Genomic DNA, 144179 nt, shown 5'->3' with positions numbered 1-144179 from the left:
TCAGCAGCGCTATTTTACACGTACACTCATGTATGTCAGCAGCGCTATTTTACACGTACACTCATGTATGTCAGCAGCGCTATTTTACACGTACACTCATGTATGTCAGCAGCGCTATTTTACACGTACACATATGTATGTCAGCAGCGCTATTTTACATGTACAGTCATGTATGTCAGCAGCGCTATTTTACACGTACACTCATGTATGTCAGCAGCGCTATTTTACACGTACACTCATATATGTCAGCAGCGCTATTTTACACGTACACATATGTATGTTAGCAGCGCTATTTTACACGTACACATATGCATGTCAGCAGCGCTATTTTACACGTACACATATGTATGTCAGCAGCGCTATTTTACACGTACACATATGTATGTCAGCAGCGCTATTTTACACGTACACATATGTATGTCAGCAGCGCTATTTTACACTTACTTTTGTATGTTAGCAGCGCTATTTTACACGTACACATATGTATGTCAGCAGCGCTATTTTACACGTACACATATGTATGTCAGCAGCGCTATTTTACACGTACACTCATGTATGTCAGCAGCGCTATTTTACACGTACACATATGTATGTCAGCAGCGCTATTTTACACTTACTTTTGTATGTTAGCAGCGCTATTTTACACGTACACATATGTATGTCAGCAGCGCTATTTTACATGTACACATATGTATGTCAGCAGCGCTATTTTACACGTACACTCATGTATGTCAGCAGCGCTATTTTACACGTACACTCATGTATGTCAGCAGCGCTATTTTACACGTACACTCATGTATGTCAGCAGCGCTATTTTACACGTACACTCATGTATGTCAGCAGCGCTATTTTACACGTACACTCATGTATGTCAGCAGCGCTATTTTACACGTACACATATGTATGTTAGCAGCGCTATTTTACACGTACACATATGTAAGTCAGCAGCGCTATTTTACACGTACACATATGTATGTCAGCAGCGCTATTTTACACTTACTTTTGTATGTTAGCAGCGCTATTTTACACGTACACATATGTATGTCAGCATCGCTATTTTACACGTACACATATGTATGTCAGCAGCGCTATTTTACACGTACAATCATGTATGTCAACAGCGCTATTTTACACGTACACTCATGTATGTCAGCAGCGCTATTTTACACGTACACATATGTATGTCAGTAGCGCTATTTTACACGTACACATATGTATGTCAGCAGCGCTATTTTACACTTACTTTTGTATGTTAGCAGCGCTATTTTACACGTACACATTTGTATGTCAGCAGCGCTATTTTACACGTACACATATGTATGTCAGCAGCGCTATTTTACACGTACACTCATGTATGTCAGCAGCGCTATTTTACACGTACACTCATGTATGTCAGCAGCGCTATTTTACACGTACACTCATGTATGTCAGCAGCGCTATTTTACACGTACACTCATGTATGTCAGCAGCGCTATTTTACACGTACACATATGTATGTTAGCAGCGCTATTTTACACGTACACATATGTATGTCAGCAGCGCTATTTTACACGTACACATATGTATGTCAGCAGCGCTATTTTACACGTACACATATGTATGTCAGCAGCGTTATTTTACACGTACACATATGTATGTCAGCAGCGCTATTTTACACTTACTTTTGTATGTTAGCAGCGCTATTTTACACGTACACATATGTATGTCAGCAGCGCTATTTTACACGTACACATATGTATGTCAGCAGCGCTATTTTACACGTACACATATGTATGTCAGCAGCGCTATTTTACACTTACTTTTGTATGTTAGCAGCGCTATTTTACACGTACACATATGTATGTCAGCAGCGCTATTTTACACGTACACATATGTATGTCAGCAGCGCTATTTTACACGTACACTCATGTATGTCAGCAGCGCTATTTTACACGTACACTCATGTATGTCAGCAGCGCTATTTTACACGTACACTCATGTATGTCAGCAGCGCTATTTTACACGTACACTCATGTATGTCAGCAGCGCTATTTTACACGTACACTCATGTATGTCAGCAGTGCTATTTTACACGTACACATATGTATGTCAGCAGCGCTATTTTACACGTACACTCATGTATGTCAGCAGCGCTATTTTACACGTACACTCATGTATGTCAGCAGCGCTATTTTACACGTACACTCATGTATGTCAGCAGCGCTATTTTACACGTACACTCATGTATGTCAGCAGCGCTATTTTACACGTACACTCATGTATGTCAGCAGCGCTATTTTACACGTACACTCATGTATGTCAGCAGCGCTATTTTACACGTACACATATGTATGTCAGCAGCACTTTTTTACACGTACACATATGTATGTCAGCAGCGCTATTTTACACGTACACATATGTATGTCAGCAGCGTTATTTTACACGTACACATATGTATGTGAGCAGCGCTATTTTACACGTACACATATGTATGTCAGCAGCGCTATTTTACACTTACTTTTGTATGTTAGCAGCGCTATTTTACACGTATACATATGTATGTCAGCAGCGCTATTTTACACGTACACATATGTAAGTCAGCAGCGCTATTTTACACTTACTTTTGTATGTTAGCAGCGCTATTTTACACGTACACATATGTATGTCAGCAGCGCTATTTTACACATACACATATGTATGTCAGCAGCGCTATTTTACACGTACACTCATGTATGTCAGCAGCGCTATTTTACACGTACACTCATGTATGTCAGCAGCGCTATTTTACATGTACACTCATGTATGTCAGCAGCGCTATTTTACACGTACACTCATGTATGTCAGCAGCGCTATTTTACACGTACACATATGTATGTTAGCAGCGCTATTTTACACGTACACATATGTATGTCAGCAGCGCTATTTTACACGTACACATATGTATGTCAGCAGTGCTATTTTACACTTACTTTTGTATGTTAGCAGCGCTATTTTACACGTACACATATGTATGTCAGCAGCGCTATTTTACACGTATACATATGTATGTCAGCAGCGCTATTTTACACGTACACATATGTATGTCAGCAGCGCTATTTTACACGTACACTCATGTATGTCAGCAGCGCTATTTTACACGTACACTCATGTATGTCAGCAGCGCTATTTTACACGTACACTCATGTATGTCAGCAGCGCTATTTTACACGTACACTCATGTATGTCAGCAGCGCTATTTTACACGTACACATATGTATGTTAGCAGCGCTATTTTACACGTACACATATGTATGTCAGCAGCGCTATTTTACACGTACACATATGTATGTCAGCAGCGCTATTTTACACTTACTTTTGTATGTTAGCAGCGCTATTTTACACGTACACATATGTATGTCAGCAGCGCTATTTTACACGTACACATATGTATGTCAGCAGCGCTATTTTACACATACACATATGTATGTCAGCAGCGCTATTTTACACGTACACTCATGTATGTCAGCAGCGCTATTTTACACGTACACACATGTATGTCAGCAGCGCTATTTTACACGTACACTCATGTATGTCAGCAGCGCTATTTTACACGTACACATATGTATGTTAGCAGCGCTATTTTACACGTACACATATGTATGTCAGCAGCGCTATTTTACACGTACACATATGTATGTCAGCAGCGCTATTTTACATGTACACATATGTATGTCAGCAGCGCTATTTTACACGTACACATATGTATGTCAGCAGCGCTATTTTACACTTACTTTTGTATGTTAGCAGCGCTATTTTACACGTACACATATGTATGTCAGCAGCGCTATTTTACACGTACACATATGTATGTCAGCAGCGCTATTTTACACGTACACTCATGTATGTCAGCAGCGCTATTTTACACGTACACTCATGTATGTCAGCAGCGCTATTTTACACGTACACATATGTATGTCAGCAGCGCTATTTTACACGTACACATATGTATGTCAGCAGCGCTATTTTACACGTACACATATGTATGTCAGCAGCGCTATTTTACACGTACACATATGTATGTCAGCAGCGCTATTTTACACTTACTTTTGTATGTTAGCAGCGCTATTTTACACGTACACATATGTATGTCAGCAGCGCTATTTTACACGTACACATATGTATGTCAGTAGCGCTATTTTACAGGTACACTCATGTATGTCAGCAGCGCTATTTTACACGTACACTCATGTATGTCAGCAGCGCTATTTTACACGTACACATATGTATGTCAGCAGCGCTATTTTACACGTACACATATGTATGTCAGCAGCGCTATTTTGCACTTACTTTTGTATGTTAGCAGCGCTATTTTACACGTACACATATGTATGTCAGCAGCGCTATTTTACACGTACACATATGTATGTCAGCAGCGCTATTTTACACGTACACTCATGTATGTCAGCAGCGCTATTTTACACGTACACTCATGTATGTCAGCAGCGCTATTTTACACGTACACTCATGTATGTCAGCAGCGCTATTTTACACGTACACTCATGTATGTCAGCAGCGCTATTTTACACGTACACTCATGTATGTCAGCAGCGCTATTTTACACGTACACATATGTATGTCAGCAGCGCTATTTTACATGTACAGTCATGTATGTCAGCAGCGCTATTTTACACGTACACTCATGTATGTCAGCAGCGCTATTTTACACGTACACTCATATATGTCAGCAGCGCTATTTTACACGTACACATATGTATGTTAGCAGCGCTATTTTACACGTACACATATGCATGTCAGCAGCGCTATTTTACACGTACACATATGTATGTCAGCAGCGCTATTTTACACGTACACATATGTATGTCAGCAGCGCTATTTTACACGTACACATATGTATGTCAGCAGCGCTATTTTACACTTACTTTTGTATGTTAGCAGCGCTATTTTACACGTACACATATGTATGTCAGCAGCGCTATTTTACACGTACACATATGTATGTCAGCAGCGCTATTTTACACGTACACTCATGTATGTCAGCAGCGCTATTTTACACGTACACTCATGTATGTCAGCAGCGCTATTTTACACGTACACTCATGTATGTCAGCAGCGCTATTTTACCCGTACACATATGTATGTCAGCAGCGCTATTTTACACTTACTTTTGTATGTTAGCAGCGCTATTTTACACGTACACATATGTATGTCAGCAGCGCTATTTTACATGTACACATATGTATGTCAGCAGCGCTATTTTACACGTACACTCATGTATGTCAGCAGCGCTATTTTACACGTACACTCATGTATGTCAGCAGCGCTATTTTACACGTACACTCATGTATGTCAGCAGCGCTATTTTACACGTACACTCATGTATGTCAGCAGCGCTATTTTACACGTACACTCATGTATGTCAGCAGCGCTATTTTACACGTACACATATGTATGTTAGCAGCGCTATTTTACACGTACACATATGTAAGTCAGCAGCGCTATTTTACACATACACATATGTATGTCAGCAGCGCTATTTTACACTTACTTTTGTATGTTAGCAGCGCTATTTTACACGTACACATATGTATGTCAGCATCGCTATTTTACACGTACACATATGTATGTCAGCAGCGCTATTTTACACGTACAATCATGTATGTCAACAGCGCTATTTTACACGTACACTCATGTATGTCAGCAGCGCTATTTTACACGTACACATATGTATGTCAGTAGCGCTATTTTACACGTACACATATGTATGTCAGCAGCGCTATTTTACACTTACTTTTGTATGTTAGCAGCGCTATTTTACACGTACACATTTGTATGTCAGCAGCGCTATTTTACACGTACACATATGTATGTCAGCAGCGCTATTTTACACGTACACTCATGTATGTCAGCAGCGCTATTTTACACGTACACTCATGTATGTCAGCAGCGCTATTTTACACGTACACTCATGTATGTCAGCAGCGCTATTTTACACGTACACTCATGTATGTCAGCAGCGCTATTTTACACGTACACATATGTATGTTAGCAGCGCTATTTTACACGTACACATATGTATGTCAGCAGCGCTATTTTACACGTACACATATGTATGTCAGCAGCGCTATTTTACACGTACACATATGTATGTCAGCAGCGTTATTTTACACGTACACATATGTATGTCAGCAGCGCTATTTTACACTTACTTTTGTATGTTAGCAGTGCTATTTTACACGTAAACATATGTATGTCAGCAGCGCTATTTTACACGTACACATATGTATGTCAGCAGCGCTATTTTACACGTACACATATGTATGTCAGCAGCGCTATTTTACACTTACTTTTGTATGTGAGCAGCGCTATTTTACACGTACACATATGTATGTCAGCAGCGCTATTTTACACGTACACATATGTATGTCAGCAGCGCTATTTTACACGTACACTCATGTATGTCAGCAGCGCTATTTTACACGTACACTCATGTATGTCAGCAGCGCTATTTTACACGTACACTCATGTATGTCAGCAGCGCTATTTTACACGTACACTCATGTATGTCAGCAGCGCTATTTTACACGTACACTCATGTATGTCAGCAGTGCTATTTTACACGTACACATATGTATGTCAGCAGCGCTATTTTACACGTACACTCATGTATGTCAGCAGCGCTATTTTACACGTACACTCATGTATGTCAGCAGCGCTATTTTACACGTACACTCATGTATGTCAGCAGCGCTATTTTACACGTACACATATGTATGTCAGCAGCGCTATTTTACACGTACACATATGTATGTCAGCAGCGCTATTTTACACGTACACATATGTATGTCAGCAGCGCTATTTTACATGTACACATATGTATGTCAGCAGCGCTATTTTACACGTACACATATGTATGTCAGCAGCGCTATTTTACACTTACTTTTGTATGTCAGCAGCGCTATTTTACACGTACACATATGTATGTCAGCAGCGCTATTTTACACGTACACATATGTATGTCAGCAGCGCTATTTTACACGTACACTCATGTATGTCAGCAGCGCTATTTTACACGTACACTCATGTATGTCAGCAGCGCTATTTTACACGTACACATATGTATGTCAGCAGCGTTATTTTACACGTACACATATGTATGTCAGCAGCGCTATTTTACACGTACACATATGTATGTCAGCAGCGCTATTTTACACGTACACATATGTATGTCAGCAGCGCTATTTTACACTTACTTTTGTATGTTAGCAGTGCTATTTTACACGTACACATATGTATGTCAGCAGCGCTATTTTACACGTACACATATGTATGTCAGTAGCGCTATTTTACACGTACACATATGTATGTCAGCAGCGCTATTTTACACTTACTTTTGTATGTTAGCAGCGCTATTTTACACGTACACATATGTATGTCAGCAGCGCTATTTTACACGTACACATATGTATGTCAGCAGCGCTATTTTACACGTACACTCATGTATGTCAGCAGCGCTATTTTACACGTACGCCCATGTATGTCAGCAGCGCTATTTTACACGTACACTCATATATGTCAGCAGCGCTATTTTACACGTACACATATGTATGTTAGCAGTGCTATTTTACACGTACACATATGCATGTCAGCAGCGCTATTTTACACGTACACATATGTATGTCAGCAGCGCTATTTTACACGTACACATATGTATGTCAGCAGCGCTATTTTACACGTACACATATGTATGTCAGCAGCGCTATTTTACACTTACTTTTGTATGTTAGCAGCGCTATATTACACGTACACATATGTATGTCAGCAGCGCTATTTTACACGTACACATATGTATGTCAGCAGCGCTATTTTACACGTACACTCATGTATGTCAGCAGCGCTATTTTACACGTACACTCATGTATGTCAGCAGCGCTATTTTACACGTACACTCATGTATGTCAGCAGCGCTATTTTACACTTACACATATGTATGTCAGCAGTGCTATTTTACACTTACTTTTGTATGTCAGCAGCGCTATTTTACACGTACACATATGTATGTCAGCAGCGCTATTTTACACGTACACATATGTATGTCAGCAGCGCTATTTTACACGTACACTCATGTATGTCAGCAGCGCTATTTTACACGTACACTCATGTATGTAAGCAGCGCTATTTTACACGTACACTCATGTATGTCAGCAGCGCTATTTTACACGTACACTCATGTATGTCAGCAGCGCTATTTTACACGTACACTCATGTATGTCAGCAGCGCTATTTTACACGTACACATATGTATGTCAGCAGCGCTATTTTACACGTACACATATGTATGTCAGCAGCGCTATTTTACACGTACACATATGTATGTCAGCAGCGCTATTTTACACGTACACATATGTATGTCAGCAGCGCTATTTTACACTTACTTTTGTATGTTAGCAGCGCTATTTTACACGTACACATATGTATGTCAGCAGCGCTATTTTACACGTACACATATGTATGTCAGCAGCGCTATTTTACACGTACAATCATGTATGTCAGCAGCGCTATTTTACACGTACACTCATGTATGTCAGCAGCGCTATTTTACACGTACACTCATGTATGTCAGCAGCGCTATTTTACACGTACACTCATGTATGTCAGCAGCGCTATTTTACACGTACACATATGTATGTTAGCAGCGCTATTTTACACGTACACATATGTATGTCAGCAGCGCTATTTTACACGTACACATATGTATGTCAGCAGCGCTATTTTACACGTACACATATGTATGTCAGCAGCGCTATTTTACACTTACTTTTGTATGTTAGCAGCGCTATTTTACACGTACACATATGTATGTCAGCAGCGCTATTTTACACGTACACATATGTATGTCAGCAGCGCTATTTTACACGTACAATCATGTATGTCAGCAGCGCTATTTTACACGTACACTCATGTATGTCAGCAGCGCTATTTTACATGTACACATATGTATGTCAGCAGCGTTATTTTACACGTACACATATGTATGTCAGCAGCGCTATTTTACACTTACTTTTGTATGTTAGCAGCGCTATTTTACACGTACACATATGTATGTCAGCAGCGCTATTATACACGTACACATATGTATGTCAGCAGCGCTATTTTACACGTACACTCATGTATGTCAGCAGCGCTATTTTACACGTACACTCATGTATGTCAGCAGTGCTATTTTACACGTACACTCATGTATGTCAGCAGCGCTATTTTACACGAACACTCATGTATGTCAGCAGCGCTATTTTACACGTACACTCATGTATGTCAGCAGCGCTATTTTACACGTACACATATGTATGTTAGCAGCGCTATTTTACACGTACACATATGTATGTCAGCAGCGCTATTTTACACGTACACATATGTATGTCAGCAGCGCTATTTTACACTTACTTTTGTATGTTAGCAGCGCTATTTTACACGTACACATATGTATGTCAGCAGTGCTATTTTACACGTACACATATGTATGTCAGCAGCGCTATTTTACACGTACACTCATGTATGTCAGCAGCGCTATTTTACACGTACACTCATGTATGTCAGCAGCGCTATTTTACACGTACACTCATGTATGTCAGCAGCGCTATTTTACACGTACACTCATGTATGTCAGCAGCACTATTTTGCACGTACACATATGTATGTTAGCAGCGCTATTTTACACGTACACATATGTATGTCAGCAGCGCTATTTTACACGTACACATATGTATGTCAACAGCGCTATTTTACACGTACACATATGTATGTCAGCAGCGCTATTTTACACGTACACATATGTATGTCAGCAGCGCTATTTTACACTTACTTTTGTATGTTAGCAGCGCTAATTTACACGTACACATATGTATGTCAGCAGTGCTATTTTACACGTACACATATGTATGTCAGCAGCGCTATTTTACACGTACACTCATGTATGTCAGCAGCGCTATTTTACACGTACACTCATGTATGTCAGCAGTGCTATTTTACACGTACACATATGTATGTCAGCAGCGCTATTTTACACGTACACATATGTATGTCAGCAGCGCTATTTTACACTTACTTTTGTATGTTAGCAGCGCTATTTTACACGTACACATATGTATGTCAGCAGCGCTATTTTACACGTACACTCATGTATGTCAGCAGCGCTATTTTACACGTACACTCATGTATGTCAGCAGCGCTATTTTACACGTACACATATGTATGTCAGCAGCGCTATTTTACACGTACACATATGTATGTCAGCAGCGCTATTTTACACGTACACATATGTATGTCAGCAGCGCTATTTTACACTTACTTTTGTATGTTAGCAGTGCTATTTTACACGTACACATATGTATGTCAGCAGCGCTATTTTACACGTACACATATGTATGTCAGTAGCGCTATTTTACACGTACACATATGTATGTCAGCAGCGCTATTTTACACTTACTTTTGTATGTTAGCAGCGCTATTTTACACGTACACATATGTATGTCAGCAGCGCTATTTTACACGTACACATATGTATGTCAGCAGCGCTATTTTACACGTACACTCATGTATGTCAGCAGCGCTATTTTACACGTACACTCATGTATGTCAGCAGCGCTATTTTACACGTACACTCATATATGTCAGCAGTGCTATTTTACACGTACACATATGTATGTTAGCAGTGCTATTTTACACGTACACATATGCATGTCAGCAGCGCTATTTTACACGTACACATATGTATGTCAGCAGCGCTATTTTACACGTACACATATGTATGTCAGCAGCGCTATTTTACACGTACACATATGTATGTCAGCAGCGCTATTTTACACTTACTTTTGTATGTTAGCAGCGCTATTTTACACGTACACATATGTATGTCAGCAGCGCTATTTTACACGTACACATATGTATGTCAGCAGCGCTATTTTACACGTACACTCATGTATGTCAGCAGCGCTATTTTACACGTACACTCATGTATGTCAGCAGCGCTATTTTACACGTACACTCATGTATGTCAGCAGCGCTATTTTACACGTACACATATGTATGTCAGCAGCGCTATTTTACACTTACTTTTGTATGTTAGCAGCGCTATTTTACACGTACACATATGTATGTCAGCAGCGCTATTTTACACGTACACATATGTATGTCAGCAGCGCTATTTTACACGTACACTCATGTATGTCAGCAGCGCAATTTTACACGTACACTCATGTATGTAAGCAGCGCTATTTTACACGTAGACTCATGTATGTCAGCAGCGCTATTTTACACGTACACTCATGTATGTCAGCAGCGCTATTTTACACGTACACTCATGTATTTTAGCAGCGCTATTTTACACGTACACATATGTATGTCAGCAGCGCTATTTTACACGTACACATATGTATGTCAGCAGCGCTATTTTACACGTACACATATGTATGTCAGCAGCGCTATTTTACACGTACACATATGTATGTCAGCAGCGCTATTTTACACTTACTTTTGTATGTTAGCAGCGCTATTTTACACGTACACATATGTATGTCAGCAGCGCTATTTTACACGTACACATATGTATGTCAGCAGCGCTATTTTACACGTACAATCATGTATGTCAGCAGCGCTATTTTACACGTACACTCATGTATGTCAGCAGCGCTATTTTACACGTACACTCATGTATGTCAGCAGCGCTATTTTACATGTACACTCATGTATGTCAGCAGCGCTATTTTACACGTACACATATGTATGTTAGCAGCGCTATTTTACACGTACACATATGTATGTCAGCAGCGCTATTTTACACGTACACATATGTATGTCAGCAGCGCTATTTTACACGTACACATATGTATGTCAGCAGCGCTATTTTACACTTACTTTTGTATGTTAGCAGCGCTATTTTACACGTACACATATGTATGTCAGCAGCGCTATTTTACACGTACACATATGTATGTCAGCAGCGCTAATTTACACGTACAATCATGTATGTCAGCAGCGCTATTTTACACGTACACTCATGTATGTCAGCAGCGCTATTTTACACGTACACATATGTATGTCAGCAGCGTTATTTTACACGTACACATATGTATGTCAGCAGCGCTATTTTACACTTACTTTTGTATGTTAGCAGCGCTATTTTACACGTACACATATGTATGTCAGCAGCGCTATTATACACGTACACATATGTATGTCAGCAGCGCTATTTTACACGTACACTCATGTATGTCAGCAGCGCTATTTTACACTTACACTCATGTATGTCAGCAGCGCTATTTTACACGAACACTCATGTATGTCAGCAGCGATATTTTACACGTACACTCATGTATGTCAGCAGCGCTATTTTCCACGTACACATATGTATGTTAGCAGCGCTATTTTACACGTACACATATGTATGTCAGCAGCGCTATTTTACACGTACACATATGTATGTCAGCAGCGCTATTTTACACTTACTTTTGTATGTTAGCAGCGCTATTTTACACGTACACATATGTATGTCAGCAGCGCTATTTTACATGTACACATATGTATGTCAGCAGTGCTATTTTACACGTACACATATGTATGTCAGCAGCGCTATTTTACACGTACACTCATGTATGTCAGCAGCGCTATTTTACACGTACACTCATGTATGTCAGCAGCGCTATTTTACACGAACACTCATGTATGTCAGCAGCGCTATTTTACACGTACACTCATGTATGTCAGCAGCGCTATTTTACACGTACACATATGTATGTTAGCAGCGCTATTTTACACGTACACATATGTATGTCAGCAGCGCTATTTTACACGTACACATATGTATGTCAGCAGCGCTATTTTACACTTACTTTTGTATGTTAGCAGCGCTATTTTACACGTACACATATGTATGTCAGCAGCGCTATTTTACACGTACACTCATGTATGTCAGCAGCGCTATTTTACACGTACACTCATGTATGTCAGCAGCGCTATTTTACACGTACACATATGTATGTCAGCAGCGCTATTTTACACGTACACATATGTATGTCAGCAGCGCTATTTTACACTTACTTTTGTATGTTAGCAGCGCTATTTTACACGTACACATATGTATGTCAGCAGCGCTATTTTACACGTACACTCATGTATGTCAGCAGCGCTATTTTACACGTACACTCATGTATGTCAGCAGCGCTATTTTACACGTACACATATGTATGTCAGCAGCGCTATTTTACACGTACACATATGTATGTCAGCAGCGCTATTTTACACTTACTTTTGTATGTTAGCAGCGCTATTTTACACGTACACATATGTATGTCAGCAGTGCTATTTTACACGTACACATATGTATGTCAGCAGCGCTATTTTACACGTACACTCATGTATGTCAGCAGCGCTATTTTACACGTACACTCATGTATGTCAGCAGCGCTATTTTACACGTACACTCATGTATGTCAGCAGCGCTATTTTACACGTACACTCATGTATGTCAGCAGCACTATTTTGCACGTACACATATGTATGTTAGCAGCGCTATTTTACACGTACACATATGTATGTCAGCAGCGCTATTTTACACGTACACATATGTATGTCAACAGCGCTATTTTACACGTACACATATGTATGTCAGCAGCGCTATTTTACACGTACACATATGTATGTCAGCAGCGCTATTTTACACTTACTTTTGTATGTTAGCAGCGCTAATTTACACGTACACATATGTATGTCAGCAGTGCTATTTTACACGTACACATATGTATGTCAGCAGCGCTATTTTACACGTACACTCATGTATGTCAGCAGCGCTATTTTACACGTACACTCATGTATGTCAGCAGTGCTATTTTACACGTACACATATGTATGTCAGCAGCGCTATTTTACACGTACACATATGTATGTCAGCAGCGCTATTTTACACTTACTTTTGTATGTTAGCAGCGCTATTTTACACGTACACATATGTATGTCAGCAGCGCTATTTTACACGTACACTCATGTATGTCAGCAGCGCTATTTTACACGTACACTCATGTATGTCAGCAGCGCTATTTTACACGTACACATATGTATGTCAGCAGCGCTATTTTACACGTACACATATGTATGTCAGCAGCGCTATTTTACACGTACACATATGTATGTCAGCAGCGCTATTTTACACTTACTTTTGTATGTTAGCAGTGCTATTTTACACGTACACATATGTATGTCAGCAGCGCTATTTTACACGTACACATATGTATGTCAGTAGCGCTATTTTACACGTACACATATGTATGTCAGCAGCGCTATTTTACACTTACTTTTGTATGTTAGCAGCGCTATTTTACACGTACACATATGTATGTCAGCAGCGCTATTTTACACGTACACATATGTATGTCAGCAGCGCTATTTTACACGTACACTCATGTATGTCAGCAGCGCTATTTTACACGTACACTCATGTATGTCAGCAGCGCTATTTTACACGTACACTCATATATGTCAGCAGTGCTATTTTACACGTACACATATGTATGTTAGCAGTGCTATTTTACACGTACACATATGCATGTCAGCAGCGCTATTTTACACGTACACATATGTATGTCAGCAGCGCTATTTTACACGTACACATATGTATGTCAGCAGCGCTATTTTACACGTACACATATGTATGTCAGCAGCGCTATTTTACACTTACTTTTGTATGTTAGCAGCGCTATTTTACACGTACACATATGTATGTCAGCAGCGCTATTTTACACGTACACATATGTATGTCAGCAGCGCTATTTTACACGTACACTCATGTATGTCAGCAGCGCTATTTTACACGTACACTCATGTATGTCAGCAGCGCTATTTTACACGTACACTCATGTATGTCAGCAGCGCTATTTTACACGTACACATATGTATGTCAGCAGCGCTATTTTACACTTACTTTTGTATGTTAGCAGCGCTATTTTACACGTACACATATGTATGTCAGCAGCGCTATTTTACACGTACACATATGTATGTCAGCAGCGCTATTTTACACGTACACTCATGTATGTCAGCAGCGCAATTTTACACGTACACTCATGTATGTAAGCAGCGCTATTTTACACGTAGACTCATGTATGTCAGCAGCGCTATTTTACACGTACACTCATGTATGTCAGCAGCGCTATTTTACACGTACACTCATGTATTTTAGCAGCGCTATTTTACACGTACACATATGTATGTCAGCAGCGCTATTTTACACGTACACATATGTATGTCAGCAGCGCTATTTTACACGTACACATATGTATGTCAGCAGCGCTATTTTACACGTACACATATGTATGTCAGCAGCGCTATTTTACACTTACTTTTGTATGTTAGCAGCGCTATTTTACACGTACACATATGTATGTCAGCAGCGCTATTTTACACGTACACATATGTATGTCAGCAGCGCTATTTTACACGTACAATCATGTATGTCAGCAGCGCTATTTTACACGTACACTCATGTATGTCAGCAGCGCTATTTTACACGTACACTCATGTATGTCAGCAGCGCTATTTTACATGTACACTCATGTATGTCAGCAGCGCTATTTTACACGTACACATATGTATGTTAGCAGCGCTATTTTACACGTACACATATGTATGTCAGCAGCGCTATTTTACACGTACACATATGTATGTCAGCAGCGCTATTTTACACGTACACATATGTATGTCAGCAGCGCTATTTTACACTTACTTTTGTATGTTAGCAGCGCTATTTTACACGTACACATATGTATGTCAGCAGCGCTATTTTACACGTACACATATGTATGTCAGCAGCGCTAATTTACACGTACAATCATGTATGTCAGCAGCGCTATTTTACACGTACACTCATGTATGTCAGCAGCGCTATTTTACACGTACACATATGTATGTCAGCAGCGTTATTTTACACGTACACATATGTATGTCAGCAGCGCTATTTTACACTTACTTTTGTATGTTAGCAGCGCTATTTTACACGTACACATATGTATGTCAGCAGCGCTATTATACACGTACACATATGTATGTCAGCAGCGCTATTTTACACGTACACTCATGTATGTCAGCAGCGCTATTTTACACTTACACTCATGTATGTCAGCAGCGCTATTTTACACGAACACTCATGTATGTCAGCAGCGATATTTTACACGTACACTCATGTATGTCAGCAGCGCTATTTTCCACGTACACATATGTATGTTAGCAGCGCTATTTTACACGTACACATATGTATGTCAGCAGCGCTATTTTACACGTACACATATGTATGTCAGCAGCGCTATTTTACACTTACTTTTGTATGTTAGCAGCGCTATTTTACACGTACACATATGTATGTCAGCAGCGCTATTTTACATGTACACATATGTATGTCAGCAGTGCTATTTTACACGTACACATATGTATGTCAGCAGCGCTATTTTACACGTACACTCATGTATGTCAGCAGCGCTATTTTACACGTACACTCATGTATGTCAGCAGCGCTATTTTACACGAACACTCATGTATGTCAGCAGCGCTATTTTACACGTACACTCATGTATGTCAGCAGCGCTATTTTACACGTACACATATGTATGTTAGCAGCGCTATTTTACACGTACACATATGTATGTCAGCAGCGCTATTTTACACGTACACATATGTATGTCAGCAGCGCTATTTTACACTTACTTTTGTATGTTAGCAGCGCTATTTTACACGTACACATATGTATGTCAGCAGCGCTATTTTACACGTACACTCATGTATGTCAGCAGCGCTATTTTACACGTACACTCATGTATGTCAGCAGCGCTATTTTACACGTACACATATGTATGTCAGCAGCGCTATTTTACACGTACACATATGTATGTCAGCAGCGCTATTTTACACTTACTTTTGTATGTTAGCAGCGCTATTTTACACGTACACATATGTATGTCAGCAGCGCTATTTTACACGTACACTCATGTATGTCAGCAGCGCTATTTTACACGTACACTCATGTATGTCAGCAGCGCTATTTTACACGTACACATATGTATGTCAGCAGCGCTATTTTACACGTACACATATGTATGTCAGCAGCGCTATTTTACACGTACACATATGTATGTCAGCAGCGCTATTTTACACGTACACATATGTATGTCAGCAGCGCTATTTTACACTTACTTTTGTATGTTAGCAGCGCTATTTTACACGTACAGATATGTATGTCAGCAGCGCTATTTTACACGTACACATATGTATGTCAGCAGCGCTATTTTACACGTACACTCATGTATGTCAGCAGCGCTATTTTACACGTACACTCATGTATGTCAGCAGCGCTATTTTACACGTACACATATGTATGTCAGCAGCGCTATTTTACACGTACACATATGTATGTCAGCAGCGCTATTTTACACTTACTTTTGTATGTTAGCAGCGCTATTTTACACGTACACATATGTATGTCAGCAGCGCTATTTTACACGTACACTCATGTATGTCAGCAGCGCTATTTTACACATACACTCATGTATGTCAGCAGCGCTATTTTACACGTACACTCATGTATGTCAGCAGCGCTATTTTACACGTACACATATGTATGTTAGCAGCGCTATTTTACTCGTACACATATGTATGTCAGCAGCGATATTTTATACGTACACATATGTATGTCAGCAGCGCTATTTCACACGTACACATATGTATGTCAGCAGCGTTATTTTACACGTACACAAATGTATGTCAGCAGCGCTATTTTACACTTACTTTTGTATGTTAGCAGCGCTATTTTACACGTACACATATGTATGTCAGCAGCGCTATTTTACACGTACACATATGTATGTCAGCAGCGCTATTTTACACGTACACTCATGTATGTCAGCAGCGCTATTTTACACGTACACTCATGTATGTCAGCAGCGCTATTTTACACGTACACATATGTATGTCAGCAGCGCTATTTTACACGTACACATATGTATGTCAGCAGCGCTATTTTACACTTACTTTTGTATGTTAGCAGCGCTATTTTACACATACACATATGTATGTCAGCAGCGCTATTTTACACGTACACATATGTATGTCAGCAGCGCTATTTTACACATACACTCATGTATGTCAGCAGCGCTATTTTACACGTACACTCATGTATGTCAGCAGCGCTATTTTACACGTACACTCATGTATGTCAGCAGCGCTATTTTACACGTACACTCATGTATGTCAGCAGCGCTATTTTACACGTACACTCATGTATGTCAGCAGCGCTATTTTACACGTACACATATGTATGTTAGCAGCGCTATTTTACACGTACACATATGTATGTCAGCAGCGCTATTTTACATGTACACATATGTATGTCAGCAGCGCTATTTTACACGTACACATATGTATGTCAGCAGCGCTATTTTACACTTACTTTTGTATGTTAGTAGCGCTATTTTACACGTACACATATGTATGTCAGCAGCGCTATTTTACACGTACACATATGTATGTCATCAGCGCTATTTTACACGTACACTCATGTATGTCAGCAGTGCTATTTTACACGTACACTCATGTATGTCAGCAGCGCTATTTTACACGTACACATATGTATGTCAGCAGCGCTATTTTACACGTACACATATGTATGTCAGCAGCGCTATTTTACACTTACTTTTGTATGTTAGCAGCGCTATTTTACACGTACACATATGTATGTCAGCAGCGCTATTTTACACGTACACTCATGTATGTCAGCAGCGCTATTTTACACGTACACTCATGTATGTCAGCAGCGCTATTTTACACGTACACATATGTATGTGAGCAGCGCTATTTTACAAGTACACATATGTATGTCAGCAGCGCTATTTTACACTTACTTTTGTATGTTAGCAGCGCTATTTTACACGTACACATATGTATGTCAGCAGCGCTATTTTACACGTACACATATGTATGTCAGCAGCGCTATTTTACACTTACTTTTGTATGTTAGCAGCGCTATTTTACACGTACACATATGTATGTCAGCAGCGCTATTTTTCACGTACACATATGTATGTCAGCAGCGCTATTTTACACGTACACTCATGTATGTCAGCAGCGCTATTTTACACGTACACTCATGTATGTCAGCAGCGCTATTTTACACGTACACTCATGTATGTCAGCAGCGCTATTTTACACGTACACTCATGTATGTCAGCAGCGCTATTTTACACGTACACATATGTATGTTAGCAGCGCTATTTTACACGTACACATATGTATGTCAGCAGCGCTATTTTACACGTACACATATGTATGTCAGCAGCGCTATTTTACACTTATTTTGTATGTTAGCAGCGCTATTTTACACGTACACATATGTATGTCAGCAGCGCTATTTTACACGTACACATATGTATGTCAGCAGCGCTATTTTACACGTACACATATGTATGTCAGCAGCGCTATTTTACACGTACACTCATGTATGTCAGCAGCGCTATTTTACACGTACACTCATGTATGTCAGCAGCGCTATTTTACACGTACACTCATGTATGTCAGCAGCGCTATTTTACACGTACACTCATGTATGTCAGCAGCGCTATTTTACACGTACACATATGTATGTTAGCAGCGCTTTTTTACACGTACACATATGTATGTCAGCAGCGCTATTTTACACGTACACATATGTATGTCAGCAGCGCTATTTTACACTTACTTTTGTATGTTAGCAGCGCTATTTTACATGTACACATATGTATGTCAGCAGCGCTATTTTACACGTACACATATGTATGTCAGCAGCGCTATTTTACACGTACACATATGTATGTCAGCAGCGCTATTTTACACGTACACTCATGTATGTCAGCAGCGCTATTTTACACGTACACTCATGTATGTCAGCAGCGCTATTTTACACGTACACTCATGTATGTCAGCAGCGCTATTTTACACGTACACTCATGTATGTCAGCAGCGCTATTTTACACGTACACTCATGTATGTCAGCAGCGCTATTTTACACGTACACTCATGTATGTCAGCAGCGCTATTTTACACGTACACATATGTATGTCAGCAGCGCTATTTTACACGTACACATATGTATGTCAGCAGCGCTATTTTACACGTACACATATGTATGTCAGCAGTGCTATTTTACACGTACACATATGTATGTCAGCAGCGCTATTTTACACTTACTTTTGTATGTTAGCAGCGCTATTTTACACGTACACATATGTATGTCAGCAGCGCTATTTTACACGTACACATATGTATGTCAGCAGCGCTATTTTACACGTACACTCATGTATGTCAGCAGCGCTATTTTACACGTACACTCATGTATGTCAGCAGCGCTATTTTACACGTACACATATGTATGTCAGCAGCGCTATTTTACACGTACACATATGTATGTCAGCAGCGCTATTTTACACTTACTTTTGTATGTTAGCAGCGCTATTTTACACGTACACATATGTATGTCAGCAGCGCTATTTTACACGTACACATATGTATGTCAGCAGCGCTATTTTACACGTACACTCATGTATGTCAGCAGCGCTATTTTACACGTACACTCATGTATGTCAGCAGCGCTATTTTACACGTACACATATGTATGTAGCGCTATTTTACACGTACACATATGTATGTCAGCAGCGCTATTTTACACGTACACATATGTATGTCAGCAGCGCTATTTTACACGTACACATATGTATGTCAGCAGCGCTATTTTACACTTACTTTTGTATGTTAGCAGCGCTATTTTACACGTACACATATGTATGTCAGCAGCGCTATTTTACACGTACACATATGTATGTCAGCAGCGCTATTTTACACGTACACTCATGTATGTCAGCAGCGCTATTTTACACGTACACTCATGTATGTCAGCAGCGCTATTTTACACGTACACATATGTATGTCAGCAGCGCTATTTTACACGTACACATATGTATGTCAGCAGCGCTATTTTACACTTACTTTTGTATGTTAGCAGCGCTATTTTACACGTACACATATGTATGTCAGCAGCGCTATTTTACACGTACACATATGTATGTCAGCAGCGCTATTTTAAACGTACACTCATGTATGTCAGCAGCGCTATTTTACACGTACACTCATGTATGTCAGCAGCGCTATTTTACACGTACACTCATGTATGTCAGCAGCGCTATTTTACACGTACACTCATGTATGTCAGCAGCGCTATTTTACACATACACATATGTATGTTAGCAGCGCTATTTTACACGTACACATATGTATGTCAGCAGCGCTATTTTACACGTACACATATGTATGTCAGCAGCGCTATTTTACACGTACACATATGTATGTCAGCAGCGCTATTTTACACTTACTTTTGTATGTTAGCAGCGCTATTTTACACGTACACATATGTATGTCAGCAGCGCTATTTTACACGTACACATATGTATGTCAGCAGCGCTATTTTACACGTACACTCATGTATGTCAGCAGCGCTATTTTACACGTACACTCATGTATGTCAGCAGCGCTATTTTACACGTACACATATGTATGTCAGCAGCGCTATTTTACACGTACACATATGTATGTCAGCAGCGCTATTTTACACTTACTTTTGTATGTTAGCAGCGCTATTTTACACGTACACATATGTATGTCAGCAGCGCTATTTTACACGTACACATATGTATGTCAGCAGCGCTATTTTAAACGTACACTCATGTATGTCAGCAGCGCTATTTTACACGTACACTCATGTATGTCAGCAGCGCTATTTTACACGTACACTCATGTATGTCAGCAGCGCTATTTTACACGTACACTCATGTATGTCAGCAGCGCTATTTTACACATACACATATGTATGTTAGCAGCGCTATTTTACACGTACACATATGTATGTCAGCAGCGCTATTTTACACGTACACATATGTATGTCAGCAGCGCTATTTTACACGTACACATATGTATGTCAGCAGCGCTATTTTACACGTACACATATGTATGTCAGCAGCGCTATTTTACACTTACTTTTGTATGTCAGCAGCGCTATTTTACACGTACACATATGTATGTCAGCAGCGCTATTTTACACGTACACATATGTATGTCAGCAGCGCTATTTTACACGTACACTCATGTATGTCAGCAGCGCTATTTTACACGTACACTCATGTATGTCAGCTGCGCTATTTTACACGTACACTCATGTATGTCAGCAGCGCTATTTTACACGTACACTCATGTATGTCAGCAGCGCTATTTTACACGTACACTCATGTATGTCAGCAGCGCTATTTTACACGTACACATATGTATGTTAGCAGCGCTATTTTACACGTACACATATGTATGTCAGCAGCGCTATTTTACACGTACACATATGTATGTCAGCAGCGCTATTTTACACTTACTTTTGTATGTTAGCAGCGCTATTTTACACGTACACATATGTATGTCAGCAGCGCTATTTTACACGTACACATATGTATGTCAGCAGCGCTATTTTACACGTACACATATGTATGTCAGCAGCGCTATTTTACACGTACACTCATGTATGTCAGCAGCGCTATTTTACACGTACACTCATGTATGTCAGCAGCGCTATTTTACACGTACACTCATGTATGTCAGCAGCGCTATTTTACACGTACACTCATGTATGTCAGCAGCGCTATTTTACACGTACACATATGTATGTTAGCAGCGCTATTTTACACGTACACATATGTATGTCAGCAGCGCTATTTTACACGTACACATATGTATGTCAGCAGCGCTATTTTACACTTACTTTTGTATGTTAGCAGCGCTATTTTACACGTACACATATGTATGTCAGCAGCGCTATTTTACACGTACACATATGTATGTCAGCAGCGCTATTTTACACTTACTTTTGTATGTTAGCAGCGCTATTTTACACGTACATATATGTATGTCAGCAGCGCTATTTTACACGTACACATATGTATGTCAGCAGCGCTATTTTACACGTACACATATGTATGTCAGCAGCGCTATTTTACACGTACACTCATGTATGTCAGCAGCGCTATTTTACACATACACTCATGTATGTCAGCAGCGCTATTTTACACGTACACTCATGTATGTCAGCAGCGCTATTTTACACGTACACTCATGTATGTCAGCAGCGCTATTTTACACGTACACATATGTATGTTAGCAGCGCTATTTTACACGTACACTCATGTATGTCAGCAGCGCTATTTTACACGTACACATATGTATGTTAGCAGCGCTATTTTACACGTACACATATGTATGTCAGCAGCGCTATTTTACACGTACACATATGTATGTCAGCAGCGCTATTTTACACTTACTTTTGTATGTTAGCAGCGCTATTTTACACATACACATATGTATGTCAGCATCGCTATTTTACACAAACACATATGTATGTCAGCAGAGCTATTTTACACGTACACATATGTATGTCAGCAGCGCTATTTTACACGTACACTCATGTATGTCAGCAGCGCTATTTTACACGTACACTCATGTATGTCGGCAGCGCTATTTTACACGTACACTGATGTATGTCAGCAGCGCTATTTTACACGTACACTCATGTATGTCAGCAGCGCTATTTTACACGTACACTCATGTATGTCAGCAGCGCTATTTTACACGTACACATATGTATGTCAGCAGCGCTATTTTACACGTACACATATGTATGTCAGCAGCGCTATTTTACACTTACTTTTGTATGTTAGCAGCGCTATTTTACACGTACACATATGTATGTCAGCAGCGCTATTTTACACGTACACATATGTATGTCAGCAGCGCCATTTTACACGTACACATATGTACGTCAGCAGCGCTATTTTACACGTACACTCATGTATGTCAGCAGCGCTATTTTACACGTACACTCATGTATGTCAGCAGCGCTATTTTACACGTACACTCATGTATGTCAGCAGCGCTATTTTACACGTACACTCATGTATGTCAGCAGCGCTATTTTACACGTACACATATGTATGTCAGCAGCGCTATTTTACACGTACACATATGTATGTCAGCAGCGCTATTTTACACTTACTTTTGTACGTTAGCAGCGCTATTTTACACGTACACATATGTATGTCAGCAGCGCTATTTTACACGTACACTCATGTATGTCAGCAGCGCTATTTTACACGTACACTCATGTATGTTAGCAGCGCTATTTTACACGTACACATATGTATGTTAGCAGCGCTATTTTACACGTACACATATGTATGTCAGCAGCGCTATTTTACACGTACACATATGTATGTCAGCAGCGCTATTTTACATTTTCTTTTGTATGTTAGCAGCGCTATTTTACACGTACACATATGTATGTCAGCAGCGCTATTTTACACAAACACATATGTATGTCAGCAGCGCTATTTTACACGTACACATATGTATGTCAGCAGCGCTATTTTACACGTACACTCATGTATGTCAGCAGCGCTATTTTACACGTACACTCATGTATGTCAGCAGCGCTATTTTACACGTACACTGATGTATGTCAGCAGCGCTATTTTACACGTACACTCATGTATGTCAGCAGCGCTATTTTACACGTACACTCATGTATGTCAGCAGCGCTATTTTACACGTACACATATGTATGTTAGCAGCGCTATTTTACACGTACACTCATGTATGTCAGCAGCGCTATTTTACACGTACACTCATGTATGTCAGCAGCGCTATTTTACACGTACACTCATGTATGTCAGCAGCGCTATTTTACACGTACACTCATGTATGTCAGCAGCGCTATTTTACACGTACACTCATGTATGTCAGCAGCGCTATTTTACACGTACACTCATGTATGTCAGCAGCGCTATTTTACACGTACACATATGTATGTTAGCAGCGCTATTTTACACGTACACATATGTATGTCAGCAGCGCTATTTTACACGTACACTCATGTATGTCAGCAGCGCTATTTTACACGTACACTCATGTATGTCAGCAGCGCTATTTTACACTTACTTTTGTATGTTAGCAGCGCTATTTTACACGTACAGATATGTATGTCAGCAGCGCTATTTTACACGTACACATATGTATGTCAGCAGCGCTATTTTACACGTACACTCATGTATGTCAGCAGCGCTATTTTACACGTACACTCATGTATGTCAGCAGCGCTATTTTACACGTACACATATGTATGTCAGCAGCGCTATTTTACACGTACACATATGTATGTCAGCAGCGCTATTTTACACTTACTTTTGTATGTTAGCAGCGCTATTTTACACGTACACATATGTATGTCAGCAGCGCTATTTTACACGTACACTCATGTATGTCAGCAGCGCTATTTTACACATACACTCATGTATGTCAGCAGCGCTATTTTACACGTACACTCATGTATGTCAGCAGCGCTATTTTACACGTACACATATGTATGTTAGCAGCGCTATTTTACTCGTACACATATGTATGTCAGCAGCGCTATTTTATACGTACACATATGTATGTCAGCAGCGCTATTTTACACGTACACATATGTATGTCAGCAGCGTTATTTTACACGTACACAAATGTATGTCAGCAGCGCTATTTTACACTTACTTTTGTATGTTAGCAGCGCTATTTTACACGTACACATATGTATGTCAGCAGCGCTATTTTACACGTACACATATGTATGTCAGCAGCGCTATTTTACACGTACACTCATGTATGTCAGCAGCGCTATTTTACACGTACACTCATGTATGTCAGCAGCGCTATTTTACACGTACACATATGTATGTTAGCAGCGCTATTTTACACGTACACATATGTATGTCAGCAGCGCTATTTTACATGTACACATATGTATGTCAGCAGCGCTATTTTACACGTACACATATGTATGTCAGCAGCGCTATTTTACACTTACTTTTGTATGTTAGTAGCGCTATTTTACACGTACACATATGTATGTCAGCAGCGCTATTTTACACGTACACATATGTATGTCATCAGCGCTATTTTACACGTACACTCATGTATGTCAGCAGTGCTATTTTACACGTACACTCATGTATGTCAGCAGCGCTATTTTACACGTACACATATGTATGTCAGCAGCGCTATTTTACACGTACACATATGTATGTCAGCAGCGCTATTTTACACTTACTTTTGTATGTTAGCAGCGCTATTTTACACGTACACATATGTATGTCAGCAGCGCTATTTTACACGTACACTCATGTATGTCAGCAGCGCTATTTTACACGTACACTCATGTATGTCAGCAGCGCTATTTTACACGTACACTCATGTATGTCAGCAGCGCTATTTTACACGTACACTCATGTATGTCAGCAGCGCTATTTTACACGTACACTCATGTATGTCAGCAGCGCTATTTTACACGTACACATATGTATGTCAGCAGCGCTTTTTTACACGTACACATATGTATGTCAGCAGCGCTATTTTACACGTACACATATGTATGTCAGCAGCGTTATTTTACACGTACACATATGTATGTGAGCAGCGCTATTTTACAAGTACACATATGTATGTCAGCAGCGCTATTTTACACTTACTTTTGTATGTTAGCTGCGCTATTTTACACGTACACATATGTATGTCAGCAGCGCTATTTTACACGTACACATATGTATGTCAGCAGCGCTATTTTACACTTACTTTTGTATGTTAGCAGCGCTATTTTACACGTACACATATGTATGTCAGCAGCGCTATTTTTCACGTACACATATGTATGTCAGCAGCGCTATTTTACACGTACACTCATGTATGTCAGCAGCGCTATTTTACACGTACACTCATGTATGTCAGCAGCGCTATTTTACACGTACACTCATGTATGTCAGCAGCGCTATTTTACACGTACACTCATGTATGTCAGCAGCGCTATTTTACACGTACACATATGTATGTTAGCAGCGCTATTTTACACGTACACATATGTATGTCAGCAGCGCTATTTTACACGTACACATATGTATGTCAGCAGCGCTATTTTACACTTACTTTTGTATGTTAGCAGCGCTATTTTACACGTACACATATGTATGTCAGCAGCGCTATTTTACACGTACACATATGTATGTCAGCAGCGCTATTTTACACGTACACATATGTATGTCAGCAGCGCTATTTTACACGTACACTCATGTATGTCAGCAGCGCTATTTTACACGTACACTCATGTATGTCAGCAGCGCTATTTTACACGTACACTCATGTATGTCAGCAGCGCTATTTTACACGTACACTCATGTATGTCAGCAGCGCTATTTTACACGTACACATATGTATGTTAGCAGCGCTTTTTTACACGTACACATATGTATGTCAGCAGCGCTATTTTACACGTACACATATGTATGTCAGCAGCGCTATTTTACACTTACTTTTGTATGTTAGCAGCGCTATTTTACACGTACACATATGTATGTCAGCAGCGCTATTTTACACGTACACATATGTATGTCAGCAGCGCTATTTTACACGTACACATATGTATGTCAGCAGCGCTATTTTACACGTACACTCATGTATGTCAGCAGCGCTATTTTACACGTACACTCATGTATGTCAGCAGCGCTATTTTACACGTACACTCATGTATGTCAGCAGCGCTATTTTACACGTACACTCATGTATGTCAGCAGCGCTATTTTACACGTACACTCATGTATGTCAGCAGCGCTATTTTACACGTACACTCATGTATGTCAGCAGCGCTATTTTACACGTACACATATGTATGTCAGCAGCGCTATTTTACACGTACACATATGTATGTCAGCAGCGCTATTTTACACGTACACATATGTATGTCAGCAGTGCTATTTTACACGTACACATATGTATATCAGCAGCGCTGTTTTACACTTACTTTTGTATGTTAGCAGCGCTATTTTACACGTACACATATGTATGTCAGCAGCGCTATTTTACACGTACACATATGTATGTCAGCAGCGCTATTTTACACGTACACTCATGTATGTCAGCAGCGCTATTTTACACGTACACTCATGTATGTCAGCAGCGCTATTTTACACGTACACATATGTATGTCAGCAGCGCTATTTTACACGTACACATATGTATGTCAGCAGCGCTATTTTACACTTACTTTTGTATGTTAGCAGCGCTATTTTACACGTACACATATGTATGTCAGCAGCGCTATTTTACACGTACACATATGTATGTCAGCAGCGCTATTTTACACGTACACTCATGTATGTCAGCAGCGCTATTTTACACGTACACTCATGTATGTCAGCAGCGCTATTTTACACGTACACTCATGTATGTCAGCAGCGCTATTTTACACGTACACTCATGTATGTCAGCAGCGCTATTTTACACGTACACATATGTATGTAGCGCTATTTTACACGTACACATATGTATGTCAGCAGCGCTATTTTACACGTACACATATGTATGTCAGCAGCGCTATTTTACACGTACACATATGTATGTCAGCAGCGCTATTTTACACTTACTTTTGTATGTTAGCAGCGCTATTTTACACGTACACATATGTATGTCAGCAGCGCTATTTTACACGTACACATATGTATGTCAGCAGCGCTATTTTACACGTACACTCATGTATGTCAGAAGCGCTATTTTACACGTACACTCATGTATGTCAGCAGCGCTATTTTACACGTACACATATGTATGTCAGCAGCGCTATTTTACACGTACACATATGTATGTCAGCAGCGCTATTTTACACTTACTTTTGTATGTTAGCAGCGCTATTTTACACGTACACATATGTATGTCAGCAGCGCTATTTTACACGTACACATATGTATGTTAGCAGCGCTATTTTACACGTACACTCATGTATGTCAGCAGCGCTATTTTACACGTACACTCATGTATGTCAGCAGCGCTATTTTACACGTACACTCATGTATGTCAGCAGCGCTATTTTACACGTACACTCATGTATGTCAGCAGCGCTATTTTACACGTACACTCATGTATGTCAGCAGCGCTATTTTACACGTACACTCATGTATGTCAGCAGCGCTATTTTACACGTACACATATGTATGTTAGCAGCGCTATTTTACACATACACATATGTATGTCAGCAGCGCTATTTTACACGTACACTCATGTATGTCAGCAGCGCTATTTTACACGTACACTCATGTATGTCAGCAGCGCTATTTTACACTTACTTTTGTATGTTAGCAGCGCTATTTTACACGTACAGATATGTATGTCAGCAGCGCTATTTTACACGTACACATATGTATGTCAGCAGCGCTATTTTACACGTACACTCATGTATGTCAGCAGCGCTATTTTACACGTACACTCATGTATGTCAGCAGCGCTATTTTACACGTACACATATGTATGTCAGCAGCGCTATTTTACACGTACACATATGTATGTCAGCAGCGCTATTTTACACTTACTTTTGTATGTTAGCAGCGCTATTTTACACGTACACATATGTATGTCAGCAGCGCTATTTTACACGTACACTCATGTATGTCAGCAGCGCTATTTTACACATACACTCATGTATGTCAGCAGCGCTATTTTACACGTACACTCATGTATGTCAGCAGCGCTATTTTACACGTACACATATGTATGTTAGCAGCGCTATTTTACTCGTACACATATGTATGTCAGCAGCACTATTTTATACGTACACATATGTATGTCAGCAGCGCTATTTTACACGTACACATATGTATGTCAGCAGCGTTATTTTACACGTACACAAATGTATGTCAGCAGCGCTATTTTACACTTACTTTTGTATGTTAGCAGCGCTATTTTACACGTACACATATGTATGTCAGCAGCGCTATTTTACACGTACACATATGTATGTCAGCAGCGCTATTTTACACGTACACTCATGTATGTCAGCAGCGCTATTTTACACGTACACTCATGTATGTCAGCAGCGCTATTTTACACGTACACATATGTATGTCAGCAGCGCTATTTTACACGTACACATATGTATGTCAGCAGCGCTATTTTACACTTACTTTTGTATGTTAGCAGCGCTATTTTACACATACACATATGTATGTCAGCAGCGCTATTTTACACGTACACATATGTATGTCAGCAGCGCTATTTTACACATACACTCATGTATGTCAGCAGCGCTATTTTACACGTACACTCATGTATGTCAGCAGCGCTATTTTACACGTACACTCATGTATGTCAGCAGCGCTATTTTACACGTACACTCATGTATGTCAGCAGCGCTATTTTACACGTACACTCATGTATGTCAGCAGCGCTATTTTACACGTACACATATGTATGTTAGCAGCGCTATTTTACACGTACACATATGTATGTCAGCAGCGCTATTTTACATGTACACATATGTATGTCAGCAGCGCTATTTTACACGTACACATATGTATGTCAGCAGCGCTATTTTACACTTACTTTTGTATGTTAGTAGCGCTATTTTACACGTACACATGTGTATGTCAGCAGCGCTATTTTACACGTACACATATGTATGTCATCAGCGCTATTTTACACGTACACTCATGTATGTCAGCAGTGCTATTTTACACGTACACTCATGTATGTCAGCAGCGCTATTTTACACGTACACATATGTATGTCAGCAGCGCTATTTTACACGTACACATATGTATGTCAGCAGCGCTATTTTACACTTACTTTTGTATGTTAGCAGCGCTATTTTACACGTACACATATGTATGTCAGCAGCGCTATTTTACACGTACACTCATGTATGTCAGCAGCGCTATTTTACACGTACACTCATGTATGTCAGCAGCGCTATTTTACACGTACACTCATGTATGTCAGCAGCGCTATTTTACACGTACACTCATGTATGTCAGCAGCGCTATTTTACACGTACACTCATGTATGTCAGCAGCGCTATTTTACACGTACACATATGTATGTCAGCAGCGCTTTTTTACACGTACACATATGTATGTCAGCAGCGCTATTTTACACGTACACATATGTATGTCAGCAGCGTTATTTTACACGTACACATATGTATGTGAGCAGCGCTATTTTACAAGTACACATATGTATGTCAGCAGCGCTATTTTACACTTACTTTTGTATGTTAGCTGCGCTATTTTACACGTACACATATGTATGTCAGCAGCGCTATTTTACACGTACACATATGTATGTCAGCAGCGCTATTTTACACTTACTTTTGTATGTTAGCAGCGCTATTTTACACGTACACATATGTATGTCAGCAGCGCTATTTTTCACGTACACATATGTATGTCAGCAGCGCTATTTTACACGTACACTCATGTATGTCAGCAGCGCTATTTTACACGTACACTCATGTATGTCAGCAGCGCTATTTTACACGTACACTCATGTATGTCAGCAGCGCTATTTTACACGTACACTCATGTATGTCAGCAGCGCTATTTTACACGTACACATATGTATGTTAGCAGCGCTATTTTACACGTACACATATGTATGTCAGCAGCGCTATTTTACACGTACACATATGTATGTCAGCAGCGCTATTTTACACTTACTTTTGTATGTTAGCAGCGCTATTTTACACGTACACATATGTATGTCAGCAGCGCTATTTTACACGTACACATATGTATGTCAGCAGCGCTATTTTACACGTACACATATGTATGTCAGCAGCGCTATTTTACACGTACACTCATGTATGTCAGCAGCGCTATTTTACACGTACACTCATGTATGTCAGCAGCGCTATTTTACACGTACACTCATGTATGTCAGCAGCGCTATTTTACACGTACACTCATGTATGTCAGCAGCGCTATTTTACACGTACACATATGTATGTTAGCAGCGCTTTTTTACACGTACACATATGTATGTCAGCAGCGCTATTTTACACGTACACATATGTATGTCAGCAGCGCTATTTTACACTTACTTTTGTATGTTAGCAGCGCTATTTTACACGTACACATATGTATGTCAGCAGCGCTATTTTACACGTACACATATGTATGTCAGCAGCGCTATTTTACACGTACACATATGTATGTCAGCAGCGCTATTTTACACGTACACTCGTGTATGTCAGCAGCGCTATTTTACACGTACACTCATGTATGTCAGCAGCGCTATTTTACACGTACACTCATGTATGTCAGCAGCGCTATTTTACACGTACACTCATGTATGTCAGCAGCGCTATTTTACACGTACACTCATGTATGTCAGCAGCGCTATTTTACACGTACACTCATGTATGTCAGCAGCGCTATTTTACACGTACACATATGTATGTCAGCAGCGCTATTTTACACGTACACATATGTATGTCAGCAGCGCTATTTTACACGTACACATATGTATGTCAGCAGTGCTATTTTACACGTACACATATGTATATCAGCAGCGCTGTTTTACACTTACTTTTGTATGTTAGCAGCGCTATTTTACACGTACACATATGTATGTCAGCAGCGCTATTTTACACGTACACATATGTATGTCAGCAGCGCTATTTTACACGTACACTCATGTATGTCAGCAGCGCTATTTTACACGTACACTCATGTATGTCAGCAGCGCTATTTTACACGTACACATATGTATGTCAGCAGCGCTATTTTACACGTACACATATGTATGTCAGCAGCGCTATTTTACACTTACTTTTGTATGTTAGCAGCGCTATTTTACACGTACACATATGTATGTCAGCAGCGCTATTTTACACGTACACATATGTATGTCAGCAGCGCTATTTTACACGTACACTCATGTATGTCAGCAGCGCTATTTTACACGTACACTCATGTATGTCAGCAGCGCTATTTTACACGTACACTCATGTATGTCAGCAGCGCTATTTTACACGTACACTCATGTATGTCAGCAGCGCTATTTTACACGTACACATATGTATGTAGCGCTATTTTACACGTACACATATGTATGTCAGCAGCGCTATTTTACACGTACACATATGTATGTCAGCAGCGCTATTTTACACGTACACATATGTATGTCAGCAGCGCTATTTTACACTTACTTTTGTATGTTAGCAGCGCTATTTTACACGTACACATATGTATGTCAGCAGCGCTATTTTACACGTACACATATGTATGTCAGCAGCGCTATTTTACACGTACACTCATGTATGTCAGAAGCGCTATTTTACACGTACACTCATGTATGTCAGCAGCGCTATTTTACACGTACACATATGTATGTCAGCAGCGCTATTTTACACGTACACATATGTATGTCAGCAGCGCTATTTTACACTTACTTTTGTATGTTAGCAGCGCTATTTTACACGTACACATATGTATGTCAGCAGCGCTATTTTACACGTACACATATGTATGTCAGCAGCGCTATTTTAAACGTACACTCATGTATGTCAGCAGCGCTATTTTACACGTACACTCATGTATGTCAGCAGCGCTATTTTACACGTACACTCATGTATGTCAGCAGCGCTATTTTACACGTACACTCATGTATGTCAGCAGCGCTATTTTACACATACACATATGTATGTTAGCAGCGCTATTTTACACGTACACATATGTATGTCAGCAGCGCTATTTTACACGTACACATATGTATGTCAGCAGCGCTATTTTACACGTACACATATGTATGTCAGCAGCGCTATTTTACACGTACACATATGTATGTCAGCAGCGCTATTTTACACTTACTTTTGTATGTCAGCAGCGCTATTTTACACGTACACATATGTATGTCAGCAGCGCTATTTTACACGTACACATATGTATGTCAGCAGCGCTATTTTACATGTACACTCATGTATGTCAGCAGCGCTATTTTACACGTACACTCATGTATGTCAGCAGCGCTATTTTACACGTACACTCATGTATGTCAGCAGCGCTATTTTACACGTACACTCATGTATGTCAGCAGCGCTATTTTACACGTACACTCATGTATGTCAGCAGCGCTATTTTACACGTACACATATGTATGTTAGCAGCGCTATTTTACACGTACACATATGTATGTCAGCAGCGCTATTTTACACGTACACATATGTATGTCAGCAGCGCTATTTTACACTTACTTTTGTATGTTAGCAGCGCTATTTTGCACGTACACATATGTATGTCAGCAGCGCTATTTTACACGTACACATATGTATGTCAGCAGCGCTATTTTACACGTACACATATGTATGTCAGCAGCGCTATTTTACACGTACACTCATGTATGTCAGCAGCGCTATTTTACACGTACACTCATGTATGTCAGCAGCGCTATTTTACACGTACACTCATGTATGTCAGCAGCGCTATTTTACACGTACACTCATGTATGTCAGCAGCGCTATTTTACACGTACACATATGTATGTTAGCAGCGCTATTTTACACGTACACATATGTATGTCAGCAGCGCTATTTTACACTTACTTTTGTATGTTAGCAGCGCTATTTTACACGTACACATATGTATGTCAGCAGCGCTATTTTACACGTACACATATGTATGTCAGCAGCGCTATTTTACACTTACTTTTGTATGTTAGCAGCGCTATTTTACACGTACATATATGTATGTCAGCAGCGCTATTTTACACGTACACATATGTATGTCAGCAGCGCTATTTTACACGTACACATATGTATGTCAGCAGCGCTATTTTACACGTACACTCATGTATGTCAGCAGCGCTATTTTACACATACACTAATGTATGTCAGCAGCGCTATTTTACACGTACACTCATGTATGTCAGCAGCGCTATTTTACACGTACACTCATGTATGTCAGCAGCGCTATTTTACACGTACACATATGTATGTTAGCAGCGCTATTTTACACGTACACTCATGTATGTCAGCAGCGCTATTTTACACGTACACATATGTATGTTAGCAGCGCTATTTTACACGTACACATATGTATGTCAGCAGCGCTATTTTACACGTACACATATGTATGTCAGCAGCGCTATTTTACACTTACTTTTGTATGTTAGCAGCGCTATTTTACACATACACATATGTATGTCAGCATCGCTATTTTACACAAACACATATGTATGTCAGCAGAGCTATTTTACACGTACACATATGTATGTCAGCAGCGCTATTTTACACGTACACTCATGTATGTCAGCAGCGCTATTTTACACGTACACTCATGTATGTCGGCAGCGCTATTTTACACGTACACTGATGTATGTCAGCAGCGCTATTTTACACGTACACTCATGTATGTCAGCAGCGCTATTTTACACGTACACTCATGTATGTCAGCAGCGCTATTTTACCCGTACACATATGTATGTCAGCAGCGCTATTTTACACGTACACATATGTATGTCAGCAGCGCTATTTTACACTTACTTTTGTATGTTAGCAGCGCTATTTTACACGTACACATATGTATGTCAGCAGCGCTATTTTACACGTACACATATGTATGTCAGCAGCGCCATTTTACACGTACACATATGTACGTCAGCAGCGCTATTTTACACGTACACTCATGTATGTCAGCAGCGCTATTTTACACGTACACTCATGTATGTCAGCAGCGCTATTTTACACGTACACTCATGTATGTCAGCAGCGCTATTTTACACGTACACTCATGTATGTCAGCAGCGCTATTTTACACGTACACATATGTATGTCAGCAGCGCTATTTTACACGTACACATATGTATGTCAGCAGCGCTATTTTACACTTACTTTTGTATGTTAGCAGCGCTATTTTACACGTACACATATGTATGTCAGCAGCGCTATTTTACACGTACACATATGTATGTCAGCAGCGCCATTTTACACGTACACATATGTACGTCAGCAGCGCTATTTTACACGTACACTCATGTATGTCAGCAGCGCTATTTTACACGTACACTCATGTATGTCAGCAGCGCTATTTTACACGTACACTCATGTATGTCAGCAGCGCTATTTTACACGTACACTCATGTATGTCAGCAGCGCTATTTTACACGTACACATATGTATGTTAGCAGCGCTATTTTACACGTACACATATGTATGTCAGCAGCGCTATTTTACACGTACACATATGTATGTCAGCAGCGCTATTTTACATTTTCTTTTGTATGTTAGCAGCGCTATTTTACACGTACACATATGTATGTCAGCAGCGCTATTTTACACAAACACATATGTATGTCAGCAGCGCTATTTTACACGTACACATATGTATGTCAGCAGCGCTATTTTACACGTACACTCATGTATGTCAGCAGCGCTATTTTACACGTACACTCATGTATGTCAGCAGCGCTATTTTACACGTACACTGATGTATGTCAGCAGCGCTATTTTACACGTACACTCATGTATGTCAGCAGCGCTATTTTACACGTACACTCATGTATGTCAGCAGCGCTATTTTACACGTACACATATGTATGTGAGCAGCGCTATTTTACACGTACACTCATGTATGTCAGCAGCGCTATTTTACACGTACACTCATGTATGTCAGCAGCGCTATTTTACACGTACACTCATGTATGTCAGCAGCGCTATTTTACACGTACACTCATGTATGTCAGCAGCGCTATTTTACACGTACACTCATGTATGTCAGCAGCGCTATTTTACACGTACACTCATGTATGTCAGCAGCGCTATTTTACACGTACACATATGTATGTTAGCAGCGCTATTTTACACGTACACATATGTATGTCAGCAGCGCTATTTTACACGTACACTCATGTATGTCAGCAGCGCTATTTTACACGTACACTCATGTATGTCAGCAGCGCTATTTTACACGTACACTCATGTATGTCAGCAGCGCTATTTTACACGTACACATATGTATGTTAGCAGCGCTCTTTTACACATACACATATGTATGTTAGCAGCGCTATTTTACACGTACACATATGTATGTTAGCAGCGCTATTTTTCACATACACATATGTATGTTAGCAGCGCTATTTTACACGTACACATATGTATGTTAGCAGCGCTATTTTACACGTACACATATGTATGTTAGCAGCGCTATTTTACACGTACACATATGTATGTTAGCAGCGCTATTTTACACGTACACATATGTATGTCAGCAGCGCTATTTTACACGTACACATATGTATGTTAGCAGCGCTATTTTACACGAACACTTATGTATGTCAGCAGCGCTATTTTACACGTACACTCATGTATGTCAGTAGCGCTATTTTACACGTACACATATGTATGTCAGCAGCGCTATTTTACACGTACACATATGTATGTTAGCAGCACTATTTTACACATACACTCATGTATGTCAGCAGCGCTATTTTACACGTACACTCATGTATGTCAGCAGCGCTATTTTACACGTACACTCATGTATGTCAGCAGCGCTATTTTACACGTACACTCATGTATGTCAGCAGCGCTATTTTACACGTACACTCATGTATGTCAGCAGCGCTATTTTACACGTACACATATGTATGTCAGCAGCGCTATTTTACACGTACACTCATGTATGTCAGCAGCGCTATTTTACACGTACACTCATGTATGTCAGCAGCGCTATTTTACACGTACACATATGTATGTCAGCAGCGCTATTTTACACGTACACATATGTATGTCAGCAGCGCTATTTTACATTTTCTTTTGTATGTTAGCAGCGCTATTTTACACGTACACATATGTATGTCAGCAGCGCTATTTTACACAAACACATATGTATGTCAGCAGCGCTATTTTACACGTACACATATGTATGTCAGCAGCGCTATTTTACACGTACACTCATGTATGTCAGCAGCGCTATTTTACACGTACACTCATGTATGTCAGCAGCGCTATTTTACACGTACACTCATGTATGTCAGCAGCGCTATTTTACACGTACACTCATGTATGTCAGCAGCGCTATTTTACACGTACACATATGTATGTTAGCAGCGCTATTTTACACGTACACTCATGTATGTCAGCAGCGCTATTTTACACGTACACTCATGTATGTCAGCAGCGCTATTTTACACGTACACTCATGTATGTCAGCAGCGCTATTTTACACGTACACTCATGTATGTCAGCAGCGCTATTTTACACGTACACTCATGTATGTCAGCAGCGCTATTTTACACGTACACTCATGTATGTCAGCAGCGCTATTTTACACGTACACATATGTATGTTAGCAGCGCTATTTTACACGTACACATATGTATGTCAGCAGCGCTATTTTACACGTACACTCATGTATGTCAGCAGCGCTATTTTACACGTACACTCATGTATGTCAGCAGCGCTATTTTACACGTACACTCATGTATGTCAGCAGCGCTATTTTACACGTACACATATGTATGTTAGCAGCGCTCTTTTACACATACACATATGTATGTTAGCAGCGCTATTTTACACGTACACATATGTATGTTAGCAGCGCTATTTTTCACATACACATATGTATGTTAGCAGCGCTATTTTACACGTACACATATGTATGTTAGCAGCGCTATTTTACACGTACACATATGTATGTTAGCAGCGCTATTTTACACGTACACATATGTATGTTAGCAGCGCTATTTTACACGTACACATATGTATGTCAGCAGCGCTATTTTACACGTACACATATGTATGTTAGCAGCGCTATTTTACACGAACACTTATGTATGTCAGCAGCGCTATTTTACACGTACACTCATGTATGTCAGTAGCGCTATTTTACACGTACACATATGTATGTCAGCAGCGCTATTTTACACGTACACATATGTATGTTAGCAGCACTATTTTACACATACACCTCCATTTAAGGATGTGCCGTTACTTATAGGCCAGTGCCTTGGACTTGACCCCCAGGCTAAAAGTTGCCAGCCAGCCCCTGACGGGCGCTCCGTCGCTCCGGGTCTCGCACCAAAGGGGGCGAGCTGTCGATGATGAGTGACAGCTCGCCCCGTTTGGTGGGTGGGCCGGGGGCGTGGCCGGCCAAACGGAGGCGTTCCCAAAGGAACGCCTGCCATTTGGGGACGACTCCACTGACATCACCAGTAATGTCAGTGGGAGAGCTTCCGGCTCTATTAGAGCCTGAAGCTCTCTGGGGCTTGCGGCCATGAGACCCTACCACAAGGGTCTCGTCGCAAGCCCGATGGTCGCGATGGTCTTGACCATCGCAACCATCATTCTGGCCGCTCGCACTAGCTGTGGGTGCAGCCAGGAGGCCGCACAAAAGAAAAAAAACACCCTAATGCAGAGCAAGCGCACTTTCAGAGCGTCCGGTTCTGAATCAGGCCCTCTGTAAGGAGCAGTAGTTCAATACAGATTCTAAAAACTGTTTCGAGGTTCTATTAAGGATCTTGGACTAAGTTTGGATACATTGTTTGTGCTGAATGCTACATTGTGATTGTCATCATATAGTTATTCATTGAGATGAATACATCTAATTATTGTTATTTTAATTGAAATAAATATATTAGTATATTTCTACAAAATAGTTGTGTCTCTTGGGTCTGGTATAGGCTATTGGGTGCCATCAATTACTATGACATTTACCTTTTAGGATTTGGGAGATGGTGGACCCCTAGGAAATCAACCAGTCATGATTCAGGTGCAAATAGGTGGGTGCCCTATTACTTCCATATTCTCTTTTGCCAAAAATGCATCTAAGTCACAATACGATGTCACTAGGAAGCACCAGCAGACTGTGCTGATTGATTTGATACGTGACATTTGTGTGCAACTAAGTCTGTGTAGGGAACGTGATGTGGAAAAAAGCTGCGGCCGCTGCATCAGAGCACTTTGCACGCTGATTCACAGACTCAGTCATACACAGATATACAGGTGTCACACATCAAATGAATCAGCGCAGTCTCCTGGTGCATACAAGTCACAAAAACAGGAAAAAAACACACACCTAGTGCTAGCAGAGTCTCACAGGACCAGGTGCGCTGAGAGGGTCTGTTTGGGGTGACTATAGCAAAGTTGAGTGAGGACACATCTGTAGTTAATGTTTAGAGAAAGTACAGAAGGAGACACTGCACCAGCAATAGGGCATCGTAAGTGTCATTGGTGATCGCAATGGTGTACCAGTGTTTGAGTCCACTGGTGGATTTCCCACTGTCCACGGACACTGAAAGTGAGCATTGCGGGGCTTGTAGTGTCCAGTGCTCACAGAAGGGGAGGCTGAGACTAGTATTTGCATAATATCACAGCTTCAAATCTGAAAGAATTAACAGCCAGTCATACATTAGCGTCCTCCTCCTAATCAGTCCATCAATGCAGCAATGTGGTGCTGCATGACTGGGTGCAGGGGGAGGGCCAGGACCTGGAGCTTGGCCACGCACCCTGCACCTACAATACTTACCCCAATGCTCAGAACTCACCAGTCATGTATGTTATACCCCTTTTACACCAGAGCAAAAACCTGGGTTTTTGCTGGGTTTACCCGGGTCGCAGCTCAGTGTAAAAGGGTCCCTGAAAAATAACCTGTGTCAAGTGACCCTGCAATCCAACCCAAGTAGCTACCAGGGTTGGACCCAGGATGGACCCAGGTAATGGAGCAGTGTAAACGGTGCAACCCAGGTTATCTGATCTGGATCATGCCTAAAATGAGCGGATTGGTGGTTGTGGAGCATTCACCTCCCACTTTTTATGACCTCACAGGTTTAGCAGGGCAGACCTGAGTTCAGTGTGAACAGGGCTGACCTGGGAGTAACCCAGATCAAAGGTGCAGTGTAAATGGGTCTGACCTGGGTCTGACCAGGGTTGGAACCATGTCCAAAAACCCAGGTCGGACCTGGGTTTTTGGTGGAAAAGAGGTATAAGTAACATTCATCGCTAAATTTCATTTTTGTTGGTAGAAAGATGGAAATGTGGAAAAAAATTTTATTATACCATGATTCATGGAATGCGATTTAGTTAATAGAGAAATTAAAGGGCAAAATAAAAGCAAACATTAGTCATATTTACACTGTTCAGAGTTCTATATATCGAGAGAGATTTCATAAGATGTTTGGCAATGAGTCAGGAGACGGGGAAGTGTTTGCATCATGACTCTTTTTCTAGAGAAATTTTCATATGTAAAAATAGCAATGAGGTCTAAGTGTGGGGGGACAGCTGACACATTGCTAAGAACTCCAGACTGAAATTACATACAGCTCTGATAGTACAAAATGTCGACAACAGATTATTCATACGTCTGAATGCCGAAATTCACAATATCAACATGGGCATCATATGGACATGTCACATGTCAGTCAGCGTATTGACAGAACATTTTTAAGCTGGATACACATGAGACAATGCACAAATGACGCAATGGATCTCCCGATTTCCCTTGAACTCCCGGACAATTTATATAGTGCATACACACTGTGCAATCTTCCAAATGACCAAACGATATATTGGATTAGGGATGAAATCCCGACACCAGAAGCCTGAAAGGCTAACAAAAAAATAATATAAAATACACCCAGGTTCCGGAGATGGGGATCAATCAATGGTCTATTCTGATATGTATAAAATCAAATAATTTAATAGTTGGTTAAATTGTATCTAAAATAAGAGAAAATGTCACTGAGGTGTATAATAACACACATCTATCAGTTAGCTACAATGATTGAGCATGCTGATCCACAAAAACGGCATCTAACATTACTTGGAGTGGAATGGGTATGAAGTCCCGGCCATATCCCGACGCTGGTAGCCCGATGGAAGAAGAACCTGACAAAGCAGGTAAGTACCCTATCCCTACCTCTCCCTCCCTCCTAACCATCCCTTAGTGGTGCCTAACCCTAACCATCCCCTAGTGCCTAACCCTACCCCCGGGGGTGCCTAACCCTAACCCCCCTTACCACTCCCTAAACCTAACCCTCACGGGGAGTGCTTTACCCTAACCTCTCCCTGGGGGTGCCTAACCCTAACCCTCCCTTCTATGGGTGCCTAACCCTAATCTCCCCCCCAAACCTAACCCCGCTAGACTCCCTAAACCTAACCCCCCCTGCATCTAACACTAAGGGCGTGCTGGACTTACCTTCGTTCGGGCTGGCGTCCTCAGCATTCCGGCGTCAGGATTAAGATAGGCCTATCTTAAATCCTTTGTTGGGATTTTGATGTCAATATTGAGACCAGTCTCATAACTACAGTACATCCCATTTGGGTCTCTTTTTTTCATGTGTTAAACTCTGCCTTTTAATCTCACACCCTCATTGTATTTTTCATTCAAACACATGTAGCCAACACACGTTCCACAGATAAGTTTTCTCAAGGCTAAAAAAAAAGTTTTATGTTGCATACAATTTAACCAACTATTAAATCCAAATGTATCATTCAATAGGAGACATCCTGTGATTGTGCAATTATCATTACTAGCAATACTGTAAGCTCAGTGGATATTATATAATTCAGATTGATTTTTATTTGATACATTATATAGAATTGCGAACATATTTTGAATTTAAATATACCATGAATTAAATCAATTTTAGTACCTACTAATATTTTATCAGAAAATATTTGCTTTTTTAGGAGCTGTATAATTAGTGCAGTATTATCAAATCATTCACAAAGGGCACCATAAAAAATAGAGAAATAATTAGTATCTTAACACGATTTGGATAGATAGACATTATAGTGCGGTACTGCTGTATAATCTATAGAGCAATGTTTTATGCCAGCAGCATGTGATACTGTATATTAAGCACATTACAAACACATAAATCCCTCATAAGGAGTGTTGCAATATTGTTTTTTGCTACCAGGTTATGATATATAAATGACCATTATAAACATACAAATATACTGGGCTCTCATATATGTCATTACAGATAAATAAGATATCTGCCAGCAACATAAATTGAGACCTATTATTCTGCTGTACAATTGAAAGTGCGGGGGTCAACTATTAATAAATTAATATCTCATTCTAGAACTTAATCAGGATATATATCTTGGTGTAATCATTTTGTAGCGGACTATAACACCAGTGACTTCTATCCTAATTGGGAATGGATATTTAAAATACATCAGCAGATGAATTTTACCATCATATTTCAAAGACATAAGCGATAATAGTTATATTTATAAATACCAAACTTTATTCAAATGAATTATTTACTTTGACTACACACCCAACAAATTCCTGGTAGGTTATAATTACCAATAATAAAATAATTTGAAAAAGGACATTGCACATTATGATACAGTGTGTCTCTTTTTAATATAATTTTTTTGTCACTATTTTTCCTATCACGATTCTCACCTTATTTGTTTTCAATCTGTCATAGCAATAGGCCTTCAATGTAATCAATTAAAGTTATATTTTGTTGGTGCATGCGCGCCACTGTAAGACCAATCCTTTCTTTTCGGAGTATGTTCTAGTTTATATTGGCAACAAATCTATTTGTGGCAGCTCCTCTAGATGTGATTGAATTCTACGTGATTATAATGTGGGGTTATATAAACAATATTTCATTTATACCCCTTTTATACCGGAGCTAAAACCCATGTTATTGCAGGGCTAACCCGGGCAGCTCCCTGGTGTAAAAGGGAAGAGGGTTGGATCGCTGGGTCGAGTGACCCAGCAATCCAACCCAGGTAAATAGCAGGGTTTAACACAGGCTAAATTCCGGGTCTGATCCGGATAGGAACTCTGGGCCTGATTCAGAGCCGGACGCTCTGAACGAGCGAACGCTCTGAATCAGGCCTTTTTTTTTTTTAATTGTTGCGGCCTCTTGGCCACTCCCATAACTGTGGATTACCACCCACAGCTTATGCGAGCAGCCATGATGATGGTTACGATGGTCAAGACCATCGCGACCATTGGGCTTGCGACGAGACCCTTGCGGTAGGGTCTCATTGGCGCAAGCCCCAGAGTCCTTTCGGCTCTAACAGAGCCAGAAGCACTGCCACTGACATCACTTGTGATGTCAGTGGGGCCGGCCCCAGATGGTAGGCGTTCCCATGGAAATACCACCGTCTGGGCAGCCATGCCCCCGGCCCACCCACCAAAGGGGGCGTGCTGTCACTCAACATCGACAGCACGCCCCCTTTGGTATGAGACCCAGAGCGACGGCTTGCCCGTCGCTATCCGGGTCTTGCGCATTCGCACGACGGAGCCGGCTCCGTCGTGCGCATGCACACTGGGCCACCATCGACCCGCTTACGAGCGCATAGCGCTCACGAGTGCGTTCTAATCAGGCCCTCTGTTCCAAATCCGGGTCAGACCCGGAATTTTGGTGGAAAAGGGGTAATAGTGACTAGTGCAGTAACTTTTCCCATTTTCCTTTTTACTATGAAACCCCATTCACACTGAAAATAAAAATCCCGGGTAATTCACTTTTACCCAGTAATTTGGTAAACAACCCAGGAATTTTCCCTGTGTGATAGGGTCATCCCGGGATTAAATTCCAGGTTCTCCAACCCTGGTTTTCTGCAGGGTTGTAGACCCAGGAATTAAGTCCCGTGTTGACCTTTTCCCACTGGGAAAAAACCCGGGAAAAAGTGAATTATACCCCTTTCACACCGAAAATTAAAATCCTGGGTAATTCACTTTTACCCGGTAATTTGCTAAAAAATACAGTTTTTTTTCCCTGTATGAAAGGGTCATCCCGGGACTAAATTCTTGGGTCCCTGACCCTGGTTTTTGCAGGGTCGTAGACCAGGGAATTAAGTCACAGGTGGACCCTTTCATACAGGGAAAAAAAACTGTTTTTTTTAGCAAATTACCGGGTAAAAGTGAATTACCTGGGATTTTCATTTTCCTGTGTGAAAGGGGTTTTCTTACAGAAAATGGCACAAAGCCTGGCATGCAAATGCCGGGTGAAACATGTTTTTTTTGCCATTTTCTGTCTGAAAGTGATATTACCTGGGATTTTCATTTTTAGTGTGAAAAGGGTATCAGACAGAAAATGGCAAAAAACCTGGCACGCAAAATGCTGGTTAAAAGCCATGTTTTTTGGCATTTTCTGTCTGAAAGTGGTATTAGTAATCACCTTTGTCAACACCAGTGTGATAAAAGTAATACAAATGCCCCATGAAAAGTCGGTGCTACAGTACTAATGGTTGTTAGGGAACACACAATACCACAAAAGTGTTGAAAAAAAAATGGTGTCCGACCAGAGGCATCATGAGAGAAGGGGCCCCTTGTGAATCCTATATATGGGCCCCGTGTGATTCAGGGACCTGTGTGCACCGCACACCTGCACCCATTATAGATATGGATTACCATTATCATAGCACTTTGCATATACATTCAGACTCATTTACACACTGATGTATAAATGTCACACATTAAGTTTGTGGTTTTATTTATGCAAATAAGATGCACATTTTAAATGAAAAAGAGGCTCGATGTGACTGATTCACCCGGGATCTGGCACGGCGAGAGGGGCTGTTTAGCGCGACTGAAGTCAAAGTGAGGTCACATCTGTATGGCAACACAACATTACAGAAAGGGTGATTTATCCATGGATCCATCTCCTAACAGAGAGTCACCCAGTTTAAAAATTCAAAGACACACGAGACAAACATAAGTTACTATAAAAACTTATTAGCAAAAATAAATTTGACCCACTCAAAGAAAATAAAATAGCCACTGAAATGAGCTTACTGGATGGTCCAATCAGTTACTGCACTTTCTGCTGTGACCCTCCGAGGCTGCGCAGAGTGGCTGTTTTGCGTGATGCCACGGAAGCCTGGCTACTGCAGTGCCTTATGTTAATGCAAGATTCTATTCAGGTAATGCGAGGATCCATGAGCATACCTCCCAACTGTCCCACCCACGGGCCGCAGTGTCCTGCGGTGGGGGGGAAGTTGGGGGAAGCATACACTGCTGCTCTGCATAGCAGAGCAGTGCGTATGCAGAGAGAGAATAGATGCTGTGCACTTGCACACAGCATTTATTCAAAGTACGGGGGGGAAGCCCGGGGGCAGCCCAGCATCTCGGAGATGCTGGGAACGCCCCTTAGTGAAGTAAATGGGGGCGTGTCATCAGGCCATGCCCCCTTTCAGGCGTACGCGCCTTAGAAGCGCGGAAGTCCCGCCTCTCTGTGGCCAAATGTTTGGAGGTATGCGTGCGTCTTTGATTGGGAAGCTGAGCCGCCCACTGACATTATGACACCCAGCGCAACTGTCATCACCAGTATCGGCACTAGCCCCATGCTGGGTGTCAGGGATCTGTCAGACACAGGCTACCATTCTCCACACACGACTCACGTGGGGCTTTAGCTGCTCACCTATGATGCTCACACAGGATAGATCTCTGGCGTGTTTCCACCCTCAGCATGTTCCATGCAAAGCGAGATTGAGCAGAGATCACCTGACGGAGAATCGATTGTAGGGAAACACAAACATGTGTAAGTTCTCATCAACACCTGCGCTGTATGGTAAAAATCGCTAATTGCGTCCATGAAAAGAGAGTCGTCCATCTCAGAATCAGAGTTTGCATTAAACTTATATTTATATTTACTTATCTAATTGTCTAAATACCGACCGCTGGCTTCCCGGATGTCAAATCCCGGGAAGGTACTAATGACAGGTGTTGAAATCCCGACGCCTGTCATTAGACCTACACCGGGAGCCCGACGCCCGTCATACCAAACGAAGGTAAGCTGGGCGCGGACAGCCGCGGAGGGGGAGGGATAGGTTTTAGGGATCCTGAGGGGACTTAGGGTTAAGCACCCCCTGGGAGACTTAGGGTTAGGCTGCGGGGAAGGGGGGGGTTAGGTTTAGACACTTAAAGGGGGGTTAGGGTTAGGCACTTGGGGGGGAGGTTAGGGTTAGGCACCCCTAAGGGAGGGTTAGGGTTAGGGGAAAAAATAGGGTTAGTTATACTTACCTTATTAGCGATCGGGTTCTTCACCTCTGCCGGGCATCCATGTGGCTGGCGGTAATACATACTACACCCTAATGAGAGCATCATCTAATATCACAGCACTTGTAGAATGATTACACCCCAAGTTCATTGTACAGTTTTGGTCATATTAAATATTAATTTCTTTATATCTATCAGTCTATGATATTCAAGACCAGTTTTAAAATAATTTGGTATTACATAAAGGCTCATATTTAACAGATGTTACTGTAGGCGTAAACCGATTCCCCAGTACGCAAGATGGGTAGGCTTTAAAAAGTTAAATATTTTATTTTCCCATAAAACCATAGCCCAACCATCAATTGTTCCAGCCCAACCATCAATTGTTATACATATATATGTATATGTATGTATATGTTTATATATATATATATATATATATATATATAGTGTATTATGATTTTAAATGCATTTTCTTGATACATCTTTCACTAAATAGCCCAAAGAGAAATCATATTAGCGACAGAGCACCAGTTTTCCCAAACCAATTCCTCAGCCTATATAACATACTGTCCTCAGCCTATATAACATACAGTCCTCAGCCTATATAACATACAGTCCTCAGCCTATATAAAATACTGTCCTCAGCCTATATAACATACTGTCCTCAGCCTATATAACATACTGTCCTCAGCCTATATAACATACAGTCCTCAGCCTATATAACATACAGTCCTCAGCCTATATAACATACAGTCCTCAGCCTATATAACATACAGTCCTCAGCCTATATAAAATACTGTCCTCAGCCTATATAACAACATACTGTAGCTATCTCTGAACAATATACTAGTGATCATGCAAAGTCTATATTACACTAAAAATATTTTAGAATAATCAACTTAACCAATGATACATATGTTGACACTAGCTAAACAACATGTAACTACAGTATATTTTCTTATTTTCCTACTGGATCTTCAGGTCAGTGAATAGCGTAGAATAGAGGAGCACAGTAACTACATCATATATCTCCCTGTAATCTGCATTATCGCCTCCATTATATAGCTGTACCTGAAAATAAAGTTGAATATTCAGCTTAATGCAATAATGGCATGAATCGCATAAAGTGATCACTAACCTTGGATGGAGAATAACAGGAGAAGCAGCTCGGTGACCTCCATGTCAGTGTAAATGAGCTGCTGTCAGGTGGTGATGTCTGTCAATTCTAAATGGTTAAAAATAATCAACCTATTTCCTGGACTTCAGTATTTGTGGTCAAAACTTTTTCAAAGTAGTTCTTCTTTTCTAAACTTCAATGGCATACAATAACTAGGCTAGCAAATATTGTTTAGCCTTAAGCTATGATCCATATAAATAGATAGAATAGAAATACTGTATGCTGCAACTTGGCATTAAGGAATTCACCTGCACATAGAAAATGATGTGAGTGGGAGCAGCTAAAACAGTGCACTCCAGCGTTTTGCCATCAATAAGTACAACACAAGGGGGCAGCATTTATCTAAGACAGACAAGCTCCACCTGTATATCACTTTATGTATCCTTTATGTGAAAACATTGCTCTATATAATAGATCCTCAACCACATCACAATATTTACCTAAAAGGTTAGAAAACTCCTTTGAGTATTCCTTATGTCAGGGCTGTTGGATGGTCTCTCCACTGTTTAGTCCTGTATTACTCTATTCTGTCTCATTCTGGGTGAATGCACAGAGTTCTATCTAATCAATTATCTATGCTGTGATGTGTGGTGAATCATCTTCCTAATTTCTTAATCCAGAATTTAAATATCAGAAACATTAAAAGTGTCATGCATCCAGCATTATTCTTGCTGTATGTTGTATGCACCTATTCTGTGTAAACCCTTACAAGTGTTCAGCATGATATTAGCTTGCATTGAAGCTCTCCAATGCACCCTAGGTAGATGATAGTACAGGTCTTCTACTTTAGATTCCTCATGATCACTGCAAGAGGTGCAACTATAGGCTAACTGTTGTAACAACATTAATGAGAAGAATTCTGACTTACATGTGCTACCATTAAAACTGCTGATGGCTCAAACCTTGGTGATGTTTCTGTGTTAATAGCCAGTCAATTATTACACTGTACAGGTTTTCATGTGTGTATTTCATGTTGTTTGCATACACTGTGACAGCTCATACTTACCTACAGTATATACATGGTTTCATAGGAATCGGTAGCTGGCTGTTAGAATTCCTCCTGTCAGAATACCGACAGCGGCATCCTGAAGGTTGGAATCCCAACATGGGTCGGGTAAGTATACTTACCCTCCCCCCATAACCCTAGCTTCTGGCAGCCTAACCCTCCCCACCCTGCACCCTAAACCTAACCCTCCCCATTAGTTCCTGAACCTATGTCCCCCTCCTTTGTACCTAAACCTAACCCTCCCCCCTTAGTGCCTAAACCTAACCCCCCAGTGGTGCCTGACCCTAACTCTCACCCTAGGGGTGCCTAACCCTAAACTCCCCCCCAAAACCAAACGCCAAACCCGCTAAGTGCCCAACCCTAACTCCTCCCCTGCAGCTAAGAGGACAGGTGTCCCAGACTTACCTCGTTCGGGCATCCATCCGTCTGCTTTCCGGCACCAGGGTTAAGATAGGCGTCGGCATTTCAATGCCTAAATTAACTCCCTTGTTGGGATATCAGCATCAGCATTTAACAGGTGGCCTCGCGGCCGCCGGTCGGCAGCCTATATCCCGGTTTTATGTTTGCATTATATGAAGTGCATATTGTAACTCCAATTCATTATTTGCTTGTATTACGGTTTTACCATTAATTCATGAATCCTGTTACTAGAATAAACACAATTCTTCATATTTTCTCATCTAAATGGGATTTATTGAATAGTAGTGGTTGTTATGCTGTCTGCCAACTTACTGTATGCTCAGGCCATAGAGTAGGTAGGTTTATAGAGAGGACATAACAAGGAGTCTACCCCTCTTCATAGCCAAAAATTGTGTCCAAGGGATTCATTGTTTGTTTCCATAAGAGATTTTGATAAAGAAAAACTGCATTACATTTAGAATGAACTATAGTGGAAAAGTAAGGCTGGTAAATGGCTCATATCATATCATTCAAGCTGGGGCTCCATTGACCCGTGTATATTCTCCTTGCCCCATCAGTGTCATAATAAGAGCTTACCTCAATCATCTCCTGGTCCCTAAGCAACCTCCTCTCTAAATGTTCTCATTACCTGCTTTCAATATACTTCAGTACAAATACAACAATATAGAGATGATATAACCCAATAGCTGACACTTACTGCCGCATGATTAATCATTATTCTGTCCCTTTATACTGTCCACTGTTTCATCTTTCTCTTTTGATATCCCACTGTCAAATAATGTTAGTGCTCCCTTGCTTGCTCTAGGACTTGTCATGTTTGGGTTTTCAGATATGAGTCAGGGTCCTTGCACTGATCTGACAAGTAGTACTGGAATTGTGGCAGTTGTATCAGGAGTCTACTCATGTGTGTGACCAATGTGGTAAATTCTTGGTGCCTTCAGAGAGAATAGTGATACCTGGAAGGTACCAGTCTGCTACTGGAACCATTTGAGTGAATCTCAACTCCCTCACCCTGAATACAGGATTAAGTAGTTGGAACAAATGTTTGTCATGGGGCAAAGCAGTGAGTAATACAGGTAATCGATAGCCCACCTGGAATCTGCTGTTAGATGCTGCAAAACAATTACCAAAGCTAGGCAACTGGAGTCTACACCCTCAAAGAGAAATCTAGATTTAGCACTCACTCCCAACAAACAGAGTAAATAATGCAGAGACTCAGCAGAACCCTAACACTGAAAGAGAGGACCTTCAGAGCAATAACCACCATCAATAGTGGTACCGAGTGTATGGTGAGTAGAGTCCCAAACCCAAGTTAGGAGCTGCAATGCTGAGAATGAACAATACACTAGCTGCAACAATGTGATCTAAAGTGCAATACAGGTAAAGTCCACTTGAACCCTCAATATGCAGAAGAGTTGTACTCAGAGGACTTGTGTCAGGTTGCGACCTGGGATTGACTGCTTCTCACCTATATACTGGTGTCTTTGATCTATCAGGCAGTCAGACACCAGCCACGTTAATAAGTAGCAGACTGAGTATTTTCCCCAGGGTCTGCTAGGACTGTGTCTCCATGTCGCGATCGCGTTGATGGGTGCAGACATGTTAGTCTGTGTCTCCTGATCTGGTTCCCTCCAATGGTAGTCTTGCGGTCACTCAGCTAATCCCTACATCCTATGATCAGCTACCTAAGGGTATTTAAGTCTGGCTTTAGGAACAGATAATTGCCTTGTGCAACTTTGCTTCTCTAGTGATTAATTGCTGAGATTACATCCTAGGCTCCGCACTATTCTCTAGTGTTCTCTATCAAATAACAATTCCTTGTGTTACTCATTGCTATTCAGCATCTGGATACCCAGTCACCTTTACTTTGCTACACAGTGTCAAGATCACCGGATATGTTACCCATCGCTATTCTGCGTCTGGATACCCAGTTACCTATCCTTTGCTATACATTATCAGAATCACTAGAGCTATAACCCATTGCTATTTAGCATCTAGATATCCAGTACAGCTACTCGTGACGAAACAGTATCTTGATCTCCAAAGTTGTCCTCATCACTAATCAACATCTACTTCTTCATAGTTGACACTCTCGAGATATTCCTCCAGTACATTCCTAGTTTGTTCCCTGTCTTTTTGCTTCTCTCAGATACCTACTCTGGGGGCCGTGACCTGTTCACTTAGTGCAGCGAAACCCATATCCCAATTTGGAAGGTTCACTGGTGAATACCATCAAGTGAATTATACTCTGTGTCTCAGAGTAGGTCTCATCAACATCTGAGAGTTACCTATGAGGAAGACTTATATTTTGCCTCCTCGATTATCACCACCAACTCACCCTAACCCCCCAGCCACCGAACCCACAGCTGAGAACAATCAAAACCAGGACCTAACAACTTGCTTCAAGTCAAGGTCACTGTAGGCTGAAGACTTGTCACTTGAAGCACTTGGATAGTCTATGATAGACCCAGTAGACTTCAGATTACAGCACATGCCAGAACCAGAGTATAACACACAGACTTGGACCTGACTGAAACCATATTGGGACTGTAGGTAACAGCAACAGAACCGGAATGGGACTGGAGGATTGAACCAGACTGGGACTAGTGATAGCAACAATAAAACCGGAATGGGACTGGAGACTTTAACCAGGCTGGGACTAGTGATAGCAACAATAAAACCGGAACCGGACTGGATGAAGTAAGTGGCTTAAACACAGGCTGATAAAAGGTGCAGATAAGAGACTGGTCACAGCACAGGACTCCAAAGTGGAAGAAGAAGCAGCAGCTTGCAGAAACCAAGCAGAGAGCACCACAGGTTCAGGAGCCACATGTACTAGCAGCAGGTGCAGCCTTAAATAGGGTGCTCTTGAAAGGAATAGGAGGAGAAACTCATGTGAGCAAATAATACAGGTATTGACTGGATACTAGTATTTACCTGATAAGAATCAACATGGCTGCGCCCATGACCCTCAGAAGTACAATGACCATAATAAAGTACCGCCGGACAGAGTAAGTATGACTAAGGGGGAGATGTACTAAGCCTCGGAGAGTTATAAAATAGAGAGATTAGTTCCTAACTGCCGTGTTACAGGCTATTTTTGAAAAATGACAGTTAGGAGCTGATTGGTTGGTAGTTTGGCTCTATACACTTTATCACTCTACAGGTTTAGTATATTTTCCCCCAAGTTCCAGTTTTGTGACAGGATTGGCTAAACTCTATTTCAATTTTACTGTGAAGTCACCAGAAACTTCTAGTCCCATCCCATAGGGCAATACGTTTAGTTATCACTCTAATGGTTGCACACCTGGGGGGGTCCAGTTACCTGGAAACTGGCCTACAGCTTGGAAATTAGTAATTGAGGACTTAACTTACTTTATTTGGTGGTGCCTTGTATGTGGCCATACACATTCCAGATGCTCTCCTCCATTCCCCTTTGTACGTTGTGCCACCCTTGTCACCAGAGCCTCTTCCCATGCAAGAAAAGCCAGTTGTCTAGTTACTTATTATTTTATCCAGTCTGTGGCTACTGGTCACATTGAGTCATTGTCAACACTCATAGTATTAAGTTTTCTTGGATAACCAATAACACAAGGATCATCAATAAGAAGCAAACATGAAAGACAAGAGGAAGAAGGAGAATGAACAAAGGACATGGTGTCCCCCAACATTTCCACTAACTAACACTTAGCTTTACCAGCCAGGGCTGGTGGCACTGTAGTATTGTGGACACATGGTGGTGGTTCCTGCTGTTGTACAACGCAGACTTATGCATGTTTACATGGTGCTGGAATACCTAGGAAGGTTGGGCCCCTCTAGGAAGAACCAGTCATTTGAAGAACCAGTCAAGTGTGGACAGCATTAGGGCTACTTCTCATACAACCTCTACAATGGGTGTGGGGTTAATACATTTATAAATATATATGAAAATAATTAATATTGTTCTTTATTGGCACACTACATGTCCCAGCTATAACTTTCATCAGGGCTGTAACTAAGGCAGTGCAATGGAGAGGGTGTGTTTACCCAGGACCATGTATCTTTGCTGTTGGAGCATACCTAATGTTCATTGTCACAGTTGAATCCAAATAGCGTCACTTCTGGCTCTTAGTGGACTGAAATCAGCATATGGTGACATCACATGACCCTAAACACCAGACTCATTTCTTTGCCTCCTTTTGAGGGCCAGTTTTGAAGAAACCCCCCCCCCAGGATCTTCCTCTTATTGGAAAAAACATGCAAATTGTTACTTATCGCCGTGCACTCCCCCTTGAACTCTAGTGGTACCCAGGGGCTGCTCCCAAGCCATGCAACCCAGATAAGTCAATGGCTGATTTGTGGCTAATGGTCATGCAACCCTCCTATGTTATGGTACAGCAGGATCTCCCTGCTCCCATCCCATTGTCCCGGCGTAATAACTGGATTTATTACAATGCAGGCCAAAGTATTTATAGAAAACATAACTGCAGCCACAGACAGGAAGGGATTGTGCCTGCCACAAGATCATTCACTGCCTTCCTCCTCTTTGCAGTACTCCCAGCATCTCCCACCTATGTCACCGAGGGGAGGGCTTATGTTAAGGTAGATGCTGAACAAAATGAGAATGGACATGTAGATATATGGGGGGCACAAGAATTAACATACAGATATGAAAGCAGGTGGGAAATAATGGACATACATACGTAAGAGGGTGCAGTGCTAAGCTCCTGACGACTGATATGCAGTGCTAAGCTCCTGATGACTGATGTGCAGTGCTAAGCTCCTGATGACTCATGTGCACTGCTAAGATCCTGATGACAGATGAGCAGTGCTAAGCTCCTGATGACAGATGAGCAGTGCTAAGCTCCTGATGACTGATGTGCATTGCTAAGCTCCTGATGACTAATGTGCAGTGCTAAGCTCCTGATGACAGATGAGCAGTGCTAAGCTCCTGATGACTGATGTGCAGTGCTAAGCTCCTGATGACTCATGTGCAGTGCTAAGCTCCTGATGACTCATGTGCAGTGCTAAGCTCCTGATGACGGATGAGCAGTGCTAAGCTCCTGATGACTGATGTGCAGTGCTAAGCTCCTAATGACTGATATGCAGTGCTAAGCTCCTGATGATGGATGAGCAGCGATAAGCTCCTGATGACGGATGAGCAGTGCTAAGCTCCTGATGACTGATGTGCAGTGCTAAGCTCCTGATGATGGATGTGCAGTGCTAAGCTCCTGATGACGGATGAGCAGCGATAAGCTCCTGAAGACTGATGTGCAGTGCTAAGCTCCTGATGACTGACGTGCAGTGCTAAGCACCTGATGACGGATGAGCAGTGCTAAGCTCCTGATGATGGATGTGCAGTGCGAAGCTCTTGATGACGGATGTGCAGCTAAGCTCCTGATGACGGATGAGCAGTGCTAAGCTCCTGATGACTGATGTGCAGTGCTAAGCTCCTGATGACAGATGAGCAGTGCTAAGCTCCTGAGGACTGATGCGCAGTGATAAGCTCCTGATGACTGATGTGCAGTGCTAAGCTCCTGATGACTCATGTGCAGTGCTAAGCTCCTGATGACGGATGAGCAGCGATAAGCTCCTGATGACGGATGAGCAGTGCTAAGCTCCTGATGACTTATGTGCCGTGCTAAGCTCCTGATGACGGATGTGCAGTGCTAAGCTCCTGATGATGGATGTGCAGTGCTAAGCTCCAGATGACGGATGTGCAGCTAAGCTCCTGATGACAGATGAGCAGTGCTAAGCTCCTGATGACTGATGAGCAGTGCTAAGCTCCTGATGACTGATGTGCAGCTAAGCTCCTGATGACAGATGAGCAGTGCTAAGCTCCTGATGACAGAAGAGCAGTACTAAGCTCCTGATGACGGATGTGCAGCTAAGCTCCTGATGACTGATGTGCAGTGCTAAGCTCCTGATGACGGATGTGCAGCTAAGCTCCTGATGACAGATGAGCAGTGCTAAGCTCCTGATGACAGAAGAGCAGTGCTAAGCTCCTGATGACTGATGTGCAGTGCTAAGCTCCTGATGACTGATGTGCAGTGCTAAGCTCCTGATGACGGATGTGCAGCAAAGCTCCTGATGACGGATGAGAAGTGCTAAGCTCCTGATGACTGACGTGCAATGCTAAGCTCCTGATGACGGATGTGCAGTGCTAAGCTCCTGATGATGGATGTGCAGTGCTAAGCTCCAGATGACGGATGTGCAGCTAAGCTCCTGATGACAGATGAGCAGTGCTAAGCTCCTGATGACTGATGAGCAGTGCTAAGCTCCTGATGACTGATGTGCAGCTAAGCTCCTGATGACAGATGAGCAGTGCTAAGCTCCTGATGACAGAAGAGCAGTACTAAGCTCCTGATGACGGATGTGCAGCTAAGCTCCTGATGACTGATGTGCAGTGCTAAGCTCCTGATGACGGATGTGCAGCTAAGCTCCTGATGACAGATGAGCAGTGCTAAGCTCCTGATGACAGAAGAGCAGTGCTAAGCTCCTGATGACTGATGTGCAGTGCTAAGCTCCTGATGACTGATGTGCAGTGCTAAGCTCCTGATGACGGATGTGCAGCAAAGCTCCTGATGACGGAAGAGCAGTGCTAAGCTCCTGATGACTGACGTGCAATGCTAAGCTCCTGATGACGGATGTGCAGTGCTAAGCTCCTGATGATGGATGTGCTGTGCTAAGCTCCTGATGACGGATGTGCAGCTAAGCTCCTGATGACAGATGAGCAGTGCTAAGCTCCTGATGACTGATGAGCAGTGCTAAGCTCCTGATGACAGATGTGCAGCTAAGCTCCTGATGACAGATGAGCAGTGCTAAGCTCCTGATGACAGAAGAGCAGTACTAAGCTCCTGATGACGGATGCGCAGCTAATCTCCTGATGACTGATGTGCAGTGCTAAGCTCCTGATGACGGATGTGCAGCTAAGCTCCTGATGACAGATGAGCAGCGCTAAGCTCCTGATGACAGAAGAGCAGTGCTAAGCTCCTGATGACTGATGTGCAGTGCTAAGCTCCTGATGACTGATGTGCAGTGCTAAGCTCCTGATTACGGATGTGCAGCAAAGCTCCTGATGACGGATGAGCAGTGCTAAGCTCCTGATGACTGATGAGCAGTGCTAAGCTCCTGATGACTGATGTGCAGCTAAGCTCCTGATGACAGATGAGCCGTGCTAAGCTCCTGATGACAGATGAGCAGCGCTAAGCTCCTGATGACAGATGAGCAGTGCTAAGCTCCTGATGATGGATGTGGAGTGCTAAGCTCCTGATGACGGATGTGCAGCTAAGCTCCTGATGACAGATGAGCCGTGCTAAGCTCCTGATGACAGATGAGCAGCGCTAAGCTCCTGATGACAGATGAGCAGTGCTAAGCTCCTGATGACGGATGTGGAGTGCTAAGCTCCTGATGACGGATGTGCAGCTAAGCTCCTGATGACAGAAGAGCAGTGCTAAGCTCCTGATGACAGATGTGCAGTGCTAAGCTCCTGATGACAGATGAGCAGTGCTAAGCTCCTGATGACAGAAGAGCAGTGCTAAGCTCCTGATGACGGATGAGCAGCGATAAGCTCCTGATGACGGATGAGCAGTGCTAAGCTCCTGATGACTTATGTGCAGTGCTAAGCTCAAGATGACTGGTGTGCAGCTAAGCTCCTGATGACGGATGAGCAGTGCTAAGCTCCTGATGACTGACGTGCAGTGCTAAGCTCCTGATGATGGATGTGCAGTGCTAAGCTCCTGGTGACAAATGTGCAGTGCTAAGCTCCTGATGATGGATGTGCAGTGCTAAGCTCCTGATGACAGATGAGCAGTGCTAAGCTCCTGATGACTGATGAGCAGTGCTAAGCTCCTGATGACTGATGTGCAGCTAAGCTCCTGATGACAGATGAGAAGTGCTAAGCTCCTGTTGACAGATGAGCAGTGCTAAGCTCCTGATGACTGATGTGCAGTACTAAGCTCCTGATGACTGATGTGCAGTGCGAAGCTCCTGATGATGGATGTGCAGGTTAGCTCCTGATGACAGATGAGTAGTGCTAAGCTCCTGATGACTGATGAGCAGTGTTAAGCTCCTGATGACTGATGTGCTGCTAAGCTCCAGATGACAGATGAGCAGTGCTAAGCTCCTGATGACGGATGAGCAGTGCTAAGCTCCTGATGACAGATGTGCAGTGCTAAGCTCCTGATGACGGATGTGCAGCTAAGCTCCTGATGACAGATGAGCAGTGCTAAGCTCCTGATGACGGATGTGCAGTGCTAAGCTCCTGATGACTGACGTGCTGTGCTAAGCTCCTGATGACGGATGTGCAGTGCTAAGCTCCTGATGACTGACGTGCAGTGCTAAGCTCCTGATGACGGATGTGCAGTGCTAAGCTCCTGATGACTGATGTACAGCTAAGCCCCTAATGACAGATGAGCAGTGCTAAGCTCCTGATGACTGATGTGCAGTGCTAAGCTCCTGATGTCTGATGTGCACTGCTAAGCCCCTAATGACAGATGAGCAGTGCTAAGCTCCTGATGACTGATGAGCAGTGCTAAGCTCCTGATGATGGATGTGCAGTGCTAAGCTCCTGATGACTGATGTGCAGTGCTAAGCTCCTGATGACGGATGAGCAGCGATAAGCTCCTGATGATGGATGAGCAGCGATAAGCTCCTGATGACAGATGAGCAGTGCTAAGCTCCTGATGACTGATGAGCAGTGCTAAGCTCCTGATGATGGATGTGCAGTGCTAAGCTCCTGATGACGGATGAGCAGCGATAAGCTCCTGATGATGGATGAGCAGCGATAAGCTCCTGATGACAGATGAGCAGTGCTAAGCTCCTGATGACTGATGTGCAGTGCTAAGATTATGATGACTGATGAGCCTGGACACTGCTCTATTCCAGAAGATGGGGACATAGGATCTGATTTAGACCTGGTCGCTGGAAGCGTACGGTCATTCTCAGCTAATGCAAATTTGGCTAAGTGATGGCAATTACTGATGCATTTGCACCTCCACTCCCCCTGTTTCTAGTTGCCTGCCCCTGTTACCACCCACAAACGGCTTCTTCTGTCACTCATACAGCTGGACTGTCTATGCTGGGGAGCGAAAGCTTCCAGATCTTTCATAGTGGTTCATGCATGAGCACTGCGATGCATACGCATGCGCACAATGTGAACCATCGGCAGCTATGAGCGAATGCTTCTTAGCGTCCGGGTCTGAATCGGGCCCATAATTCCAACTCCCAATTACCATATCATCTGTACTGTGAGCGTGGAAAAGAAGAAGAAACAACTTAATGGTGAGAAACGCCACACTAAGGCTCCTACAGCATACTGGGGTATCACATAGCAACAATCAGATTCTAGCTAGAAGGTGCTAGATAAATGATAAGAAGAATTTGATTGGCTGCTCTGGGTAACACTTCTAAAAACAGGCACTTTTGTAGATATACCTCCAGGAGTTGGTAAGCAGTTTGTCAGCAGGTAGGTGAGTTTGCTTTAAACAGTCTGGCACTTATCAAATACTCAGATCTCCCTCCAAAAGGGTCTGATGAGTGAATGCAGACAAAGCAACTTACTGATGTCTATGGTTTTTGACCACAGTGGTTTATAGGCACAATTATATCCCTCCGGTAGCAGTCCACCCTACAAGCTCTATAAGCACTGATAGTAGAGCCAGCAACAGTTTGTTAAAGTCTGCAGTACTTTGGCAGCTAAAAAGGCAAGCTCTGTGTCACGCGTTTCGCCACTGTGGGGGTCACATAACTGTATCAATGACATCTCAGCATAGGATGCAGCCAACGCTAGATACAAGACTTGTTGTGAGCTTGTGTAACATGAAATAACATTTCTTATGGGAAATAAAAGATGCTTATATCCAACACTACATATGTTCTTCTTATTCACGTGGCACATTATGTTACTGTACAGCAAGTTACATCATTACTATTTCTTCATTTAGACTAAAGTCACTATCAGCAGAACAAGAAGGATGAGGAATTTGATCCCGGCGTAAACCACAATTATTACCAATTGTAAATATTGAGATGGCTCAGTCAGAATCTGATCTGTGGAAATATGAGAAATAAAGGAAACAGTAGTAAGAGAACGGGTACAAATTAGTATGAAAACTTTAGTGGTTTCATCCAAATAAAATTTACCTTCACCCACATCAAATGCTACCATGTGACCCTCTCAATCTCATGCACTCTGGTGGAAAACTGGACACTGCTCACACATCTCCTCCCCAGTCTTACACATCATAAATAACCTCCTAAGTATATATATATATATATATATATGTATATATATATATATATATATATATTCAATGAAAGGCCAAGCACTCCTCTTCCATTTATATAGGATATACCACAGTGCCCGCTACGTAATAAATGCAATAATCTCCAAGGGCGGCACTCAGTGGGCTTGTAAATAAAACTAAAAGGCTGCCATAGCTTGCAACGTTTCGGACTTTAATAGCCCGTCTTCAGGCTTCAGACATAATAACATGTATACATACAACACATACCTTATATACCTGTTGCCGCTCCTCACGCCGTCGGATCTCGTCTCATCCCTTCCGCTCTGCATGTCCAACATGGACATGCAGAGCGGAAGGGACCAGACAAGATCCGATGGCCCACTGAGTGCCGCACTTGTAGATTAATATATATATATATATATATATATATCTGATTGGGATCTGCTAAAGAAATAGTAATAAGCTAAAATTAATATTTTCAGTTTTAATATAGTATAGAATCTAGAAGTATATTTACTAAAGTGCAGGTTTTTAGAAGTGGAGATGTTGCCCATAGCAACCAATCAGATTCTAGCTATTATCTTGTAGAAGGTGCTAGATAAATATTAAGTAGAATCTAATTGGTTGCTATAGGCAACATCTCCACTTCTAAAAACCTGCACTTTAGTAAATACCCCCTTAGATGTCATTAGTAATCTATGTGTAGAAATACACCGCAGCTCATTGTGATATCTAGGGGTATAATCAGGCTTGCCTACCCTCCCGATTTGGCCGGGAGCCTCCCGATTTTCGGGTGCCGCTCCCGGCCCCCCGGAAAGGCAGGCAAGCCTCCCGGAAGTCTCACACCCTCCCCACCTCCCCCCTGAAAAAAACAGAAATCCCAGCAGCGGGGGGCCCGGTGACACGATTCGCGCAGAATCACGTCATCGTGGCCCCGCCCCCTGCTTCACAATGCCGAAAATCACGGCATTGTGAAGAGGGGGCGGAGTCACGATGACGCGATCGTGCGGCTCCACTCCCGGCTCCGCCCCCAATGTGACCCAAAATGGCTGCCTCGCCCCCGGCGCCGCCCCCACTGGCCGGCCCCGCCCCCCGCTATTAGCCGACAATCAGCTCCCTCCCGGAAGGCTGGAGCTGATTGTCGGCAAGTATGGGTATAATTACTAATAGGGATGTGCTGGCTCAGATTAGTTCGGATTTTCCCGCCAAGTTCAGATTTGCCCCGCCAAAAAATTGGGTCTCAGAAAGAAGCAAACGTCATCATTCATGGACAAACATCATCAGTCCATGAAAGATGATGTTTGTCCATAAAAGATGAAATTTTGCCTCTTTCTGAGACCTGATTTTTGGCGGGGAAAATCCAATCTTGGCGGGAAAATCTGAACTAATCCGAGCCCGCACATCCCTATTAGTAATTATACCCCTAGATATCACAATGAACTGTGGTGTATTTCTACACATAGATAGCTAATGGCACTAATGACATGTAGAGCCTGATACAGACGTGGACGGAGCTGCGGCCGTGACTGAACCTTTATGCAAATGCTGCACTGAAGCCCCTCCCGGGGGCACAGCCATGCGTCCAAATGAGCGAGGACTGAGACACCCACGGTCAGTGTCCATAGGTGCTCAAATACCGATTACTGTGTTTCTAGATGCCCCTATTGGTCGCGCCTTTGAAATTTGCTCCAGCTCTATGGTATGTGCAGTTTCTCTGTCCAGGTATGAGTGGTTAAGCGTCTCTATACACAGACACTTTCACTGACCCTCCCCGCGACTCCCCCATAACACGTTCATAAGACAGACTCTCTCCATGCATCCCCGTCACTGCCCAGGAAGCCCAAGACATTTCTGATACATATGTCTCGACTGCAACAGCGCCCCTGTGCTGTCACACTGTGTAATGAAGGCACCATAGGAGTTTTGAGGGATTTTTGCACAGTAGCAAAATAATCCCTCAACTACATGAACATCCACAATTAATGAATTCCTCACTATGGACAGTTATGTGAGCTGATGCAGCTAGTTTATCAGTACAGTGGAAAAAAATATATTTAATCTTAGAAAGAGAAGTAATTGAAATAGAATCACATGCTGGAGAACATGTATTTGTGAGGGTGTTTCATACCTCATCTATGAAGTCTATTCACTATAGTGCAAGTAGCATCGGTGGATACTGAAACACCAATGCAATTACCCATTGCTCTGTGGGAGGGGGGTGACAGCTGATCCAATGTCCCTGCCTTCCCTATCACTGCTTCCGTAGCAGTGAAAATTAGCACTGCCGACTCTGACGCAGCAATTCTAGTGCACATACATGAATTTGGTTACACGCATGTGCACAAAGAACCTGGCATCAGGGGTGAAGGGATCCATATAGATCCCTCATTGCAACACAGGACATCCCTCCTATCCTTGATTATCTCCTGTGTTACCTTTATAATGAATGGCCCCCAGGGACGTATATATAATGAGTGCAGGGTGTGCGGGGAACACGGGCCCCTGGGTCCAGGGGGGCCCCGCACCGCACACCCTGCACCCATAATATTACTTACCTCTCCGGAGTCCCACATCGGCCCGGACGTCTGGTGCTGTAAAACGACTGGAAAATGGCCGCGGCAGCCATTTTTCCGTCATTTGCGCATGTGCAGTATAGGGAAATGGCCGCCACAGCCGGTGACCTGTGCATACACTATAGACTCTGTGCACACTCTAGTGCCCAGAGTCTATAACTCCGGCGCTGGCCGCGCACAGCTCAGTGCGCTGCCGGGTGGAGAGGAGGGGGCCCGTGTCGGAGACTGCACACGAGCCCCCTCCTCTCTAGAAACGCCCCTGATGGCCACGATGCTTAATTTCTACAAAAGTAGGTGAAAAATAGAATGAATAGACCCTTATAAGAGATGAGAGTGTTTATTTACTAAGTGACTGGTTGTAAGACACGGCGCATCTGATCATATTTAAAAGGGCAATGCACAAAACACAGCTTGAGAAAGCGTTGCTCTTTTACATTCCAGGTATAAACATGATCATAAGCGCCGAGTTGTAGAACCTGATCTTAGTAAATAAGGTGGGAAATGTAATAGCCTAAGAGATGTACATATTGTCAGGAATCTGGTGAGTCTGCCCAATGTTTTAAAGTGGCAATTATTTGCCTTTTAGATGATTGCCACTTTTAAACATTGGCCAGATCCTGTTACAAAATGGACAGGAGTGGCAGAAGAATAGGTAGGGGCTGATTCTGAGGTGGACGATCTACCAATGTCGTATTTTTTGCTACTGCGCAGGCGTCCCGATTGTGGGCCTGATTCATAGAGGGTTGTTAATGGAGCTGCGTCCCAGCTGCACTCGCAATAGTGGTAGCGGGAATATGCAAATGCTAATCTCAGCCTTATATTTGTGCTCCATGGGGTGATGGAGAGTACGAGCGGTGAGACGCCCACTACTGTGGCTGTATGGTAATGCCATGGCCGATGGATGTCCTATTGAGATGCCCACCAGCCACAGCGCAAATATTACGATGTGCTCCTAAAGACGCACCATCGATCTGCCATCTACCGCATCATCAAACATTAGAGCGAACTTATAGTTGCTCAGAATGTCTGATGGAACATAGCCGCTATGACCAGTAAAACTGCATTTTTTGATGCAGTCCCTAACACCGGTATGCCCATTGCCGATAGCCACCCACCAGTCAACGCGTAAGAGTGCCCTTTGAAATTGCATGGATCTCCATGCAATTCTGATATGCGGCCCTATACGGTAACCATCAGGGTGCATGCTAATCTCGGACACAAGTGCAGAATAAAAACATCATGAGCTTGTCAGGCCCAATATGTGATTTCTATTCTGTAAAGAATTGTAAATAGTTATATCTGCAATAGGCGACTATTTCATGAGTCAAACATTTTTATAAAATTTTGTTAAACAAAATGCGACATAACTGCATAAATTTCAATAAAAACTGGACAAATAGGGGTGTTCTAAAACATTTGACCGGTAATGTATATATCAGATACTCATTGTTCAGTTTGTATTTCAGTTTACTGCTATTTTCATTTTGAGAGGAAGCGGGAGATGTATCAATCTTTCTAAAGGGTAAAAGTGGAGAAGTTACAGAGAGCAACCAACCAGCTTGTAGCTCTCATTTATGTAGTATGTTCCATAAAATGAGAGCTAGAACCTGATTGGTTGCTAGTGGTAAATTCTAGACTTGTCAAAAGTTAGAAAGTTTTAGTCATCGTCCCCTTAGTTCTGATTTAGAATACTCTACTATATGCTTTTTAATTTACTGTAGAAACTTAGTTTGGCTGAAGTTAATTTAATATTATTATATTAATTTGGTTATTTTAAGAAATTGTATTATCCACTAAGTTTATGTTCAGTATGCCTGATTTTCCTAGTTCTATGTGCAGTATTGTCCAAAATAGGCGGACACTCGTGGAAAGTCACTCTTACTGTTGCCAGGCGCCATCATCGGAGAGCTCCATGTATATTTTTTCAATGATCAATAGACCTGGTTAATATTATCTTGTGACAGATGTCTGGTTAGTTTAATTGTGATAACCCAACTCTATAAGTAACTTTTTCTATGTAACTCTATATCCAAAGAGTTCTGATTTTACCTTTGTTCAGTGATGTCCGGCTCCCATATTGGATCACTGATCTGATATTGTTAAGCCCATCACAGAATTTGAGCACCACAAAACAGTAATATGTAGCGTAGTCTGTATCTTGAACCCCCTTTATATATAGATTGGCCAGTCCTCTTAGCTCTGTCCTTTCTCTGTACCTGGAATGAACCATCTCTTTGGAGGGGTGGTAGGCATACACTTCACTTGGGCTTCCAACTCTCCAGTAGATTCCAATCCACATAGGGTCTCTGTCTGGCAGAAGGGCGTATGAGCAATTGAGAGTGGCAGAGTCTTTTTTTTTTCCTGATGGCTCAGACTGGTGGATTTTGAATTCCGAATTAATTTCAGAGGCTGTAAAGACAATATGAGAATATTGATTATTCTATTAATTTAATTTAATTAAGATGCTCATCCTCTCACTGGTCATCTCCAGATTAGACTACAGTAACCTCCTCCTATCTGGCCTCCCTGTCTCCCACCTCTTTCCACTCAAATCTATCCTCAATGCTACTGCCTATGTCATCTTCCTCTCCAAACCTTCTACATCTGCCTCCCCTCTCCTACAATCCATACACTGGCTCCCTTTCCCATCAGAACAAAATTCAAGCTTCTCACACTCACTTACAAAGCCCTCACCCAATCCTCTCCCATTTACATCTCTGACCTCATCTCCCTTCACACTCCTACTCTCTAATGCAACTGATTAATTCCTCCCACTCCCACCTCCAGGACTTCGCACATGCTCCTCCATAACTCTGTATTTCTCTCCCTCTCCCTGTCTGACTCTCCACCCTCTACAAGGCTTCAAACGGACACTCAAAACCCACTTCTACAACAAAGTCTTCTATCTCTCACTCTAATTCTCTGTCCCATGCTCACTGCCTATCCCATCTGTGTCCCCCCTGACTATCTGCCCCTCTTGTTTAGAATGTAAGCTCTCTTCCCAATGTGCTTTTCCTTCTCTCGCTTTAACTATTGTCTACTGCACAGTCCTACAGCACCACCTAACTGTTGATTCCAGACAACCTGCTGCTTATTTGAGTGTTATGACCACTAATGCAGCAATGTTTATATACCATGTACTTGTCCTGTATTGTCTTGTACTGTAAATCACTATTTTCTTGTTCTGATAACTTGTTTATGTACAGTACTTTGTTAGGCACTGCGGACACCTTGTGGTGCCATTAATAATAATAATTATAATAATCCAAAATAATAATAGCAGCATACCAAGGGGACAGCACACTGAGCAACATACCAAGGGGATAGCACACTGATCAGCATACCAAGGGTACAGCACACTGAGCAACATACCAAGGGGACTTCACACTGAGCAACATACCAAGGGTACAGCACACTGAGCAGCATACCAAGGGGACAGCACACTTAGCAACATACCAAGGGGACAGCACTCTGAGAAGCATACCGAGGGGACAGCACACTGATCAACATACCAAGGGGACAGCATTCTGAGCAGCATACCAAGGGGATAGCACATTGATCAGCATACCAAGGGGACAGCATTCTGAGCAGCATACCAAGGGGACAGCACGCTGAGCAACATACCTAGGGGACAGCACGCTGAGCAATATACCAAGGGGACAGCACGCTGAGCAGCATACCAAGGGGACAGCACGCTGAGCAGCATACCAAGGGGACAGCACACTGAGCAGCATACCAAGGGGACAGCACTCCGAGAAGCATACCAAGGGAACAGCACGCCGAGCAGCATACCAAGTGGACAGCACGCCGAGCAGCATACCAAGGGGTCACCGTGCAGCATACCAAGGGGAAAGCACACTGAGCAGCATCCCAAGGGGACAGCACTCTGAGCAGCATACCAAGGGGACAGCACACTGAGCAGCATACCAAGGGGACAGCACACTGAGCAGCATACCAAGGGGACAGCACGCTGAGCAGCATACCAAGGGGACAGCACGCTGAGCAGCATACCGAGGGGACAGCACACTGAGCAGCATACCAAGGGGACAGCATGCCGAGCAGCATACCAAGGGGACAGCACGCCGAGCAGCATACCAAGGGGACAGCACTCTGAGAAGCATACCAAAGCATATCAAGGGGACAGCACGCCGAGCAGCATACCAAGGGGACAGCCCTCTGAGAAGCATACCAAAGGGACAGCACGCTGAGCAGCATACCAAGTGGACAGCACTCTGAGAAGTATACCAAGGGGACAGCACTCTGAGAACCATACCAAGGGGACAGCACGCCAAGCAGCATACCAAGGGGACAGCACGCCGAGCAGCATACCAAGGGGACAGCACTCTGAGAAGCATACCAAAGCATACCAAGGGGACAGCACTCCGAGAAGCATACCAAGGGGACAACGCGCCGAGCAGCATACCAAAGGGACAGCACGCTGAGCAGCATACCAAGAGTACAGCACGCTGAGAAGTATACCAAGGGGACAGCACTCTGAGAAGCATACCAAGGGGACAGCACGCCGAGCAGCATACCAAGGGAACAGCACGCTGAGCAGCATACCAAGTGAACAGCACGCCGAGCAGCATACCATGGGGACAGCACACTGAGCAGCATTCCAAGGGGACAGCACTCTAAACAGCATACCAAGGGGACAGCACACTGAGCAGCATACCAAGGGGACAGCACACTGAGCAGCAGACCAAGGGGACAGCACGCTGAGCAGCATACCAAGGGGACAGCACACTGAGCTGCATACCAAGGGGACAGCATGCCAAGCAGCATACCAAGGGGACAGCACGCCGAGCAGCATACCAAGGGGACAGCACTCTGAGAAGCATAACAAAGCATATCAAGGACACAGCACTCTGAGGAGCATACCAAAGGGACAGCACGCTGAGCAGCATACCAAGGGGACAGCACTCTGAGAAGTATACCAAGGGGACAGCACTCTGAGAAGCATACCAAGGGGACAGCACGCTGAGTAGCATACCAAGGGGACAGCACTCTGAGAAGTATACCAAGGGGACAGCACTCTGAGAAGCATACCAAGGGGACAGCACGCCGAGCAGCATACCAAGGGAACAGCACGCCGAGCAGCATACCAAGGGGACAGCTTGCCGAGCAGCATACCAAGGGGACAGCACACTGAGCAGCATACCAAGGGGACAGCACGCTGAGCAGCATACCGAGGGGACAGCACACTGAGCAGCATACCAAGGGGACAGCATGCCGAGCAGCATACCAAGGAGACAGCACGCCGAGCAGCATACCAAGGGGACAGCACTCTGAGAAGCATACCAAGGGGACAGCATGCCGAGCAGCATACCAAGGGGACAGCACGCCGAGCAGCATACCAAGGGGACAGCACTCTGAGAAGCATACCAAAGCATATCAAGGGGACAGCACGCCGAGCAGCATACCAAGGGGACAGCACTCTGAGAAGCATACCAAAGGGACAGCACGCTGAGCAGCATACCAAGGGGACAGCACACTGAGCAGCATACCAAGGGGACAGCACACTGAGCAGCATACCAAGGGGACAGCACGCTGAGCAGCATACCGAGGGGACAGCACACTGAGCAGCATACCAAGGGGACAGCATGCTGAGCAGCATACCAAGGGGACAGCATGCCGAGCAGCATACCAAGGGGACAGCACTCTGAGAAGCCTAACAAAGCATATCAAGGGGACAGCACGCCGAGCAGCATACCAAGTGGACAGCACTCTGAGAAGCATACCAAAGGGACAGCACGCTGAGCAGCATACCAAGGGGACAGCACTCTGAGAAGTATACCAAGGGGACAGCACTCAGAGAAGCATACCATGGGGACAGCACGCCGAGCAGCATACCAAGGGGACAGCACGCCGAGCAGCATACCAAGGGTACAGCACGCCGAGCAGCATACCAAGGGGACAGCACACTGAGCAGCATTCCAAGGGGACAGCACTCTGAGCAGCATACCAAGGGGACAGCACACTGAGCAGCATACCAAGGGGACAGCACGCTGAGCAGCATACCAAGGGGACAGCACGCTGAGCAGCATACCGAGGGGACAGCACACTGAGCAGCATACCGAGGGGACAACATTCTGAGCAGCATACTGAGGGGACAGCACTCTGAGCAGCATACCGAGGGGACAGCACGCTGAGCAGCATACCGATGGGACAGCACACTGAGCAGCATACCATGGGGACAGCATGCCGAGCAGCATTCCAAGGGGACAGCACGCCGAGCAGCATACCAAGGGGACAGCACTCTGAGAAGCATAACAAAGCATATCAAGGGGACAGCACTCTGAGGAGCATACCAAAGGGACAGCACGCTGAGCAGCATACCAAGGGGACAGCACTCTGAGAAGTATACCAAGGGAACAGCACTCTGAGAAGCATACCAAGGGGACAGCATGCCGAGCAGCATACCAAGGGAACAGCACGCCGAGCAGCATACCAAGGGGACAGCTTGCCGAGCAGCATACCAAGGGGACAGCACACTGAGCAGCATACCAAGGGGACAGCACGCTGAGCAGCATACCGAGGGGACAGCACTCTGAGCAGCATACCAAGGGGACAGCACACTGAGCAGCATACCAAGGGGACAGCACGCTGAGCAGCATACCAAGGGGACAGCACGCTGAGCAGCATACCGAGGGGACAGCACACTGAGCAGCATACCGAGGGGACAACATTCTGAGCAGCATACTGAGGGGACAGCACTCTGAGCAGCATACCGAGGGGACAGCACGCTGAGCAGCATACCGAGGGGACAGCACTCTGTGAAGTATACCAAGGGGACAGCACTCTGAGAAGCTTACCAAGGTGACAGCACGCCGAGCAGCATACCAAAGGGACAGCACGCTGAGCAGCATACCAAGGGGACAGCACGCTGAGAAGTATACCAAGGGGACAGAACTCTGAAAAGCATACCAAGGGGACAGCATGCCGAGCAGCATGCCAAGGGGACAGCACACCGAGCAGCATACCAAGGGGACAGCACTCTGAGAAGCATACCAAAGCATATCAAGGGGACAGCACGCCGAGCAGCATTCCAAGGGGACTGCACTCTGAGAAGCATACCAAAGGGACAGCACGCTGAGCAGCATATCAAGGGGACAGCACTCTGAGAAGCATACCAAGGGGACAGCACTCTGAGAACCATACCAAGGGGACAGCATGCCGACCAGCATACTAAGGGGACAGCACGCCGAGCAGCATACCAAGGGGACAGCACGCCGAGCAGCATACCAAGGGGACAGCACACTGAGCAGCATTCCAAGGGGACAGCACTCTGAGCAGCATACCAAGGGGACAGCACACTGAGCAGTATACCAAGGGGACAGCACGCTGAGCAGCATACCAAGGGGACAGCACGCTGAGCAGCATACCGAGGGGACAGCACACTGAGCAGCATACCGAGGGGACAGCATTCTCAGCAGCATACCGAGGGGACAGCACTCTGAGCAGCATACCAAGGGGACAGCACGCTGAGCAGCATACCAAGGGGACAGCACTCGGAGCAGCATACCAAGGGGACAGCACGCCGAGCAGCATACCAAGGGGACAGCACTCTGAGAAGCATACCAAAGCATACCAAGGGGACAGCACTCCGAGAAGCATACCAAAGGGACAGCAAGCCGAGCAGCATACCAAAGGGACAGCACGCTGAGCAGCATATCAAGGGGACAGCACGCTGAGAGGTATACCAAGGGGACAGCACTCTGAGAAGCATACCAAGGGGACAGCTCGCCGAGTAGCATACCAAGGGAACAGCACGCTGAGCAGCATACCAAGGGAACAGCACACCGAGCAGCATACCAAGGGGACAGCACACTGAGCAGCATTCCAAGGGGACAGCACTCTGAGCAGCATACCAAGGGGACAGCACACTGAGCAGCATACCAAGGGGACAGCACACTGAGCAGCATACCAAGGGGATAACACGCTGAGCAGCATACCAAGGGGACAGCACGCTGAGCAGCATACCGATGGGACAGCACACTGAGCAGCATACCAAGGGGACAGCATGCCGAGCAGCATACCAAGGGGACAGCACGCGGAGCAGCATACCAAGGGGACAGCACTCTGAGAAGCATAACAAAGCATATCAAGGGGACAGCACTCTGATGAGCATACCAAAGGGACAGCACGCTGAGCAGCATACCAAGGGGACAGCACTCTGAGAAGTATACCAAGGGGACAGCACTCTGAGAAGCATACCAAGGGGACAGCACGCCGAGCAGCATACCAAGGGGACAGCACGCCGAGCAGCATACCAAGGGGACAGCTCGTCGAGCAGCATACCAAGGGGACAGCACACTGAGCAGCATACCAAGGGGACAGCACGCTGAGCAGCATACCGAGGGGACAGCACACTGAGCAGCATACCAAGGGGACAGCATGCCGAGCAGCATACCAAGGGGACAGCACGCCGAGCAGCATACCAAGGGGACAGCACTCTGAGAAGCATACCAAAGCATATCAAGGGGACAGCACGCCGAGCAGCATACCAAGGGGACAGCACTCTGAGAAGCATACCAAAGGGACAGCACGCTGAGCAGCATACCAAGGGGACAGCACACTGAGCAGCATACCAAGGGGACAGCACACTGAGCAGCATACCAAGGGGACAGCACGCTGAGCAGCATACCGAGGGGACAGCACACTGAGCAGCATACCAAGGGGACAGCATGCTGAGCAGCATACCAAGGGGACAGCATGCCGAGCAGCATACCAAGGGGACAGCACTCTGAGAAGCATAACAAAGCATATCAAGGGGACAGCACGCCGAGTAGCATACCAAGTGGACAGCACTCTGAGAAGCATACCAAAGGGACAGCACGCTGAGCAGCATACCAAGGGGATAGCACTCTGAGAAGTATACCAAGGGGACAGCACTCAGAGAAGCATACCATTTGGACAGCACGCCGAGCAGCATAAAAAGGGGACAGCACGCCGAGCAGCATACCAAGGGGACAGCACGCCGAGCAGCATACCAAGTGGACAGCACACTGAGCAGCATTCCAAGGGGACAGCACTCTGAGCAACATACTAAGGGGACAGCACACTGAGCAGCATACCAAGGGGACAGCACGCTGAGCAGCATACCAAGGGGACAGCACGCTGAGCAGCATACCGAGGGGACAGCACACTGAGCTGCATACCGAGGGGACAACATTCTGAGCAGCATACCGAGGGGACAGCACTCTGAGCAGCATACCGAGGGGACAACACGCTGAGCAGCATACCGAGGGGACAGCACTCTGTGAAGTATACCAAGGGGACAGCACTCTGAGAAGCTTACCAAGGTGACAGCACGCCGAGCAGCATACCAAAGGGACAGCACGCTGAGCAGCATACCAAGGGGACAGCACGCTGAGCAGCATACCAAGGGGACAGCACTCTGAGAAGCATACCAAGGGGACAGCATGCCGAGCAGCATGCCAAGGGGACAGCACACCGAGCAGCATACCAAGGGGACAGCACTCTGAGAAGCATACCAAAGCATATCAAGGGGACAGCACGCCGAGCAGCATTCCAAGGGGACTGCACTCTGAGAAGCATTCCAAAGGGACAGCACGCTGAGCAGCATATCAAGGGGACAGCACTCTGAGAAGCATACCAAGGGGACAGCACTCTGAGAAGCATACCAAGGGGACAGCACGCCGAGCAGCATACTAAGGGGACAGCACGCCGAGCAGCATACCAAGGGGACAGCACGCCGAGCAGCATACCAAGGGGACAGCACACTGAGCAGCATTCCAAGGGGACAGCACTCTGAGCAGCATACCAAGGGGACAGCACACTGAGCAGCATACCAAGGGGACAGCACGCTGAGCAGCATACCAAGGGGACAGCACGCTGAGCAGCATACCGAGGGGACAGCACACTGAGCAGCATACCGAGGGGACAGCATTCTCAGCAGCATACCGAGGGGACAGCACTCTGAGCAGCATACCAAGGGGACAGCACGCTGAGCAGCATACCAAGGGGACAGCACTCGGAGCAGCATACCAAGGGGACAGCACGCCGAGCAGCATACCAAGGGGACAGCACTCTGAGAAGCATACCAAAGCATACCAAGGGGACAGCACTCCGAGAAGCATACCAAAGGGACAGCAAGCCGAGCAGCATACCAAAGGGACAGCACGCTGAGCAGCATATCAAGGGGACAGCACGCTGAGAGGTATACCAAGGGGACAGCACTCTGAGAAGCATACCAAGGGGACAGCACGCCGAGCAGCATACCTAGGGAACAGCACGCCGAGCAGCATACCAAGGGGACAGCACGCCGAGCAGCATACCAAGGGGACAGCACACTGAGCAGCATTCCAAGGGGACAGCACTCTGAGCAGCATACCAAGGGGACAGCACACTGAGCAGCATACGAAGGGGACAGCACACTGAGCAGCATACCAAGGGGACAGCACGCTGAGCAGCATACCAAGGGGACAGCATGTTGAGCAGCATACCGAGGGGACAGCACACTGAGCAGCATACCAAGGGGACAGCACGCCGAGCAGCATACTAAGGGGACAGCATGCCGAGCAGCATACCAAGGGGACAGCACTCTGAGAAGCATACTAAAGCATATCAAGGGGATAGCATGCCGAGCAGCATACCAAGGGGACAGCACTCTGAGAAGCATACCAAAGGGATAGCACGCTGAGCAGCATACCAAGGGGACAGCACTCTGAGAAGTATACCAAGGGGACAGCACTCTGAGAAGCATACCAAGGGGACAGTACGCCGAGCAGCTTACCAAGGGGACAGCACGCCGAGCAGCATACCAAGGGGACAGCACGCCGAGCAGCATACCAATGGGACAGCACACTGAGCAGCATTCCAAGGGGACAGCAATCTGAGCAGCATACCAAGGGGACAGCACACTGAGCAGCATACCAAGGGGACAGCACGCTGAGCAGCATACCGAGGGGACAGCACGCTGAGCAGCATACCGAGGGGACAGCACCCTGAGCAGCATACCGAGGGGACATCATTATGAGCAGCATACCGAGGGGACAGCACTCTAAGCAGCATACCGAGGGGACAGCACGCTGAGCAGCATACCAAGGGGACAGCACGCTGAGCAATATACCAAGGGGACAGCATGCTGAGCAGCATACCAAGGGGACAGCGCATACCAAGGGGACAGCACACTGAGCAGCATACCAAGGGGACAGCATGCTGAGCAATATACCAAGGGGACAGCACGCTGAGCAGCATACCAAGGGGACAGCGCATACAAAGGGGACAGCACTCCGAGAAGCATACCAAGGGGACAGCACGCCGAGCAGCATACCAAGGGGACAGCACGCCGAGCAGCATACCAAGGGGACAGCACTCTGAGAAGCATACCAAGGGGACAGCACACTGAGCAGCATACCAACGGGACAGCACACTGAGCAGCATTCCAAGGGGACAGCACTCTGAGAAGCATACCAAGGGGACAGCACACTGAGCAGCATACCAAGGGGACAGCATGCCGAGCAGCATACCAAGGGGACCGCACGCCGAGCAGCATACCAAGGGGACATCACACTGAGAAGCATACCAAAGCATATCAAGGGGACAGCACGCCGAGCAGCATACCAAGGGGACAGCACTCTGAGAAGAATACCAAAGGGACAGCACGCCGAGCAGCATACCAAGGGGACAGCACTCTGAGAAGTATACCAAGGGGACAGCACTCTGAGAAGCATACCAAGGGGACAGCACGCCGAGCAGCATACCAAGGGGACAGCACGCCGACCAGCATACCAAGGGGACAGCACGCTGAGCAGCATACCGAGGGGACAGCACAATGAGCAGCATACCGAGGGGACAGCATTCTGAGCAGCAAACCGAGGGGACAGCACTCTAAGCAGCATACCGAGGGGACAGCACACTGAGCAGCATACCAAGGGGACAGCACGCTGAGCAATATACCAAGGGGACAGCACGCTGAGCAGCATACCAAGGGGACAGCGCATACCAAGGGGACAGCACTCCGAGAAGCATTCCAAGGGGACAGAACGCCGAGCAGCATACCAAGTGGACAGCACGCCGAGCAGCATACCAAGGGGACAGCACTCTGAGAAGCATACCAAGGGGACAGAACACTGAGCAGCATACCAAGGGGACAGCACACTGAGCAGCATTCCAAGGGGACAGCACTCTGAGAAGCATACCAAGGGGACAGCACACTGAGCAGCATACCAAGGGGACAGCACACAGAGCAGCATACCAAGGGGACAGCACGCAGAGCAGCATACCAAGGGGACAGCACACTGAGAAGCATAACAAGGGGACAGCACACAGAGCAGCATACCAAGGGGACAGCACTCTGAGAAGCATAGCAAGGGGACAGCACACCGAGCAGCATACCAAGGGGACAGCATTCTGAGAAGCATACCAAGGGGACAGCACACTGAGCAGCATACCAAGGGGACAGCACACTGAGCAGCATTCCAAGGGGACAGCACTCTGAGAAGCATACCAAGGGGACAGCACACTGAGCAGCATACCAAGGGGACAGCACACAGAGCAGCATACCAAGGGGACAGCACGCCGAGCAGCATACCAAGGGGACAGCACTCTGAGAAGCATAACAAGGGGACAGCACACAGAGCAGCATACCAAGGGGACAGCACTCTGAGAAGCATACCAAGGGGAGAGCACACAGAGCAGCATACCAAGGGGACAGCACGCTGAGAAGTATACCAAGGGGACAGCACTCTGAGAAGCATACCAAGGGGACAGCACGCCGAGTAGCATACCAAGGAAACAGCACGCCGAGCAGCATACCAAGGGGACAGCACGCTGAGCAGCATACCGAGGGGACTGCACACTGAGCAGCATACCGAGGGGACAGCATGCCAAGCAGCATACCGAGGGGACAGCTCGCCGAGCAGCATACCAAAAAGACAGCACTCTGAGAAGCATACCAAAGCATATCAAGGTGACAGCACGCCGAGCAGCATACCAAGGGGACAGCACTCTGAGAAGCATACCAAAGGGACAGCACGCCGAGCAGCATACCAAGGGGACAGCACTCTGAGAAGCATACCAAAGGGACAGCACGCTGAGCAGCATACCAAGGGGACAGCACTCTGAGAAGCATACCAAGGGGACAGCACTCTGAGATGCATACCAAGGGGACAGCACACCGAGCAGCATACCAAGGGGACAGCACGCCGAGCAGCATACCAAGGGGACAGCACGCCGAGCAGCATACCAAGGGGACAGCACACTGAGCAGCATTCCAAGGGGACAGCACTCTGAGCAGCATACCGAGGGGACAGCACTCTGAGCAGCATACCGAGGGGACAGCACTCTGAGCAGCATACCGAGGTGACAGCACGCTGAGCAGCATACCAATGGGACAGCACGCTGAGCAACATACCAAGGGGACAGCACGCTGAGCAATATACCAAGGGGACAGCATGCTGAGCAGCATACCAAGGGGACAGCGCATACCAAGGGGACAGCACACTGAGCAGCATACCAAGGGGACAGCACGCTGAGCAATATACCAAGGGTACAGCACGCTGAGCAGCATACCAAGGGGACAGCGCATACAAAGGGGACAGCACTCCAAGCAGCATACCAAGGGTACAGCACGCTGAGCAGCATACCAAGGGGACAGCACGCCGAGCAGCATACCAAGTGGACAGCACTCAGAGAAGCATACCAAGGGGACAGCACACTGAGCAGCATACCAAGGGGAGAGCACACAGTGCAGCATACCAAGGGGACAGAACTCTGAGAAGGATACCAAGGGGACAGCACTTCGAGAAGCATACCAAGGGGACAGCACGCCGAGCAGCATACCAAGGGGACAGCACGCCGAGCAGCATACCAAGGGGACAGCCCTCTGAGAAGCATACCAAAGGGACAGCACGCTGAGCAGCATACCAAGGGGACAGCACCCTGAGCAGCATACCAAGGGGACAGCACTTCGAGAAGCATACCAAGGGGACAGCACGCCGAGCAGCATACCAAGGGGACAGCACGCCGAGCAGCATACCAATGGGACAGCACTCTGAGAAGCATACCGAGGGGACAGCATTCTGAGCAGCAAACCGAGGGGACAGCACTCTAAGCAGCATACCGAAGGGACAGCACACTGAGCAGCATACCAAGGGGACAGCACGCTGAGCAATATACCAAGGGGACAGCACGCTGAGCAGCATACCAAGGGGACAGCGCATACCAAGGGGACAGCACTCCGAGAAGCATTCCAAGGGGACAGAACGCCGAGCAGCATACCAAGTGGACAGCACGCCGAGCAGCATACCAAGGGGACAGCACTCTGAGAAGCATACCAAAGGGGACAGCACACTGAGCAGCATACCAAGGGGAGAGCACACAGTGCAGCATACCAAGGGGACAGAACTCTGAGAAGCATACCAAGGGGACAGCACTTCGAGAAGCATACCAAGGGGACAGCACGCCGAGCAGCATACCAAGGGGACAGCATGCCGAGCAGCATACCAAGGGGACAGCCCTCTGAGAAGCATACCAAAGGGACAGCACGCTGAGCAGCATACCAAGGGGACAGCACCCTGAGCAGCATACCAAGGGGACAGCACTTCGAGAAGCATACCAAGGGGACAGCACGCCGAGCAGCATACCAAGGGGACAGCACGCCGAGCAGCATACCGAGGGGACAGCACAATGAGCAGCATACCGAGGGGACAGCATTCTGAGCAGCAAACCGAGGGGACAGCACTCTAAGCAGCATACCGAGGGGACAGCACACTGAGCAGCATACCAAGGGGACAGCACGCTGAGCAATATACCAAGGGGACAGCACGCTGAGCAGCATACCAAGGGGACAGCGCATACCAAGGGGACAGCACTCCGAGAAGCATTCCAAGGGGACAGAACGCCGAGCAGCATACCAAGTGGACAGCACGCCGAGCAGCATACCAAGGGGACAGCACTCTGAGAAGCATACCAAGGGGACAGCACACTGAGCAGCATACCAAGGGGACAGCACACTGAGCAGCATTCCAAGGGGACAGCACTCTGAGAAGCATACCAAGGGGACAGCACACTGAGCAGCATACCAAGGGGACAGCACACAGAGCAGCATACCAAGGGGACAGCACGCAGAGCAGCATACCAAGGGGACAGCACTCTGAGAAGCATAACAAGGGGACAGCACACAGAGCAGCATACCAAGGGGACAGCACTCTGAGAAGCATAGCAAGGGGACAGCACACCGAGCAGCATACCAAGGGGACAGCACTCTGAGAAGCATACCAAGGGGACAGCACACTGAGCAGCATACCAAGGGGACAGCACACTGAGCAGCATTCCAAGGGGACAGCACTCTGAGAAGCATACCAAGGGGACAGCACACTGAGCAGCATACCAAGGGGACAGCACACAGAGCAGCATACCAAGGGGACAGCACGCCGAGCAGCATACCAAGGGGACAGCACTCTGAGAAGCATAACAAGGGGACAGCACACAGAGCAGCATACCAAGGGGACAGCACTCTGAGAAGCATACCAAGGGGACAGCACACAGAGCAGCATACCAAGGGGACAGCACGCTGAGAAGTATACCAAGGGGACAGCACTCTGAGAAGCATACCAAGGGGACAGCACGCCGAGTAGCATACCAAGGAAACAGCACGCCGAGCAGCATACCAAGGGGACAGCACGCTGAGCAGCATACCGAGGGGACTGCACACTGAGCAGCATACCGAGGGGACAGCATGCCGAGCAGCATACCGAGGGGACAGCTCGCCGAGCAGCATACCAATGGGACAGCACTCTGAGAAGCATACCAAAGCATATCAAGGTGACAGCACGCCGAGCAGCATACCAAGGGGACAGCACTCTGAGAAGCATACCAAAGGGACAGCACGCCGAGCAGCATACCAAGGGGACAGCACTCTGAGAAGCATACCAAAGGGACAGCACGCTGAGCAGCATACCAAGGGGACAGCACTCTGAGAAGCATACCAAGGGGACAGCACTCTGAGATGCATACCAAGGGGACAGCACACCGAGCAGCATACCAAGGGGACAGCACGCCGAGCAGCATACCAAGGGGACAGCACGCCGAGCAGCATACCAAGGGGACAGCACACTGAGCAGCATTCCAAGGGGACAGCACTCTGAGCAGCATACCGAGGGGACAGCACTCTGAGCAGCATACCGAGGGGACAGCACTCTGAGCAGCATACCGAGGTGACAGCACGCTGAGCAGCATACCAAGGGGACAGCACGCTGAGCAACATACCAAGGGGACAGCACGCTGAGCAATATACCAAGGGGACAGCACGCTGAGCAGCATACCAAGGGGACAGCGCATACCAAGGGGACAGCACACTGAGCAGCATACCAAGGGGACAGCACGCTGAGCAATATACCAAGGGGACAGCACGCTGAGCAGCATACCAAGGGGACAGCGCATACAAAGGGGACAGCACTCCAAGCAGCATACCAAGGGGACAGCACGCTGAGCAGCATACCAAGGGGACAGCACGCCGAGCAGCATACCAAGGGGACAGCACTCAGAGAAGCATACCAAGGGGACAGCACACTGAGCAGCATACCAAGGGGAGAGCACACAGTGCAGCATACCAAGGGGACAGAACTCTGAGAAGCATACCAAGGGGACAGCACTTCGAGAAGCATACCAAGGGGACAGCACGCCGAGCAGCATACCAAGGGGACAGCACGCCGAGCAGCATACCAAGGGGACAGCCCTCTGAGAAGCATACCAAAGGGACAGCACGTTGAGCAGCATACCAAGGGGACAGCACCCTGAGCAGCATACCAAGGGGACAGCACTTCGAGAAGCATACCAAGGGGACAGCACGCCGAGCAGCATACCAAGGGGACAGCACGTCGAGCAGCATACCAAGGTGACAGCACTCTGAGAAGCATACAAAAGCATACCAAGGGGACAGCACGCCGAGCAGCATACCAAGGGGACAGCACTCTGAGAAGCATACCAAAGGGACAGCACGCTGCGCAGCATACCAAGGCAACAGCACTCTGAGAAGCATAACAAGGGGACAGCACGCCGAGCAGCATACCAAGGGGACAGAACGCAGACAAGCATTCCAAGGGGACAGCACTCTGAGCAGCATACCAAGGGGACAGCACACTGAGCAGCATACCAAGGGGACAGCATTCTGAGCAGCATACCAAGGGGACAGCACCCTGAGCAGCATACCGAAGGGACAGCACACTGAGCAGCTTACCAAGGGGACAGCACACTGAGCACCATACCAAGGGGACAGCAAACTGAGCAAAATACCAAGGGGACAGCACACTGAGCAGCTTACCAAGGGGACAGCACACTGAGCAGCTTACCAAGGGGACAGCACACTGAGCATCATACCAAGGGGACAGCACACTGAGCAGCATACCAAGGGGACAGCACACTGAGCAGCATACAAAGGGGACAGCACACGAGCAGCATACCAAGGGACAGCACACTGAGCAGCATACCAAGGGACAGCACACTGAGCAACATACCAAGGGGACAGCACACTGAGCAGCATACCAAGGGGACAGAACACTGAGCAGCATACCAAGGGGACAGCACGCTGAGCAGCATACCAAGGGGACAGCACGCTGAGCAGCATACCAAGGGGACAGCACGCTGAGCAGCATACCAAGGGGACAGCACGCTGAGCAGCATACCGAGGGGACAGCACTCTGAGCAGCATACCGAGGGGACAGCACTCTGAGCAGCATACCGAGGGGACAGCACACGGAGCAGCATACCGAGGGGACAGCACGCTGAGCAGCAAACCGAGGGGACAGCACGCTGAGCAGCATACCGAGGGGACAGCACGCTGAGCAGCATACCGAGGGGACACCACTCTGAGCAGCATACCGAGGGGACAGCACGCCGAGCAGCATACCGAGGGGACAGCACGCTGACCAGCATACTGAGGGGACAGCACTCGGAGCAGCATACCGAGCGTACAGCACTCTGAGCAGCATACCGAGGGGACAGCACACTGAGCAGCATACCGAGGGGATAGCACGCTGAGCAGCATACCGAGGGGACAGCACGCTGAGCAGCTTACCGAGGGGACAGCACGCTGAGCAGCATACCGAGGGGACAGCACGCGGAGCAGCTTACCGAGGGGACAGCACGCTGAGCAGCATACCAAGGGGACAGCACGCTGAACAATATAACAAGGGGACAGCACGCTGAGCAGCGTACCGAGGGGACAGCACGCTGAGCAGCATACCGAGGGGACAGCACACGGAGCAGCAAACCAAGTGGACAGCACGCCGAGCAGCATACCAAGGGGACAGCACTCTGAGAAGCATACCAAAGGGACAGCACGCTGAGCAGCATACAAAGGGACAGCACTCTGAGAAGCATACAAAGGGGACAGCACGCCGAGCAGCATGCCAAGGGGACAGCACGCTGAGCAGCATGCCAAGGGGACAGCACCCTGAGCAGCATGCCAAGGGGACAGCAAGCTGAGCAGCATACCAATGGGACAGCACGCTGAGCAGCATACCAAGGTGTCAGCACACTGAGCAATATACCAAGGGGACAGCACACTGAGCAGCATACCAAGGGGACAGCACGCTGAGCAGCATACCAAGGGGACAGCACATGGAGCAGCATACTAAGGGGACAGCACATGGAGCAGCATACCAAGGGGACAGCATGCCGAGCAGCATACCAAAAGGACAGCACGCTGAGCAGCATACCAAGGGGACAGCACGCTGAGCAGCATACTAAGGGGACAGCATGCCGAGCAGTATACCAAGGGGACAGCACTCTGAGAAGCATACCAAGGGGACAGCACACTGAGCAGCATACCAAGGGGACAGCACTCTGAGAAGCATACCAAGGGGACAGCACACTGAGCAGCATTCCAAGGGGACAGCACTCTGAGAAGCATACCAAGGGGACAGCACACTGAGCAGCATACCAAGGGGACAGCAAACAGAGCAGCATACCAAGGGGACAGCTCTCTGAGAAGCATAGCAAGGGGACAGCACACCGAGCAGCATACCAAGGGGACAGCACGCAGAGCAGCATACCAAGGGGACAGCACTCTGAGAAGCATAACAAGGGGACAGCACACAGAGCAGCATACCAAGGGGACAGTACTCTGAGAAGCATAGCAAGGGGACAGCACACCGAGCAGCATACCAAGGGGACAGCACGCCGAGCAGCATACCAAGGTGACAGCACTCTGAGAAGCATACAAAAGCATACCAAGGGGACAGCACGCCGAGCAGCATACCAAGGGGACAGCACTCTGAGAAGCATACCAAAGGGACAGCACGCTGCGCAGCATACCAAGGGGACAGCACTCTGAGAAGCATAACAAGGGGACAGCACGCCGAGCAGCATACCAAGGGGACAGAACGCAGACAAGCATTCCAAGGGGACAGCACTCTGAGCAGCATACCAAGGGGACAGCATTCTGAGCAGCATACCAAGGGGACAGCACCCTGAGAAGCATACCGAGGGGACAGCACACTGAGCAGCTTACCAAGGGGACAGCACACTGAGCACCATACCAAGGGGACAGCAAACTGAGCAAAATACCAAGGGGACAGCACACTGAGCAGCTTACCAAGGGGACAGCACACTGAGCAGCTTACCAAGGGGACAGCACACTGAGCATCATACCAAGGGGACAGCACACTGAGCAGCATACCAAGGGGACAGCACACTGAGCAGCATACAAAGGGGACAGCACACGAGCAGCATACCAAGGGACAGCACACTGAGCAGCATACCAAGGGACAGCACACTGAGCAACATACCAAGGGGACAGCACACTGAGCAGCATACCAAGGGGACAGAACACTGAGCAGCATACCAAGGGGACAGCACGCTGAGCAGCATACCAATGGGACAGCACGCTGAGCAGCTTACCAAGGGGACAGCACGCTGAGCAGCATACCAAGGGGACAGCACGCTGAGCAGCATACCGAGGGGACAGCACTCTGAGCAGCATACCGAGGGGACAGCACTCTGAGCAGCATACCGAGGGGACAGCACACGGACCAGCATTCCGAGGGGACAGCACGCTGAGCAGCAAACCGAGGGGACAGCACGCTGAGCAGCATACCGAGGGGACAGCACGCTGAGCAGCATACCGAGGGGACACCACTCTGAGCAGCATACCGAGGGGACAGCACGCCGAGCAGCATACCGAGGGGACAGCACGCTGACCAGCATACCGAGGGGACAGCACTCGGAGCAGCATACCGAGGGGACAGCACTCTGAGCAGCATACCGAGGGGACAGCACACTGAGCAGCATACCGAGGGGATAGCACGCTGAGCAGCATACCGAGGGGACAGCACGCTGAGCAGCTTACCGAGGGGACAGCACGCTGAGCAGCATACCGAGGGGACAGCACGCGGAGCAGCTTACCGAGGGGACAGCACGCTGAGCAGCATACCAAGGGGACAGCACGCTGAGCAATATAACAAGGGGACAGCACGCTGAGCAGCATACCGAGGGGACAGCACGCTGAGCAGCATACCGAGGGGACAGCACACGGAGCAGCAAACCAAGTGGACAGCACGCCGAGCAGCATACCAAGGGGACAGCACTCTGAGAAGCATACCAAAGGGACAGCACGCTGAGCAGCATACAAAGGGACAGCACTCTGAGAAGCATACCAAGGGGACAGGACGCCGAGCAGCATGCCAAGGGGACAGCACGCTGAGCAGCATGCCAAGGGGACAGCACCCTGAGCAGCATGCCAAGGGGACAGCAAGCTGAGCAGCATACCAATGGGACAGCACGCTGAGCAGCATACCAAGGGGTCAGCACACTGAGCAATATACCAAGGGGACAGCACACTGAGCAGCATACCAAGGGGACAGCACGCTGAGCAGCATACCAAGGGGACAGCACATGGAGCAGCATACTAAGGGGACAGCACATGGAGCAGCATACCAAGGGGACAGCATGCCGAGCAGCATACCAAAAGGACAGCACGCTGAGCAGCATACCAAGGGGACAGCACGCTGAGCAGCATACTAAGGGGACAGCATGCCGAGCAGTATACCAAGGGGACAGCACTCTGAGAAGCATACCAAGGGGACAGCACTCTGAGCAGCATACCAAGGGGACAGCACTCTGAGAAGCATACCAAGGGGACAGCACACTGAGCAGCATTCCAAGGGGACAGCACTCTGAGAAGCATACCAAGGGGACAGCACACTGAGCAGCATACCAAGGGGACAGCAAACAGAGCAGCATACCAAGGGGACAGCACTCTGAGAAGCATAGCAAGGGGACAGCACACCGATCAGCATACCAAGGGGACAGCACGCAGAGCAGCATACCAAGGGGACAGCACTCTGAGAAGCATAACAAGGGGACAGCACACAGAGCAGCATACCAAGGGGACAGCACTCTGAGAAGCATAGCAAGGGGACAGCACACCGAGCAGCATACCAAGGGGACAGCACTCTGAGAAGCATACCAAGGGGACAGCACACTGAGCAGCATACCAAGGGGACAGCACACTGAGCAGCATTCCAAGGGGACAGCACTCTGAGAAGCATACCAAGGGGACAGCACTCTGAGAAGCATAACAAGGGGACAGCACACAGAGCAGCATACCAAGGGGACAGCACTCTGAGAAGCATACCAAGGGGACAGCACACAGAGCAGCATACCAAGGGGACAGCACGCTGAGAAGTATACCAAGGGGACAGCACTCTGAGAAGCATACCAAGGGGACAGCACGCCGAGTAGCATACCAAGGAAACAGCATGCCGAGCAGCATACCAAGGGGACAGCACGCTGAGCAGCATACCAAGGGGACAGCACACTGAGCAGCATTCCAAGGGGACAGCACACTGAGCAACATACCAAGGGGACAGTACACTGAGCAGCATACCAAGGGGACAGCACACTGAGCCGCATACCAAGGGGACAGCACACTGAGCAGCATACCAAGGGGACAGCACGTTGAGCAGCATACCGAGGGGACTGCACACTGAGCAGCATACCGAGGGGACAGCATGCTGAGCAGCATACCGAGGGGACAGCTCGCCGAGCAGCATACCAATGGGACAGCACTCTGAGAAGCATACCAAAGCATACCAAGGGGACAGCATGCCGAGCAGCATGCCAAGGGGACAGCACACCGAGCAGCATACCAAGGGGACAGCACTCTGAGAAGCATACCAAAGCATATCAAGGGGACAGCACGCCGAGCAGCATTCCAAGGGGACTGCACTCTGAGAAGCATACCAAAGGGACAGCACGCTGAGCAGTATATCAAGGGGACAGCACTCTGAGAAGCATACCAAGGGGACAGCACTCTGAGAAGCATACCAAGGGGACAGCACGCCGATCAGCATACCAAGGGGACAGCACACTGAGCAGCATACCAAGGGGACAGCACGCTGAGCAGCATACCAAGGGGACAGCACGCTGAGCAGCATACCGAGGGGACAGCACACTGAGCAGCATACCGAAGGGACAGCATTCTCAGCAGCATACCGAGGGGACAGCACTCTGAGCAGCATACCAAGGGGACAGCACGCTGAGCAGCATACCAAGGGGACAGCACTCGGAGCAGCATACCAAGGGGACAGCACGCCGAGCAGCATACCAAGGGGACAGCACTCTGAGAAGCATACCAAAGCATACCAAGGGGACAGCACTCCGAGAAGCATACCAAAGGGACAGCAAGCCGAGCAGCATACCAAAGGGACAGCACGCCGAGCAGCATACCAAGTGGACAGCACTCTGAGAAGCATACCAAAGGGACAGCACGCTGAGCAGCATACCAAGGGGACAGCACTCTGAGAAGTATACCAAGGGGACAGCACTCAGAGAAGCATACCATGGGGACAGCACGCCGAGCAGCATACCAAGGGGACAGCACGCCGAGCAGCATACCAAGGGGACAGCACGCCGAGCAGCATACCAAGGGGACAGCACACCTAGCAGCATTCCAAGGGGACAGCACTCTGAGCAGCATACCAAGGGGACAGCACACTGAGCAGCATACCAAGGGGACAGCACACTGAGCAGCATACCAAGGGGACAGCACGCTGAGCAGCATACCAAGGGGACAGCACACTGAGCTGCATACCGAGGGGACAACATTCTGAGCAGCATACCGAGGGGACAGCACTCTGAGCAGCATACCGAGGGGACAGCACGCTGAGCAGCATACCGAGGGGACAGCACTCTGTGAAGTATACCAAGGGGACAGCACTCTGAGAAGCTTACCAAGGTGACAGCACGCCGAGCAGCATACCAAAGGGACAGCACGCTGAGCAGCATACCAAGGGGACAGCACGCTGAGAAGTATACCAAGGGGACAGCACTCTGAGAAGCATACCAAGGGGACAGCATGCCGAGCAGCATGCCAAGGAGACAGCACACCGAGCAGCATATCAAGGGGACAGCACTCTGAGAAGCATACCAAAGCATATCAAGGGGACAGCACGCCGAGCAGCATTCCAAGGGGACTGCACTCTGAGAAGCATTCCAAAGGGACAGCACGCTGAGCAGCATATCAAGGGGACAGCACTCTGAGAAGCATACCAAGGGGACAGCACTCTGAGAAGCATACCAAGGGGACAGCACGCCGAGCAGCATACTAAGGGGACAGCACGCCGAGCAGCATACCAAGGGGACAGCACGCCGAGCAGCATACCAAGGGGACAGCACACTGAGCAGCATTCCAAGGGGACAGCACTCTGAGCAGCATACCAAGGGGACAGCACACTGAGCAGCATACCAAGGGGACAGCACGCTGAGCAGCATACCAAGGGGACAGCACGCTGAGCAGCATACCGAGGGGACAGCACACTGAGCAGCATACCGAGGGGACAGCATTCTCAGCATCATACCGAGGGGACAGCACTCTGAGCAGCATACCAAGGGGACAGCACGCTGAGCAGCATACCAAGGGGACAGCACTCGGAGCAGCATACCAAGGGGACAGCACGCCGAGCAGCATACCAAGGGGACAGCACTCTGAGAAGCATACCAAAGCATACCAAGGGGACAGCACTCCGAGAAGCATACCAAAGGGACAGCAAGCCGAGCAGCATACCAAAGGGACAGCACGCTGAGCAGCATATCAAGGGGACAGCACGCTGAGAGGTATACCAAGGGGACAGCACTCTGAGAAGCATACCAAGGGGACAGCACGCCGAGCAGCATACCTAGGGAACAGCACGCCGAGCAGCATACCAAGGGGACAGCACGCCGAGCAGCATACCAAGGGGACAGCACACTGAGCAGCATTCCAAGGGGACAGCACTCTGAGAAGCATACCAAGGGGACAGCACACTGAGCAGCATACGAAGGGGACAGCACACTGAGCAGCATACCAAGGGGACAGCACGCTGAGCAGCATACCAAGGGGACAGCATGTTGAGCAGCATACCGAGGGGACAGCACACTGAGCAGCATACCAAGGGGACAGCACGCCGAGCAGCATACTAAGGGGACAGCATGCCGAGCAGCATACCAAGGGGACAGCACTCTGAGAAGCATACTAAAGCATATCAAGGGGATAGCACGCCGAGCAGCATACCAAGGGGACAGCACTCTGAGAAGCATACCAAAGGGATAGCACGCTGAGCAGCATACCAAGGGGACAGCACTCTGAGAAGTATACCAAGGGGACAGCACTCTGAGAAGCATACCAAGGGGACAGCACGCCGAGCAGCTTACCAAGGGGACAGCACGCCGAGCAGCATACCAAGGGGACAGCACGCCGAGCAGCATACCAATGGGACAGCACACTGAGCAGCATTCCAAGGGGACAGCAATCTGAGCAGCATACCAAGGGGACAGCACACTGAGCAGCATACCAAGGGGACAGCACGCTGAGCAGCATACCGAGGGGACAGCACGCTGAGCAGCATACCGAGGGGACAGCACCCTGAGCAGCATACCGAGGGGACATCATTATGAGCAGCATACCGTGGGGACAGCACTCTAAGCAGCATACCGAGGGGACAGCACGCTGAGCAGCATACCAAGGGGACAGCACGCTGAGCAATATACCAAGGGGACAGCATGCTGAGCAGCATACCAAGGGGACAGCGCATACCAAGGGGACAGCACACTGAGCAGCATACCAAGGGGACAGCATGCTGAGCAATATACCAAGGGGACAGCACGCTGAGCAGCATACCAAGGGGACAGTGCATACAAAGGGGACAGCACTCCGAGAAGCATACCAAGGGGACAGCACGCCGAGCAGCATACCAAGGGGACAGCACGCCGAGCAGCATACCAAGGGGACAGCACTCTGAGAAGCATACCAAGGGGACAGCACACTGAGCAGCATACCAACGGGACAGCACACTGAGCAGCATTCCAAGGGGACAGCACTCTGAGAAGCATACCAAGGGGACAGCACACTGAGCAGCATACCAAGGGGACAGCATGCCGAGCAGCATACCAAGGGGACCGCACGCCGAGCAGCATACCAAGGGGACATCACACTGAGAAGCATACCAAAGCATATCAAGGGGACAGCACGCCGAGCAGCATACCAAGGGGACAGCACTCTGAGAAGAATACCAAAGGGACAGCACGCCGAGCAGCATACCAAGGGGACAGCACTCTGAGATGTATACCGAGGGGACAGCACTCTGAGAAGCATACCAAGGGGACAGCACGCCGAGCAGCATTCCAAGGGGACAGCACACTGAGCAGCATTCCAAGGGGACAGCACTCTGAGCAGCATACCAAGGGGACAGCACACTGAGCAGCATACCAAGGGGACAGCACGCTGAGCAGCATACCAAGGGGACAGCACGCTGAGCAGGATACCGAGGGGACAGCACAATGAGCAGCATACCGAGGGGACAGCATTCTGAGCAGCAAACCGAGGGGACAGCACTCTAAGCAGCATACCGAGGGGACAGCACACTGAGCAGCATACCAAGGGGACAGCACGCTGAGCAATATACCAAGGGGACAGCACGCTGAGCAGCATACCAAGGGGACAGCGCATACCAAGGGGACAGCACTCCGAGAAGCATTCCAAGGGGACAGAACGCCGAGCAGCATACCAAGTGGACAGCACGCCGAGCAGCATACCAAGGGGACAGCACTCTGAGAAGCATACCAAGGGGACAGCACACTGAGCAGCATACCAAGGGGACAGCACACTGAGCAGCATTCCAAGGGGACAGCACTCTGAGAAGCATACCAAGGGGACAGCACACTGAGCAGCATACCAAGGGGACAGCACACAGAGCAGCATACCAAGGGGACAGCACGCAGAGCAGCATACCAAGGGGACAGCACTCTGAGAAGCATAACAAGGGGACAGCACACAGAGCAGCATACCAAGGGGACAGCACTCTGAGAAGCATAGCAAGGGGACAGCACACCGAGCAGCATACCAAGGGGACAGCACTCTGAGAAGCATACCAAGGGGACAGCACACTGAGCAGCATACCAAGGGGACAGCACACTGAGCAGCATTCCAAGGGGACAGAACTCTGAGAAGCATACCAAGGGGACAGCACACTGAGCAGCATACCAAGGGGACAGCACACAGAGCAGCATACCAAGGGGACAGCACGCCGAGCAGCATACCAAGGGGACAGCACTCTGAGAAGCATAACAAGGGGACAGCACACAGAGCAGCATACCAAGGGGACAGCACTCTGAGAAGCATACCAAGGAGACAGCACACAGAGCAGCATACCAAGGGGACAGCACGCTGAGAAGTATACCAAGGGGACAGCACTCTGAGAAGCATACCAAGGGAACAGCACGCCGAGCAGCATACCAAGGGGACAGCACGCTGAGCAGCATACCGAGGGGACTGCACACTGAGCAGCATACCGAGGGGACAGCATACCGAGGGGACAGCTCGCCGAGCAGCATACCAATGGGACAGCACTCTGAGAAGCATACCAAAGCATATCAAGGGGACAGCACACTGAGCAGCATACCGAAGGGACAGCATTCTCAGCAGCATACCGAGGGGACAGCACTCTGAGCAGCATACCAAGGGGACAGCACGCTGAGCAGCATACCAAGGGGACAGCACTCGGAGCAGCATACCAAGGGGACAGCACGCCGAGCAGCATACCAAGGGGACAGCACTCTGAGAAGCATACCAAAGCATACCAAGGGGACAGCACTCCGAGAAGCATACCAAAGGGACAGCAAGCCGAGCAGCATACCAAAGGGACAGCACGCCGAGCAGCATACCAAGTGGACAGCACTCTGAGAAGCATACCAAAGGGACAGCACGCTGAGCAGCATACCAAGGGGACAGCACTCTGAGAAGTATACCAAGGGGACAGCACTCAGAAGCATACCATGGGGACAGCACGCCGAGCAGCATACCAAGGGGACAGCACGCCGAGCAGCATACCAAGGGGACAGCACGCCGAGCAGCATACCAAGGGGACAGCACACCTAGCAGCATTCCAAGGGGACAGCACTCTGAGCAGCATACCAAGGGGACAGCACACTGAGCAGCATACCAAGGGGACAGCACACTGAGCAGCATACCAAGGGGACAGCACGCTGAGCAGCATACCGAGGGGACAGCACACTGAGCTGCATACCGAGGGGACAACATTCTGAGCAGCATACCGAGGGGACAGCACTCTGAGCAGCATACCGAGGGGACAGCACGCTGAGCAGCATACCGAGGGGACAGCACTCTGTGAAGTATACCAAGGGGACAGCACTCTGAGAAGCTTACCAAGGTGACAGCACGCCGAGCAGCATACCAAAGGGACAGCACGCTGAGCAGCATACCAAGGGGACAGCACGCTGAGAAGTATACCAAGGGGACAGCACTCTGAGAAGCATACCAAGGGGACAGCATGCCGAGCAGCATGCCAAGGAGACAGCACACCGAGCAGCATATCAAGGGGACAGCACTCTGAGAAGCATACCAAAGCATATCAAGGGGACAGCACGCCGAGCAGCATTCCAAGGGGACTGCACTCTGAGAAGCATTCCAAAGGGACAGCACGCTGAGCAGCATATCAAGGGGACAGCACTCTGAGAAGCATACCAAGGGGACAGCACTCTGAGAAGCATACCAAGGGGACAGCACGCCGAGCAGCATACTAAGGGGACAGCACGCCGAGCAGCATACCAAGGGGACAGCACGCCGAGCAGCATACCAAGGGGACAGCACACTGAGCAGCATTCCAAGGGGACAGCACTCTGAGCAGCATACCAAGGGGACAGCACACTGAGCAGCATACCAAGGGGACAGCACGCTGAGCAGCATACCAAGGGGACAGCACGCTGAGCAGCATACCGAGGGGACAGCACACTGAGCAGCATACCGAGGGGACAGCATTCTCAGCATCATACCGAGGGGACAGCACTCTGAACAGCATACCAAGGGGACAGCACGCTGAGCAGCATACCAAGGGGACAGCACTCGGAGCAGCATACCAAGGGGACAGCACGCCGAGCAGCATACCAAGGGGACAGCACTCTGAGAAGCATACCAAAGCATACCAAGGGGACAGCACTCCGAGAAGCATACCAAAGGGACAGCAAGCCGAGCAGCATACCAAAGGGACAGCACGCTGAGCAGCATATCAAGGGGACAGCACGCTGAGAGGTATACCAAGGGGACAGCACTCTGAGAAGCATACCAAGGGGACAGCACGCCGAGCAGCATACCTAGGGAACAGCACGCCGAGCAGCATACCAAGGGGACAGCACGCCGAGCAGCATACCAAGGGGACAGCACACTGAGCAGCATTCCAAGGGGACAGCACTCTGAGAAGCATACCAAGGGGACAGCACACTGAGCAGCATACGAAGGGGACAGCACACTGAGCAGCATACCAAGGGGACAGCACGCTGAGCAGCATACCAAGGGGACAGCATGTTGAGCAGCATACCGAGGGGACAGCACACTGAGCAGCATACCAAGGGGACAGCACGCCGAGCAGCATACTAAGGGGACAGCATGCCGAGCAGCATACCAAGGGGACAGCACTCTGAGAAGCATACTAAAGCATATCAAGGGGATAGCACGCCGAGCAGCATACCAAGGGGACAGCACTCTGAGAAGCATACCAAAGGGATAGCACGCTGAGCAGCATACCAAGGGGACAGCACTCTGAGAAGTATACCAAGGGGACAGCACTCTGAGAAGCATACCAAGGGGACAGCACGCCGAGCAGCTTACCAAGGGGACAGCACGCCGAGCAGCATACCAAGGGGACAGCACGCCGAGCAGCATACCAATGGGACAGCACACTGAGCAGCATTCCAAGGGGACAGCAATCTGAGCAGCATACCAAGGGGACAGCACACTGAGCAGCATACCAAGGGGACAGCACGCTGAGCAGCATACCGAGGGGACAGCACGCTGAGCAGCATACCGAGGGGACAGCACCCTGAGCAGCATACCGAGGGGACATCATTATGAGCAGCATACCGTGGGGACAGCACTCTAAGCAGCATACCGAGGGGACAGCACGCTGAGCAGCATACCAAGGGGACAGCACGCTGAGCAATATACCAAGGGGACAGCATGCTGAGCAGCATACCAAGGGGACAGCGCATACCAAGGGGACAGCACACTGAGCAGCATACCAAGGGGACAGCATGCTGAGCAATATACCAAGGGGACAGCACGCTGAGCAGCATACCAAGGGGACAGTGCATACAAAGGGGACAGCACTCCGAGAAGCATACCAAGGGGACAGCACGCCGAGCAGCATACCAAGGGGACAGCACGCCGAGCAGCATACCAAGGGGACAGCACTCTGAGAAGCATACCAAGGGGACAGCACACTGAGCAGCATACCAACGGGACAGCACACTGAGCAGCATTCCAAGGGGACAGCACTCTGAGAAGCATACCAAGGGGACAGCACACTGAGCAGCATACCAAGGGGACAGCATGCCGAGCAGCATACCAAGGGGACCGCACGCCGAGCAGCATACCAAGGGGACATCACACTGAGAAGCATACCAAAGCATATCAAGGGGACAGCACGCCGAGCAGCATACCAAGGGGACAGCACTCTGAGAAGAATACCAAAGGGACAGCACGCCGAGCAGCATACCAAGGGGACAGCACTCTGAGATGTATACCGAGGGGACAGCACTCTGAGAAGCATACCAAGGGGACAGCACGCCGAGCAGCATACCAAGGGGACAGCACGCCGAGCAGCATTCCAAGGGGACAGCACACTGAGCAGCATTCCAAGGGGACAGCACTCTGAGCAGCATACCAAGGGGACAGCACACTGAGCAGCATACCAAGGGGACAGCACGCTGAGCAGCATACCAAGGGGACAGCACGCTGAGCAGGATACCGAGGGGACAGCACAATGAGCAGCATACCGAGGGGACAGCATTCTGAGCAGCAAACCGAGGGGACAGCACTCTAAGCAGCATACCGAGGGGACAGCACACTGAGCAGCATACCAAGGGGACAGCACGCTGAGCAATATACCAAGGGGACAGCACGCTGAGCAGCATACCAAGGGGACAGCGCATACCAAGGGGACAGCACTCCGAGAAGCATTCCAAGGGGACAGAACGCCGAGCAGCATACCAAGTGGACAGCACGCCGAGCAGCATACCAAGGGGACAGCACTCTGAGAAGCATACCAAGGGGACAGCACACTGAGCAGCATACCAAGGGGACAGCACACTGAGCAGCATTCCAAGGGGACAGCACTCTGAGAAGCATACCAAGGGGACAGCACACTGAGCAGCATACCAAGGGGACAGCACACAGAGCAGCATACCAAGGGGACAGCACGCAGAGCAGCATACCAAGGGGACAGCACTCTGAGAAGCATAACAAGGGGACAGCACACAGAGCAGCATACCAAGGGGACAGCACTCTGAGAAGCATAGCAAGGGGACAGCACACCGAGCAGCATACCAAGGGGACAGCACTCTGAGAAGCATACCAAGGGGACAGCACACTGAGCAGCATACCAAGGGGACAGCACACTGAGCAGCATTCCAAGGGGACAGAACTCTGAGAAGCATACCAAGGGGACAGCACACTGAGCAGCATACCAAGGGGACAGCACACAGAGCAGCATACCAAGGGGACAGCACGCCGAGCAGCATACCAAGGGGACAGCACTCTGAGAAGCATAACAAGGGGACAGCACACAGAGCAGCATACCAAGGGGACAGCACTCTGAGAAGCATACCAAGGAGACAGCACACAGAGCAGCATACCAAGGGGACAGCACGCTGAGAAGTATACCAAGGGGACAGCACTCTGAGAAGCATACCAAGGGGACAGCACGCCGAGTAGCATACCAAGGAAACAGCACGCCGAGCAGCATACCAAGGGGACAGCACGCTGAGCAGCATACCGAGGGGACTGCACACTGAGCAGCATACCGAGGGGACAGCATACCGAGCAGCATACCGAGGGGACAGCTCGCCGAGCAGCATACCAATGGGACAGCACTCTGAGAAGCATACCAAAGCATATCAAGGGGACAGCATGCCGAGCAGCATACCAAGGGGACAGCACTCTGAGAAGCATACCAAAGGGACAGCACGCCGAGCAGCATACCAAGGGGACAGCACTCTGAGAAGCATACCAAAGGGACAGCACGCTGAGCAGCATACCAAGGGGACAGCACTCTGAGAAGCATACCAAGGGGACAGCACTCTGAGATGCATACCAAGGGGACAGCACACCGAGCAGCATACCAAGGGGACAGCACGCCGAGCAGCATACCAAGGGGACAGCACGCCGAGCAGCATACCAAGGGGACAGCACACTGAGCAGCATTCCAAGGGGACAGCACTCTGAGCAGCATACCGAGGGGACAGCACTCTGAGCAGCATACCGAGGGGACAGCACTCTGAGCAGCATACCGAGGTGACAGCACGCTGAGCAGCATACCAAGGGGACAGCACGCTGAGCAACATACCAAGGGGACAGCACGCTGAGCAATATACCAAGGGGACAGCACGCTGAGCAGCATACCAAGGGGACAGCGCATACCAAGGGGACAGCACACTGAGCAGCATACCAAGGGGACAGCACGCTGAGCAATATACCAAGGGGACAGCACGCTGAGCAGCATACCAAGGGGACAGCGCATACAAAGGGGACAGCACTCCAAGCAGCATACCAAGGGGACAGCACGCTGAGCAGCATACCAAGGGGACAGCACGCCGAGCAGCATACCAAGGGGACAGCACTCAGAGAAGCATACCAAGGGGACAGCACACTGAGCAGCATACCAAGGGGAGAGCACACAGTGCAGCATACCAAGGGGACAGAACTCTGAGAAGCATACCAAGGGGACAGCACTTCGAGAAGCATACCAAGGGGACAGCACGCCGAGCAGCATACCAAGGGGACAGCACGCCGAGCAGCATACCAAGGGGACAGCCCTCTGAGAAGCATACCAAAGGGACAGCACGCTGAGCAGCATACCAAGGGGACAGCACCCTGAGCAGCATACCAAGGGGACAGCACTTAAAGAAGCATACCAAGGGGACAGCACGCCGAGCAGCATACCAAGGGGACAGCACGCCGAGCAGCATACCAAGGTGACAGCACTCTGAGAAGCATACCAAAGCATACCAAGGGGACAGCACGCCGAGCAGCATACCAAGGGGACAGCACTCTGAGAAGCATACCAAAGGGACAGCACGCTGCGCAGCATACCAAGGGGACAGCACTCTGAGAAGCATAACAAGGGGACAGCACGCCGAGCAGCATACCAAGGGGACAGAACGCAGACAAGCATTCCAAGGGGACAGCACTCTGAGCAGCATACCAAGTGGACAGCACACTGAGCAGCATACCAAGGGGACAGCATTCTGAGCAGCATACCAAGGGGACAGCACCCTGAGCAGCATACCGAGGGGACAGCACACTGAGCAGCTTACCAAGGGGACAGCACACTGAGCACCATACCAAGGGGACAGCAAACTGAGCAAAATACCAAGGGGACAGCACACTGAGCAGCTTACCAAGGGGACAGCACACTGAGCAGCTTACCAAGGGGACAGCACACTGAGCATCATACCAAGGGGACAGCACACTGAGCAGCATACCAAGGGGACAGCACACTGAGCAGCATACAAAGGGGACAGCACACGAGCAGCATACCAAGGGACAGCACACTGAGCAGCATACCAAGGGACAGCACACTGAGCAACATACCAAGGGGACAGCACACTGAGCAGCATACCAAGGGGACAGAACACTGAGCAGCATACCAAGGGGACAGCACGCTGAGCAGCATACCAAGGGGACAGCACGCTGAGCAGCATACCGAGGGGACAGCACGCTGAGCAGCATACCGAGGGGACAGCACGCTGAGCAGCATACCGAGGGGACAGCACTCTGAGCAGCATACCGAGGGGACAGCACTCTGAGCAGCATACCGAGGGGACAGCACACGGAGCAGCATACCGAGGGGACAGCACGCTGAGCAGCAAACCGAGGGGACAGCACGCCGAGCAGCATACCGAGGGGACAGCACGCCGAGCAGCATACCGAGGGGACAGCACGCTGACCAGCATACCGAGGGGACAGCACTCGGAGCAGCATACCGAGGGGACAGCACTCTGAGCAGCATACCGAGGGGACAGCACACTGAGCAGCATACCGAGGGGACAGCACGCGGAGCAGCTTACCGAGGGGACAGCACGCTGAGCAGCATACCGAGGGGACAGCACGCGGAGCAGCTTACCGAGGGGACAGCACGCTGAGCAGCATACCAAGGGGACAGCACGCTGAGCAATATAACAAGGGGACAGCACGCTGAGCAGCATACCGAGGGGACAGCACGCTGAGCAGCATACCGAGGGGACAGCACACGGAGCAGCAAACCAAGTGGACAGCACGCCGAGCAGCATACCAAGGGGACAGCACTCTGAGAAGCATACCAAAGGGACAGCACGATGAGCAGCATACAAAGGGACAGCACTCTGAGAAGCATAACAAGGGGACAGCATGCCGAGCAGCATGCCAAGGGGACAGCACGCTGAGCAGCATGCCAAGGGGATAGCACCCTGAGCAGCATGCCAAGGGGACAGCAAGCTGAGCAGCATACCAATGGGACAGCACGCTGAGCAGCATACCAAGGGGTCAGCACACTGAGCAATATACCAAGGGGACAGCACACTGAGCAGCATACCAAGGGGACAGCACGCTGAGCAGCATACCAAGGGGACAGCACATGGAGCAGCATACTAAGGGGACAGCACATGGAGCAGCATACCAAGGGGACAGCATGCCGAGCAGCATACCAAAAGGAAAGCACGCTGAGCAGCATACCAAGGGGACAGCACGCTGAGCAGCATACTAAGGGGACAGCACATGGAGCAGCATTCCAAGGGGACAGCACTCTGAGAAGCATACCAAAGGGACAGCACGCTGAGCAGCATACCAAGGGGACAGCACCCTGAGCAGCATACCAAGGGGACAGCACTTCAAGAAGCATACCAAGGGGACAGCACGCCGAGCAGCATACCAAGGGGACAGCACGCCGAGCAGCATACCAAGGTGACAGCACTCTGAGAAGCATACCAAAGCATACCAAGGGGACAGCACGCCGAGCAGCATACCAAGGGGACAGCACTCTGAGAAGCATACCAAAGGGACAGCACGCTGCGCAGCATACCAAGGGGACAGCACTCTGAGAAGCATAACAAGGGGACAGCACGCCGAGCAGCATACCAAGGGGACAGAACGCAGACAAGCATTCCAAGGGGACAGCACTCTGAGCAGCATACCAAGGGGACAGCACACTGAGCAGCATACCAAGGGGACAGCATTCTGAGCAGCATACCAAGGGGACAGCACCCTGAGCAGCATACCGAGGGGACAGCACACTGAGCAGCTTACCAAGGGGACAGCACACTGAGCACCATACCAAGGGGACAGCAAACTGAGCAAAATACCAAGGGGACAGCACACTGAGCAGCTTACCAAGGGGACAGCACACTGAGCAGCTTACCAAGGGGACAGCACACTGAGCATCATACCAAGGGGACAGCACACTGAGCAGCATACCAAGGGGACAGCACACTGAGCAGCATACAAAGGGGACAGCACACGAGCAGCATACCAAGGGACAGCACACAGCAGCATACCAAGGGACAGCACACTGAGCAACATACCAAGGGGACAGCACACTGAGCAGCATACCAAGGGGACAGAACACTGAGCAGCATACCAAGGGGACAGCACGCTGAGCAGCATACCAAGGGGACAGCACGCTGAGCAGCATACCGAGGGGACAGCACGCTGAGCAGCATACCGAGGGGACAGCACGCTGAGCAGCATACCGAGGGGACAGCACTCTGAGCAGCATACCGAGGGGACAGCACTCTGAGCAGCATACCGAGGGGACAGCACATGGAGCAGCATACCGAGGGGACAGCACGCTGAGCAGCAAACCGAGAGGACAGCACGCCGAGCAGCATACCGAGGGGACAGCACGCCGAGCAGCATACCGAGGGGACAGCACGCTGACCAGCATACCGAGGGGACAGCACTCGGAGCAGCATACCGAGGGGACAGCACTCTGAGCAGCATACCGAGGGGACAGCACACTGAGCAGCATACCGAGGGGACAGCACGCGGAGCAGCTTACCGAGGGGACAGCACGCTGAGCAGCATACCGAGGGGACAGCACGCGGAGCAGCTTACCGAGGGGACAGCACGCTGAGCAGCATACCAAGGGGACAGCACGCTGAGCAATATAACAAGGGGACAGCACGCTGAGCAGCATACCGAGGGGACAGCACGCTGAGCAGCATACCGAGGGGACAGCACACGGAGCAGCAAACAAGGGTGGACAGCACGCCGAGCAGCATACCAAGGGGACAGCACTCTGAGAAGCATACCAAAGGGACAGCACGATGAGCAGCATACAAAGGGACAGCACTCTGAGAAGCATAACAAGGGGACAGCATGCCGAGCAGCATGCCAAGGGGACAGCACGCTGAGCAGCATGCCAAGGGGATAGCACCCTGAGCAGCATGCCAAGGGGACAGCAAGCTGAGCAGCATACCAATGGGACAGCACGCTGAGCAGCATACCAAGGGGTCAGCACACTGAGCAATATACCAAGGGGACAGCACGCTGAGCAGCATACCAAGGGGACAGCACGCTGAGCAGCATACCAAGGGGACAGCACATGGAGCAGCATACTAAGGGGACAGCACATGGAGCAGCATACCAAGGGGACAGCATGCCGAGCAGCATACCAAAAGGAAAGCATGCTGAGCAGCATACCAAGGGGACAGCACGCTGAGCAGCATACTAAGGGGACAGCACATGGAGCAGCATTCCAAGGGGACAGCACTCTGAGAAGCATACCAAGGGGACAGCACACTGAGCAGCATACCAAGGGGACAGCACACAGAGCAGCATACCAAGGGGACAGCACGCAGAGCAGCATACCAAGGGGACAGCACTCTGAGAAGCATACCAAGGGGACAGCACTCTGAGAAGCATAGCAAGGGGACAGCACACCGAGCAGCATACCAAGAGGACAGCACACTGAGCAGCATACCAAGGGGACAGCACACTGAGCAGCATTCCAAGGGGACAGCACTCTGAGAAGCATACCAAGGGGACAGCACTCTGAGAAGCATACCAAGGGGACAGTACACAGAGCAGCATACCAAGGGGACAGCACGCTGAGAAGTATACCAAGGGGACAGCACTCTGAGAAGCATACCAAGGGGACAGCACGCCGAGTAGCATACCAAGGAAACAGCACGCCGAGCAGCATACCAAGGGGACAGCACGCTGAGCAGCATACCAAGGGGACAGCACACTGAGCAGCATTCCAAGGGGACAGCACTCTGAGCAGCATACCAAGGGGACAGTACACTGAGCAGCATACCAAGGGGACAGCACACTGAGCCGCATACCAAGGGGACAGCACACTGAGCAGCATACCAAGGGGACAGCATGCTGAGCAGCATACCGAGGGGACTGCACACTGAGCAGCATACCGAGGGGACAGCATGCCGAGCAGCACACCGAGGGGACAGCTCGCCGAGCAGCATACCAATGGGACAGCACTCTGAGAAGCATACCAAAGCATATCAAGGGGACAGCACGCCGAGCAGCATACCAAGGGGACAGCACTCTGAGAAGCATACAAAAGGGACAGCACGCCGAGCAGCATACCAAGGGGACAGCACTCTGAGAAGCATACCAAAGGGACAGCACGCTGAGCAGCATACCAAGGGGACAGCACTCTGAGAAGCATACCAAGGGGACAGCACTCTGAGATGCATACCAAGGGGACAGCACACCGAGCAGCATACCAAGGGGACAGCACGCCGAGCAGCATACCAAGGGGACAGCACGCCGAGCAGCATACCAAGGGGACAGCACACTGAGCAGCATTCCAAGGGGACAGCACTCTGAGCAGCATACCGAGGGGACAGCACTCTGAGCAGCATACCGAGGGGACAGCACTCTGAGCAGCATACCGAGGGGACAGCACGCTGAGCAGCATACCAAGGGGACAGCACGCTGAGCAACATACCAAGGGGACAGCACGCTGAGCAATATACCAAGGGGACAGCACGCTGAGCAGCATACCAAGGGGACAGCGCATACAAGGGGACAGCACACTGACCAGCATACCAAGGGGACAGCACGCTGAGCAATATACCAAGGGGACAGCACGCTGAGCAGCATACCAAGGGGACAGCGCATACAAAGGGGACAGCACTCCAAGCAGCATACCAAGGGGACAGCACGCTGAGCAGCATACCAAGGGGACAGCACGCCGAGCAGTATACCAAGGGGACAGCACTCAGAGAAGCATACCAAGGGGACAGCACACTGAGCAGCATACCAAGGGGAGAGCACACAGTGCAGCATACCAAGAGGACAGAACTCTGAGAAGCATACCAAGGGGACAGCACTTCGAGAAGCATACCAAGGGGACAGCACGCCGAGCAGCATACCAAGGGGACAGCACGCCGAGCAGCATACCAAGGGGACAGCCCTCTGAGAAGCATACCAAAGGAACAGCACGCTGAGCAGCATACCAAGGGGACAGCACCCTGAGCAGCATACCAAGGGGACAGCACTTCAAGAAGCATACCAAGGGGACAGCACACTGAGCCGCATACCAAGGGGACAGCACGCTGAGCAGCATACCGAGGGGACTGCACACTGAGCAGCATACCGAGGGGACAGCATGCCGAGCAGCATACCGAGGGGACAGCTCGCCGAGCAGCATACCAATGGGACAGCACTCTGAGAAGCATACCAAAGCATATCAAGGGGACAGCACGCCGAGCAGCATACCAAGGGGACAGCACTCTGAGAAGCATACCAAAGGGACAGCACGCCGAGCAGCATACCAAGGGGACAGCACTCTGAGAAGCATACCAAAGGGACAGCACGCTGAGCAGCATACCAAGGGGACAGCACTCTGAGAAGCATACCAAGGGGACAGCACTCTGAGATGCATACCAAGGGGACAGCACACCGAGCAGCATACCAAGGGGACAGCACGCCGAGCAGCATACCAAGGGGACAGCACGCCGAGCAGCATACCAAGGGGACAGCACACTGAGAAGCATTCCAAGGGGACAGCACTCTGAGCAGCATACCGAGGGGACAGCACTCTGAGCAGCATACCGAGGGGACAGCACTCTGAGCAGCATACCGAGGGGACAGCACGCTGAGCAGCATACAAAGGTGACAGCACGCTGAGCAACATACCAAGGGGACAGCACGCTGAGCAATATACCAAGGGGACAGCACGCTGAGCAGCATACCAAGGGGACAGCGCATACAAGGGGACAGCACACTGAGCAGCATACCAAGGGGACAGCACGCTGAGCAATATACCAAGGGGACAGCACGCTGAGCAGCATACCAAGGGGACAGCGCATACAAAGGGGACAGCACTCCAAGCAGCATACCAAGGGGACAGCACGCTGAGCAGCATACCAAGGGGACAGCACGCCGAGCAGTATACCAAGGGGACAGCACTCAGAGAAGCATACCAAGGGGACAGCACACTGAGCAGCATACCAAGGGGAGAGCACACAGTGCAGCATACCAAGAGGACAGAACTCTGAGAAGCATACCAAGGGGACAGCACTTCGAGAAGCATACCAAGGGGACAGCACGCCGAGCAGCATACCAAGGGGACAGCACGACGAGCAGCATACCAAGGGGACAGCCCTCTGAGAAGCATACCAAAGGGACAGCACGCTGAGCAGCATACCAAGGGGACAGCACCCTGAGCAGCATACCAAGGGGACAGCACTTCGAGAAGCATACCAAGGGGACAGCACTCTGAGAAGCATAACAAGGGGACAGCACGCCGAGCAGCATACCAAGGGGACAGAACGCAGACAAGCATTCCAAGGGGACAGCACTCTGAGCAGCATACCAAGGGGACAGCACACTGAGCAGCATACCAAGGGGACAGCATTCTGAGCAGCATACCAAGGGGACAGCACCCTGAGCAGCATACCGAGGGGACAGCACACTGAGCACCATACCAAGGGGACAGCAAACTGAGCAAAATACCAAGGGGACAGCACACTGAGCAGCTTACCAAGGGGACAGCACACTGAGCAGCTTACCAAGGGGACAGCACACTGAGCATCATACCAAGGGGACAGCACACTGAGCAGCATACCAAGGGGACAGCACACTGAGCAGCATACAAAGGGGACAGCACACGAGCAGCATACCAAGGGACAGCACACTGAGCAGCATACCAAGGGACAGCACACTGAGCAACATACCAAGGGGACAGCACACTGAGCAGCATACCAAGGGGACAGCTCTCTGAGCAGCATACCGAGGGGACAGCACGCTGAGCAGCATACCAAGGGGACAGCACGCTGAGCAACATACCAAGGGGACAGCACGCTGAGCAATATACCAAGGGGACAGCACGCTGAGCAGCATACCAAGGGGACAGCGCATACAAGGGGACAGCACACTGACCAGCATACCAAGGGGACAGCACGCTGAGCAATATACCAAGGGGACAGCACGCTGAGCAGCATACCAAGGGGACAGCGCATACAAAGGGGACAGCACTCCAAGCAGCATACCAAGGGGACAGCACGCTGAGCAGCATACCAAGGGGACAGCACGCCGAGCAGTATACCAAGGGGACAGCACTCAGAGAAGCATACCAAGGGGACAGCACACTGAGCAGCATACCAAGGGGAGAGCACACAGTGCAGCATACCAAGAGGACAGAACTCTGAGAAGCATACCAAGGGGACAGCACTTCGAGAAGCATACCAAGGGGACAGCACGCCGAGCAGCATACCAAGGGGACAGCACGCCGAGCAGCATACCAAGGGGACAGCCCTCTGAGAAGCATACCAAAGGAACAGCACGCTGAGCAGCATACCAAGGGGACAGCACCCTGAGCAGCATACCAAGGGGACAGCACTTCAAGAAGCATACCAAGGGGACAGCACACTGAGCCGCATACCAAGGGGACAGCACGCTGAGCAGCATACCGAGGGGACTGCACACTGAGCAGCATACCGAGGGGACAGCATGCCGAGCAGCATACCGAGGGGACAGCTCGCCGAGCAGCATACCAATGGGACAGCACTCTGAGAAGCATACCAAAGCATATCAAGGGGACAGCACGCCGAGCAGCATACCAAGGGGACAGCACTCTGAGAAGCATACCAAAGGGACAGCACGCCGAGCAGCATACCAAGGGGACAGCACTCTGAGAAGCATACCAAAGGGACAGCACGCTGAGCAGCATACCAAGGGGACAGCACTCTGAGAAGCATACCAAGGGGACAGCACTCTGAGATGCATACCAAGGGGACAGCACACCGAGCAGCATACCAAGGGGACAGCACGCCGAGCAGCATACCAAGGGGACAGCACGCCGAGCAGCATACCAAGGGGACAGCACACTGAGAAGCATTCCAAGGGGACAGCACTCTGAGCAGCATACCGAGGGGACAGCACTCTGAGCAGCATACCGAGGGGACAGCACTCTGAGCAGCATACCGAGGGGACAGCACGCTGAGCAGCATACAAAGGTGACAGCACGCTGAGCAACATACCAAGGGGACAGCACGCTGAGCAATATACCAAGGGGACAGCACGCTGAGCAGCATACCAAGGGGACAGCGCATACAAGGGGACAGCACACTGAGCAGCATACCAAGGGGACAGCACGCTGAGCAATATACCAAGGGGACAGCACGCTGAGCAGCATACCAAGGGGACAGCGCATACAAAGGGGACAGCACTCCAAGCAGCATACCAAGGGGACAGCACGCTGAGCAGCATACCAAGGGGACAGCACGCCGAGCAGTATACCAAGGGGACAGCACTCAGAGAAGCATACCAAGGGGACAGCACACTGAGCAGCATACCAAGGGGAGAGCACACAGTGCAGCATACCAAGAGGACAGAACTCTGAGAAGCATACCAAGGGGACAGCACTTCGAGAAGCATACCAAGGGGACAGCACGCCGAGCAGCATACCAAGGGGACAGCACGACGAGCAGCATACCAAGGGGACAGCCCTCTGAGAAGCATACCAAAGGGACAGCACGCTGAGCAGCATACCAAGGGGACAGCACCCTGAGCAGCATACCAAGGGGACAGCACTTCGAGAAGCATACCAAGGGGACAGCACTCTGAGAAGCATAACAAGGGGACAGCACGCCGAGCAGCATACCAAGGGGACAGAACGCAGACAAGCATTCCAAGGGGACAGCACTCTGAGCAGCATACCAAGGGGACAGCACACTGAGCAGCATACCAAGGGGACAGCATTCTGAGCAGCATACCAAGGGGACAGCACCCTGAGCAGCATACCGAGGGGACAGCACACTGAGCACCATACCAAGGGGACAGCAAACTGAGCAAAATACCAAGGGGACAGCACACTGAGCAGCTTACCAAGGGGACAGCACACTGAGCAGCTTACCAAGGGGACAGCACACTGAGCATCATACCAAGGGGACAGCACACTGAGCAGCATACCAAGGGGACAGCACACTGAGCAGCATACAAAGGGGACAGCACACGAGCAGCATACCAAGGGACAGCACACTGAGCAGCATACCAAGGGACAGCACACTGAGCAACATACCAAGGGGACAGCACACTGAGCAGCATACCAAGGGGACAGAACACTGAGCAGCATACCAAGGGGACAGCACGCTGAGCAGCATACCAAGGGGACAGCACACTGAGCAGCATACCAAGGGGACAGCACGCTGAGCAGCATACCAAGGGGACAGCACGCTGAGCAGCATACCGAGGGGACAGCACTCTGAGCAGCATACCGAGGGGACAGCTCTCTGAGCAGCATACCGAGGGGACAGCACACGGAGCAGCATACCGAGGGGACAGCACGCTGAGCAGCAAACCGAGGGGACAGCACGCTGAGCAGCATACCGAGGGGACAGCACGCTGAGCAGCATACCGATTGGACACCACTCTGAGCAGCATACCGAGGGGACAGCACGCCGAGCAGCATACCGAGGGGACAGCACGCTGACCAGCATACTGAGGGGACAGCACTCTGAGCAGCATACCGAGGGGACAGCACACTGAGCAGCATACCGAGGGGACAGCACACTGAGCAGCATACCGAGGGGATAGCATGCTGAGCAGCATACCGAGGGGACAGCACGCTGAGCAGCTTACCGAGGGGACAGCACGCTGAGCAGCATACCGAGGGGACAGCACGCGGAGCAGCTTACCGAGGGGACAGCACGCTGAGCAGCATACCAAGGGGACAGCACGCTGAGCAATATAACAAGGGGACAGCACGCTGAGCAGCATACCGAGGGGACAGCACGCTGAGCAGCATACCGAGGGGACAGCACACGGAGCAGCAAACCAAGTGGACAGCACGCCGAGCAGCATACCAAGGGGACAGCACTCTGAGAAGCATACCAAAGGGACAGCACACTGAGCAGCATACAAAGGGACAGCACTCTGAGAAGCATACCAAGGGGACAGCACGCCGAGCAGCATGCCAAGGGGACAGCACGCTGAGCAGCATGCCAAGGGGACAGCACCCTGAGCAGCATGCCAAGGGGACAGCAAGCTGAGCAGCATACCAAGGGGACAGCACGCTGAGCAGCATACCAAGGGGTCAGCACGCTGAGCAATATACCAAGGGGACAGCACACTGAGCAGCATACCAAGGGGACAGCACGCTGAGCAGCATACCAAGGGGACAGCACATGGAGCAGCATACCAAGTGGACAGCACGCCGAGCAGCATACCAATGGGACAGCACTCTGAGAGGCATACCAAAAGGACAGCACGCTGAGCAGCATACCAAGGGGACAGCACGCTGAGCAGCATACTAAGGGGACAGCACATGGAGCAGCATACCAAGGGGACAGCATGCCGAGCAGTATACCAAGGGGACAGCACGCCGAGCAGCATACCAAGGGGACAGCACACTGAGCAGCATTCCAAGGGGACAGCACTCTGAGCAGCATACCGAGGGGACAGCACTCTGAGCAGCATACCGAGGGGACAGCACTCTGAGCAGCATACCGAGGGGACAGCACGCTGAGCAGCATACCAAGGGGACAGCACGCTGAGCAGCATACCAAGGGGACAGCACGCTGAGCAATATACCAAGGGGACAGCACGCTGAGCAGCATACCAAGGGGACAGCGCATACCAAGGGGACAGCACACTGAGCAGCATACCAAGGGGACAGCACGCTGAGCAATATACCAAGGGGACAGCACGCTGAGCAGCATACCAAGGGGACAGCGCATACAAAGGGGACAGCACTCCAAGCAGCATACCAAGGGGACAGCACGCTGAGCAGCATACCAAGGGGACAGCACGCCGAGCAGCATACCAAGGGGACAGCACTCAGAGAAGCATACCAAGGGGACAGCACTCTGAGCAGCATACCAAGGGGAGAGCACACAGTGCAGCATACCAAGGGGACAGAACTCTGAGAAGCATACCAAGGGGACAGCACTTCGAGAAGCATACCAAGGGGACAGCACGGCGAGCAGCATACCAAGGGGACAGCACGCCGAGCAGCATACCAAGGGGACAGCCCTCTGAGAAGCATACCAAAGGGACAGCACGCTGAGCAGCATACCAAGGGGACAGCACCCTGAGCAGCATACCAAGGGGACAGCACTTCGAGAAGCATACCAAGGGCACAGCACGCCGAGCAGCATACCAAGGGGACAGCACGCCGAGCAGCATACCAAGGTGACAGCACTCTGAGAAGCATACCAAAGCATACCAAGGGGACAGCACGCCGAGCAGCATACCAAGGGGACAGCACTCTGAGAAGCATACCAAAGGGACAGCACACTGCGCAGCATACCAAGGGGACAGCACTCTGAGCAGCATACCAAGGGGACAGCACACTGAGCAGCATACCAAGGGGACAGCATTCTGAGCAGCATACCAAGGGGACAGCACCCTGAGCAGCATACCGAGGGGACAGCACACTGAGCAGCTTACCAAGGGGACAGCACCCTGAGCAGCATACCGAGGGGACAGCACACTGAGCACCATACCGAGGGGACAGCAAACTGAGCAAAATACCAAGGGGACAGCACACTGAGCAGCTTACCAAGGGGACAGCACACTGAGCAGCTTACCAAGGGGACAGCACACTGAGCATCATACCAAGGGGACAGCACGCTGAGCAGCATACCAAGGGGATAGCACACTGAGCAGCATACAAAGGGGACAGCACACGAGCAGCATACCAAGGGACAGCACACTGAGCAGCATACCAAGGGGACAGCACACTGAGCAGCATACCAAGGGGACAGCACACTGAGCAGCATACCAAGGGGACAGAACACTGAGCAGCATACCAAGGGGACAGCACGCTGAGCAGCATACCAAGGGGACAGCACGCTGAGCAGCATACCAAGGGGACAGCACGCTGAGCAGCATACCAAGGGGACAGCACGCTGAGCAGCATACCGAGGGGACAGCACTCTGAGCAGCATACCGAGGGGACAGCACTCTGAGCAGCATACCGAGGGGACAGCACACGGAGCAGCATACCGAGGGGACAGCACGCTGAGCAGCAAACCGAGGGGACAGCACGCTGAGCAGCATACCGAGGGGACAGCACGCTGAGCAGCATACCGAGGGGACACCACTCTGAGCAGCATACCGAGGGGACAGCACGCCGAGCAGCATACCGAGGGGACAGCACGCTGACCAGCATACCGAGGGGACAGCACTCGGAGCAGCATACCGAGGGGACAGCACTATGAGCAGCATACCGAGGGGACAGCACACTGAGCAGCATACCAAGGGGACAGCACGCTGAGCAGCATATCAAGGGGACAGCACACTGAGCAGCATACCGAGGGGACAGCACATTGAGCAGCATACCGAGGGGACAGCATTCTGAGCAGCAAACCGAGGGGACAGCACTCTAAGCAGCATACCGAGGGGACAGCACACTGAGCAGCATACCAAGGGGACAGCATTCTGAGCAATATACCAAGGGGACAGCACGCTGAGCAGCATACCAAGGGGACAGCGCATACCAAGGGGACAGCACTCCGAGAAGCATTCCAAGGGGACAGAACGCCGAGCAGCATACCAAGTGGACAGCACGCCGAGCAGCATACCAAGGGGACAGCACTCTGAGAATCATACCAAGGGGACAGCACACTGAGCAGCATACCAAGGGGACAGCACACTGAGCAGCATTCCAAGGGGACAGCACTCTGAGAAGCATACCAAGGGGACAGCACACTGAGCAGCATACCAAGGGGACAGCACACAGAGCAGGATACCAAGGGGACAGCACGCAGAGCAGCATACCAAGGGGACAGCACTCTGAGAAGCATAACAAGGGCACAGCACACAGAGCAGCATACCAAGGGGACAGCACTCTGAGAAGCATAGCAAGGGGACAGCACACCGAGCAGCATACCAAGGGGACAGCACTCTGAGAAGCATACTAAGGGGACAGCACACTGAGCAGCATACCAAGGGGACAGCACACTGAGCAGCATTCCAAGGGGACAGCACTCTGAGAAGCATACCAAGGGGACAGCACACTGAGCAGCATACCAAGGGGACAGCACACAGAGCAGCATACCAAGGGGACAGCACGCCGAGCAGCATACCAAGGGGACAGCACTCTGAGAAGCATAACAAGGGGACAGCACACTGAGCAGCATTCCAAGGGGACAGCACTCTGAGCAGCATACCAAGGGGACAGTACACTGAGCAGCATACCAAGGGGACAGCACACTGAGCCGCATACCAAGGGGACAGCACACTGAGCAGCATACCAAGGGGACAGCACGCTGAGCAGCATACCGAGGGGACTGCACACTGAGCAGCATACCGAGGGGACAGCATGCCGAGCAGCATACCAAGGGGACAGCTCGCCGAGCAGCATACCAATGGGACAGCACTCTGAGAAGCATACCAAAGCATATCAAGGGGACAGCACGCCGAGCAGCATACCAAGGGGACAGCACTCTGAGAAGCATACCAAAGGGACAGCACGCCGAGCAGCATACCAAGGGGACAGCACTCTGAGAAGCATACCAAAGGGACAGCACGCTGAGCAGCATACCAAGGGGACAGCACTCTGAGAAGCATACCAAGGGGACAGCACTCTGAGATGCATACCAAGGGGACAGCACACCGAGCAGCATACCAAGGGGACAGCACGCCGAGCAGCATACCAAGGGGACAGCACTCTGAGCAGCATACCGAGGGGACAGCACTCTGAGCAGCATACCGAGGGGACAGCACTCTGAGCAGCATACCGAGGGGACAGCACGCTGAGCAGCATACCAAGGGGACAGCACGCTGAGCAACATACCAAGGGGACAGCACGCTGAGCAATATACCAAGGGGACAGCACGCTGAGCAGCATATCAAGGGGACAGCGCATACCAAGGGGACAGCAAACTGAGCAGCATACCAAGGGGACAGCACGCTGAGCAATATACCAAGGGGACAGCACGCTGAGCAGCATACCAAGGGGACAGCGCATACAAAGGGGACAGCACTCCAAGCAGCATACCAAGGGGACAGCACGCTGAGCAGCATACCAAGGGGACAGCACGCCGAGCAGCATACCAAGGGGACAGCACTCAGAGAAGCATACCAAGGGGACAGCACACTGAGCAGCATACCAAGGGGAGAGCACACAGTGCAGCATACCAAGGGGAAAGAACTCTGAGAAGCATACCAAGGGGACAGCACTTCGAGAAGCATACCAAGGGGACAGCACGCCGAGCAGCATACCAAGGGGACAGCACGCCGAGCAGCATACCAAGGGGACAGCCCTCTGAGAAGCATACCAAAGGGACAGCACGCTGAGCAGCATACCAAGGGGACAGCACCCTGAGCAGCATACCAAGGGGACAGCACTTCGAGAAGCATACCAAGGGGACAGCACGCCGAGCAGCATACCAAGGGGACAGCACGCCGAGCAGCATACCAAGGTGACAGCACTCTGAGAAGCATACCAAAGCATACCAAGGGGACAGCATGCCGAGCAGCATACCAAGGGGACAGCACTCTGAGAAGCATACCAAAGGGACAACACGCTGCGCAGCATACCAAGGGGACAGCACTCTGAGAAGCATAACAAGGGGACAGCACGCCGAGCAGCATACCAAGGGGAAAGAACGCAGACAAGCATTCCAAGGGGACAGCACTCTGAGCAGCATACCAAGGGGACAGCACACTGAGCAGCATACCAAGGGGACAGCATTCTGAGCAGCATACCAAGGGGACAGCACCCTGAGCAGCATACCGAGGGGACAGCACACTGAGCAGCTTACCAAGGGGACAGCACACTGAGCACCATACCAAGGGGACAGCAAACTGAGCAAAAAACCAAGGGGACAGCACACTGAGCAGCTTACCAAGGGGACAGCACATTGAGCAGCTTACCAAGGGGACAGCACACTGAGCATCATACCAAGGGGACAGCACACTGAGCAGCATACCAAGGGGACAGCACACTGAGAAGCATACCAAGGGGACAGCACGCCGAGTAGCATACCAAGGAAACAGCACTCTGAGAAGCATACCAAGGGGACAGCACGCTTAGCAGCATACCAAGGGGACAGCACACAGAGCAGCATTCCAAGGGGACAGCACTCTGAGCAGCATACCAAGGGGACAGTACACTGAGCAGCATACCAAGGGGACAGCACACTGAGCCGCATACCAAGGGGACAGCACACTGAGCAGCATACCAAGGGGACAGCATGCTGAGCAGCATACCGAGGGGACTGCACACTGAGCAGCATACCGAGGGGACAGCATGCCAAGCAGCATACCGAGGGGACAGCTCGCCGAGCAGCATACCAATGGGACAGCACTCTGAGAAGCATACCAAAGCATATCAAGGGGACAGCACGCCGAGCAGCATACCAAGGGGACAGCACTCTGAGAAGCATACCAAAGGGACAGCACGCCGAGCAGCATACCAAGGGGACAGCACTCTGAGAAGCATACCAAAGGGACAGCACGCTGAGCAGCATACCAAGGGGACAGCACTCTGAGAAGCATACCAAGGGGACAGCACTCTGAGATGCATACCAAGGGGACAGCACACCGAGCAGCATACCAAGGGGACAGCACGCCGAGCAGCATACCAAGGGGACAGCACGCCGAGCAGCATACCAAGGGGACAGCACACTGAGCAGCATTCCAAGGGGACAGCACTCTGAGCAGCATACCGAGGGGACAGCACTCTGAGCAGCATACCGAGGGGACAGCACTCTGAGCAGCATACCGAGGGGACAGCACGCTGAGCAGCATACCGAGGGGACAGCACGCTGAGCAACATACCAAGGGGACAGCACGCTGAGCAATATACCAAGGGGACAGCACGCTGAGCAGCATACCAAGGGGACAGCGCATACCAAGGGGACAGCACACTGAGCAGCATACCAAGGGGACAGCACGCTGAGCAATATACCAAGGGGACAGCACGCTGAGCAGCATACCAAGGGGACAGCGCATACAAAGGGGACAGCACTCCAAGCAGCATACCAAGGGGACAGCACGCTGAGCAGCATACCAAGGGGACAGCACGCCGAGCAGCATACCAAGGGGACAGCACTCAGAGAAGCATACCAAGGGGACAGCACACTGAGCAGCATACCAAGGGGAGAGCACACAGTGCAGCATACCAAGGGGACAGAACTCTGAGAAGCATACCAAGGGGACAGCACTTCGAGAAGCATACCAAGGGGACAGCACGCCGAGCAGCATACCAAGGGGACAGCGCGCCGAGCAGCATACCAAGGGGACAGCCCTCTGAGAAGCATACCAAAGGGACAGCACGCTGAGCAGCATACCAAGGGGACAGCACCCTGAGCAGCATACCAAGGGGACAGCACTTCGAGAAGCATACCAAGGGGACAGCACGCCGAGCAGCATACCAAGGGGACAGCATGCCGAGCAGCATACCAAGGTGACAGCACTCTGAGAAGCATACCAAAGCATACCAAGGGGACAGCACGCCGAGCAGCATACCAAGGGGACAGCACTCTGAGTAGCATACCAAAGGGACAGCACGCTGCGCAGCATACCAAGGGGACAGCACTCTGAGAAGCATAACAAGGGGACAGCACGCCGAGCAGCATACCAAGGGGACAGAACGCAGACAAGCATTCCAAGGGGACAGCACTCTGAGCAGCATACCAAGGGGACAGCACACTGAGCAGCATCCCAAGGGGACAGCATTCTGAGCAGCATACCAAGGGGACAGCACCCTGAGCAGCATACCGAGGGGACAGCACACTGAGCAGCTTACCAAGGGGACAGCACACTGAGCACCATACCAAGGGGACAGCAAACTGAGCAAAATACCAAGGGGACAGCACACTGAGCAGCTTACCAAGGGGACAGCACACTGAGCAGCTTACCAAGGGGACAGCACACTGAGCATCATACCAAGGGGACAGCACACTGAGCAGCATACCAAGGGGACAGCACACTGAGCAGCATACAAAGGGGACAGCACACGAGCAGCATACCAAGGGACAGCACACTGAGCAGCATACCAAGGGACAGCACACTGAGCAACATACCAAGGGGACAGCACACTGAGCAGCATACCAAGGGGACAGAACACTGAGCAGCATACCAAGGGGACAGCACGCTGAGCAGCATACCAAGGGGACAGCACGCTGAGCAGCATACCAAGGGGACAGCATGCTGAGCAGCATACCGAGGGGACAGCACTCTGAGCAGCATACCGAGGGGACAGCACTCTGAGCAGCATACCGAGGGGACAGCACACGGAGCAGCATACCGAGGGGACAGCACGCTGAGCAGCAAACCGAGGGGACAGCACGCTGAGCAGCATACTGAGGGGACAGCACGCTGAGCAGCATACCGAGGGGACACCACTCTGAGCAGCATACCGAGGGGACAGCACGCCGAGCAGCATACCGAGGGGACAGCACGCTGACCAGCATACCGAGGGGACAGCACTCGGAGCAGCATACCGAGGGGACAGCACTCTGAGCAGCATACCGAGGGGACAGCACACTGAGCAGCATACCGAGGGGATAGCACGCTGAGCAGCATACCGAGGGGACAGCACGCTGAGCAGCTTACCGAGGGGACAGCACGCTGAGCAGCTTACCGAGGGGACAGCACGCTGAGCATCATACCGAGGGGACAGCACGCGGAGCAGCATACCGAGGGGACAGCACGCTGAGCAGCATACCAAGGGGACAGCACGCTGAGCAATATAACAAGGGGACAGCATGCTGAGCAGCATACCGAGGGGACAGCACGCTGAGCAGCATACCGAGGGGACAGCACACGGAGCAGCAAACCAAGGGGACAGCACGCCGAGCAGCATACCAAGGGGACAGCACTCTGAGAAGCATACCAAAGGGACAGCACGCTGAGCAGCATACAAAGGGACAGCACTCTGAGAAGCATACCAAGGGGACAGCACGCCGAGCAGCATGCCAAGGGGACAGCACGCTGAGCAGCATGCCAAGGGGACAGCACCCTGAGCAGCATGCCAAGGGGACAGCAAGCTGAGCAGCATACCAAGGGGACAGCACGCTGAGCAGCATACCAAGGGGTCAGCACACTGAGCAATATACCAAGGGGACAGCACACTGAGCAGCATACCAAGGGGACAGCACGCTGAGCAGCATACCAAGGGGACAGCACATGGAGCAGCATACCAAGTGGACAGCACGCCGAGCAGCATACCAAGGGGACAGCACTCTGAGAGGCATACCAAAAGGACAGCACGCTGAGCAGCATACCAAGGGGACAGCACGCTGAGCAGCATACCAAGGGGAAAGCACTCTGAGAAGCATACCAAAGGGACAGCACGCTGAGCATTATACCAAGGGGACAGCACTCTGAGAAGCATACCAAGGGGACAGCACACTGAGCAGCATACCAAGGGGACAGCACTCCGAGAAGCATACCAAGGGGACAGCATGCCGAGCAGCATACCAAGGGGACAGCACACTGAGCAGGATACCGAGGGGACATAACACTGAGCAGCATACCAAGGGGACAGCACTCTGAGAAGCATACCAAAGGGACAGCACGCCAAGCAGCATAGCAAGGGGACAGCACTCTGAGAAGCATACCAAAGGGACAGCACGCTGAGCAGCATACCAAGGGGACAGCTCTCTGAGAAGCATACCAAGGGGACAGCACGCCGAGCAGCATACCAAGGGGACAGCACGCTGAGCAGCATTCCAAGGGGACAGCACTCTGAGCAGCATACCAAGGGGACAGCACACTGAGCAGCATACCAAGGGGACAGCACACAGAGCAGCATACCAAGGGGACAGCACACTGAGCAGCATACCAAGGGGACTGCACTCTGAGCAGCATACCAAGGGGACAGCACACTGAGCAGCATACCAAGGGGACAGCACGCTGAGCAGCATACCAAGGGGACAGCACACAGAGCCGTTTTCCAAGGGGACAGCACGCTGAGCAGCATATCGAGGGGACAGCACGCTGAGCAATATACCAAGGGGACAGCACGCTGAGCAGCATACCAAGGGGACAGCACACAGAGCCGTATACCAAGGGGACAGCACGCTGAGCAACATACCAAGGGGACAGCACGCTGAGCAATATACCAAGGGGACAGCACGCTGAGCAGCATACCAAGGGGACAGCGCATACCAAGGGGACAGCACTCCGAGAAGCATACCAAGTGGACAGCACTCTGAGAAGCATACCAAAACATACCAAGGGGACAGCACGCCGAGCAGCATACCAAGGGGACAGCACTCTGAGAAGCATACCAAAGGGACAGCACGCCGAGCAGCATACCAAGGGGACAGCACTCTGAGAAGCATACCAAAGGGACAGCACGCTGAGCAGCATACCAAGGGGACAGCACTCTGAGAAGCATACCAAGGGGACAGCACTCTGAGATGCATACCAAGGGGACAGCACACCGAGCAGCATACCAAGGGGACAGCACGCCGAGCAGCATACCAAGGGGACAGCACGCCGAGCAGCATACCAAGGGGACAGCACACTGAGCAGCATTCCAAGGGGACAGCACTCTGAGCAGCATACCGAGGGGACAGCACTCTGAGCAGCATACCGAGGGGACAGCACTCTGAGCAGCATACCGAGGGGACAGCACGCTGAGCAGCATACCGAGGGGACAGCACGCTGAGCAACATACCAAGGGGACAGCACGCTGAGCAATATACCAAGGGGACAGCACGCTGAGCAGCATACCAAGGGGACAGCGCATACCAAGGGGACAGCACACTGAGCAGCATACCAAGGGGACAGCACGCTGAGCAATATACCAAGGGGACAGCACGCTGAGCAGCATACCAAGGGGACAGCGCATACAAAGGGGACAGCACTCCAAGCAGCATACCAAGGGGACAGCACGCTGAGCAGCATACCAAGGGGACAGCACGCCGAGCAGCATACCAAGGGGACAGCACTCAGAGAAGCATACCAAGGGGACAGCACACTGAGCAGCATACCAAGGGGAGAGCACACAGTGCAGCATACCAAGGGGACAGAACTCTGAGAAGCATACCAAGGGGACAGCACTTCGAGAAGCATACCAAGGGGACAGCACGCCGAGCAGCATACCAAGGGGACAGCGCGCCGAGCAGCATACCAAGGGGACAGCCCTCTGAGAAGCATACCAAAGGGACAGCACGCTGAGCAGCATACCAAGGGGACAGCACCCTGAGCAGCATACCAAGGGGACAGCACTTCGAGAAGCATACCAAGGGGACAGCACGCCGAGCAGCATACCAAGGGGACAGCATGCCGAGCAGCATACCAAGGTGACAGCACTCTGAGAAGCATACCAAAGCATACCAAGGGGACAGCACGCCGAGCAGCATACCAAGGGGACAGCACTCTGAGTAGCATACCAAAGGGACAGCACGCTGCGCAGCATACCAAGGGGACAGCACTCTGAGAAGCATAACAAGGGGACAGCACGCCGAGCAGCATACCAAGGGGACAGAACGCAGACAAGCATTCCAAGGGGACAGCACTCTGAGCAGCATACCAAGGGGACAGCACACTGAGCAGCATCCCAAGGGGACAGCATTCTGAGCAGCATACCAAGGGGACAGCACCCTGAGCAGCATACCGAGGGGACAGCACACTGAGCAGCTTACCAAGGGGACAGCACACTGAGCACCATACCAAGGGGACAGCAAACTGAGCAAAATACCAAGGGGACAGCACACTGAGCAGCTTACCAAGGGGACAGCACACTGAGCAGCTTACCAAGGGGACAGCACACTGAGCATCATACCAAGGGGACAGCACACTGAGCAGCATACCAAGGGGACAGCACACTGAGCAGCATACAAAGGGGACAGCACACGAGCAGCATACCAAGGGACAGCACACTGAGCAGCATACCAAGGGACAGCACACTGAGCAACATACCAAGGGGACAGCACACTGAGCAGCATACCAAGGGGACAGAACACTGAGCAGCATACCAAGGGGACAGCACGCTGAGCAGCATACCAAGGGGACAGCACGCTGAGCAGCATACCAAGGGGACAGCATGCTGAGCAGCATACCGAGGGGACAGCACTCTGAGCAGCATACCGAGGGGACAGCACTCTGAGCAGCATACCGAGGGGACAGCACACGGAGCAGCATACCGAGGGGACAGCACGCTGAGCAGCAAACCGAGGGGACAGCACGCTGAGCAGCATACTGAGGGGACAGCACGCTGAGCAGCATACCGAGGGGACACCACTCTGAGCAGCATACCGAGGGGACAGCACGCCGAGCAGCATACCGAGGGGACAGCACGCTGACCAGCATACCGAGGGGACAGCACTCGGAGCAGCATACCGAGGGGACAGCACTCTGAGCAGCATACCGAGGGGACAGCACACTGAGCAGCATACCGATGGGATAGCACGCTGAGCAGCATACCGAGGGGACAGCACGCTGAGCAGCTTACCGAGGGGACAGCACGCTGAGCAGCTTACCGAGGGGACAGCACGCTGAGCATCATACCGAGGGGACAGCACGCGGAGCAGCATACCGAGGGGACAGCACGCTGAGCAGCATACCAAGGGGACAGCACGCTGAGCAATATAACAAGGGGACAGCATGCTGAGCAGCATACCGAGGGGACAGCACGCTGAGCAGCATACCGAGGGGACAGCACACGGAGCAGCAAACCAAGGGGACAGCACGCCGAGCAGCATACCAAGGGGACAGCACTCTGAGAAGCATACCAAAGGGACAGCACGCTGAGCAGCATACAAAGGGACAGCACTCTGAGAAGCATACCAAGGGGACAGCACGCCGAGCAGCATGCCAAGGGGACAGCACGCTGAGCAGCATGCCAAGGGGACAGCACCCTGAGCAGCATGCCAAGGGGACAGCAAGCTGAGCAGCATACCAAGGGGACAGCACGCTGAGCAGCATACCAAGGGGTCAGCACACTGAGCAATATACCAAGGGGACAGCACACTGAGCAGCATACCAAGGGGACAGCACGCTGAGCAGCATACCAAGGGGACAGCACATGGAGCAGCATACCAAGTGGACAGCACGCCGAGCAGCATACCAAGGGGACAGCACTCTGAGAGGCATACCAAAAGGACAGCACGCTGAGCAGCATACCAAGGGGACAGCACGCTGAGCAGCATACCAAGGGGAAAGCACTCTGAGAAGCATACCAAAGGGACAGCACGCTGAGCATTATACCAAGGGGACAGCACTCTGAGAAGCATACCAAGGGGACAGCACACTGAGCAGCATACCAAGGGGACAGCACTCCGAGAAGCATACCAAGGGGACAGCATGCCGAGCAGCATACCAAGGGGACAGCACACTGAGCAGGATACCGAGGGGACATAACACTGAGCAGCATACCAAGGGGACAGCACTCTGAGAAGCATACCAAAGGGACAGCACGCCAAGCAGCATAGCAAGGGGACAGCACTCTGAGAAGCATACCAAAGGGACAGCACGCTGAGCAGCATACCAAGGGGACAGCTCTCTGAGAAGCATACCAAGGGGACAGCACGCCGAGCAGCATACCAAGGGGACAGCACGCTGAGCAGCATTCCAAGGGGACAGCACTCTGAGCAGCATACCAAGGGGACAGCACACTGAGCAGCATACCAAGGGGACAGCACACAGAGCAGCATACCAAGGGGATAGCACACTGAGCAGCTTACCAAGGGGACAGCACACTGAGCAGCATACCAAGGGGACTGCACTCTGAGCAGCATACCAAGGGGACAGCACACTGAGCAGCATACCAAGGGGACAGCACGCTGAGCAGCATACCAAGGGGACAGCACACAGAGCCGTTTTCCAAGGGGACAGCACGCTGAGCAGCATATCGAGGGGACAGCACGCTGAGCAATATACCAAGGGGACAGCACGCTGAGCAGCATACCAAGGGGACAGCACACAGAGCCGTATACCAAGGGGACAGCACGCTGAGCAACATACCAAGGGGACAGCACGCTGAGCAATATACCAAGGGGACAGCACGCTGAGCAGCATACCAAGGGGACAGCGCATACCAAGGGGACAGCACTCCGAGAAGCATACCAAGTGGACAGCACTCTGAGAAGCATACCAAAACATACCAAGGGGACAGCACGCCGAGCAGCATACCAAGGGGACAGCACTCTGAGAAGCATACCAAAGGGACAGCACGCCGAGCAGCATACCAAGGGGACAGCACTCTGAGAAGCATACCAAAGGGACAGCACGCTGAGCAGCATACCAAGGGGACAGCACTCTGAGAAGCATACCAAGGGGACAGCACTCTGAGATGCATACCAAGGGGACAGCACACCGAGCAGCATACCAAGGGGACAGCACGCCGAGCAGCATACCAAGGGGACAGCACGCCGAGCAGCATACCAAGGGGACAGCACACTGAGCAGCATTCCAAGGGGACAGCACTCTGAGCAGCATACCGAGGGGACAGCACTCTGAGCAGCATACCGAGGGGACAGCACTCTGAGCAGCATACCGAGGGGACAGCACGCTGAGCAGCATACCGAGGGGACAGCACGCTGAGCAACATACCAAGGGGACAGCACGCTGAGCAATATACCAAGGGGACAGCACGCTGAGCAGCATACCAAGGGGACAGCGCATACCAAGGGGACAGCACACTGAGCAGCATACCAAGGGGACAGCACGCTGAGCAATATACCAAGGGGACAGCACGCTGAGCAGCATACCAAGGGGACAGCGCATACAAAGGGGACAGCACTCCAAGCAGCATACCAAGGGGACAGCACGCTGAGCAGCATACCAAGGGGACAGCACGCCGAGCAGCATACCAAGGGGACAGCACTCAGAGAAGCATACCAAGGGGACAGCACACTGAGCAGCATACCAAGGGGAGAGCACACAGTGCAGCATACCAAGGGGACAGAACTCTGAGAAGCATACCAAGGGGACAGCACTTCGAGAAGCATACCAAGGGGACAGCACGCCGAGCAGCATACCAAGGGGACAGCGCGCCGAGCAGCATACCAAGGGGACAGCCCTCTGAGAAGCATACCAAAGGGACAGCACGCTGAGCAGCATACCAAGGGGACAGCACCCTGAGCAGCATACCAAGGGGACAGCACTTCGAGAAGCATACCAAGGGGACAGCACGCCGAGCAGCATACCAAGGGGACAGCACGCCGAGCAGCATACCAAGGTGACAGCACTCTGAGAAGCATACCAAAGCATACCAAGGGGACAGCACGCCGAGCAGCATACCAAGGGGACAGCACTCTGAGTAGCATACCAAAGGGACAGCACGCTGCGCAGCATACCAAGGGGACAGCACTCTGAGAAGCATAACAAGGGGACAGCACGCCGAGCAGCATACCAAGGGGACAGAACGCAGACAAGCATTCCAAGGGGACAGCACTCTGAGCAGCATACCAAGGGGACAGCACACTGAGCAGCATACCAAGGGGACAGCATTCTGAGCAGCATACCAAGGGGACAGCACCCTGAGCAGCATACCGAGGGGACAGCACACTGAGCAGCTTACCAAGGGGACAGCACACTGAGCACCATACCAAGGGGACAGCAAACTGAGCAAAATACCAAGGGGACAGCACACTGAGCAGCTTACCAAGGGGACAGCACACTGAGCAGCTTACCAAGGGGACAGCACACTGAGCATCATACCAAGGGGACAGCACACTGAGCAGCATACCAAGGGGACAGCACACTGAGCAGCATACAAAGGGGACAGCACACGAGCAGCATACCAAGGGACAGCACACTGAGCAGCATACCAAGGGACAGCACACTGAGCAACATACCAAGGGGACAGCACACTGAGCAGCATACCAAGGGGACAGAACACTGAGCAGCATACCAAGGGGACAGCACGCTGAGCAGCATACCAAGGGGACAGCACGCTGAGCAGCATACCAAGGGGACAGCACGCTGAGCAGCATACCGAGGGGACAGCACTCTGAGCAGCATACCGAGGGGACAGCACTCTGAGCAGCATACCGAGGGGACAGCACACGGAGCAGCATACCGAGGGGACAGCACGCTGAGCAGCAAACCGAGGGGACAGCACGCTGAGCAGCATACTGAGGGGACAGCACGCTGAGCAGCATACCGAGGGGACACCACTCTGAGCAGCATACCGAGGGGACAGCACGCCGAGCAGCATACCGAGGGGACAGCACGCTGACCAGCATACCGAGGGGACAGCACTCGGAGCAGCATACCGAGGGGACAGCACTCTGAGCAGCATACCGAGGGGACAGCACACTGAGCAGCATACCGAGGGGATAGCACGCTGAGCAGCATACCGAGGGGACAGCACGCTGAGCAGCTTACCGAGGGGACAGCACGCTGAGCAGCTTACCGAGGGGACAGCACGCTGAGCATCATACCGAGGGGACAGCACGCGGAGCAGCATACCGAGGGGACAGCACGCTGAGCAGCATACCAAGGGGACAGCACGCTGAGCAATATAACAAGGGGACAGCATGCTGAGCAGCAAACCAAGTGGACAGCACGCCGAGCAGCATACCAAAGGGACAGCACGCTGAGCAGCATACAAAGGGACAGCACTCTGAGAAGCATACCAAGGGGACAGCACGCCGAGCAGCATGCCAAGGGGACAGCACGCTGAGCAGCATGCCAAGGGGACAGCACCCTGAGCAGCATGCCAAGGGGACAGCAAGCTGAGCAGCATACCAAGGGGACAGCACGCTGAGCAGCATACCAAGGGGTCAGCACACTGAGCAATATACCAAGGGGACAGCACACTGAGCAGCATACCAAGGGGACAGCACGCTGAGCAGCATACCAAGGGGACAGCACATGGAGCAGCATACCAAGTGGACAGCACGCCGAGCAGCATACCAAGGGGACAGCACTCTGAGAGGCATACCAAAAGGACAGCACGCTGAGCAGCATACCAAGGGGACAGCACGCTGAGCAGCATACCAAGGGGAAAGCACTCTGAGAAGCATACCAAAGGGACAGCACGCTGAGCATTATACCAAGGGGACAGCACTCTGAGAAGCATACCAAGGGGACAGCACACTGAGCAGCATACCAAGGGGACAGCACTCCGAGAAGCATACCAAGGGGACAGCATGCCGAGCAGCATACCAAGGGGACAGCACACTGAGCAGGATACCGAGGGGACATCACACTGAGCAGCATACCAAGGGGACAGCACTCTGAGAAGCATACCAAAGGGACAGCACGCCAAGCAGCATAGCAAGGGGACAGCACTCTGAGAAGCATACCAAAGGGACAGCACGCTGAGCAGCATACCAAGGGGACAGCTCTCTGAGAAGCATACCAAGGGGACAGCACGCCGAGCAGCATACCAAGGGGACAGCACGCTGAGCAGCATTCCAAGGGGACAGCACTCTGAGCAGCATACCAAGGGGACAGCACACTGAGCAGCATACCAAGGGGACAGCACACAGAGCAACATACCAAGGGGATAGCACACTGAGCAGCTTACCAAGGGGACAGCACACTGAGCAGCATACCAAGGGGACTGCACTCTGAGCAGCATACCAAGGGGACAGCACACTGAGCAGCATACCAAGGGGACAGCACGCTGAGCAGCATACCAAGGGGACAGCACACAGAGCCGTTTTCCAAGGGGACAGCACGCTGAGCAGCATATCGAGGGGACAGCACGCTGAGCAATATACCAAGGGGACAGCACGCTGAGCAGCATACCAAGGGGACAGCACACAGAGCCGTATACCAAGGGGACAGCACGCTGAGCAACATACCAAGGGGACAGCACGCTGAGCAATATACCAAGGGGACAGCACGCTGAGCAGCATACCAAGGGGACAGCGCATACCAAGGGGACAGCACTCCGAGAAGCATACCAAGTGGACAGCACTCTGAGAAGCATACCAAAACATACCAAGGGGACAGCACGCCGAGCAGCATACCAAGGGGACAGCACTCTGAGAAGCATACCAAAGGGACAGCACGCTGAGCAACATACCAAGGGGACAGCTCACGGAGCAGCATACCAAGGAGACAGCACGCTGAGCAGCATACCAAGGGGACAGCACACGGAGCAGCATACCAAGGGGACTGCACGCTGAGCAGCATACCAAGGGGACAGCACTCTGAGCAGCTTACCAAGGGGACAGCACGCTGAGCAGCATACCAAGGGGACAACACGCTGAGCAGCATACCAAGGGGACAGCACACTGAGCAGCATACCAAGGGGACAGCACACTGAGCAGCATACCAAGGGGACAGCCCGCTGAGCAGCATACCAAGGGGACAGCACGCTGAGCAGCATACCAAGGGGACAGCACGCTGAGCAGCATACCAAGGGGACAGCACGCTGAGCAGCATACCAAGGGGACAGCACGCTGAGCAGCATACCAAGGGGACAGCACGCTGAGCAGCATACCAAGGGGACAGCACGCTGAGCAGCATACCAAGGGGACAGCACACGGAGCAGCATACCAAGGGGACAGCACGCTGAGCAGCTTACCAAGGGGACAGCACACTGAGCAGCATACCAAGGGGACAGCACACTGAGCAGCATACCAAGGGGACAATAAGCTGAGCAGCATACCAAGGGGACAGCACGCTGAGCAGCATACCAAGGGGACAGCACACTGAGCAGCATTCCAAGGGGACAGCACGCTGAGCAGCATACCAAGGGGACAGCAAACGGAGCAGCATACCAAGGGGACAGCACGCTGAGCAGCATACCAAGGGGACAGCACACCGAGCAGCATACCAAGGGGACAGCACACCGAGCAGCATACCAAGGGGACAGCACACCGAGCAGCATACCAAGGGGACAGCATACTGAGCAGCCTACCAAGGTGACAGCACGCTGAGCAGCTTAACATGTATGATAAGGGATCACCATGGTGAGCTGTATGATAAGGGATCAATATGGGGAGCTGTATGATAAGGGATCACCATGGGGAGCTGTATGATAAGGGATCACCATGGGGAGCTGTATGAGAAGGGATCACCATGGGAAGATGTATGTTAAGAGGTCACAATGGGAGCAATATGCTCTGGGTCACTACAAGAAATTATTAGGTGTTACCACAAGAAGCTGAATGGTAAAATCATGGGGAACTTTTTGCTAAGGAATCAACTGGTTGTTATTTGCTAAGGGGTCACCTTTTAAGGACTGTATGCAAATGGGACACCGTAGAAAGCTGTATGCTAAGTGATCACTACTAGAATCTGCATGATAAGGGATCATCATGGGGAACTGTTTGCTATGGTTGTCAGGAATGGAGACTCAGGACTGTTCAGTAACTCAGGTACTTGCTCACTGATTGTACAGGAGGTTTGCAGTAGAGATGGTTGTATATAACTCCTTCTCATAGGTTGAATAAGCAACACAGCAATATATGTGGGTGTTATCAGAGAGCAAAAACTGAGAGTAGAACTTATGGTAGATACTGTATTGCAATCAGATTGGATCCTGACTCCCCACCTGGTATTAGAGTGAGACCAGACCTAGAAAATACACATATACTGTAATTAGACCAGACTTGAAGAATATACTGGAGCCGGAGTTGTCAGAGAGACAAGCACAACTAGCATGGGAGCTAGAAACAGAGCAAGTGCCAGCGTCAAAGTTCAGGCACTGGACCGAGCAAGCCAAGATATAGCCGACTGATGGTGTGAACAAAACAAGCGGGATGTGGAGTCTGACATCATCATTAGTAGACGCGGCCGCGATACATGTGGCACCAAGCTCCAAGCTGGCCCAGGGAGGACTACGGCATCTTAGGGACTAACCTCACCATGTTAAGCACTCAATCCAGTCTCCCTTTAATTTATCACTATATTTATTATTGAGTAGCTCCCATATTCTGATTTCAGTGCATATAACCTCCTCCATTCTAACTTGGTATAAGAAAGTGAAACGCTCTTAATAAGAGAGTTGTAACAGTTTCCTTTCTCCAATTGTGTATGTAGTATACACTATTATCAACAGGGCTATATTAAAACCAGTGCTGTTATGTGAAAAAAGCCGAAATTTCTGCTTAAAACTAATAGGGCATATGTGTAACATCTTAAGTGAGAGAAATAAAGATATCTAGAGCCAGGTTACTTGCAGTGCCTGCACCCACCGCATAGTGTGTGACAGAGGCTGTGGAGTGCAGAGATGTCTGGATCAGATGATAGAGTGGAAACAGTATGAATGACCACCGGACCTATGCTCGGTGGTTCAAATCCCAACAGTGGATGTCCGATGGAGGAGATCCTGACAAGGTAAGTATTTTACCTATTCCTACCCCTCCCCCCTTAACCCTCCCATAGGGGTGCCTAAACCTAGCCTCCCCCCTAGTGCCTAACTGTAATCCCCCCTGTAAGTGCCTTAACCTAACCCACCCTTCCCCGCAGCCTAAACCTAACCCTCCCGGGGAGGGGGTGCCTAACCCTAACCTCCCCCCAGGGATGTCTATCCCTAACCCCTGTTCTTCTAGCCTATCCCTAACCATAAGGGGTGGCTAACCATAAGTCCCCCTGGGAACACCAAAATTTAACCCCCCCCCCGTGCGACTGTCCATGCCTGCCGCCCGGCTTACCTTACCATTCGGTATGCCAGGCGTCGAGCTCCCGGCATAGGGATAATGATAGGTGTCGTTATTTTGATGCCTGCCATTAGTACCCTGTAGGGATTAGACAGTCAGGAAGCCGGCGGTCGGCATTGCGACCGTCAACTTCCTGACTGCATCCCAATAGAGCAGCTAGTACAAGAAAGTGTGGTGGTGGGAGTCAGATCCATGACCCCATATTTAGTTGCTAGGAACCCAGCAGTGCTGATTGGAGCCAGGGGATTTTACACATTTCATCATGTGGCAGCTTAGTCATATGTTAACTTACCAGATCAGAACTCCTTTCAGAGCATATTCAGGAAAGGAGTTTGGCTGATTGCCAAGGGTTCTAGCCAATCAAGGGTGCTGATAATGCTTTAATTAGCCTGTGGCCAAATAGAAGGATGGACAGTTGCCATATGTACTTGCCAATCAAAAAGTGCAGAGAATGCACCAAACAGGAGCTTGAAATTTCTGGTGGAAAGGACTGGGGGCCAATATCTGTGTGCAATGTGACAGCACCAGTGTCATGTACATACAGTAGTTGTGATCAAAACAAAAGGGAATACCTGCACCAAACTTAGTCATATGATCAGTATTGATTATTTTTGATATAATATACCAACATAACTAAAGTTAAGGTAAAACTATACCATGTTATATAAATCTTAATTGTTGGTGGTGCTCCCCAGGGCTTATATTCATAGAGTATATGGGTAGGTTTTGACAAGCTAGCAAAACAAAAAAGAGTGGGGGCACTCTTATAGCGTTTGAATTAAAATATTTATATTTAATAGATATGCATTAAAAAGTTATGCATACACGTATAAAAGACACACATAGAGAAAACACGGAAAAAACACACAGAAAAATTTTGGGCGAAAATATTAGCCACACTGCTCAAATGCAGGTGTAGATAAAACATTGATTTGGCACAAATAATAAAGTTATTATGTATAGAATACAACACAGTACTCACAGGTAACCAAAAAGAAAATATATACTTGCAATGCCAAATTTATAGACAAATGCTTAGCTGACCATCAAGAGTGTTGTCAATAGGCTTGGAATCTGCATTTTAAGGCATAGTGACCACTGAAATTGGGTTCTAAGGAGTTTGCACTGTGATTAATAGGAGACCGTAACACACTGCTCAAGGAAGAGAGTGGTTTATGTGGGGGCACATGTTGCCCCCATTGCTGTCCCTGTTATTTGAAAATAACAACAGAAGGAATGTAGTGTAGGCCAAGTATAGAGCAGAAAATACAGTTGTGAGACCATAATGAAGTCGAATTCAAAGGAAGGCAGCATATTTTATGTGACAAACCAGGGATCATAACTAGGAACAAGGGAAAAGTTTGACACTGCAGATATTTGTAAAATCTATTAAAATCACACAGTCTTTGTAGGCTCCCGGATAGAGTGAGATGTGTCTGGACATGCGTAATGATATAATTTCCTCCAGCGCAATAGGGTGCTACCAAGCGCCATAAGTTGCTCATGTGCTACCACAGAGAAACCTAATTGGTCGGCCACAAAAGCAAAATGCATCCAAAAATTTCAAAAATATATCCAGCACAAAACAGTGATACTGTACAGGTAATTCATTATTTAAAAAAAAAAATTAGATTTAAGAAAAAAAGATCAGAAGGGAACAGTGTTGATGTGATGAACGATGCATGTGAACACGCGATTGTACATTCACATCAGAAGATAAGGATTATATGTTGTTCCAATTTACCTCAACATTACAAATCGTCCAATATATCATCTAATGTGCACCCAGCCTTACTGCTGTACCCACCTGATAGAGGCCCTGAGCCTGCACAGATCAGCCGGCAAACACAAATGTGCTCATGAAGATTTCTGGCTTTTTACCAGTCTACAGCAGCGTGTCTACAGCAGCATGTCTGGCTTTTTACTAGGGGTGAGCGGGTTCGGTTTTACTCGGTTTTACCCGGATCTTTTTATTGGCTATCGCCGATCATGTGTTTTGGATAGCGAATAAAATCGAGCAAAATTTGCGGTAAAGTGGCGATAAGAACCGAGTAAAACCGAGTAAAACCGAACCCGCTCACCCCTACTTTTTACCAGTCTACAGCAGCATGTGCCAGTCATCAGGGTGGTGCTGTGGTGTTCTCACATGGGCACTGGATCTATTGAACTGTGATTGGCTGACTGTAACTGCCCTGCTGATTAAGATATCTACGATATTACCTACATTGGGCATTTCTTAAATAACCCTGTACTAAAATGATACAGAAACGAGTGTTTCCACATGAGTTACAGGACAGATCAGCTTAATATGGGTGAGATATACTAAGCATCGCATCTGCAAAGACGCTCATTCCACTTATTATTGGGTACATCCCTGTGTTAATTATACAGATATGTACCTAGAGTTCCAATTTTAATCACAAAGGACAGCTCTCCTGGTATGAGCTGCCCTTTGCAATAGAGAGATTTCCAGATTTATGACCCAGAAGTTCCTCTGGTGTCCTTCTGCCCATGTGCAGAATGATGCACGAGCCGCAGGGTATATTGGGAGGTATCTGATTGGATCGCTCTCAGTGCATGGTGTGGAAAACAGGCTATAGGCTTCTATTGAGAAAACGCCATATAAAGATAGCATTGTCCACTGAGTCGAAACTCCGGAATGCATCACATTCCAGTGCTTAGTACATATGAGAAATGCGGTCAAACCCCCGAAAACTGCATGCCACCCTATATAACTGCATGCCACCCTATATACCTGCAAGCTACCCTATATAACTGCATGCCACCCTATATAAGCCCATAATAGTGAGGAACTTCCATACTGGTCCAGAACTGAATGGAAATGGAAAACACAGTAAGTGAACATATTGCTTACTGCTAGTTTTAGTAATTGAACAAAGGTACAAAAAAAACATATCACAGCATATATGGCTTATATTTTGTTAAACTACTTCTATTATTATTATTATTATTATTATTATTATTCTTTATAACTCTAATATGTATGTATAGAAATTACTTAGAGAAAACATGCATTATGGGTTATTTACCAGTCTTCAATTCCATTACCTGCAACAACTAAATCTGTACCACGTGCAGATCCAGGGAGAGGACTTCTCAGCATTGTCCTCACCTCACAGCAGTACCGGTTACTGTCAGATGATGTCACATCTCTTATATGTAATGAGAGATCCTCAGGGAAATTGACTAATGACCATCGTCCAGTCATCTGTGTCTTATTCTCCTCCATCCATATATTTAGAATACTATTCTCATAACACAGGACACTTGTTCCCATCCTCCAGATGACCTCTCTTATATAATTAGCAGGTATATTATGAACATAACACGGTATAGTTACATCTTCTCCCACTGTAGCAGGAACAACATCCGTCTGTTCTACTGAGATCTCATCTATAAAATAGTCACATAGACAGAAAGAACTTTAGATATTAGTATTTACCTCCCCCTGTAGGGTGACACAGTGACAGACAGAGAGGAGCTATGAGCCTGTCCCTCCCCCTGCAGGGTGACACAGTGACACAGACAGAAGGGAGCTATGAGCCTGTCCCTCCCCTGCAGGGTGACACAGTGACACAGACAGAAGGGAGCTATGAGCCTGTCCCTCCCCTGCAGGGTGACACAGTGACACAGATAGTAGGGAGCTATGAGTCTGTCCCTCCACCCACTTGGGCAGGGGTTCCCAACCACGGTCCTCAAGGCACACTAACAGTCCAGGTTTTAGGGATAGCCATACTTGAGCACAGGTGACTTAATTAGTACCTCAGTTATTTTTATTTAACCATCTGTGCACAACCATGGATATCACTAAAACCAGGACAGTTAGTGTGCCTTGAGGACCGAGGTTGGGAATCACTGCACTAGGGTGACACAATGACATAGAAGGGAGCTATGATCCTGTCCCGCTGCCCCCCCGCTCCCCACCAGGGTGACAATGACACAGACAGAAGGGACCTATGATTCTGTCCCACCCCCTTCAGGGTCACACTGACACAGACAGATGGGAGCTATAAGCCTGTCCCTCCCCCTGCAGGGTGATACAGTGACATAGACAGAATGGAGCTATGAGCCTGTTCTTCCCCCTGCAGGGGACACAGACAGAAGGGACTTATGAGTCTGTACCTCCACCCACAAAGGCAGGGGTGGGGAACCTTTTTTCTGCCGAGGGCCATTTTGATATATATAACATTATTTGCAGGCCTGGTGCAGGCAATGCCCCCTCCATGTGACATATGGATGCTCTAGATGGTATTGCTGCATATATTCTGGTTGCAGGGTGCCATTCTAGGAACCCTGATAGCAGTGGCGTATCTAGGGCAGGGTGAACGGGGTGTGTGCCCTGGGCGCCGTTGGACCGGCGTCGCGGGGAGCGCCACCGGCCATGGTACCGGCCCACCCGCCCTAGTTAGCCAGTGTAGCGCCGACCGCAGTGAGTGCGGTCAGCGCTACACATTTACACAGGACCGGCGCTAGGCTTCCAGCGCCGGTCCTGTGCTGCACACCTGAGCCCGCTCCCTCCCCATGAGCCATGCCCAATAGCGCCAGGAGGCGGGCTCAGGCTGTGCATAACACACACACAGCGCCGCCAGTGCAGGCAGCGATGCGTGTGTTAAACAGCAGCCAATGAGAGAGACTCTCATTGACTGCTGCAGCACCCACTGCAAGAGCCGGACTTCCGTCCGGCTCCTGCAGTGGGTAATGGGACAAACGTCATGATGTCATGACGTCTGTCCCATAATGCTAAGCGCGCCAGCCCAGGAGGACTGGCGGGCGGGAGCAGCATCACGGACCGGAGCAGCAGCAGTGTGGATTCAGGTAAGTATATATATATTTTTTTAACCTATCTGCACAATGAGGGAGGGGGGTGGCTACTACTGGGGGGACCTCTACTGGGGGTGGGGGCACAACGGGGGAGGGGTGGCTACAACTGGGGGCACCATTATTGGGAGGACCTCTACTCGGGGCACCATTATTGAGAGGACCTCTACTGGGGGGGGCTACTACTGGGGGCACTTAATCAGGAAAGGGGAACCTCTACTGGGACCTACTACTTGGGGGGGAAATTACCACTGGGGGCATTATAAAAGGGGCCTACTACTAAAGGCACTGCACTCGGGGGACCACTACTGGGGGCAATAATAGGAAGGACCACTACAGGGGGCACTGGATAGGGGGGATCACTACTGGGTGCCTGCATAAGGGGACCACTACTGGGAAAACTGCATGGGGGGGACTACTGCTGGGGGCACTATATAAAGGACACTGCATAGGAGGGGACTACTACTGAGGGCACCACATTAAGGGCACTGCATAAGGGAATACCGCTACTGGGTGCACTGCATTGTGGGGACTGCTACTGGTGGTACTGCATAAGGGGGAACACTACATGGGGCACTGCATTTGGGGGGCCACTACTATGGGTACTGAGTAAGGGGAACTAATTGGGGGCTGTATAATGGGGACCACTACTGGGGATACTGTATAAGGGGCACTACTATGGGCCTGCATAAGAGGGACCACAACTGCATACTGGGGGTACTGTATAAGGGGTACTACTGGGGTTAAGGTGCATATGGATAGGAATGTTCAGTGTGAAAATAAAGGGGTGTGTCATGCTGACACGACCCATTTTTAAGTGGCCATGCCCATTTTTTTGCCACGCGCGCACATCAGGGGGGGGCCTCCATTTTCAAATTTGCCCTGGGCTCCAAATACCCTAGTTACACCACTGTCTGATAGCCAGAAAAGGCTAACAAAAAAACTCAGAGGGCCAAACCAAAGATTCCACGGGCCTTATACGGCCCCTGGGCCTGAGGTTCCCCATCCCTGCACTAGTTTGACACAATGAAATAGACAGAAGGGAACTACAGTACGTGTCTGCACCCGCTTGCAGGGTGACACTGACACAGACAGAAGTGAGCTATGATCCTGTCCCTCCCCATGCAGTGTGGCACAGTGACACAGACAGAAGGGAGCTATGATCCTGTCCCTCCCCCTGCAGGGTGACATAGTGACATAGACAGAAGGGAGCTATGAGCCTGTCCCTCCCCCTGCAGGGTGACACAGTGACACAGACAGAAGGGAGCTATGAGCCTGTCTCTCCCCCTGCAGGGTGACACAGTGACACAGATAGAAGGGAGCTATGAGTCTGTCCCTCCCCCTGCAGGGTGACACAGACAGAAGGCAGCTATGAGCCTGTCCCTCCCCCTGTAGGGTGACACAGTGACACAGACTGAAGGGAGCTATGAGCCTGTCTCTCCCCCTGCAGGGTGACATAGTGACATAGACAGATGGGAGCTATGAGCCTGTCCCTCCCCCTGCAGGGTGACACAGACAGAAGGCAGCTATGAGCCTGTCCCTCCCCCTGTAGGGTGACACAGTGACACAGACAATTGGGATATATGAGTTGTGACTGATGAGTTTACCTTTGAAGAATGTAAATGTTCCGGGGAGATTTTGCCACTGTTCTTTTCTTTCTTTGATTCTTTTATTATTTTTTATGTGGACCCGGCAGCAGAACATGGGACCATCTGTCCTCCTCAGGTTCTGGATTCTGATAGTTGCTGTCCTCTGTTTTTTGGGGTTTCCCACCAATGAGATCCGTCCTCTGTAATAATTATGTGTCCAGCCTTCTGTGTGATTGTAAATGAAGTCTCCATTCCCACAGGGGCTGCTGTATCCCTGCTTCCAGTACACACTGACCTCTGTGGAGCTGTCCCAGTCCTTGGGATAACTGAAGTTACATGGAAGAGTCACTGATCCTCTATTCTCCATCAATATTACGCCTGGTTGTTCTGTACAATATGCCTTATGCAGGTCACAATAGGCTCCTCCTAATGGGAGGAAGAATCATTTATTTTCTAAAAATGGATAAAAATTTCTCACATCACAACTTTTAAACTTTTTTTCTTATTGTCACTATTTAGTTTTACTACATTATGGAGCGGATTCTATGCTAGGTGCAGATTTTCCCTCTGAGGGCCCATTGACTAAGACATTTTTCATTTAGTATCAATGTGATACAAACAAAAATGTCACAGGTATTTATCAATATGTACCCCTCCGGCGAGATCTAAAGAAGTCCTCCTCATTGGCAGGGTCCTCTGCTCACCACACTGCCAGTGACAGAATTATGTGTAATGGACTTGCGCAGTGGTTTGTCTGTGCATGTGAATGGCACGTTCACCCAGCGCGGACCCGGCATTGCCTGAAAGACTTCGCTGAAGCCGGAAGCCAGCATCGGTTCCCCATTGACTTTAAAGAAGGCTGCATTGCTTTCGCAATCTTAGATCACCGCTGTTTGTTAAATATAGAAAGGATGACATAACCCCTTTTAGAAAGGGGTTAGGCATTGTTAAGAGATGGGGTCATGAGTATGACCTTCAATGTTAGCAATTATACATCAGTATTATGCCCACCATACTCCCTGATTACACCCATAAGAAACTGCATCTCTATGGATCTGATTAGCCACCAACTTGTCACTACCCAGGATCGCCCAAACAATGTGTGTGTGATACTCTGGGGTTTGTACAGACGCACCACTAGAACCAGGTTCTGGTGTGGGTGTTTTACTCTCTCTTGGCCGAACTTACCGTCTTTGAGGTAGGGCCCACCATGACAGAGAGGCAAGCTTAAGGTTCCCCTATTAACAGACACACGATCAGATGCTTTCTTCTTTGAAAACACAGCTTCTTTTAATTATGCAATAATTAACAGTTCGGATTATATTTGCATAAAATATTTGGCGAAACAACTGATCCAATAAATTAACAAAGGAACATACAATGTTGTCTGCAATGTAGCTAACAAAGGAAAATACACTTGTACAACCTAAACAATTTTCAATCTAAAAGTTATAAATATACAGTGTAGCAAATGACAACACTAGGGGATAAACTTACTAAAAATCGAGTCTTGTCGAGTTAGCCATCTCTGGAGAGATTGGGCATTTTTTCCCACTCGCAAATTTACTAATGTAAAACTCGGGAGAGAAAACTCCATTGTTACGGGAAAATACTGGTGAGTTAGCAAATTCTCTTCAATCAAGCATCAGCTAAACTCGAGAACTGTTTCATTAGTGAAGATAGGATTCGGGAATTTACCAATATTTACCAATATATTTTGTGTATATATATATATTTTTTTTTTTCTTAGCTTTTTAATTACACCTTCACTTATTAACACATAGTTTTTCCTTTCATCTTATATTAACACTTTAGTCTCCCACTGGTGTGCTTTGCTGGGGTGGCTGGCTATCGCCGGCTTTTTTGGGGTTCTGCACCCCAGATTCTGACCAAGTGATAGGGACCTCCGGTATCAGAGACGCCGTGACGCGGCCCGGAGGCTTAGCCATATCTTTGCAAATATATGCAACTGAGATCTCTGAATTATCTACCACCATGTAGTTTTTCAAATCTTATTGCTGATTTCATTCTGAGTGCTGGGGGAATACTTTTTGTTGTTTCTTGTATAGACTAAGCCCTCCCTTACATGCACCTGAGTGATATTACTGAAGTGATTGAGCAGCTTCCAACTTGTATTTCTGTATTGAGAGGCATAGATGGGACCAGCGTTAGGAGGGCATGCTGGTTCTTGTAGTGCCATTAGGAGGACTTAGGGGTGACTCCAAGGTAAGCTAGCTCTCAATTCAGGTATATTTGTATGTGCCATTATCATGTGGCCTTATATTGGGCAATTATTACCCAAATTGGATATAGTTATCAGTTTTGGGGATGAGTTTGGGGTGCAGTGCCCCTTGGGGTTGGTGTGGCTGGCCTGCTCTGGTGAGGCACACATTAACACTTTATTTAGCACTTTTACACTTTCCAATATATTTTGTGTATATATATATATATTTTTTTTTTTTCTTAGCTTTTTAATTACACCTTCACTTATTAACACAGTTTTTCCTTTCATCTTATATTAACACTTTAGTCTCCCACTGGTGTGCTTCGCTGGGGTGGCTGGCTATCGCCAGCTTTTTTGGGGTTCTGCACCCCATATTCTGACCAAGTGATAGGGACCTCCGGTATCAGAGACGCCGTGACGCGGCCCGGAGGCTTAGCCATATCTTTGCAAATATTTGCAACTGAGATCTCTGAATTATCTACCACCATGTAGTTTTTCAAATCTTATTGCTGATTTCATTCTGAGTGCTGGGGGAATACTTTTTGTTGTTTCATGTTTATAAACTCTCATGAGAACGGATACTCCTATAAAAATTTGTGAAATCAATTCACCTGCCTGTGATCTGCGAGTTTGGCAGAAACATACACAGATCAGTGTGATCCATGTATGTTTCTGCCTATAAATAGAAAAAAAGGGTTACATTTAAAAAAATTATGTAGGGTCACCCCCAAAAGCCATAACCAGCCCCGCACTGGTCAGCCAGCCCAGGTTCCTAAAATTACAGGGAACAAAATGAGTAGGGTTCCACCGTAATTTAGGAACCAGCATCAAGCTGCTGGGCCAGTCCTGGTTTTAAATATAGGAGGGAAAATTGCATAGAGGTCCCCTGATATTTAAAACCAGCACCCAACCCAAACCGATCAGGGTGTAATGCCACAGCCAGGAGACCCTATCACCGGAGCTCCATGGTGAAAGCATTTGCAGCCCAAGCTGGGGATCTCAGGGAAGGTGGACCCCCCCAAAAAAGGTGTCCCCCTCTCCCGAAACCCCAGGCATCACACCCCAGTCGATTTGGGCCCGGTGCTGGTTTTGATTATAGAGGGACCCCTACGCCTTTTTGCCCACACAGTAGTGTCAGTTATTCACATTACACCACACAGTAGTATCTGTTATTCACATTACACCACACAGTAGTATCTGTTATTCACATTACACCACACAGTAGTGTCTGTTATTCACATTACACCACACAGTAGTATCTGTTATTCACATTACACCACACAGTAGTGTCCGTTATTCACATTACACCACACAGTAGTATCTGTTATTCACATTTCACCACACAGTAGTATCTGTTATTCACATTACACCACACAGTAGTATCTGTTATTCACATTACACCACACAGTAGTATCTGTTATTCACATTACACCACACAGTAGTGTCTGTTATTCATATTACACCAAACAGTAGTGTCAGTTAATCACATTACATCACACAGTAGTGTAGGTTATTCTCATTACACCTCACAGCAGTGTTTGTTGTTCACATTACACCACAAAGTAGTGTTTGTTGTTCACATTACACCACAAAGTAGTGTTTGTTGTTCACATTACACCACAAAGTAGTATTTGTTGTTCACATTACACCACACAGTATTGTCTGTTGTTCACATTACACCATGCACTAGTGTTTGTTATTCACATTACACCACACAGCAGAGTCTGTTATTCACATTACACATAGAGCCCCTTATATACATTATGCTACAGAGTAGTGCCCCTTATATATGTTATTCTCACACTACCCCCACTCTCACCACCTCCACTTATAGCTATCACTGCCCCAATCACAGTCCACACTGCCCCCACTCTCACTACTCAAAGGCCCTACCTATAGCTATCACTGCCCCCAATCACAGTACACACTGGGCCTGATTCAGAGCCAGACGCTCTGATCAGAGTGCTCGCTCTGAATCAGGGCCCTCCTCCATGAAAATGGAGCATCCTCCTGGATGCTCGTATAGCTGTGGGTGACCACCCACAGCTATAGCGAGCGTCCATGATGATGGTCGCGATGGTCAAAGACCATCGCGACCATCGGGCTTGCGATGAGACCCTGCGGTAGGGTCTCGCTGCCGCAAGCCCTCGAGTGATTTTGGCTGTCGCAGTCCGGGTCTCGCGCATGCGCACGACGGAGCTCCCTCCATCGTTCGCATGCACAGTTGGGCAACATTGACCCATTTGCAAGCGTCCTTTGCTCACGAATGGGTCTGAATGACCCCCACTGTTCCCTGTCACATATCCCAATGCCATCACTATCACTGCCCACTTATAGCTATCAGTGTCTCAAATTACAGCCCACACTGGTCCCACCTATAGCTCTCACTGCCCTCAATCAAAACCTACGCTGCTCTCCCCTCCCAACTCACTGCCCTCCTCCACAAACAGCCCCCACTCATACAGTAGCTCACTTCCCTCCTAACACAGCCCCCACTCATAGCTCACTGCCCTCCTCACACAGCACCCACTCATAGCTCACTGCCCTCCTCCCCACACAGCCCCCACTAATAGCTCACTGACCTTCTCACACAGCCCTCACTTATAGCTCACAGCCCCCTCACACAGCCCTCAGTCATAGCATACTGCCCTCTTCCACACACAGCCCCCACTCATAACTCACTGTCCTCCACACAGCCCCCATTCATAGCTCACTGCCCTCCTCACACAGCCCTCACTCATAGCTCACTGCCCTCCTCACACAGCCTTCACTTATAACTCACTGTCCTCCTCACACAGCCATCAGTCATAGCTTACTGCACTCCTACACACACAGCCCCCACTCATAACTCACAATCCACCACACACAGCCCCCACTCTTAGCTCACTTCCCAGCACACACAGCCCCCACTCATAGCTCACTCCCCTCCTCCTCACACAGCCCTCTTCATACAGCCCTCACTCATAGTTCACTGCCCTCCTCACACAACCAACACACATAGCTCACTGCCCTCCTCCACACACAGCCCTAACTCATAACTCACTGTCCTCTACACACAGCACCAACTCATAGCTCACTGCCCACAACACACATCCCCCACTCATAGCTCACTGCCCTCCTCCCCACACAGCCCCCACTCATAGCTCACTGTCCACCACACACAGCCCCCACTCATAGCTCACTGCCCTCCTCACACAACTAACAAACATAGCTCACTGCCCTCCTCCACAAACATTCCCCACTCATAACTCACTGTCCACCACACACAGCCCCCATTCATAGCTCACTGTCCACCACACACAGCCCCCACTCATAGCTCACTGCCATCCTCCAAACACAGCCACCACTCATAGATCACAGCCCACCACACACAGCCCCCACTCATAGCTCACTTCCCTCCTCACACAGACCTCACTCATTCCTCACTGCCCTCACTCATAGCTCACTGCCATCCTCCAAACACAGCCCCCACTCATAACTCACTGTCCTCCTCCACACACCGCCCCCACTCATAGCTCACTGCCCTCCTCACACAGCCCTCACTCATAGCTCACTGCCCTCCTCACACAGCCTTCACTTATAGCTCACTGTCCTCCTCACACAGACCCCACACATAGCTCACTGCCCTCCTCACACACAGCCCTCACTCATAGCACACTGTCCTCCTCACACTGCCCTCACTCATAGCTCACTGCCCTCCTCACACAGCCCCCACTCATAGCTCACTGCCCTCCTCCACACACAGCCCCCACTAACAGCTCACTGACCTTCTCACACAGCCCTCACTTATAGCTCACTGCCCCCTCACACAGCCCTCAGTCATAGCTTACTGCACTCCTCCACACACAGCCCCACTCATAACTCACTGTCCTCCACACACAGCCCCCACTCATAGCTCACTGTCCTCCACACACAGCCCCCACTCATAGCTCACTGCCCACCACACACAGCCCCCACTCATGGCTCACTCCCCTCCTCCTCACACTGCCCTCATAGCTCACAGCCCTCCTCATACAGCCTTCACTCATAGTTCACTGCCCTCCTCACACAACCAACACACATAGTTCACTGCCCTCCTCAACACACAGCACTCGCTCTTAACTCACTGTCCACACACAGCACCCACTCATAGCTCAGTGCCCAACACACACAGCCCCCACTCATAGCTCACTGCCCTCTTCCCCACACAGCCCCCACTCATAGCAAACTGCCCAGCACACACAGCCCCCACTCATAGCTCACTGCCCTCCTCACACAACCAACACACATAGCTCACTGCCCTCCTCCACACACAACCCCCTCTCATAGCTCACTGCCCACCACACACAGCCCCCACTCATAGCTCACTGCCCTCCTCACACAGCCAACACACATAGCTCACTGTCCTACTCCACACACAGTCCCCACTCATAGCTCACTGCCCTCCTCACACAGCCCCCACTCATAGCTCACTGCCCAACACACACAGCCCCCACTCACAGCTCACTATCCTCCTCACACAATCAACACACATAGCTCACTGCCCTCCTCCACACACAGTCCACATTCATAGCTCACTGCCCTCCTGTCACAGCCCTCACTCATAGCTCACTGCCCTCCTCCACACACAGCCCCCACTCATAACTCACTGTCCTCCTCCACACACTGCCCCCACTCATAGCTCACTGCCCTCCTCACACAGCCCTCACTCATAGCTCACTGCCCTCCTCACACAGCCTTCACTTATAGCACACTGTCCTCCTCACACAGACCTCACACATAGCTCACTGAACTCCTCCACACACTGCCCTCACTCATAACTCACTGTCCACACACAGCACCCACTCATAGCTCACTGCCCACAACACACAGCCCCCACTCATAGCTCACTGCCCTCCTCCACACACAGCTCCCACTCATAGCTCAATGCCCACCACACACAGCCCGCACTCATAGCTCACTGCCGTCCTCACACAACCAACACACATAGCTCACTGCCCTCCTCACACAGCCTTCACTTATAGCTCACTGTCCTCCTCACACAGACCCCACTCATAGCTCACTGCCCTCCTCAAACAGCCATAACACAAAGCTCACTGCTCTCCTCCCCACACAGCCCCCACTGATTGCTCACTGCCCTCCTCATACAGCCCTCACTCATAGCTCACTGCCCTCCTCACACAACGCACATAGCTCACTGCCCTCCTCACACAACGCACATAGCTCACTGCCCTCCTCCACACACAGCACCCACTCATAGCTCACTGCCCTCCACACACAGCCCTTAGTCATAGCTTACTGCCCTCCTCCACACAGCCCCCACTCATACCTCACTGCCCCCTCCACGCACAGCCCCCACTCATAACTCACTGCCCTCCACACACAGGGGGTCATTCAGACCCGCTCGTGAGTGGCAGTACGCTCGCAAGCGGGTCGATGTCCCCCACTGCGCATGCGCACGACGGAGGGAGCTCCATCATGCACATGCGCGAGACCTGGAGAGCGACGGGCTCTCCATCGCTCCGATGTTTAATGACAGCACGCCCCCATTGGTGGGCGTGCCGGGGGCGTGCCTGCCAGATGGAGTCGTTCCCATGGGAACGCCACCGTCTGAAGCCGGCCCCACTGACATCACTAGTGATGTCAGTTCGAGTGATTTTGGCTCTGATAGAGCCAAAATCACTCCAGGGCTTGTGTCAGGGAGACCCTACCGCAGGGTCTCCATCGCAAGTCCCATGGTCGCGATGGTCAAGACCATCGTGACCATCTTTTTGGCCGCTCGCATATGCTGTTGGTGGTCACCCACAGCTATGTGAACGGCAAGGAGGCCGCTCCATTTTCATGGAGGAGGGCCCTGATTCAGAGTGAGCGCTCTGGTCAGAGCGTTCAGCTCTGAATCAGGCCCACAGCCCCACTCATAGCTCACTGCCCTCCTCACACAGCCCCCACTCATAGCTCACTTCCCTCCTCATATAGCCCAATCACATCCCCATGCTGCTCTCTCTCACACTCAAAGCACACTCCCCTCACATGCCCCCCTACAGGACACACTGCCCAACCCCCTCCTCTTATCAATACCCTGCTCCCACTATACCTCTTCCTCACAGCCAGCCTAGCGCTGCGTGCTGACTATCACAACTCCACTTGCAGTGTGGGTGGCAGCTGTTGAGCGCGGTAAGTGAGGCACCTGCCGCAGCATCCTCCCCTCTTTCCCTTAGCCAGTGTAAGACATTGAGCCTGTGCTGGATTTCATGCTACAGAGGCACTGGGAACATTGTGGTGGGTGGCCGGTTCCACCCTCAGGGCTGTTCTGCTCTTTTCGGCGGCTCCGGCCGCACCACCCCTGTGGAACCTCCTGCACAGGGGCTGTATAAGGCCTGCGGAATCATTTGGTCTGGCCCTCTGAGCTTTTTTCTGCTGGCTTCATATCTCCAGCAGGGTGCCTAGAATGGCCCCCTGCAGCCAGAATCTATGCAGCAGTGCCGTGTGGAGAGTCCTCAGGATGCTTTAGACAGTCACACTGCTACCCTTACAGCTCCCTGGAAGATCTTCAGGATGATCTGGCCATTGCTGTAATCACTGGCCATTGTGACATCATGTAAAGGGACACGGCCTGCACCGGGCCTGCAAATAATGTTATATACAATATATCAAAATGAAAAAAGGTTCCCCACCCCTGATCTACAATAATAAATAGCAGCAGCTAGAAATAACATTCAAAATGAGTTTAGAACAGCTCACACTCATTAGTAAATGGAGCCCAATGTTTGGAGAAGAATTATAAGAAGGGGAACTGATTCCATAAGACATCACTATTATTCTAGACACATTTTATCATGTGGATTTCAGGAGCACCTAGATCAAGGACAGACAGACAGACATTAGATAAATCAATACATACAGTATAAAGACAAATAGATGATAGTAGTCAACAGGACACTTTATATAGTTCAAATCTTGGCCGGGATGTACCAAGGTTGCGTCAAATTTACCGCCAGTCACCGCAACCTTACTAATCGTATATGTACTAACATATGCGATTAGTATCACAAAGGACAGCTCATGCGATAAGAGCTGCCCTTTGTGAAGCAGACGACGCCGGGTGAGGGGGTCTCTGTGGGACCCCACCCCCTCAAAGCCCCAGGAACTTACTGCTGGTGACCTGTGCAGGAAGTCCTGGACTCCTCTTCCTCCTCCCTGCACCCAGAACATGATTAGGAGGAGAAGGAGGCGGAGGACCCAGGAGGAGTATGGGCTGGCAACCACGGGCTGGCAACGAGGACACTAAAGTGAGTGGGGGCCAGTGCTGGGCCGCGTTGGCGGTGAAGCATCAGTTGCGGGATGCAGTAAGAAGCCCACTTCTATAGAGTAAAACCAGGTTTTCCTAGCATTACCCTCCGCACCGATAATAGGGCGGCCGGGGCTTAGTACATATGAAAATGCAGTAAAAACTCTGAAAACTGGGTTTTTACCACATTTTTCCTTTAGTACATCCCGGCCCTCATCTCAAAACATTCTTCTTCATGCATCATAGATGTAACTGTGACTTGTCCCACATGGCGCCTCATCTCTGGTAACTACCTCTTACTACTCCATTTATACATCCTATGGCACCACCCATCTATGACCCTCTCTTACAGTACATACCTATTAGGGGTGAGCGGGTTCGGATTTCTGAAATCCGAACCCCCCCAAGCCCCCCCGATCCGAGGCCGATCCGAGTTAGGCTCGACTTTTCCCGCCTGACTCGGATCTGAAATCGAGGCAAAACGTCATCATCCCGCCTTCTGGGTCTCGTGGGTTTTGGATACTATATAAGGTACCCGCGTCGGCACCATTTTCTCACTCGGCTGTGGACAGTGAAGAGGGAGGGTGGGCGTTAGGGCTGGCTGGGCTGTGTAGTGTAGTGTAGTGCAGAGTAGAGTAGTGTTGTGCTGTGCTGCTAATGTCCACTACTTCAAAATCCATAGGGGCTGGCTGTGTTGTGCTGTGCTGCTGTTGTTAATAGGGGCTGTGTCCACTACTTCAAAGTCCATAGGGGCTGGGTGGACTGTGTTGTGCAGTCAGTTCTCCAAAGGGGCTGTGTCCACTCCAAAGTCCTGTGCAGTGTCCCAGTCCTAAAGGGGTGCTGTAGTGTTGTCCAGGGGGTGCTCTGTCCATCAGGGGTGCTCCCCCCAAGTGCTAAAAAAATAATATTTTTTCTGTGTTTGTGAATTGTGTGCGCAGTAGCCGCACGTGCATGAACAAAGTAGTGCCAAGCGTGCGCCTGTGTCATAAGTAAAGGGCCAGCTGGCTTGACCGTTAAAGGGTGCTGTAACCCCCAAAGTACACTCCAGTCCAAACCCCCCAAAAAAATATTTTCTGTGTTTGTGAATTGTGTGCGCAGTAGCCGCACGTGCATCAACAAAGTAGTGCCAAGCGTGCGCCTGTGTCATAAGTAAAGGGCCAGCTGGCTTGACCGTTAAAGGGTGCTGTAACCCCCAAAGTACACTCCAGTCCAAACCCCCCAAAAAAATATTTTCTGTGTTTGTGAATTGTGTGCGCTGTAGCCGCACGTGCATCAACAAAGTAGTGCCAAGCGTGCGCCTGTGTCATAAGTAAAGGGCCAGCTGGCTTGACCGTTAAAGGGTGCTGTAACCCCCAAAGTACACTCCAGTCCAAACCCCCCCAAAAAAATATTTTCTGTGTTTGTGAATTGTGTGCGCTGTAGCCGCACGTGCATCAACAAAGTCGTGCCAAGCGTGCGCCTGTGTCATAAGTAAAGGGCTGGCTGGCTTGACCGTTAAAGGGTGCTGTAACCCCCAAAGTACACTCCAGTCCAAACCCCCCAAAAAAATATTTTCTCTGTTTGTGAATTGTGTGCGCATTAGCCGCAAGTGCATCAACAAAGTAGTGCCAAGCGTGCGCCTGTGTCATAAGTAAAGGGCCGGCTGGCTTGACCGTTAAAGCGTGCAGTAACCCCCAAAGTACACTCCAGTCCAAACCAAAAAAAAAATATATTTTCTGTGTTTGTGAATTGTGTGCGCAGTAGCCGCACGTGCATCAACAAATTAGTGCCAAGCGTGCGCCTGTGTCATAAGTAAAGGGCCAGCTGGCTTGACCATTAAAGGGTGCTGTAACCCCCAAAGTACACTCCTGTCCAAACCAAAAAAAAAATATTTTCTGTGTTTGTGACTTGTGTGCACTGTGGCTGCACGTGCATCAACAAAGGAGCAGTGCCAAGCGTGCGCCTGTGTCCCATAAGTAAAGAGCCGGCTGGCTCATTTCTTAAAGGCTGGTGTAACCCACAATGTGCACTACTCTCCAGCAAAAATAAAAAAATATTTTCTGTGTTTGTGTGCGCTTTAGCCGCACGTATATATCAATGTAACATAAATGGAGGACAAAACTTTCTCTGATAAAAATAAAATAGGGAAAGATCAAGAACCACTTCCTCCTAGTGCTGTTGCTGCTGCTGGGAGTTGTTCATCATCCCAGAGAGGAAGTAGGAACATCACTACTTTTACTAAACAATTGACCCTCCAACAGTCCCTAGCGATGAGGATGAAGTACGACTGCAGTCATCCTGAAGCAAAACGTATAACTGAGGCCTTGACTGCTATGTTGGTGTTAGACGTGGTCCGGTATCCGCCATTAGTGCAGTGGGATTTAGACAATTGATGGAGGTAGTGTGTCCCCGGTTCCAAATCCCATCTAGATTCCACCTGCATCCTCAAAGCAGCAGCGACAAGCGTGCGTCTGTCTGTTAAAGGGTGGTGTAACCCTCAAAGTGCTCCAAAAAATAAAAAATATTTTTTTATGTGTTTGTGACTTGAGTGCGATGTAGCCGCACGTGCAGCAACACAGTAGCAGCGTCAAGCGTGCGCCTGTGTCATAAGTCAAGGGCCGGTTTGGACATCTGGTCCGGACTGAAGGACGTGCCAACAATTTCTGACAAGTCTACTGTCACTGCATATGATACTGTCCTCAAAGCAGCAGCGACAAGCGTGCGTCTGTCTGTTAAAGGGTGGTGACACCCTTAAAGTGTGCTACACAAACAATAAAAATATTGTTCTTTTTTTTTCTGTCTTTGTGAATTGTGTGGGCTGTAGCCGCACTTGCATCCTCAAAGCAGCAGCGACAAGCGTGCATCTGTCTGTTAAAGGGTGGTGACACCCTCAAAGTGCGCTCCACAAACAATAAAAATATTCTTCTTTTTTTTCTGTCTTTATGAAATGTGTGGGCTGTAGCCGCACCTGCATCCTTAAAGCAGCAGCGACAAGCGTGCATCTGTCTGTTAAAGGATTACATCGGTGACAGCATCTAAGTAGGCATGTCAGACAGTCCGTACCTGTACTGGCAGGAAAATGAAGCAATTTGGAGGTCCCTGTACAAACTGGCTCTATTTTACCTTAGTTGCCCCCCCTCCAGTGTGTACTCCGAAAGAGTGTTTAGTGCAGCCGGGAACCTTGTCAGCAAAAGGTGTAGGAGGTTGCTTCCACAAAATGTGGAGAAGATGATGTTCATAAAATGAATTATCAACTCTTCCAGGGAGACCAGCCTCCAGAACGTACAGTGGGACCTGTGGTTGTGGATTCCAGCGGGGACGAATTAATACTCTGTGAGGATGAGGATGTACACAACACTGAAGAGGGTGAGGAATCGGAGGATGAGGACGACATCTTGCCTCCGTAGAGCCAGTTTGTGCAGGGACAGATTAATTGCCAGCTTTTTTTGTGGGGGCCCAAACGAACCAATCATTTCAGCCACAGTCGTGTGGCAGACCCT

General features: G+C 49.1%; 1 protein-coding gene across 1 annotated transcript; it reads right to left on the bottom strand.

Annotated features, from left to right (window-relative positions):
- Positions 1 to 59411: 59411 nt before the first annotated feature.
- LOC148506841 (uncharacterized) lies at positions 59412 to 131627 on the bottom strand. Its single transcript, XM_088446086.1, has 4 exons — positions 131228 to 131627; positions 127851 to 128195; positions 64341 to 64700; positions 59412 to 59521 (listed from the first exon to the last, which is right to left on the bottom strand). Exons 1-4 carry the CDS (start codon positions 131574 to 131576, stop codon positions 59412 to 59414), a joined length of 1164 nt encoding a protein of 387 aa, XP_088302212.1. The 5' UTR covers positions 131577 to 131627.
- Positions 131628 to 144179: the final 12552 nt, after the last annotated feature.

This window comes from Taudactylus pleione, unplaced genomic scaffold, assembly GCF_031769625.1.
Source record: "Taudactylus pleione unplaced genomic scaffold, aTauple2 ptg000393l, whole genome shotgun sequence".
Taxonomy (NCBI): domain Eukaryota; kingdom Metazoa; phylum Chordata; class Amphibia; order Anura; family Myobatrachidae; genus Taudactylus; species Taudactylus pleione.
This window is presented reverse-complemented; position numbering and strand designations above follow the sequence as displayed.

Coding starts and splice junctions, on each gene's coding strand:
- LOC148506841 (XM_088446086.1), bottom strand. CDS start 131,576: ATGGAGAATAGAGGATCAGTGACTCTTCCATGTAACTTCAGTTATCCC. Junction 128,196..131,227: donor AACATTTACATTCTTCAAAG/GTAAACTCATCA, acceptor ACTATTTTATAG/ATGAGATCTCAGTAGAACAG. Junction 64,701..127,850: donor TACAGATTTAGTTGTTGCAG/GTAATGGAATTG, acceptor TTGTCTTTACAG/CCTCTGAAATTAATTCGGAA.